The following is a 144,179-nucleotide window of genomic DNA, read 5'->3' on the forward strand; positions in this document are numbered from 1 at the left end:
TTGGCGTTTTGATGCTTGTCTTAGTTGTGCAATATCAAAGTCAGAGGGTAGTTTATCTCCTTCTTGAGTGAGTCTTAAAAAGCGAGCATCAACATTGCTCCTGAGTATTTCATCAAAAAGTCTATTAAAGAGAGGGTTGTGTTGTGCCCTTTCTATTGTCGTAGGAGTAGGAGTGCCTGGAAAATTCATCATTTACATTTCCTCCAAGGGCTTCTTGGAACTCATTGATATTTTCTTCCTCTTCCTCTTCAATTTCTTGTTGTCTAGATCTTGATCTGGTATGATCCATTTTGTTTATAAGTTTTTGTTGAAGTTTGATGAAAATGATGATGAGTTGGTGATGAAATGAAAGATTGATGTTTGGTGAAGTGTTTTGCATATAGATCGCTAGCACTAAAGGTAGATGTTACCAAAGTTTCTTTCTTGAATTGCTTGTTGTGTTTGATGGACAAAGTTTGATGTGATCAGGTTTAGAGAGATCTGAGATGTGTTATAGACTCAACTACCTAGTAATGAGAGGATGCTTTCATAGACTAGTTTTAACCTACGTAGAAATGTCTCTTAGGATGAGTTTATCCTAGATGTGGAGACACTCTAAAAAGTGATGTGTTTGTGTTTGTTTCAAGCAATATTTTGAAATGGAACTTAGGACAAAAACCTCTTAATGTTTTGAGAGTTTGAATGGATTTGATGATGTGTGAATATGATAATGGATGAGATGTGAACTTCAATGAAAGCTTTGTGTCACAAAAGGAACAAACTCTTCCTCTTCTCTTTTGAGAGTTGGTGGTTCTTCCTGAGCTACGTTATATGTGATGCAAATATCTGGAAAGAAGTCAGGATTGATCTTGCCTCCTTTGTTCTTGTGATAACTCAAAGCACGATATTGCATAAAAGCTCTGTAGTTCAATGACACTTGATCAAATTCGTTTGATTTCCCTTGAAGGTAAAGACGCATGTGACGTAAGAAGGTTCTATGAGAGACAAAGATTTGTTTATTAAGATAGAATAATTTCCTCCTTTTGATAAGAGCCTTTGAGCTCAATGGTCTTTTCTTTAAGTTGATGTTTTGATGAAGATTCTTCTTTCTTAAGATGTGAAGAATGGTCATATAGTTTGATACTTTTGTTGTTGCTCTTTGTTTTGGATCCTTTGTTTTTGAAAATGTTTGTGTTGGATGAATACTTGTTTTGGATTTTGGTTTTATGATGTTTCTTTGACAAGAAAACAAAGCAAGCACACAAACACAAGAATGTTGCCTCAAAAGACACAAGTAGGTGTGGGTCTAGATCAACCCAATCCTTTGAATTTTTTATGACCCTTTCCTTCAAATGTATTTTAGGTGTTTTTTCAAAGCCTGAAGTCGGCTCAATTTGCACTTGGTCTTTGACTATAACGAAAACACTTCAAACACTCTTTATCCCTAAGGTCAAATGGCCAGTTATGATAATTTCAGCCCACATCTTGATATTTCTTCGACTTTGATACTACATACCTTATGAATCCCATCGTGGCAGGTAAGGATGTGATATACTAAGTCTTGCACGAGCATAACAAATAGATGATCCCTATGATGGGGGAGTCACCACTTTTATCGAGCTACAAGTAACCTTTCAAAAAGCTATGTTTCTACTCAAGGAAATATGTATAGTGAGTATCTTGGGAGCAAAACAATCTATGCTCTTGCATTGAATTTATCACAAATATCTTCAATTAATAGAATAGGTGGGCTACTACTTAAAAGTGTTTAGTAATTTTCGATGTCTTTGGATATAAGTTCATTCTGTAGTGACTCACTTAAGAGCCTTGTAACTTGTGGTAGGGCCCATTTGTCCTTTCGATAAGTTACACTGTAGGAACAACTATACCCAAGGCTACATCTTTCGCTCTCACCTGATTTCTATAGCAGCTCGAAGGATTTACCACGCGAAGTCGTTCCCAAGAGTGATGTGTCTCTTGGCAGGCCTCTCTTAAAAAGATAAAACTTGAGTGTTACTAACACTTTTCTCTTGCACCTAGGACCACAAAAGCCAAGGGAGAGGATAGTGTGTGTTAGAAGTAGGACCACTCGACCAACTCTTTTGCACAAGTGTGCCAAACACAAAATACACTTGTTCTTTTTAACTTGTCATTGCAATGATGTTCTATCTAATTGATGATGTTGCTCCAACAACCAGGATGTTCTTTTTAACTTCAAAGGCAAAATGTTGAGTAAACTAGAATTTGAAATCCTGGTCAACTTAAAGAAAAACATGTTGAAATGAAGTAAAATTGTTTTGCAAAAAATGAGACAAGTTGATTGTTCTTTTTATTTGCCCCAAAGTTGAAGTGTGGATTGTGATTTTTTCTTAAATTTGATGCAAGAAATGAGATTTGTCTTGTCTTGTTTTAAGCACCAAATAAAAGTTACTCCTAACTTGAAAGAAATAAAGTTTGTTTGTAAGTTTTTAGAGCACCAAAATGAAGTGGATCCTAACTTGCAAAGAAATGAAATTTGTGTTTTTGAGTTTTAGAGCACCAAATGAAAATTGGAATCCTAACTTGAAAGAAATGAAATTTATGTTGTTGAATTTTAGAGCACCAAATGAAAATTGGAATCCTAACTTGCAAGAAATGAAATTTTGTGTTGTTGATTTTTTAGAGCACCAAATGAAAGTTTTTGTTTTTAAGTAACAAAAGGGGTTAGTTTAAAACCTGCACATGAAGCAAAAGGTTAGTAAAATCTGACCATATGGTGGGCTTCCACAAGCCTAAGAAAATTTATTTTATCGGTTACATGACCTTTTTTACAACATTCTGTTACAATAGCGTTACTCTGTGCGAAAACAAAAGCGCTACTTAACACAAACGCGCTACCATATAGACAAAAGCGCTAAAATAAAAGATTTTTACAACAATATAAAAGCGCTAGTTAAGAAACAAAAGCACTAGTTAAGACTCAAAAACGCTAATATACTAACAATAGCGCTAAATTTGACACAATAACGCTATTGTAAAGACAATAACACTAAAATACCAAATTACAATAGTGCTAAAGCGAGAACAAAAGCGCCAAAGCGCGACCTGTGTGTCAAGTTTAAACAGTCAAAAGTTAGTTTTGAAAACAAAAAAAAAATGTTGTTGGGTGTTGGATTCACGTCAGGTTCACCAAATGATGCTTTGCAAAATGGACAAGTGTTAGAGTAAAGCCCGTGGTCGTATAACACACAAAACATAAAAAACCGTTAGTGTTAATCAACCAAAACCTAATCTAAGCAAGCATATCAAAACAGACACTAAAAACATGATACAATATTTAACTATGGAAGTAAATATAACAAGCATCTCCAAATGCCTTTTAACATGCTCTTAGCTCCTTCTCCTTTGTTCCTTTCCTCTCCAAGTTCCAAATTAGTGTAGCTCTCAGCAACTTTTTGCACTATGGATGCTTATGGAGGTTCAAGATTGAAATGTTTTAACTATGCTTATGCAAGTGTAAAACAAACTAATTAGACATGGTATGAAAATGAACTAAGATTTATTTTAGTCCAAAATGACAATATATGTGATTTATGCTAAATGCTCTCTAAAATTCACTATAGATTAAATGCATACAAGTTTTCAGGATCTAGATTATGAAGAAATGGGCTCTATTTATAGGAAAAATGGAGCAATGGATGGTTGAGATTGAGTAATCTCAACAAGGGTCAGGATTGAATGATATTCAATCCATGTGAGGGCTTTCAACCCAATCCCAAGATGACAAGTGTCAATATGAGATAGGTTGAGATGAGAGGGAATAAGCATTAAATGCTTGACATGACCTGAAGGTTAACTTGGGAGTTAAAGTCAAGGTTGGGCTGAGTGAATAAATTCTTTATTCAAAGAATAAAGCCTTTATCCAATGGATAAACTCTTGTGCAAAGGTAAAAGGGATAACCATGGTCAAAGCAATAAATGCTTGAGGAGACACATGAGTCACATGAGGGCTGATTCAGGGGTTAACCATAAATGGTCATGTAAGAGCCATTAATGGTTTGGAAGACTTTAGAGGTTAAATTATTGAACACACAAAGCATTAAATGTTTTTCAAAGACTTTGAAGTCTTTGAGAAGTGACTCCAAGTTGCTTAGGAATGTGACAATAATTAGGGGATGGATTAGGCTAATTAGGAAGGGATTAGAAGAATCTAGAAGGGGGTTAGGATTGCAAGTGGGTTTGGTGGGTGAGGGAAAATATGATTTTTTATTAAAATAAAATTCATTTATTTCCACAAATAGGTGCAAGTTGCATTTGTAGGAAAATGCAAGTGGGAGGGGTTAATGATTTAAATAAATGTTTTATTTAATTTATTTAAAAGAGGAAAGAGGATTAAATTGAATAAATGAGATTTATTCATTTAATTGACTGTGAATTTGGTTTAATGAATTAATTAAAATAAATTGAATAATTTATTTAATTAATAGGAGAATGTTTTGAAGATGAATTAATTAAATATTAATTTAATTAACTGTTGGCTAGTGGGTTTTTTAATCAAATAAATAGCAAATATTCATTTAATTAAAATGGACAGATTTATGTGACTACAATAGTAAGCTACAATCATCAGATTGAGCCATGAGATTGGTGTTGGCAATTTGGAGGAATTGATTATGTGTTGCATTGATGTTTTGTCATTGATGGAACATTGACAATTTTGGTTGTTTACCGGTTTCTGGTTGGTTCCGGTAGAGTGGTTGGATTATGATATTGATTCGATATGCTCCGGTATGCTTTGGTTTATGGATTTGGTTTGGATATGTCATTCATGCTATTCAGATGTGTATCACGATCAGTTGGTTCGGTATTTGATGACTTAGGAGCTATCATTTGTTATAGTAAGTATTTTGGTTACCGGTAAGGGTTTTACCGATAGAGCTTTGTTGAAGATCTTTTGATGCACATGATAAGTGGTGTTGGTGCGACTTCTAGATGGCTTTCGGGATGTTGTTGGTTATCTTGTTTGTGTTCCCGTTGATCGGTGGTGTTGGATTTGGTTTATGGCGACCTATTTTGGGTTCAGTGTTATCTAGGTTATGGACCAGTTTATGTAACGTGTTGGTGGATGATCCCGATGTGTTACCGGTGAGATTTAATGATTGGTTTACATTGTTTTTGGCCTAAGCCGACTTGGTTGATCATTGGATTGCAGGTTTATGTTATGAATTTATTGTATTATCTTTTAGGTGTCCGACCTAATTATTTAGGTCCCGGGTTGGTATAAATATGATGTAAGATCTCTTTGTAGATCATGTATGGTATGGGATATAGGATTATCTATGTGCGAATAATGTTGTAATCATATGTAGAGGTTTTGGTTGATCATAGGTGATTGAATTGGGTTTGTAAGAGAGGTTTAAGGCCTTCGGTATTGAGATTAACCAGAACTGTACTCAGGCATAGGGGATGTTATATTTGCAGTTCAATCTTCATTCCAGACTGTAGTCCGATGTTTTTGTAGTTAGTGAGGCTCCTTTTGTGATGAGCAGTGCACTCTAGGCTATTGGCCTTCCTGCATGTGCAGGCCCTTCATTTTGTAATCACGTACTTATTGTAGAAGTATTATCTAACTGTGGGTAGGCTTCCCACCGTGGTTTTTCCCTTTACTGGGTTTTCCACACACAAATCTTGGTGTCATGTGTTCTAGATAGATGGTAACTGTTTTGTGATTTATGTTTATGTTTAATTGCTATATCAGTCATTCCGGTGTTAAGTTTATGTGTTTTGGTTATAAGGATTTGAATGCTTAAAATTCAGTAATCCGGTGACAACTGATTCATCCCCCCCTCTCAGTTGTCCTCTAGTTATCTGAGTTGTCTAACACTTGGATTTGAGGATTTTAAGAGGATTCAGGCTTGTTCCCAGAAGGAGCTCCTGATTTGTCGGGATTGGTGTGATGGTCGCTCTGGTCCTCCCAACTTTTCACACTCCAATGGGGGATCAATTCATCTATGTAAATAAAGCTTATCCTGAATATCACAACTTCAGACCTGTTTCCTACACATAGAAAGAAGGGAAAATAGGTTGGGAATAGGGGTTTGCCTTAGGTCAAACCTCGATTTTGGAATTAACCATGAAATAGAAATGAAATCTGATTGAATAGCAGTAAAGGAAATGTTCTCCTTTTGAGGGAGATGCTAAATAACGACTGAAAAACAAATGTTATACCTCCTTGTGAAGTTTTGTTTGTCTCCACACGAAATTAGGGTTTCATGAAGTCTTTAATAACATAGAACATGAATGTCAACTCCAATGCTTGAATCTTGACTTTATCTTTGCTCTAATGCTGGAATGAGGACTGATTGCTTGCTCGCTTGAACTTGAATGCTTGATTACTTGATGTCGAATTGAATTTCATGTGTTTGGATGATCAAATGAGAGGGGTAGACCTCTTTTTATACTTGCCTATCGAAAAAACAAACTAAATTTTCAACATGAGTTGACACAAAGCTGTATTTCCCACTCATATTACATGACCATTAAGAGGCCCAAATTTGGGTCCTAATTAAGAGGACCAAGGCGTGGCGCCTTGGTCCTGCCCAATTAGGCTCCAAAATACAAGGCCAGGGTGATGTGCAAAGCAAGAACATAATCAGGTCCTATTCAGACCTCAAAGCACAAATGCTAAGGTGAGGGCTCAAATGCTGTCAAAATTATAAGGGAGTGCAATTTAGGACGCTACAAATAGGTGCAACTATTGGACAAGTTCACAATCAAATGCTTTCGATCATCTTCTAGACCCTTTTGGATCAAGTAATTTTGTTGGGTCTTGTGATCCAAACTTCTAGTTTTATTAAATTTATTTATGTGTTTGTATCATTGGAGCATGATTCTCCTTGAGAATCACCCCCTTTAGTGTTAGCACATGCTATAATTATATATATATATATATATATATATATATATATATATATGAGTTTGCCAATGTTAGTATTGTGATGGGTAGTTAATAGTTAGGTTCTCACAAGAAAGGTGGTTGTAGAAGTTAAAAGATGATGGGATTTTATGAAGCATGTGAATATCACATCATCAATCTCACATAATATATTGCTCTATCATTATTTCAGTCCTTTGAAATGCAGATCTATATTATTGTTGAACATTTATGCAATTTTGATTCCAACAAACCTAAAATAGATGTGTGGTTTGATGATACATATTTGTATTCAAACACATTCATTTACTTCCATTTCACATCCCCACACATTCAATCATCCTCTCTATTCCTAAAAGAATTCTAGGAACAATTAACAACAAAACACTTCAACTTGGTGCATTAGAAGGAGCTAGGACTTTGCATACATCATATTTAGAGATTTGCTTATCATTTTGAATCTTTTACACACATTTCCTAAGATTGACCACGATGAACATATCCACTTACAACATAATAACAATCACAAAAAGAAATTTCTAAATAACATTGATTTCTTATACGAAATAGACAAAATCAAATCAAAAGAAAGATAATAAAAATATTCCAAACAAAATCAATTTTATTTCTTTCTACCACATTTTAGCCCAGCAAAATTACTATCCTCAAATTATACTAGAATTGTCCCCTCCACACTCAATTGACAATTTGAGCAATTTACAACTACCTTGAACTAACCCCACCATCATTTGGAAAGTTATCATGAAAGCAAATACTGCCAACTAAAATAAAATAAAAAATGAAAGAAGAGAAAAGATAAAAGGAAGTCATAAGTTTGGGGGTTGGATGGAAATCCAGACGCCACAATCCGAGCCGTCCATTTCAGGGAGAATCTGAGTAGCTTGCTATAATACCCAATCTACCTAGTCAAACCCAGATCCAACACTCAAATATTCCCACAAATCCGCCACTGAATTTCGGTGCTCAGGGATTGCATGAAATATTTTCTGGCTCCCCGGAATTCAATTGTCTCAGAGCGGAGTAATTTCAAGCGCATTGATTGTCCACTGAAACAAGGCAATATTCCCTTGCACTCCTTGCTAGAGATCGGGATGCACGACTTTTGTACAGACAGGGTTTCGAGGTTAACATTTCTGAATGAGTTTCGATCCCGAGACATAGCCGTACCATCCGTGACATTGAGTCCTGGACAGAATAGGCTCTTTTCCTGCGCTTTTGGATATCCGGAGCTTTGAACTCGTAACCTCTGATTGAGGAAGTTTTTGTTTGAAATATAAATCTGAATTTTCAGTTCTTTGGAGTTTTGAACTCGTGACCTCACTTCACCTTTTGGGCAAAGATATTCGAAACCAGAGCTTTTTTCTCACGAGCTTCGAACTCGAGACCTCTATTTTTGAGCTGCCCGTATCAATGGATGGGCCTTATTCAAGATCTCGACATACTAAACGCTATCAATACGAAGACGGGGGAGGGGGAGGTCAGGGGTTCGAATCCCAGGATCGCCACAAACGCCATCAATCCACACACTCACCTCGCGGGGCGCCTCCTCCTATCCCGAGAACACCAAAACTCTCAGCAAACGAAATAACTTTCCGCATACTGTGCCCGGAGGTGCAGGTGGGAAGCATAATTGGGAAAGGTGGCAGCATAGTGAAAAGCCTGAGGGCCGAGACTGGCGCTCGTATCACCATCCAGGACGCTGTGCCGGGGGCCGAAGAACGTGTGGTCTTGATCTCCTCCTACGATGACGGCGTCTCCAGGGACAATAATTACATCTCCCCTGCGCAGGACGCGCTTTCCAGGGTCCATTCCAGGATATTTGAAAGCAGCATTGAGGATTTGGAAGGGCAGAGCAGGAATATCAAGACCAGGCTTGTGGTGCCCAATAGCCAGGTGGGCTGCTTGCTCGGGAAGGGCGGTAAGATTATCGAACAGATGCGTCAAGAGACGAAAGCCCAGATTCGTGTCCTGTCTAGAGACCAGCTGCCTCTCTGCACTCTGCCTTCAGACGAGATTGTGCAGGTGGCTTTCCCACCCCGGCATTTTTATCAACAATCCTAACTCCTGCTGCATTTGTAATCACAAAAACTTTCAACTACTGCAACTGCTTTTTAATGAAAACAGAAACGTAAAACTCCTCCAACTGCATTTTTAATCAAAAGAAAAACCTGACTCCTGCTACCGTGTACTGTGTTTGGAAAACGATAAAAACCACTACTACAATTACCGGATGATGTCTTCGAAACTCTACTATTTATTCATAACATATAAAATTCTACCCTATCATTATGCATTTGTAGAAGAACAATCGTTTTCATGCGGTTGACCTTGCATCTGCATTTTCTGCAGACGAAGACAAAGATAGTCGTACTTTCATTGTTTATGATTTGCGCGATTCAGAAAGACTAAATCCTCTTCTTCAATTTATTGTAGATTGACACGACATTGGTGCAATGTCATGGATTGAACAACTGAACCTGCTTCTTCTACTCATTGTAGATGGACACAAGACTGGTATAATTTCATAGGTCTTGATCTACTCAATCCAGAAAGAATTAACCTCTGCTTCTTCAATTTACTGTAGACCGAGATGAGTTTGGCACATTGTCTTACTTTTGATATGCCCTCTCTCCAATTCAGTAGCATGCGGCAAGGCTCCAAAGTTTTCTACGTTTGTTGGTAAGTTTGCCCTGTGATTGGGCAGACAAGATTGTGCGGGTGGTTTCAAACTTTATTGCTGAGAACTAAACCAATTACTATTTTGGCTGACCTTGACTCTCATCTGCATTTCTGGTAGAAACAAGATCAGTATATTTTCCTTGCTTTTGGAAGCCCAATCAACAAAGACTTATCCTGCTTTTAACGCTTCTTCAATTTACTGTTCTTTACAGTTTTTGAAACCATAAAATAGAGAGCACTGAAACTTTATGCAGTTGACCCAGCTTCTGCAATTTTCAGTGAACGGGAGACAAAGATTGACAAGTATTGATGTAAGCAATTGAAATCAATTTCTGCCTTTTCAATTTTACTACCGTCTACTGTTCTTACAACCTTAACTGAAATATTTCCTTTAAAGCATTACCCAACCAAAATGCAGTGTTGAAGAGATGTGAATTTTTATGCGACTTGCCTTGCCTCTGCATTTGCAGTAAATGGATTCAAGATCAACATATTTCCTTTGATTTTGATGAGATTGGCTGAGAAAAGCTTAAACTGCTTTGTCAATTTACTTGAATGTTTGAAGGATCCAAAGGCTATTAAGCCCTACCATACGATATTGTTAAAGAACTTTGAATTGTAATGCAGTTCACCTTGTCTTGCCATTTTTTGTAAATGCTGAAAAAATCGGCATGTTTTCCTTGCTTTTTATGGGCCTGTTCAGAAAGAACTCCAAAGTCTTCTTCTAGCTGGTTGATTCCATACTCACATGGAATTCTTTGGCTAAAATGCCACAACTGAAGGGTATCTGTTGTAACAAATTCATCTATTGCTTGAACCTGGTTTCAGCTGTTGAGTTACACTGCACGAATAATTGGACACATAAACATGTCTTCTGGGTTTTTTTTTACTTGGGTTATCCACATAGATATCTCTACTGCTCATCCCATTGACTTGAAGGCTCTAAAGGTTGTTTAATTTCACTTTAATGCATTTATAGAAAGTTAAAACCGTACTGTCATACATTGTTAAAGAGTTGAAACATAATAAGACTTTGACGTTGCATAAACATTTTCAATAGTTGCAGGTAAGAAGATTGTATTTTCTTTCTCTGAGAAATACTAACCTGCTTGTGCAATTTACCAGAATGCTTGAACAGTCCAGATGTTTTAAAGACTACAAACAAATGATGAGACCTGGAAATTTCTACTGTTGAACTTCTTATTCTTAGACTTATTTAATTAAACTTAAACTCCACCTCTGCGTTCACAGACATAATTATTGTCCGACTCTTTTAATTCTGATTTTGATGATTTTAGCTTTGAGGATTCTAGAGTTGTGAATGTTTTCACAACCCAGAGGCCAAAACTAGGAACCGCAAACAAATCGTGAAGTCACCATTACCTGGATTCCAGTAGATTAATTTTCTAGATTTATTTAAATATTGACATGCAAAAGACAAGCCTAGATTTGGTAGAACAGCTTTTTTGGTAACCGAAATGATAGAAATAAGTTTTTTAATCAGAGTAGTTGCTTTTGTACCGTGCATAAACAAGACCAGCTTATCCAGAGTGACATCTCTGTGGACAAGAAAGAAACTAAAATTATGCTATTATTTTCCATTGTAGTCGTTCAAATTGTGCTTATGGCTTTTTTCATTGTAGATGGAGATATGATGACTATATTTTCCTTACAATTGGTGTGTCCACTTGAGAAACACTGACCTGCTTCATTTTACAAGCACGCTTAAATCATCTAGAGGTTATTAAACTCAAAAACAGATTAAGGGACCTTGATGATGTATGTTTTCATAGATACATCAATTTTATTTGGTGGAACTTATGCCTCACCTCTGAATTGCTCGGTTGAGAACATTCACCTGTCCTTTTGATTCTTTGAATTCCAATTTAGGATTTGAGAGTTATTAACACTTGACAATCACACAGGCTAGCCCTATAAAGTATTTTCTGCTAGTTTATGCAAGTCTGAAATTTCAAAAGATTATTGAACCCAAAAAACAAGCTCAGCATCTGCACAAAAGTCTCCAAATGGTTTTTGAACCTAAAAGAAAGCTTAAGGAAGGTTTGGATGGCAAAAAATTCAAACTTTCTATTAATATTATTGTAGTACTAGTGACCTTACCAGTGCTTATGACTTTCTACACAATCAAGAGGTAAACAAAAAAAGGATGTATTTCATCTATTAGCCTTTTGAGCTTGAACACTTCCATAATTATCTCAATCACATGCAGGTACTCCAGTAGCTTGGCAAGATACAGAGCTGCTTGTGTAATTATCTGTAAAAATGCTGTACAATGATTTGCCTGTAGTGATATTGGTAACATGTTTTCAGAATGTTTATTAACTGACCAGGTGATCCAGTTTTCTTGCTAGCCTCAAAAGTTCAATGATTTGCACTTAATGATGTTGGTGGCACGTTTTCAGATTTTGGATGAGCATGATTTGCCTGATACAAGGTGATCTAGTAGCTTTGTAAGCTGTAAATGATGCCAGTGCCTTGTGTTTTCAAAATGTGTACGAATCTTACTTTTTGTCAACTTATTATTAGTAATTCTATTGCTTGTCTTAATTGGATAAAAGGCATACCTGACACTTCAAGTTATGAACTTGAGGGAGATTACCATTACTTTAGCTGTTAAAGCTAATAGGAATCTATGATTATAATTTCCTTACAAATAATTCTGTTCAACAATCCATAAAGTAAAAATTGCTCAATACCAGGTTTGCTAGTCAAAGCAACTACGAAACTGGATACAAACTTACTTAAAAATATGTTATGCCTTGATTTTTGTTCAAATGACTCCTTTTATCTTGTTTCTCCTTGATATCCAACTTACCTTATGTTGGTACGTGAAATGAACAATAGGATGATTAGAGAGTATGAGCAGACACAGTACAAGAGTCAAAAAGCATTCTCTCAACATTCAATAAGTGTGTATTTTACTTGATGAAACTTGTATAGCTGTAATTGTGGGCCTCCATGGTCACCCTATGTGCCATTCATATTTATGCTGACTGTTCCTGACTCAATGTAGGCTGACAGGTAAACTTAGTGCAACCTGTCTGCCCTAACAGAATCATCTTTGCCATTTATTTGATATTTTTGTGAGTTCTCGCTGGAAATAACAGAATCATCTTTGCCATTTATTTGATATTTTTGTGAGTTCTCACCGGAAATAGGCTGTTTTGTTATCAGATTTCAGAATGACCACAATTCTACTGGCTTTCTTTATAACCGCCAACTTCATCTAGTGACCACACTTTTATGCTTAGGTCTCTCATATTTGATGTGTAAAATGAAAATCTATATCTACCCTGTAAAAACATTTGTGTTGAGTTTTGGGGTTGGTAATTCACACTGGTGACATTTTAGATAGCAGTAGAATCTTGAGTTGCTAGATTATTAACCAGATTTCAAGAATAGGCAGTTTATACAGTGATAGCAATCAAAGATAGCAGTTTGAATTTGGGAATCAGCTCTCATGAGCTAAGAATGGCTTAAATTCCAAACTCCATATGTGAATATTCTGCAGAATGTAATAATTATCTGCCATAAATAAAAGTGGCAAACATACCCGTCTTCTGAGCTGAACTCCTTCAAGATAGGGTAAAGGTTGTCTCTCACCTAAAAATTTAATCCGTTTATCAAAGGAAAGCTTCAATTCCAAGAAGCCAGCCAGAATATAGAAATAAGATTAATGAACATTGATTACTGCTCACATCTCGAAGATTTTACTCAAGTTTTAAAGATATTTAGAGTTAATGTTCTTACAAAAGGTCAGGTATGGAAATAAAAGGTGCTTCTGAGAGACCTTAGTCAGACTGATATTTATTGCCTATGCTTTGTTCAACAAATTTCCAGCATGTTAAGTAACCTACCAGAAGGATGAATGTCAGCCTCAAGTTCCATATGTTTTGATGCTGTTATAACTAGGGTTTTTGTATAGTATCATCAGAGTTTTTGATTTATTTCTACTTGATTGGTAGGAATTCAATCAGAATATTCAAAGGGGGTCTCGCTAGCAGCTCTATCAATTGTATTATTAACTGTGCATAGCAGGGACTAGTGATGGTTGTAATTTGTTGTATCTGGTTTGATCCAGATTTAATGACGATTATTGCCAGTTGTAATTGGTAGTTTGGTTGTTGATTAGTCGTCAGAAAGACATTGGATTTACTGTTGCTATGAAACTGTTTCTTCTGTTATAATCAGCTCTAGTAGCTTGCTAACTGCTAAATATTTGTAAATAATCCTGTCCCGTTTCCTCTCATTTTTGTAAGAATTGGCATATGAGTTGATGACATATTGTGGCAGATTTATTCTTATCAAGCATGTTTTCCATGTCGTCTCTATGGTTGGGTTAAAATATGATTTTATTCAAACTTACATGAATGTAAGCTATAGTGAACTTGGTCTACGGTGTTCATAAGAGATGCAATATGGGTAGGGGTAAATTTGATGACATGATGGGTTGCATATGTCTTAAGAGAATGTATGGCTGCTATTGTACATATGAGCTTTTCCTTTAAATGTGCTGAAGGCCTTGATCTCCAATTTATTTTTGACGCCCGACTCTAATTCACTTATGCATGTATCCTTAGGTCCCTTTCAGACCTAGATTCCAGCCATGCACATGCCAAGGTTTGCCACAACCTAGAAAGCCTCGGGATTTGTTTTCACCTTCCCCAACTACTTCTAGATTACCATCAATGCTTGGATTAGGTTCTATTGTGACGTATTCACACATCGCCCCATTGCAAATGGGGACCCCTCCTTTTTGCTTTCGAGGGTTTGTTTTCTTGGTGTTTTAGGTTCTTATCTATTAGCCTTTGCATTTTGAGAGTTGTCAGAGGGATCATTAAGATAACAGGCTCTGCTTGAGTTAAGGTGGGTCAGTAGGTCTAGGTCAGGGTCTCTTTGAAAGCCTTCCTTAGGTCAAGTTTTGCCCTTGTTGCTAGGTTATGTCTTGTCTGAGTTTGAGGAAGTCAATAAAGCTTTGTGAGTGAATATCATCTTTGAGGGTTTGAGTTTGATCAAATTAATGAATGATGAAGTGTTAGGCATGGATTGGTGTGAAGCTGACCTATTTACCCTTTGGGGATGCCTTGGGCAAGCCTAGACTTGGAGAGTTTGATGAAAAGGTCAAGATTTGAACTTAAAATACCAATTTCGCTCTTGACCCTTCCAAAGGGTCCAAAGCGAAATCCTTGGAAAAGACCTAATTTGTCATCAAAAGTATTCAATTGATATCACCTTGAAGGCGAATGGACATGATTAGGATGAAGGAACGACCTAACAACCAAGTCAAAGGGCAAAGTTGAGGGGAAAATAAGAAAATTTAGCCCAATTCACCAATTTCGCTCCTGACCCTTCCAAAGGGTCCAGAGCGAAATTCTAGGATAGGTCCTGTCCTTCCAGGGGTACTTGGGCGAAATGGTTAAAATGTCCTTGTAATCCATTTTTATGAGCCAGGAACTCCTCAAGGTGGTTTGTTAGAGGTAAGAGCAATGTGATTGAGGTAGAAGTTTGGATGTTTGAGTGGTATCTAAGGAAAATTCACAAATTTCGCTCCGACCCTTCCAAAGGGTCTAGAGCGAAATTTCCCAAAGGCCCTAAGATTTTACCTAAGTCATTGGATAGTTGGGTAAATTTGCATGACTATGGAAGGAAATGCATCAAGGATTGAGTCTAAGGCGAAGCCAAGTGGAAAAGAAGAGGATTTGAGCCTAGAGGAGAAATTTCGCTCCTGACCCTTCCAAAGGGTCCAGAGCGAATTCCTCCATAAGACATTCTACCTTGCCCAAAACCATGAACCAATCTTCATCCTAGGCATTATTGAAGGCAAAGTACTTGTTTGGATAAGGAAATGTGGGAGATGAAGTCAAGATTTGAGCCTAAATGTGAATTTCGCTCCTGACCCTTCCAAAGGGTCCAGAGCGAAATTCTTGAATGACCTTATTTCCTCACTAAGACCTTGAAGTAAACGCCACTTTGAGAGCAGGTTGACTTGATGATGATAGGAGAAGGATTGAGAAGTTATATCCAAGGCAAGGAAACGAGAAAGGAGGTGTGAAATGTGCTCAAAGACAAATTTCGCTCCTGACCCTTCCAAAGGGTCCAGAGCGAAATTTCCCATAACCCCTATTTGCTCCTTGTTATGACCAAGACTTTGACTTCTAAGGCATGGTTGGGAAGGTTTTGATGTATACTTGTCTTTGAAAGGTAGTTTGAGGCAATAAAGAGGTGAAAATCAACCCAAAGGAAGAATTTCTCTCCTGACCCTTTCAAAGGGTCCAGAGCGAAACCCTCAACTTGACTCTTTTTTTTGCCTAATGCATTAAAAAGACCTTGTTTTGAGTTAAATGGATGTCAAATTGACTTGATTGTGGCGAGAAGAAATTGAATAAATCAAGTTTGAAGTGAGTTGAGGAGAGAAGAAGTGTGGAATCAACCCAAATCATGAATTTCGCTCCTAACCCTTCTAAAGGGTCAGAGCGAAATTTCCCATAAGCACTATTTTCTTCCTTGTTTAGACCAGAATATTTGTTCCTTGGACATAGTTGGGAGTGGATTGATATATTCTTGCCTTTTGAAGTGATTGAAAGTGAAGGAGATGAAGGATTTTAGCTAAAACACAAATTTCGCTCCTGACCCTTCCAAAGGGTCCAAAGTGAAATTCCTCAAAACACCTATTTTCTCCTTGTGTGAGGTCAAAACCCTAGTTCCTATGGCGTGGTTGAGGGTAGATTGGTGTATTTTTTGCCTTGCAAGGTGGATTGGAGTTAGGGAAATGAAGGATTTTGTCCAAAAACTTGAATTTCGCTCCTGACCCTTCCAAAGGGTCCAGAGTGAAATTCTTTATTGGTCTTGTCCTTGGCCATGGTCTAGAGCGAAATACTCCTTTCAGGCCTTCCTGGGGGTCAAATAAGTGTTGTCTTCATGAGAAAGGGATCCAAATGTGAGAATCAAAGGAAAACAAAGTAAGAAGAAGGAAGAATTCAACCTAAGGGATGAATTTCGCTCCTGACCCTTCCGAAGGGTCCAGAGCGAAATTCTTGAAAACATCTAAATTACTCATATTTGAGATCTAGATTTAGTTTCCTAAGGCATTGGTTGAGCAAAGATTAATGTATACTTGCCTTGAGAAGCAATGCAGAGCAAGGAAGGGATGGAATTGTGTCTTAATCATGAATTTCGCTCCTGACCCTTCCAAAGGGTCTAGAGCAAAATCCTAAGGTAGCCTAATTTCTTGCCAAAAACACTTTGAAATTGACATCACTTTGAGAATTGAGTAAGATTGAGATGGGGATAAGACATAAAAGCCAAGCTTAGAAGTGAGGTTGAAGGAAATGGTCAAGATTTGTGCATTTGACAAAAATCGCTCCTGACCCTTCCAAAGGGTCCAGAGTGAAGTTCCTATAGGGCCTGTCCCTAGAAATGATCCTGAGCTAATTCCATTTTGATGCCTTCTTGTTAATGATTTAAGGTAAGAAATGCCATGTTAAGATAAATATGTCATGTATACTTAATCATCTTTTGGTTTGTTTTGCAGATGGAGAAAGATCAAGCCAGGACAAGGATAACCTATTCCGGTTCCATCATCATCAAGGATACTTCAAATGCATAAAGGAGGACTCAAGGTGTTTTGAAGCGTTGGAAGGCTACAAGTGTTCGAGGAGTTGCAAGCTATCTTCAAAACCTCCATTCTACCACATGAAGAAACCACAGGATGATAGAGAAGAAGGACCTTACAAGCACTTCAAAGTAATATGAGCTACCAGAGGAGAAGGAAAGACTTGATAAAGAAGAAGGATTCATCAAACACATGGGAGTCATGGAGATATATCATTCATCACATCATGGAGAGAAGAAGATCAACCAAGCATAAACGCAGGCAAGGTGGCGTCCCAGTCAGTGTTCCTCCAGTTAGATAGTGTTGTGACGTATTCACACATCGCCCCATTGCAAATGGGGACCCCTACTTTTTGCTTTCTGGGGTTTGTTTTCTAGGTCTTTTAGGGTTTTGTCTGTTAGCCTTTGCAGGATGAGTGCTGTCGAGGGGATCGTTGGATTACAGGCTTTGCTTGAGCCAGGGTGAGTCCACAGGGCCCCAGAATTAGGGTTTCTTTGAGAGTCTTCCTTAGGGCCTGGTTTTAATCTTGTTGCTAATTGTGTCTTGCTTTGTGAGTGAGTATCATCCTTGATGGTCTGAGTTAGGTCGAGTTGGTGAGTGATGAAGTCTGGAATGTCATCCTGATCTTCAAATGCCCTGAAATTTGGCTAAGTCTGGAATGCCCTGATCCTGAAATTTGGCTAAGTCTGGAATGTCCTGATCCTGAAATTTGACTAAGTCTGGAAAACTGAAGAATCCTCCAAAAACTAGATTTTGCAATATAACTCCGGGAGGTCCGAAACCACTCTCAAACATCCTGAAAGTATATATGGAATATAACTTAAAGTATACTTAAATGTTATATTCCATAAAATGATCTTGACGGAGAGCTCAAAATGTCAAATTTCGCTCCTGACCCTTCCAAAGGGTCCAAAGCGAATTTCGCTCCTGACCCTTCCAAAGGGTCCAGAGCGAAATTCTCCATAAGACATTCTACTTTGACCAAAACCTAGAACTAATGCATTCCTAGGCTTGAATGAAGGCAAAAGCACTTGTTTGAATGAAGAAATGCAAAAAAATGACGTCAGGATCTTGGCCAAGATTAGGAATTTCGCTCCTGACCCTTCCAAAGGGTCCAGAGCGAAATTATTGAAACACTCATTTTTTCCTTTAGCAAGAGTCAGGACCAAGGTGGAGATGCATGAAGAAAGATCTATGTTTGCCCCCCAAGGAAGATTAGAGTTTGAAAAATCAAGAATCAAGGTCAAAACATGATTTTCGCTCCTGACCCTTCCAAAGGGTCCAGAGCGAAAATCCTTATAACTCTTGTTTTCTTCCTTATTTTGGCTAGGCGTTGGCTTGATGGGAGATGAATGGGTATGTTTTTGCCTTGAGAGGGAGTTTGATTGATTTTGAAGAACAAGATTTTGGCCTAAAGGAGAATTTTGCTCCTGACCCTTCCAAAGGGTCCAGAGCGAAATTCATCATAAACTTCATTTGCTACCTTGTTTGACCTTGAAACCTTCTTCCTCAGGTGGAAAATGATCTAATTTTGCTTCTTGAAGTGGTTTGGAGTTTGAAAAGTGAGTAATCTGGCCTAGAATGAGATTTTCGCTCCTGACCCTTCCAAAGGGTCCAGAGCGAAAATCCTCCTAAGGCTCATTTCCTTCGTAGTTTGACCAAATTTCTGAGTTGCAAGGCATCTTGAAGGGAAGTGTGGGCATGTTTGGACTTTGGAAATGTTTAAAAGCCTTGAAAAAAATGAAGGTTTCTAGCCAAGAAGGTGAATTTCGCTCCTGACCCTTCCAAAGGGTCCAGAGCGAAATTCCTTGCAAGCCTATTCTTTTGACCTTGTTTTGGCTTAAGACCTTATCCCTTGGGTGAAGGATGATGTTTAGTTACCTCTTGAGGTGATTTTGAGTTGGAAAAAGGAAGAATCAAGCCCAAATCATGATTTTTGCTCTTGACCCTTCCAAAGGGTCCAGAGCGAAAATCCTCCTAGACCTCATTTCCTTCCCTATTTGATCAAATTGTGATGTCCAAAGCATGTTGAAAGGGGAAATGGACATGATCTTGCCTTTGAGAGTGTTTGATAGCATTGAGGAATGAAGATTTTAGCCAAGAAAGGAAATTTCGCTCCTGACCCTTCCAAAGGGTCCAGAGCGAAATTCCTTATAAACCTACTTTTTAACCTTTCTTGGGCTTAAAACCTTGTTCCTAGGGCAAAGAGAGATGAGATTTTACCTTGCAATGAAGTTTCAAGTTGAAAGAATGATGATTTTTGGTCAAGATTAAGATTTTCGCTCTTGACCCTTCCAAAGGGTCCAGGGCGAAAATTCTTCAATCACCTATTTTCCCTTGCAAAATCAAGTCAAACTTGGGTTGGATGAGAGGAGAGAAGTGTTTTCTTGCCTTGTGAGGTGGATTCAAGTTGAAATAATGGAGGAATAAGCTCAAAACAAGATTTTCGCTCCTGACCCTTCCAAAGGGTCCAGAGCGAAATTCTTGGAAACTCAATTTTTTCTTCTTGGAGATGGTCAAATTCTTGAGTTTTATGGCATGGTTAGATGGACTTTGATGTGTTCTTGCCTTTGAATATTGGATTGAGGTAATGGAGTAGCCAAAACAAGCTCAAAATAGGAAATTCGCTCCTGACCCTTCCAAAGGGTCCATAGCGAAATTCCTAAGATCCCTTATTTTCCTAGCACAATCAAGTCAAACTTGGGTTTTTATAGCCTGCATGAGTGTGAGAATTGATGTTCTTGCCCTTTTGAAGTTAGTTAAGGTTGAAAGATGGAAGAATAAGCCCAAAACAAGAATTTTGCTCCTGACCCTTCCAAAGGGTCCGGAGCGAAATTCTAAAATCCATCTATCCTCTCATATTTATGCCAAGCCAGGCCTAGACAAAGATGGTATAGGTCCTTGAGATTGCCCTTGAATGGATTTTTGTCTCCAAAAATGATGATTTTGGGCTAGGGGAAGAAATTCGCTCCTGACCCTTCCAAAGGGTCCAGAGCGAAATTCTCATTATCACTTAATTTGCCCATGTGAGAAGCTAAAAGGATGGATCCCTAGACTTTGTTGGACTAAAACAAGCATATGCTCACCTTTCGGAGGATTTTGGAGTGAAAAAATGGGGTAATTGAGGCCTAATCAAGAAAATCGCTCTTGACCCTTCCAGAGGGTCCAGGGCGAAATCCTTAGGGAGGCCTATTCTTCACCTTCTTTGGGCCAGGCAAAGTGTTGGTTGTGAGGTAATGTTGAAAAAAGGTCTAAATTGGCCAAGAATGCAAATTTCGCTCCTGACCCTTCCAGAGGGTCCAGGGCAAAATTCTTATAGGGCCTGTCCCTAGAAAGACTCTTGAACAAACTTAATTTTGATGTCTTCTTGTTGATGATTTAAGGTATAAAATGCTATGTTGAAATGAATTTATTATGTGTCCTTAATCATCTTTTTGTTTGTATTGCAGTTAAAAGGGGACCAGGGCAAGACAAGGACGACCTTCTCCAGCCCGGCATCAACAAGGACGACCTTCTCCAGCCCAACATCATCAAGGACGGCCTTTTCCAGTCCAACATTCGAAGGAAAGGTACACCATCCATCCTGCACATCGAAGACAAAGGAAGTTAAAGCAAGGGTTCGTTGAAGAAGCAGACAGTTTCAAAAGAGTTAATTAAAGCTAGCTTCTCAGCAACATCAAATTGAATATCTACCAAGTTACAAGTGTCAGACAAGGTGGCATCCCAGTCATCACTCCTCCAGTCGGGTTGGTCCACCTCAGCGTGTCCAGATTCAATGTACCTGACTCATGGGAGATGGCACAAACTTCGATGTACCTACCCCGGTTCTCCATTGGTCGAATATTCTAGAGAAGACATGTGTCCAAATAATGCAATTATTTCATTGGTCAGAATTAAGTTTGTTGTAACAAACCCTAATTAGGGTTTCATTGTAAAATCTTGGCCATTGATCTCAAATTGATCTAAGCCATTGAATTGTATTGTGGGCACTATATAAGCCCTGGCTCCTCATTTGTAAAGGCTAATAGTCAGTTAATAGTTAGTCAGGAGTTAGAAGGTGAAGAGTTAGAAATAGTGAATAAGTCAGTTAATAGTATAGCAATTAGAGTAGAATAGAAAGAGAAGGCAAAGATTGTTGCCAAGATGTTGTTGTAAAAGGCTTGTAAAACTTCATTGAAGAAATGGTGAAATCTATGGGTCGATTCAACAATTTCCATGGTCTTTATACTTCTCCGTTTTGATTTCATGTTATTAGATGAGTGGAAGAAATGTGTTTGATTGATGGTGAAATTTGTATATCCATACTACTAGCAGTTTGTTGATTTTAGACTTGCCTTGTGTAGTCAACTGGAATCATTCAGCTTAAGCTTAACTTCAATTGTTGCTTCTTCGTTGATATGCATCAAACTGATGGTGTCTATGCCTGTAGCGATGATCTGAACATCATAAAGCTTTCCTCCGAAGATCGCACTAACCTTGTGGAGATGGTCCTGGGATGTCAAGACAAGACTTAGTTAGAATTTCATCAAAGATCATTCATTGCTCCTACATTCTTAGTGTCAGAATTAGATCCTTTCCTCGCCCTCATCCTTTTTCTTTTTTTTTCAAAATCTAGGCCAGTGAAATCCTGTGATTCCAGCAAATCAGACGTTTAGGTCGTCAAGTGTAAGTCCCCTTGTGATTCCAGCAAAATCACATCATACCACAGAGAGCTTATCCACACGTAGAGATCCTACATAACAGAACCTTGGAGTTGCCTCGACTAATCCTTCGGCGAGATCTTCAATAGTCGGGAACTTTGTTCAAGAGAGGATAAGGTACCTTTTAGGTATTTTATTCTGTGTTTGGTCATGTACAAAATACACATCAATAGATAGGTCCACTTCAGCATGTCCAGATTCAATGTACCTGACTCACCGGTGACAGCACAAACTTCGGTGTACCTACCCTTGCTTCCTATTGGTCTACACTCATTCAATGTAATTTTCTCATTGGCTAAGGAGGTTTGTTATAACAAACCCTAATTAGGGTTTCCATCTTGTAATCAGAGCCATTGATTGTAAATCAATTTGAGCCATTGAGATGTAAAGAGCTCTCTATATAAAGCTCTGGCTCTTCATTTGTAAAGGTTAATAGTTAGCTAATAGAGAATAAGTGAATAGTTAGTAGCTAGAATAGTGAATAAAATAGCAATTAGAATAGAGTAGGAAGAGAAGGCAAGAAATTGTTGCCTTGATTGTAAATGAACCCCATTTTCATTGAAGATATGGTGAAATATGTCGTTTCTTTGCAATATGCATGGTCTCTTGTTGAATCTTCATTTTAGATGGTAAATAATTAGATTGAATGAAGGAAGTTATTGAATGCACTCGCGTGGAATCCGCCTAGTCCAAACCACTAGCCTCTTGCTGACTGTAAGTGCGCCTTGTGTGGTCAACTGGCATAGAATGAGCTTAATCTCGAGTCGTTACACGTCTATTGTTCATGCATTATCTTGAATGGTGATCAATGTTTGTTGGAGTACGATTTGAACATATTTGGAGCATCCTTTAGAAGATCGCACTGAGTTGGTGTTGAATTGTTCAGCCTGATGGTGAGACCCAACCTAGTAGGACTCCACCTAGTCGTTCATCCATCTTCTTGCATTCTAGGCCTTAGATTAGATTCTCCAAACCCTGTATCTTTTGATATTTCTTTATCTTCCAACTAGTAGATTAGGACTCAAGTTCCAACAAATTAAACGCTCAGACACTCAAACGTAAGTCCCCTTGTGATTCCAGCATAATCACATCAGACCAAATTGAGCTTATTCACATGTAGAGACCCTACATATAAGAACCTTGGAGTCTTCTCGAATGATCCTTAGGCGAAATCTTCAGCATTCGGGGAAACTTTGTTCAAGAGAGGATAAGATACCTTGGTATTTTATTTTGTGTTCGCATGTGCATGAAAAACACATCAACAGGTTCCAATAGGCATCCAATGTTGTTTTCCTGCCCAAATGACCAGTCTTCACACCACTGGGCACAATTTCATAGGAAGATTAGATTTCTAGGGTGCGGGCAATCATGTTGTCGTTAATGCTTTGATGAAATTCCAACTACCCAAATGGACCCATGACTATTCTTTGTCGCTTGTTTTGGAAGTTCCATAGACTTGCTTGCCTCCCACATGTCACATCCACAAGTTCTATGCCCTCCCAAAGTCACTATGTGCAAATAGGCTCTTGAAAGGAAAAAATATAAATATAAGCTCTTCATTCATTCAAAGGGTTGGTTGCTAAACCAATTATTTGGGCAAGAAAGGGTTTTAGGTGATTTTAGGGCATCAAACATTGAAGATCTAAGCTACAAATGAAAGAATGCATTTGGTGAAGGGTAGGAAGTGTCTACAAAAGCATATCTTCATGTTTGGTATGTCTCCATGGTAATTTGTAATGATACACGGGAATGCATATTTGTAGTTGTGCATTTTCTCTCACCACATTTGCTAGTGTGATTGTAATAGGGGTAAATAAGTGTAACAACATCTAATGCATTTCAACTGATTTGTAATGGTCTTCCTTCTATTGCATATGGGTTATTGTAGTTTTGAGATGGATTACTATGTCCATCACATGGAATGTAATATTTGATTATCATGTAAATAAAAGTCTAATTTTGTTGATAGTTTACTTGATGGCATGTCTTTCTTATTGGCTGTTTATGACTCTGTTTCCCAATGGAATAGGCACCGGTACACTTGGGTGAAGAACCAAACAACCCATTAAAATCACCTTTCATCCCATTAGTTGTAGGAGTAGTTGAGAATATGCATGCTGTTCATGATTTTGTGTCACAAATTAATGAACAAATCTGCAGCAAAGCCAAATTGTTAAATCATTAGTAAATCATGTATTGTATGTTTGCACCATGCCACTGTGTAAGAAATATTAAAAATGAAATTATTTAATGAGATTGTAATTTTGTTATTATTTATAGATGCATGTGCAAGGTGTGTAATCAGCTATATAATAGGTTATGTGTAGCTAGTTTGCCTTTATTGACAATATTTGGGGTCAAGTATACATTTGGATTTAGCTGTTGATTGTTGTTCTTATGCTATTTTTTCATTGATATAAAATCCTATTAAGGATACCTTTGGGAACACCCTCTTAGGTCTAAATCGAGCCCAAAGAGCAGGAGAGACTAACCACTCCCATTGTTAGCTTTTAATCATCCACACCCTGTTGATGAGTCCCCTTTTTCCCTTCTTGATGACAAATCCCTGGCCTTGAAAGTAAGAAATGTTTGTAGGATTGTGGAGTGGTTTTGGGACCAAGTAGTTTGTGTCATTGTTGGAGAAGAATCAGCCATTGTTGAGTCGTAGGCAATTGGAAATATCTTGAAAACTTCAGTAATAGAAAGCGGTACATTGTGTTTGGGTGAGTTGACTGCCTATCAGCTTACACCAACAGATGATGCTAGGGAAGAATATATTGTTGGGTTGAGATAATTTGAAAACTCTTTTGGTGGGTTGAACCCAAAATTTAGTCTTTCCCTTGGAGATCTGATCTTTAAGGAATCCCTCATTTTCAGGTGGCGACTCTGTTGTCTAGAAGGAATTATTTTATTGCTGCTGTTAGTAATTTTTTAAGAACACATCCTTTGGGTGTTCCTTCAAATGTTTTGTACACCAATTACTTTGTGCCAACAACCCATAATTATGATGGTGATGCCTCTTTGTGCTATCCAAATTGCCTTGCATCAAGTAAAACCGATGCATAGATTTACATGCATTCATACAAGAAGGCAAGTGAAAACTCAGTGAGCTTTTGTCAGAATAAAAAAAGAACATGAAGAATGGATCAAGACATTGGAATCCAATGTCTATCCCACTGCCACAAATTCAGGTTACTCACTTCACTGTCATTCCCTTAGATTGCATGCACAAATAGATAGAACTCTCTTTGGTTGACTATGAAAGACAAAACATGGTAGTTAAGGTCTTCAACTAGATGCACAGATTTGATGGGTGTGATGTTTATGAGGGGGATGCACATCTTGTTGCATTTTCAAAATTTATGGATAAATTTAAGTTTAAAGATGAAGACACGTGGATGAGATTTTTTGTTTGGTCTCTATGTGGAAAGGCTTATAGCCAGTATGAAGGTTTCCAAGAACAATTCTTTCGTACTCGGAACAGCCTTATGACTGCATTTGAAAATGAATTTGCACTTAATGTTGACCCACCTGTTCTTGTCCAAGAACTGGTGAATATTAAATGGCAAGGAGAGTTAAGCATGGATTTTAGTCATAGGTTTGTTGTTTCTATATTTGGAATTCCAAATGCTTTTAAATCTAACACATGTTCCTGCATTGATATGTTTTTTAAGTTTATGATGTTAGTTTGAGTCAGCGTGGGAAGATTTCAAAATTACAAATATGCAACAAACTTACTTGTGTCTTGATTCAATAGAGAAAGTGAGGAGCCATTACATTGCAAAGCTTTTTTCCTCACATACAAATACCGTTGAAAACAAGAAGGTTGCTGTGAGTAGCAATCTAATGGATGCAACGTACAACATGAGTGCAATGTTACATGATGACTACGTATGCAAACAGATAGAAGAAGGTGTCGGTGCATTGTATGACAGTGATGTTGATGATAAGAATAGTATATGCACTCACCTTTAGTTGGATAGATCATCTGTGGATGATTAGAATGATAAAATATTTGATGACCTTCAGTTTGGGAATGAGGCATTTGACCTTACTATTTATGGTAGGTAGTTGGACAATAAGGAAGAGTTGTGCATCAATGAACGGTCAAGTGGATTAGCTCTTGAGGCTGATTGTATAGTGTGTGCACATGTTGGTGATGTAAAGGGTAAACAGGAAACTAGTTTTTTGTTTGATTTATAGCCCTCTTTGTTCTTGCTATTGGTGTTGAAGCTACTAATCTCTCTTTCCATGGTGATGCCTTGGTGATAGTACTGCTAAAACAAGTGTTAGTGTTTCCAATGGTTCTTAGCTTAAAGACCTTGTCTTGGATGACTGTGAAGTTGGTGATCATGTGGGTGCATATGAGAGCCTATTTATTTGGTGCAAGATTTGTTATCTTCCTCATGTAGATTGTGCTTCAAAAAGGTCACAAGAAAGTACTGTTACAATGACTGCAGAAGAAGAAATGTGTCATATGCCCAATTTTAGCAGTACACGCAACACAGTAAATTGACAAAATGAACTTGAAATGGAGAGACAATTTGAAGAACATGGTTATTCTCTTGAAGTGTCCCATGTGTTGATTCTTATGTTGACAATGACAATGAAAGGGCGGATCAATTGTTTGGTTTTTTTGTTTTTTGTTTTGGGTAATAAAGTTCTTTGTTTATTTTTATAATAAAAGGTACAAATCTTGTAAAACAAACAAAAGCTTGAGATGTGTTGATGACTCACAAATTACAGTCACCAAGTAGAGATTGATTAAAAAGATTGCTCTTCGATCTCCAATCATAAATGATATCATTGTCAAAAACATCATTAACAAGTGGATAGAGGAAGCATTAAACGCAAATCAAGCATTTCCATGTTGGAGTTAACAAGATGGCTAGAGAGGATTCATAATCATGCTGCTGTTTATTTGGAAAATCGATTTATCTAGTTTTGGTTAAGTCTTCAATTAACAAACAAACTTCTAGACAAGACTAATAAAAGATAAGTATTTTTATGTTTTTCTTATCATTTTTAATATTTTATTAGCCTGCTACTTTTCCTAACAGTAAACTAAACAAGTCTTGCCTAGAGAATTTTTTCTTTCCTACTTGAACTATGTTAAGAGAAAAAGAGAGAGCTGAGTGAATAAAATGAAAATAATTAGCATCTGAAAGACAAACTTGAAAAAACGAGTTCACAGTGTAGAAGAGAAAATTAAAATGAACTTGTCAGATGGCCTGAATGGCTCACTGTTTAGGACATTACTGTGATGCACTTTTGTCTTGTCTATGTGTTGTCCAAATCTGGTGCAAAACACCATTTTTTTGACAAATTTCCAAAGTTCTTGCATTCGGAGATGCAGCAACAGAAAACAAGTACTAGTTGCTTCCAAGGATGAATTAAATATTAAGATTTATAGAAATAATTTTGATTGCAATTAAGGAGGAAAACAAAAGAACAAGGTGAAGGATGAAAGACAACAAACTCTCCATGCATGAATGTCTCCAATAAAACCTGTAGCTAAGACAAAGAAGGAAGATTGGGGCTGCCTTAGAGCTTACCATGAATAGTCAGGCCTCTAATTGGGTCTTTTGACCTCCATGGCAAGCCAATGATTTCGAGAAATTGGAAATTTCTGTTCACTTAGCCTATGCATGTCTAGGACCAAGAACAGCAATGCTGAAATACAATCTATAAGTATTAAATCCCAGGTCTACAAGGATTAATGCCCTAGTGTGTGTGTGTGTGTGTGAGGATGCAAATGGTGTTGAAAGCTTCTAACCAACAAGAAAATTGCAACACAAAGCGAAGTTGCAATAATAATGGAAGAAATAGAAATGAAATAAGAGCTTCAAACAATATCACCTGCAAACACCAATATGGAGATTATAGCTTTTGAAATCACAAATGCAAGTCCACAACCATGAAGAATCCAGGAAAACCAATGCTGGAAGTACATAGTTGCTTCTCAAAAAGCTCAAGGATGCTGGAATGCTTCACTAGATCACTAGAATGCAAGAGATATCTTGATGGAGTGTGTAGAATACTTAATTGACTCAAATGATTAAGTTTATAGGGAAGTTCAAGGGTCATGGAATGCCAACTAATTGTTGAAATTTGCCCGATGGATCTCACGGCAGTTACAAATTACAATTGCTGTTCCTTGCTCAGCAAGGTGGCAAGAAATGAAGAAAACAACTGCTGTATGACTGAAAAGACAATGATGCAGGTGTTCTGTGCACTGTCTGCATGCCACGTCAGTGTCCAAGTACAATAGGCCCAACAAAGACTTGAAATGACAACATGGCATAAGATTTTCAAGAACACATTGACTTATGTAGAAAAGTATAGACATTAAAAAACACAAGATTCATGTTGGCACTGAGGGTGGAACATAGGGTCAAATGAACCTAAAAATATGCTAGGGGCTATGGACACAAAAGCAAGCCCAAAAAATAATGTAATAAGTGTAGGGTATGCAATTTTTAACATTACAGCTACCATGAAGGCTGTTAGCAAAATTACATCTGCCCATGGGATCTGGCTGGCTAAGGATGTATATACTTAATTTTGTGGCCATTTTTCAGCTTGCATTGGATTTACATGTCAATAGTAGACATGAGAACATTAATTATGACTAAAAAGTCCCTGCAAGTTTTGCTATTCCTACACATGTTGCGGAAGACCATGGGCATTATGGGCATTGATAATGTTTTTCACTTTGTTCTCGGTTTATGCTTTGTTCCTTTTTTTTCACATGCTTTACTTATTGCTAGCAATTTGTCACAATGTACACTGCTCATGGGACATTGTTGCTCTTCAATTCTGCCTCTGATCTGGTTTTCATCCCTTAATGTGTCTCTTGATGCCTAGAGCCCAATATTATGCATTTGCAGGAACAATACTGTTTATGTTTCAATCATTTTCAGCAGTGAGTTTCCTGCGTACCTAGGTACATCAACATGTATAAATTAATCGAAAATGCTTATTTGCATTTTGTAAACCAGCATCATATAGCTGAGTGTGGAGAAAGAAAGGAATACCAGCTTGCTGAATTGTAGATTAATGTGGCACTGGGCACATAACCTGGAAATTCTTGAAGTCCTCTTCTCCGTGGTGATGCTGGAGAATGTTAAGGTCATTGAAACTCTTATTTGGCAATAGCAGATGCTATTCTTACCGATCAGTGGCTCATGCCCATAACACGCCAATTGCACCATAAACTCACTGGGTAGAGGTGTGTCTGACAGACTCTTAACAGATTGCTTGGTTGAAATCAATCTTCAATTGGCTGCTTCTAAGTGTCATATTACACATGTTGCCTCAACATTGTCAATCACCAGAGTATGTGAGACATTTTAACAGATACTACTTTTTTTCATGTATAGCTTGCACAAATCTTCTTGTCTATAACAGATATTAACAACAGTATGCAAATTCTACCAAATTTCCATCAATATGTTACTTTTTTACTGGTCAAGAAAATAATAAGAGTGCATCTTATTCACATCAAAACAGCTGGACAAACCACTCTCTTTGATTAAACCCAATGTATGCATGTATATAATTCACTGGACTAGGCTCTGCCTAGTTTGTTTTACAAAATGTTCATTTTTAAACATGGCTTTCATTATGAAATACCATTTTGCAGTACTTTGAATTTTGAACCATCGATGATTTACAAATTCAGGTGTTAATATTATATCTAGTGTGACAACTATCATAGGGCCTTTGTTTACTGCAGATTGCTGGTGACTTGAGTGTGGTGAAGAAAGCATTAAATCTGATTTCAGCTCGATTGAAAGTGAACAATCCCAGGGAACGTGATTGGGAGAGGGACCGAGATCGGGACCGGGAACGTGAATGGGAGCGAGAACGTGAACGTGAGTGGGAGCGAGAACGTGAATGGGAATGGGAGCGTGGCCAGCCATCTCCTTCGGTTGCCAATGTCTACTCTCCAGATCATCGTCATTCAGGGGATGGTTTCTCCTCACATGGAGTTTCTTTCTCAAATCATGCGCGCTCAGATGGTCATGTCCCAGGAATGAGATTGTCTATAGGATCCAGTGGCAACAGAAATCAGGGTCACACGCTAGTGCCTTCTGGTTCTGGACACATGCATTCTGAGGCTGTTGGATCTCATGGAACTGATCATGAGGCTTCTGTTTCTGGTGAGGAACTTGTTTTCCGAATCCTTTGCTCAAACAAGAAGATTGGGAGTGTCATTGGAAAGGGTGGAAGTGTTATCAAAGGTCTGCAAGAAGAAATAGGAGCGAAAATAAAAATAACTGATTCAGTTCCAGGGTCAGATGAGCGGATTATCATTGTATCGGCTAATGATGTAAGTCAGATGTGAACTTTGTTCAGGTACTTAAGTGTCTTTTCTGGAATTATCTTCTATTCACCTGCACATTTAACTGTAAAATGGTTAGAAACTGGTTGAAGATCTGTTCCTTGTTCATTTATGTTCTCATTGATTAAATCTCAAAGGAAATTATTTGATTGCTCTGTGTCCTAGTAAACCTGTTTGGATCATCATAGTTATCTAAGAGAAGCTATGCTTGATTAATCATACACCTTAGATTCAGTAGATTAGATGTTGAAACATTTAAGTAAATTCACAATCAAGATTTTGTGGCAAAAATTGTGGGCAGATTTTTACTTGTCCCTGGAAAATGTAACTTGTAGAAAGGAAAGCATTTATACAGATGGAAGTATTTTTCCCTTTTGTGCACAAAATATTTGCCTAAGTAATGCTGGATTTAGAAGAAGTATTTTCATGTTTAATGCCATAAAGTTCACAAATCATAGACAGCTTAACAGAAAGCCTGCAAATGCAAACAGAATCAATGTTCTAGTTTCCATTTTTTAATTTCTTCTGAGACACTTGAAAATAATTTCTAATAAAAATCAGGGATCTTCTTATTTCTTATCTCATGCTCGTGCTGGCCAAGTGGGTATTCAGAGACAGTGAGGATTGATATTTATGCATCATGTACTGTAAAATATGTAATAAACTATACTGCAACAACATGATTGCTTTAGAAAAGCACAGGCTCTAATGGCGATCCAAAAATGTTTAATTTTTTTCAAGAATGTTAAACCTATCGTATTAGGAAGAAAAATAATTAATCTCACCCAATTGATCAGGATAACAAATTTTTGTAAATGAGGGACAAATGTAGATGGCTTAGATCATGATCTGTACAACTTACTCTGTATATGCATTCTAATTTATGTCATCCATGTCTAAGAAAAGACAATGCTTGACAGTGTTTTACTGTTCTTGTACTAAAGTTCTCCAAAGAAACATAAATTTGGCCTTATTGTCCAGGCTTTGATACCAAGTGATGTGTCCTAATATAGAAACAAGAAAGCCAAAGCTCCCTAGATTTTTTTTAATATTGCAGATAGTTTACAGATATTCTACTCGTGTGAGCAGCAATGTGAGGCTTGTATTCAGACCAATACAATCTCTTGGGAGCACTTATTGAAGACTAATTCAAGCTCCTTTACAAGCAAACATACTAGAAGTTCCCTATGGAAGACCAAGAGTCACTACTTAGAAATCCACTTTATTTAGAAACCACACACATTAGAAGCCAACTATGGAAGACCAAAAGTCAGAACTTAGAATTCCACATTAGATGTCTCTGTGGAGATTTGAACTTGATCTTGTTATGCCTTGCACACACAACCCATCATTTTTCTTAAAAAAATATGGAACCCCTTTTGTTTTACTTTTGTTTCTTATGTCTTCACGTTTTGTTGGTTTGTTAATCCCATTAAATGTTTTGATGTCTTTGTTATGTTAGTTTTGTAGTATAATTCAAGTCTTTGTTTAAGTGTTTGTATTAGGTTCCATGTTCCCAGAGAAACTTGGCACTTACTTTAGTTTCAAGGGTTTGTAGCTTCCCTAGAACTTTGTCACTTTGGAACTAAGGTTTCAATTTCGAAGTGTATCCTGTTCTCTACTCCAAGGATTTGGAACTTAAAGTTCCAAGTTTTAATTGCCTCTAGCGACCTGAAGTCCACTCTATTATGGTCACTAATGACCAAGTGTGTGGGATCGCTATGGTGTTTATATGTTTTTTTAATTCGTTCTCCTTCCCATCTATGCAATCGAATTCTCTAATCTTACCTCCCACTACTTAGAATTTCTTAGTTGATCTTGCTTGAGGGAGATTTGAGTCGACTATCAAAGATATTAACTTTATAGTTGGTTACCTAGGAATCTTGAACATCTTCCTTGTTTTTGTTCATAGATAACTAGGTTGGTCTTTGCCCTTTACTATGTTGTGTTCTTCATTATTTTAGCAATTATTTGTGTTTAAGTATATAGAGTTGCCACTATGTTCATTTGATAGGAGGATTGTGATTTTAGAGGTTTGTATTTTTTCTAGTTAGGGTTTTGGTATTGTTATCAATTCAAATCTTTAATATGTTATTGTATTGTATGTTGTATTGTTTAAAACTTAGGTTTTAGAATTTTATATGTTCAAGATTTATTGAGTAGATGTTTAGGGCCTAAAATTGTGAAAATATTTATAGTGAGTTTCGAATCTCTAGTTTTGGTTCCTCTTCCCTTTCTTGCTTATGTTAAGGAGTCTATGTAAACAAGTAGTTGTCATAGAATCTTGGGCTTGGATAGGGATTTGTTCCAAATCTTTGTTTCTCTCTAGTCTTCATTGTCCACTTCCCCACTTAGGATTTCTAGAATGTCTTCATTTGAGTCCTAGACTCAGTACTTGGTTGGCACTTAGAGTGTTAAGTTCTATAGTCCAATTCCAATCCATCCCCCATATCATGTTTTGCATTCACTTCTATGTGTAATAAACTTAAGTTCTCCATAGACTTTGGTTGGAACTTAAAGTGTTAACTTCTTATTTCACTTTTCCCTTTGACCTCCATGTAGTTGGTATAGCTTCACAAGCTTCAAAATCCCATTCGGGCTTGGAGCCTTAAGTTCCAAGTCCATGATTCTCTTTGCCCCAATCTCCACAACATACTTCTTAAGTCCCAATTCTCTTTTGATCTCCGACCCACCATAGCCCATTATATCCTTAAAGACTTAGTTCTCGTTGAACCTTGGGTCCCAACAAGAACATTGAATTATTTCTTGGTTTCAAGTCTATATTCCTTTCCAACTTTTGACCTTCATACCAATCATTACTTAATCCTATTGGATTTCTAACCTTAATAAGAACTTGGAACTTTAGGTTTCAAATCCTCATTCGACTTTGTGACCCAAACCTGACTAACTATTCCTTAGACTAAAGTTCCAAGAGCTATTTCAATCTGGTCACCATGCTTGCTAGAGCTTAAAACTCAATGTTTTTTTGACTAAGAACTAGGATTCTTCTAGTCATTAAGAATTGAAGGCTTAGTTTCACCTATTTATATATGATCATTCATCTCAATAAACTAAAAGAATGATGTGTTTCTTGATCATAATGGGCTTGGTATATTTACTATGGTGTTTGATTAGCATGCAAGATGATTGATAAGATTGGGCGAGTTGACAAGATCAAAAGTTACTTGCCACGATAAAATATGAATTGCAAGGTGTTGTGAAGCTCTATAAGATAGATTCAGTTGTGCAAGAAATTGCTGATATAGACTTTGGTCACATAGATCTCAAGAATTTCCTGAAAGGACATTTGGAGATCAAGTCAACGATCATAGAAAATTTTTGGTTAGCCCATATAGCAGCATTCACCTCAGCTATATAGAGTCCTAAGCTGATTTTAGCTTATGATCCAAACACAAGAGCCTCCAGAGACCCAGGTGGAAATATATTTCAGCTATTACTTAAGCATCAATTTCACATATCTTTTGTCTTTCTTTAAAGGTAATTTTGACAAGCATGCTAGAAGAAAGTTCTTTAAAAGCATATCAAAAAGATGAGGATGATTATATAATGCTTTTAAACATGAGTTGGCTACTAAAAGAGAGAAATGCTGTTACCAAGATCCTCAATAGGGGATTAGTGATATGATCACCCTGGTGAAAGGTGTCACGGGGAGTTCTAATTCTAGAATGTACCATGCTTGGATGTATTAGTTCATGAACATGATTATTAAGGATAAAGAATTTGTTGGCCGGGCTCAGTTAGTAAGTATTTATCTTCATTAGTAGTTGATCACTATTCTAACTAACAAGATGCTTACAATGACATCATATGTTGTTTATTTGTTAGCAAGGCAGATAGTTTTCCCTGGATTAACCATAGAAGAAATTAGGAGAAGGAAATGGGCAAAAAAGAATTCGGGAGCATTATCCACAACTTGAATATACTGAAGCTCAAAAAAACTTGAAAAGAATCAACTATCTTCCCTATAATCAATAAGTTTCAAGGGAATAATACTATCAAGATCTTTGTTGATGCAAAACTATTGATAGCTGGCTGGAGACATTGGTTTATCCAGTTCCCAAAGTCTACATACATTAGAGTTGCCGGTTTCACAGGATCTCCATTTCTTTTGCCTAGATTTTGTATTGATGAAATTATTTTATTAGAGGTTTGAAGGCAAATAGTAGAGATCTTAGGAGGTTCCCAGAAAAATAATAAGCCTGGTATGCTATTTCCCTTTGTCTTAGGTTTTTATACATGTGCTTCTGTGGTTTGTGTAAGAGCGTTAGAGGAAGAGTTATCTTCGGATCTTGGAATTTTTTATTCCCTTACAAATTATGATCCTGATGGTAAGGTTGAGAGAGTGTTTGGACTTGAGTTCAGGCATGTATCTATTATAGATTTTGTTTTGGATGATTGGCAAGATGACTAGGATGCTAGGAAAAGGAGCTTCTGTAGGCTGACAATTGAGAAAATGAAAGCTTATCGAGGAAAGATTCCTTCTGGTATTACAGATGACAGCTGTCCTAAATCCTGTTTATGACTTCCAGCATATTGAAAACTATCCTCTCTCTGCCATTAATTGGGCATTAAGAGAAGAGATTTCTTTTAAAGAAATAAGTAGTAGAAGATTTTAGCTTGTCTTGGCTAAAGGTTAAGATGGATCAATTGGAAAAGACAAAGGAGAAGAAGCAAAAGAAACAAAGTGATTCTTCTCCTACCTCCATGGAACTTAAGAAGGTTAAGAAAGAAAAAGTTCAAGGATTATGGAACTCCTGAGAAGCTGCAAGAGGCTATGGAGAAGGTCAAAAGGACACATGAAGCAGCAAAAGCTGGGGTAACATTGGTTTCTGGTTTTAAACTTACAAATGATTTATCCCAAACAGCCTGAAGTTGTCACTCCAAGAGTTGCATTATTCAACGGAGATAAGACACTAGGAGTAGTTGAATTTGAGTCTTCTTCCTCTTCTGAAAAAACCCCTTCTCCAACAAGAACGACAATAAAGTCACCTACTAGTGAGGTACGCACTACTTTAGTTGAAAAGGAGGTTATTGATCCAGAACTAGATGAATCTGTTAAGTTAGCTAAGGAAGTTGAGGAACAATTGTTTAAGGGAGAGTAGATTCTTTAAACTACTAAATCTCCTTTACAAATATCTTAGGCTATGGAAAGAATGGAAGAAGGGACATCGGTGCAAAAATACATGGAATCTGGAGAAGATAAAACTCAATTATATAGTTAGAACTTGGAGTAAGAGAAGACAGGGAACTACAAAGGGAAATGCCAAAATCTCCAGAGAAAGGGTAGCAAAAACAGCAAGAATTACTAAGAGAAACAAACAAGGTTATGCAAGATGTGCCATTGGTACCAACATGGCTGAAGTTGAATCCCAGCAGAAGGGAGAATGTAATTGTAAAACCCATAGATATTTTAGCAATTACAACCGAGCTAGAGAAGGAGATACCAAAGAAAAGATTTAGAATCCTTTCTGCTATCAGCCTAAATGAATTGAGAGAAATAATTGCAGAGATTTCTACTCCAACAGTGGAAAAGGATGAGAGAGTTGACTGTTGAATATTACCAGATTTACTAAAGTTAAACTAGGCAAGCAAACAAAAGAAGAAGGCTTTGCATCTCTCAATCTTGTTGTGGAAAGTAGCAAAAGATGAAAAAATAAAGAGAATTAAAAGAACAGTTACAACAATGAAAGCTTTAGTGAAGAGTTTGATTGATCCTCTTGCTCAACAAGGAAGTACCTCCAGTAACCAAAGTAGAGGTAAATTCTTTACAAGAAACGTAGATACAAGATCAAGGATAGATAAATGGGTGTATAAAGTTGTGAATCATGTCAATGATGTAATAGATTTATGGGTGCAAATTTTATGATCAGACTTATCAGCTGGAAAGGATTATGAATATGTTTGCATAGAAAATAAAAAAGGAAGATACATTGTATGAGGTTAATCTCCAATTGATGAGGACCATTAATAAAATGATCTGAGAATAGATGGTAGCAAAAGGTATAGTGCCAAAGGATGAACCATATTTTGTACAGAAATGCATAAGAGTTATTGGTTTTAGGTGTGACTTAATAAATTATTAGATGCCTAAAATGCGAGATGAGCAGAGGGAATTGTATCAACATATGTGCAATTTTGAAGATTTTATCCATAGTGCAATTAGCCCTGAGCTTCTTCAAGAGAGAGATTATAAAATAAAGTCCTCAGATCATACTGAGGAAACTCTCAAGAAAAATATTGAAGAGTTGGGTAAGTCTTCCGATTTTGATGAGACAACCATTGATAAAAATATGGAGATTAAAGCCAATTTTCAAGCCATCGAGAAATATATTTTAGATGGAACAACAATTAGGATTTTCTCAAAAGAGTTTCAAAGATTATCAATTCAAGATCGAGTGGCTAGATGGACCTGATAGTGTAGGTTTGGAGAAGTGCCTTAAAGGATATGCAGAATACCAATAGAGGCATAAGGCTGCAAAGGGAATTCAAAATTCGAAAATTTTGGGCACCAAAGAAGAATGTTGTTATTTTTTAGTGATTTTAAATGCTTTGAATTTTGTGAAATTAATTCATTTTGTTGATTTAACGTTCTTTCATTCATGCAAGGACTATGAAGTTGAATGCAAATGGGTTTCATTCTATTCATAAATGGCTCCCAAAATTTAGGCATGATTAGGATTAATTAGGGATTTTTGCATGAACTCAATATAATACTGAGTCCTGACATTGAACATAAATTTTGCAAAGCAAACAAAAACAACCATTAATGGAAGTAGCTGCTCCCTTTTTGATACTCTAAAATAGAGCTGTTGCATAAGTAAAGTGGAGCCAATGAACTATCCACTGTAATTGTGTGCTTTTGTTTTTCCTTATCTATAAAAGGAGGTTCCCAACACTGTAAAAGGAATCTCTAGACCCTATTTTTCTTAGTTACAGAAAATTAGTTTATTTTTTTAAGCAATAGCAATAGATAGATGAAAATTCTGAAGAAGAGGATCATGTTTTTTTGTGTAGAAGTCTTGCTGAAATCTCTCAGTATTCAAATCAATAAAGATATAATCTTCTCCAAAATTTGTTTTCTATTGAGTGGAGTGATCTAATTTATTCTTGTATATTTTAAATTTTGAAGAAAGCTTATGAACATTAAATGAAAATCTGTTAATTGAGTTGCTGGGAAAAGTACATTAAATTTGCATGTGCAATGCAGCAGTTTAATGCATGCAGTTCTGCTACTTGATAAAATCCTTTGAAGCTTGCATTTACTTTGTTTTTTGTTGAACAAGAGTTTATCATAATACTATAGTGAGAAGAGATTTCCACAATCCATACTGAATAGCTAATGTTGCTTCTGGTTTAAATTGTTTGCAAATTTTTGAATCAACGTTTTCAAATGCCACTCAATGATCCATCATTATTTCCTTTGGCTCTCTATCATCCTAATAATGGATCATGGAGTGATTTGAAACACCGATTCAAAAATTTACACACAATTCAAACCAGAAGCAACATTATCTATAAGACTATATGTTTAAATCAATTTCTCAACTTTTTCAGCATAATATTTAGAGTTTCTAAATTAAAATCTTTTAGATATAAAATCCTGTTTCTTGTTAACCTTAATCTCTTTTGACCTTTTTTTAATAAACTATTAGATTAGTTTAGAGTAGAAAATCAAATCATAAAATAAAAAATACAGAGGAAAAGAAGAAAAACATAAAATAAGGAAATACTAAACCCCCAAAACTATTCATTTGGTTTATGTAGGATCTTGAACTAGTAAAGGCCCCTTACGTAAATGGACTATAATTGACTGAGTGATCCAACATAGTTGTGACCCAACTACCTAGACCTTGGAGATAGTCTAATCCGTAAGTTAGTCATCTTTTCAGGAGAGGTGGAATGGTCTCACTCTACCTATGTTGAAACGTGTCAATTTGGCCCTCAACAGGTCTTCAAATGAGAACCCAATGCTTTAATGGCTTGCCAATTAAGCTCAACACCTTGGACAACCTTGGACATGTTAAACAAATGTTAACATTGTAAATCTTAGAGATAGAGATATTCCACTAGCTCACAAAATAAGTTCATAAATGTTGGGTCTCTAATTTGTATGCCACACACAATGAGCTCCAATGATTCTTATATTTGATTGGTGATAGTTACATTAGATGGTAGTTGCTTTGTGTATGAACCTTTTGGAGTATTTGTCAATCTTCCTCCTAGTAAATTTAATGGGCAGGAGGACATAAGGTCTCCTGAAATTATTATGTATAATTTAATAACTGTTAGAATAATATATCTCTACATAGTTAATGGTCAAGTTAGTAGGTAGTTGTTGATATACATCTTAAATGTCTACAATTGTAGGTAGTTAGAAGTAGGTGATTTCTTTAATATCTACAGTGCTTTGTTATTCCTATATATTGTAATCTTTTCTCAGCTAATAGACACTTCATATTTTACCAGTGAATCTTTGATTTTCACATGGTATCAGAGTAGGTTTGAAAATAATTGTGTTTTTCAAAAAAAATTCTCTGATTTTTTTTTAAGAAATTTGAAAATCATTTGAACAAAAAAATTCCAAAGGAATTTTTGTGTAGATCTGTTTCGTGATTTCTCTCTTTTTTTCACGTTTTTTTCGAGGGTTTTTAGTGGCAACCAAAGCGATTTCGCATTTGTTTAGTTCAACTGCGACCTAACCTCCCATGTGTTTTCTGTTTGTGCGATTCTCTACGAGATCTGCATTTTCCTTCCACGCACGACCTACATTTTTCTCCCGCGATCTAGGTTTCTTCTTTGTGCGACTTCTGGGAGGCTGTCTTCTGCAAATTTCGTCTTCTGCAAATTTCCGTGTCATGATTTGGCGACGCGACACGGTTCACACGACCTTCTTTGCGTGTTCATTTTTTTTCCCCTCCTACACGACAGTCGCGTGATCTTTTCTGTGGCCCGTGAGCTTTTCACGACCTGTGACTGCATTTTTTGACGACCTAGGGGTTTTTTAACCCTCCAAACTCCTGCATCATACCCGCAAATTTTTTATAGCTTCCTGCACATTTTTTGACGATCTAGGGTTTCTGCAACTTTAGATAGGGTTTTGACCCTTCATTTCCAGTCGAAAAATTATTTTGATTGTAGATTCTTGGTGGGTTTTTCGAAATCTCTTATGGGTTGCTTTCAGTTTTTTTGGGTGTTCCAAAAATTTTACATCGAAATTTGTGCAAGTGAGTTTTGCATTATTCCTGTGCCCTAGGGTTAATACTCTCATTCTGTGTTGGGTACTTGCATTGGAATTTGTGCCAGTTTTTGTTGTCTTGAGTTTCATGCCAATTTTTTGTTTTCTGCAATTACTCGAAAACCGTGAAAAATGGCATCTTTGACAAATATAATGCTTGAAAGTAGCTCGAAATTCAACGGCCGCAACTACAACACCTGGAAGCAGTGCATGTTGACAATTTTCGAGTATCGATGTCTTGATGGAGTTGTTCTGGGCACGTCTCCACGTCCAACTACTACCAAAAAAGATCAGGACAAATGGGATGAGCGCAATCGGGAAGCCGTCACGCTCATCAAACTCTCCATCACAGACGAGCAACTCCCTCAGGTACCATTCGACAAAACTGCTAAGGAAACTTGGGATCATTTGAAGAGTCTTCATGAAACCTCTGACAAGAGTAGAGCATTCTTTTTGAAGAACATGCTCTTTTCGATTATGATGGACGAGAGGACACCTCTGCAGGATCACTTGACAAAGATCAAGGACATCAGCGATCAACTTGAGGCGATCGATTGCACAATGGAGGAAGAGGACATGGTCGTCATCACTCTGAAGAGTTTGCCCAAATCTTATGAGCATTTCATCGAAACACTCAATATCACTTCCACTGACGTCGATTTGAAGTTTCTCAATCTCTGTAACAAGCTTTTACAACAAGATCGGTGGAGACAACAGTTTGGGAGCAGTACCAGTTCCATCTCCACAGAGCAAGCGTTCTCTGCCAAATCTTCTGCTAAGAACAAAGGGAAGACTCAATCTTCCCATTCAAAAGGCTCTAGTTCTTAGGACAACAAGAAGAAAAGGAACATTCAGTGTAATTATTGTCATAAGTATGGTCATATGAAGGCTGATTGTCGGGTTCGATTGGCTTCTGAATAAAAGTAGGGAGAGTCTCATTAAACGACAAATGTCGCAGAGCACTCTGAGCAAAAAGAATCTGCATTCTATGCGTTTTTGGCCAAAAGAATTGCAGATTTAGAAAAATCTTCTACCTGGTATATTGATTCAGGGGCTTCTTAGCATTTCACTCATCGTCGAGATTGGTTCACCAAATATGAACTATTCACCGATTCAATGATCTTTGGAGGAGGAGAAGAGTATACTGTTGTCAGTAAGGGCAATGTTCAGATTCACTCTGGAGGGAGAAATTTAATATTTCTCGATGTCTACTATGTTCCAGGGATGGAACATAATCTTCTCTCCGTTAGTCAGATCATGAGGCATTCTCCCCAGTTGGATGTTGTTTTCAGTTCGTCCACTTGCAACATTGTTGATAGGGAGACTTGTACTCCAATCACTATGGGACTTGAGGATCATAGTCTGTATAGACTTGCTGATTTTGGTGATTCTCAGGAGCACGCTCTCGTCGCTAGGAGTACATCCATCAGAACACTTTGGCATCAGCATTATGGGCACTTAAACGTGCACTATCTCTCTCAACTGTCTTGGGAGGGTTTGGTTGCTGGTCTACTGGAGATCCAAACTCAAAATCATGGAGTTTGTGGAGCTTGTCAAGCTTGGAAGCAGCATAGGACACCATTTTTGGATGGTGATTGCTCCAAGGTCCTTCAATTGGTTCACGCTAATGTATGTGGGCCGATGAACACTCCATCCTATTACTGGGTCCAAGTACTTTTTATTATTTGTTGATGATTTTAGTCGAAAAATGTGGGTGTATTTTTAGAAAAATAAATCAGATGTGTTATGTACATTTCAACAGTATAAGGCCTTAGTTGAAAAAGAATCCGGTTCTCAGATTGTCACTCTAAGGTTAGATAATGGGGGGGAGTTTTGTTCAGCTGACTTCTCTACATTTTGTGCTACACATGGCATTAAGCACCAACTCACCACACCACACACCCCTTAGAAGAATGGTGTCGTTGAATGTAGGAATCTCACCATTACTGAATGGCTCATTCTATGATAGAGCATAGAAATGTTCCTAAGAGATACTGGGCTGAAGTAGTTTACATTGCAGTCTACCTTCTGAACCGGTCACCTACACAGGCCGTTAAGAAAATGACTCCTGAAGAAGCCTAGTCAAGACGCAAGCCTAAAGTGGGCCATTTGAAAGTCTTCGGTTCTACTGCTCATGTATGGATTCCAGACACCAAGCGTGCTAAGATGGATTCAAAGAGCCAAACACTTATGTTTACTGGTTACAACGACAACCACAAGGCCCTACAAGTTGATTGATGTGGAGACAGATCGTCTCATTTTTAGTTGTGATGTTGTGGTTGATGAGACTACTAGTCCATTTATGCCTTCTACTACTCCTAGTCCTGCGACTCGGTCTGTGAAAACTTCTGATGTTGGAGTTAGTCTTCCTCTTGGTTCCCATGATGGGAGGGCTTCAGAGCATTCTGACTCTGAAGATGAGGAATCTACTGATCCAGCACCACCTGATTTTTCACAGGATTCGCATCGAGATGACTTTGTTCCAAAAACTCCATGGGATGTTGTTCCTCCAATGCCAGATGTTGGTACTTCTAGCCTCAGGCCTAAATCGTGGGCCAAGAGAATAGGAGATCTTCATGATGATGAGCTTCTTGAGGATAGATCACTTCGCCGAAAGAGAAAGTAGCAAAATACAGTCGACTTTGCACTTATGGCCAACATCCACATCATCCATGAGCCCCAGACATATTCTGAGGCTAAAGGCATTCTTGAGTGTGAAAAGGCTATGTAGACAGAATATCAGTCTTCTGAAGAATAACACCTGGGTTCTTTCTGATCTGCCTCCTGGGAAGAAAACTATGAGCTGTAAATGGGTTTATAAAGTCAAGTATCATGCAGATGGTACTTTGGATAAGTACAAGGCCAAATTGGTTGCTCGGGGATTTACACAGCAGGAGGGCATTGACTACGAGGAGACTTTTTCTCCTACTGCCAAGATGAGCACAATTTGTCTTCTTCTCGCCATTGCAGCTCAGTTTGGATGGAAACTTCACTAGATGGATGTTAAGAGTGCATTCCTCAATGGTGAATTGCAGGAAGAAGTTTATATGACTCAAGCTCTTGGCTTCAAGGTTCCTGGTAAGGAACATCAGGTTTGCAGAATGGTAAAAGCCCTCTATGGCCTGAAACAAGCCCCTCGAGCTTGGTACTTCAAGATTGATTAGTATTTGGTTGAACATGGTTTTCAGCGCAGTCCCTTTGACACTAATCTGTATGTCAAACTCTTCGGTGATGATATCCTTTTTCTTGTTGTCTACGTGGATGACTTAATCATTATTGGCAATTCAACACATTTGATTAAAGCCATCAAACAGGACTTGTGCCAAGCTTTTGACATGATAGATTTGGGGCTTCTCCATTATTGCTTAGGTGTTGAAGTGTGGCAGACCGATGACAGTATCTTTATTTCATAGTCCAAGTATGCCCACAATTTGCTTGACAAGTTTCGAATGCAAGATTGTAAACTCGCTTCCACACCTATGGAGAAAGGGCTGAAGTTATCAGCCAAGTCTGATTCACCTGCAGTAGATGAAACTGAATTCAAACAACTAGTAGAAAGCCTCATCTACCTCACTGCCACTAGAGTTGACATCAGTTTTGCTATCAGCTACATCTCTCGCTTCATGAGGGCCCCAAAAGCTGATCATTGGATTGCAGCGAAGCGAGTGCTACGATATGTGAAAGGCACTTCAGACTATGGCATTGTGTATAGCAAGTGCAACGATCCAAAGCTGATTAGTCATATTGACTCAGATTGGGCAGGATCAGTGGATGACAAAAAATCCACTTCTGGGTACGTATTCAGTTTGGGTACAGGTGCCGTCACTTGGAGCAGCAAGAAGCAACAGACCGTGGCTCTTTCCTCGACCGAGCCGAATACCGAGAAACAGTCAAGGCCGCATGTGAGGCAGTTTGGTTCTGGAGGATGCTCTCTGACATGCAGATGCCGCAAGCAGGTCCTTCTCCCTTGTATACTGAAAATCAAGGGGTGCTCAAACTGGCCAAAAATCCAGTCTTCCATGAATGTACCAAGCATGTCGAACTTCATTGTCACTACATCCGCAAGCTAGTCGAAGACGGATCAGTTCAATTGCAGTATGTCCTGACAGCGGATCAGATTGCGAATATTCTCACCAAGTCTCTGAGCCCGGACAAGTTTGTAAAATTCAGGGGGCAACTTGGTGTTGTTAACAAAGTGACCATTAAGGGAGGGTGTTAGAATAATATACCTCTACATAGGTGAGGGTCAAGTTAGCAGGTAGTTGTTGATAGACATTTTAAATGTCTACAGTTGTAGGTAGTTAGAAGTAGGTGATTTCTTAATATCTATAGTGCTCTGTTATTCCTATATATTGTAATATTTTCTCAGTTAATAACTTAATAGACACTTCATATTTTACCATTGAATCTCTGATTTTCACAATAACACAGGGCGTAACATGATAACAAGGTAGGGGACAAAGAAATAAATTAGTTCAGGTGTGGATGATACTCATGACATATAGCTATGCAGTTTAGTTGGAGAACATGTAATCTAAACCTACAGCTAAAGAATAGGAACTAGGAATATGCAGTTAAAGAATAGTATTTAAGGAATGTAGGAGGAAGCCAAGAGATAGAATAATTACACAAGTTAGAGCGTGGAACTGAAAAGTGTGAGCTAAAGAAGAGGTAGGGAAAACATGTAGCTAAAGAATGACTACAAAGGTAGGTAGGAAGTCAAAGAATAAAATAAAAAAAGGACATAACTCAGAGCCAATCCCTGATTGAGGTAAAGAAGAAATATTTCAAATGAGAAGAGCAATCAAAGCAGAGTTTATTCACTACAAGGTCTTGAAGCATGCTTGAGCAGTGCCTGTATTGGTATAACCGTATAAATAGGATTTCTGTTGAAAGATGTTTTTATCATTGAGCTTATGTGGACAGATTCATTCTTTCTGTGCCATTCTTAGGTGGGAACCTCAGTAGTCAACCATCTAAAGCCTAGAAGTGTTTCTAAAATGATCAATGCTTTTCCATTATTTCTAACTGTAGTTTTTATTTTGCACCTGATAAGGTTTTGGAAGACAATCTGTCTCCTGCCCAAGAAGCTCTTCTGCATATTCAAAGTCAGATTGTTGATCTTGGTCCAGACAAGGATGCGATTATTACTACAAAGCTACTTGTTCCTTCCAATCAAATTGGTTGTCTACTTGGAAAGGGAGGTTCAGTGATAAAAGAAATGAGGAGGGAAACCCGTGCAAATATAAAAATTTTAAGCAGAGAAGACCTTCCTCCATGTGCTTTAGAATCAGATGAGATGGTTCAGGTATTCTTTATGAAATAGCATCTTAAGTCAGTTTAGGCATATTTCAACTTGCTAAACTAACAGTAAATCTGAATTCTATTTACTTTGTACCATTTCTTCAAACACTTTAATTTTTTAATATGACAGTTTCTTTATCCATTGTATCTGGCAGATTGTAGGTGATATCAATGCAGCACGGCAAGCTCTTGTTCAAGTAACATCCAAGTTGCGCAATCTTGTACATGAAATGGGTACCCCTAAGGCTTTCTTTTCTGCTTTACCAAACAAAAACATCAGAAGGCGACCTGAGCCTATCTCACCTGATAGATCATATTCACCTTTTATGGGTTTTCAAGCTGGCAATCACTCTTTGGCAAACTCAAGAGAAACATGGTCATCAAAGGTAAACATGCAAGTAAGAATGTCTATGCTAGAAATCAAATAAAGTATGTAGGTTCTTTTTGTTTAAATTATAATTGGTTTGGTTTCAATAAAAGATACTAAGTATAGAACAAGTTTGACATACTTTATCTCAAGTTTTTTCTATGCTTCTGAAAATGTTATTCGTGAATAAATGCTTCTGTATCTCCATTGTTTTGTTTTAGTTTGCAATTAACAGTTTTAGTAATTGCAGAACATAGATATATAAGTTACACTCATGTTGGCAATCCTCTATAATAACTATAAGTAATGAAAGCTATCTTAATTTGTTTCCTAGAGTTGATCAGAAAAATTAAATAGCTTAAAGAAAACAAAGCACTTACTGATTATATCCTATGAAAACACCAATTTCTCTTACTTATAACATATCTTCAAAGGATATTCTCATTTTTATAGCTTGATGTGTAAATTATTTTTTGTGGAGTTGACCATACTTGGAAAGATTCAATCTCTTGAATTCTGTATCTACCTCTTGAACAGCCCTAGCTGATCTCCGAAGACACATTCAAATATTCCAAACATTTTTGAGATACAAAATTGAAACTAATCTCTGTTATTAGAAGCTTCAAGGAAACAACCTGCTGGGTTGCACTGCAAAGTATGAAATTCCTTTTATCTTATGCCATGTCTGAGGGATTCTTTGTTTGGCCAAATTTGCGAGGGACTTACAACTGTCCATGTATTCAGGATGGGTAGACAACTAGAATAAAACCCTTGTGGATGTTTTGAAACTATGTTGGTGTCACCATGTAATCAAGGCCCGTTGGCAAGTTCAATCTCTCTAAAATTCAAATGTGGTGTTAATTTATCATCTTCTAGTTCTTATTTCCATTATTGTTAATTTATCATCTTCTAGTTCATTTTTTTGCAAGGTAAACTGGGGTCATGCGGATCACACCCTTTCTAAAAAAGAGGAAAAAATGAAAAGATGCATTAGAACCATAAACAAGGGTGCCTTACATTAACCAAAAGGATCTCAATAAGATCCATCTAATTAAATTTGAAGCATTAACATCACTTTTGAAGTGTGAGAAAATGCATGTTGTGGGCGACCAAGTCCTTTTTCTTTTCCTTTTGCACAACCATCTAAATTTCATTGGCAACCCTGTGTAATGTTTTATTCAATTTTATACAGTTTTCAAATCCTAGTACTCAAAATATAAGACTTGCACATTCAGTTATCAATAAGAATTTCTGATTTTTATTTACTAATTTAATGGTTGCTGTTAAATTAAAATTTTTACTGTTTTAAATACTCATAAATCTACTTAGATTTATGCCTAATATTTGTTCTTTTAGAATTATATGAATTGAAGTTTGTAGCAGTTTGATACAATAGATGCCTATGGGAAATAACTTCAAATCTGCTTAAGTCAAGCGTTTTTGCACACCAAATTCGCAAGGAAAAGAAAAGAGTTTCATCCTTTAATTTTCAGGCCTAGAGGGTTTTCTCCTCAGGCTGTTAGAACACAGTCTATGCTCCACAAGATATGAATTCAGATTTATAACATGAGAGTTTCATCCTTTAATTTTTGGGCCTAGAGGGTTTTCTACTCAGGCTGTTAGAACACAGTCTATGCTCCACAAGAGATGAATTCAGATATATAACATGTATTCAATATGCCTCTCAATTCTCCTTGCTTGACTTCTTTTTATACCCCGCTCTTCCAAAGGATGCCACTCGTCTTTTAGCTACAAAAAAATTGTGGTTAACCTTTATTCTCCCTAAAACAAGTCCTAGTTCTTAACTAGACCCATGGTTTAGTTCTATACTGTTTTCTCTTTTATAAAATATGCAAGGAATGGCGGCGGTGAGATGGGGGGATAGTGACGTGCAGGGAGCAAAATGACAACAATCTGCAAGAAAGATAACTGCCCCTTATATAATATTAAAGAGTGGGCATTCCAGTTTTCCCTTCCCAATGTTGCTTGTCTTCAAGCAATTATAAATTAGGATGCTGAAGAACTTCCTTACTTTCACATGTTGCAACCTCTTTAGGAAGATTTCTCCATTGAACCATATATTTCATAGTTTTATTTCTAGTTTTCTTTTTAAAAATAATTATAATATTGTTGTGACCATTTCACACATCGCCCCATCGCAAATGGGGACCCCCTCTTTTTGCTTGTCTTTCGCTCGTTTTTGCTTTCGTTTTTAGGATTTTGTTAGTTAGTTAGTCGTCTGGATTTAGGGTCAAGCCTTAGGGTTTTAAATTTTGTCTTTTCAGGCCAAAATCCAGTCGTTTTTGAGAGCTTTTGAGCTTCCTTTTCTAGGATGCAAATTTTGAATGCAATGAATTCGCCAAAATGGTCTAATTTTCAATTGGAATGTTGATGCAGAGCTTAAATTTGTCTAAGTGTTGAAAGTGAAATGTGAATTTTCGTCCGATTGAATATTTTTGACCAAATTTTGACCTTTTTTGATTTTGATCCTGGGCATTGGAATTGATTTGTTTTCGCCTCGTGAAGTGTTAAAATGTGAAAAATCATGTTATTTTGGCCTGTAGGAGCAAAATCGCTCCTGTCCCTCAATGAAGGACGGGAGCTCATTTTCAAATATCTCATCATCCCTGCAGAGTCCAGACAAATTTCAAGTTGGAAGTGATGGAGAACGGCGATATCTTTCCATTGAATATAAATTGAAGATTTTCATGAGCACAGAAATGCCTCCAGGAGGAAAATCGCTCCTGTCCCTCAGTGAAGGACCGGAGCTACAAATCAAATTTCGCCTTGTCCTTGCAAGATTTCGAAGACTTAATGATTTGAGGACGTCCAAAGGAAGATGCTTTGCCAAATGAATATAATTTGAGATGCAAAAATGAAGGAGAATGACCTAGAATGCTAATATCGCTCCTGTCCCTCTCCAAGGGACCAGGGCGAGGTACCTTGTAGCTCTCGTCCCTCTCCCAGGGACTTGAGCGATTTCCTTCATTAGGCAAGATCCGAGCTAAAATCAAGGCAAGTTTACGTTCAAAAACAAGGGAAAACATGAGATGGACGCATTGAATACAAATTGAAGATTTTTTGGACGTCCACGAAGGTCCTAAATGTCTAGTTCGCTCCTGTCCCTCAGGAAGGGACCAGAGCGATTTTTGATATAAATGATTTTCTTGCAAAGTTACAGATGATGTCAAGGCATGGACGAATGGAGTGAAGAAGGACGAGTCCGTTGAATATAAACTCGGAACCTGGCAAGGTGAAAATAAAGGCCATAAAGGGAGAATCGCTCCTGTCCCTCTCCAAGGGACCAGGGCGATACAATGGTGATGTTACTTCCTATGCAAGTTCAAGGTCGTTCCTCCAAAGTTCAAGGTCGATCCAAGTCAAGACAAGGTGGCGAGGGACATTTTAAGGCGTCTTTAGCAAGCACAAGTACTCAAGGGACGTTATAATGAAGAAATTCGCACCCTAAGCCTAGATCGCTCCTGTCCCTCAGGAAGGGACCAGGGCGATGTTGAATGCATTGGTCATTTCATGCAAAATTTACGTAAGGACAAGTCTTCGCAATGTTTTAGAGGGTCCAAGGCATCGTATGAAGATAATTCGCAAGGGTTTTCAACGTCCAAACATCGCCAAACAATGTAAAAGCCTCACATCGCTCCTGTCCTTTGGACAAGGACCAAGGCGATACTATCAAAAGCACTCATTTTCCTTCAAGATCCAAGCTAGGCGAGGTTAGGTAAGGTGAAGGACGCCGTTTGAAGGACATCACAACGAGGATCAAGGTTTAAAGTTGACAAGGTCAAGGAGAAAACATGGATCGCTCCTGTCCCTCTCCAAGGGACAAGGGCGATGATCCCTTTAATACGCTCAAAACTTCATGCGAGCAAATGGAATAAGCGCAAAAGACACGAACAAAGGATGTTATTCGCCAACAATAAAAGATCGAAGTTAAAAGATGCAAGATGGACGTGGAAACAAGAAGATCGCTCCTGTCCTTTGGACAAGGACCAGGGCGATGTACAATCAAAAGGCACTTAAACACACATGCAAGATGATCAAATGCGAAGAACCTATCAAGATGATCGATTTTTAACGTGGAGATGAAGAAGTTGATCGTGAAAAAACGCAAAACCAAGACAAAATAATGGATCGCTCCTGTCCCTCTCCAAGGGACCAGAGCGATGAGGTACGTCCCTTTGTCTTCCAATTTTGGGCGCCAAGTAAGCAATTCGAATTTTCCTCAAATGCTAAATCGATTAAAAAATTGAATATCCATTTTATTTAGCATTTAATATGGCGTTATCTTTTATTAATTATTTTTTGCCTTTATTTAAAAATCGAAATTCACATTTAAAAAACGCAAGGCATTAATATTTAATTAATTAATTAATAAAAATCGATTTGGAGCGCTCAATTAAGCAAGTCGGCCTTGTTATTTTATTGAAAATCATTTAAAAACTGATTTTATTTATCAAGTCGGCCTAGGGGATGAAAAGGTGTGAGCGCTATATATAAGGGGAGTGGAAATTTTCATTTTCACATAATCATTTTTACCTTTCTTCATGCGAATTGAGAAGAGGCGAATATAGTGCGAAGTGTGTTCAAAGGTGGTGCGAATTCAAACCAAGGGTGGCGCTTAGTTATCAAAGGGTGGTGCGAATTTGAAGACCACACCAAATGCGAACTTGAGGATACATTAATGCGAATTTGCTAAAGACTTGGAGGATTTGTTTGAGCGATTTGTCAAGGACAAATTTGAAGATCATTTAAGATCACGTCTAAGGCGATACTTGAAGATCACGTTCACTCCAAAGGTGGCAAAGTCAATTTTGAGGAGATCATATTGAAGATTATTTTATACCTCAATTTTGCCTAGGCGAATTTTGTTTTTGCATTCTAGAGTTAGCTCTCTATTGAGGTATGGCGATTTATTATTATTGCTTTATTCATTCATCGTCGTATTTCAAGTTTTGAAATTTTGATTTTTTGAATTTCTCTTAGCTCAATCGTTGTTTTTTTAGGAAATGATAACTCTAGAGACTTATCATGATGTTTCCTAAAAATTTATCTCTCTTATTTACGTTATTTATTGCAAAATCTATTTCTTATAATGAAATGTTGTGTAGGTATGGCGACCCCGAAGGCGGGAGCATCCACCAGCCGCTCGGCTCTCATGAAAGAAGATCAGAAGACCGAAGAAGTGGAGACCAAGATCGTGTCTAAGTGGAGCAACATTGGAGATACAAACCTGGGGAACTTTAGCATGAAGAAGTTCCGAGAGGTCCCTTACATTGGCAAGCCATCACCTGTCGCCCGGAGAATAATAGAGAGTGGCATCATCAAGGCGGCCGGTTTTCCTCCAGCTATTCAGTGCCACGAGTTGATGATCGAGTGTGCCCGTCACTACAATCCACAGTCCAGGACAATTGTGTCCAATGAGGGAAACACTTTGGCGTACCTTTCAGAGGAAGCCATAAGTGAAGCCTTCCATCTTCCAGAGCACAGGGACATGATATACAAGAGCATTGAAGGAGCCAGATCAGTGTACGATGATGATCCAGATGCTTGCCTAAGCATAATCAACAAGAACTGGCTACTTAAGAGTCGTCCCCGTCTGAGCAAAGTACCGAACACACCGCATCGGATTGATTTCCAGGAGGAATACAGAGATTTGATTACTATGCTCAACAGAGTTACAGGAGCACCTCATGCCTTCTATTTTGAGAAGTGGATGTTTTACTTCATCCAGGTGATTGTTCAAGGAAAGGGTACGATACATTGGGCTAGGATAATTAGCCATTGCTTAGACGTACAGTTGAGAAGACTCAGGGCTACTAAGTCCTTCCACATGAGTTCATACGTCATCTATGCCTTAATCAGGAGCGTTGAGTACGCAGGACTACCTCACAGAGGAGTGATTGGAAGAGGACCCGGCGAGGTCAGAGCTTGTGAATCCTATACCTACTTGCATCATCCGCCAGGAAAGAACTACAAGTTAGTCAATGATACTTTCACGATGAACATCACAAGGACGTTGCAAGGAGGGATTCACAACAGATTATCTCAGGATGCCCAGGAGTTCATCAAGAGGTACGGTGCTTGGTTCATTCAGTTTCCCAAGTTCACTTACATTAGAGTGCATGGATGTCCTTTACCTCCATACATGTTGCCGAGGTACCCGACAGACAGAATTGTGTTACTTGAAGTAACAAGGCAGTTGGCAGCATATGTGAAGGCATTCGGACACAGACATCAGAATGGAGTCCAGGTACCTATTATTTTGGGTAATTCAGTTGAAGTATGTCCTAATGTCTTAGCCATGGATGACGCAGAGAAGGAGTTAGCCTTGTATTCTTTTTCATCTTTTGCTTGGAGGAATAGTTTTGATCCCCATGGACATTTAGAGGAGACGGTCGGTAGAAGATTTAGACATGAGCACCAAATTGAAGATTTTATGATGAACCTCCTAGATGATCTTGAAGTGAAACGTAAGATACATTCTAGATTGCCTTTGGATTTCATCAGGAGATGTAGGATTTACAGAGTGGCCGACCAAGCTCAGGACAATGGCAGGCACATCCAGTCTTCATATGATAGAGAAAGCAAAACAATAAGTTTGAATTGGAATGAGCCCGAGGTCGTGGATTTAGATGATTTGATGGCACCAGTCTTGTCTTGTACTCCCAGATGGGTAGACGTTCAGCATCAGAAGTTGAGAGAACAAGGCATAGCTATGTCTTTTACTTTGGAAGAAAAACCAGCCGAAGGTGGAGCCAGTGTTAGTGAAGGCAATCCTAATCCTAGGAATTCAGGTGAAGGTAACCTTCGATGTGCCAGTGAGGGCAATCTCCATCCGAGAGGTTCAAAGAGAAAGGAAAGATCAGAAAAGAAGGAGTCTTCCAAGAAAAAACAAGGTGCCAACAAAGATCAAACACCAGGTACTTCTTCCAGACCGGAAAATAGAACAGTTCGAGTGGAAGAGTCCATGGAGTCGATGGTACAGAATGACAGACAGGAGGAAGGACAGACACAACATGTTTCGTCAGATGGATCTCTCCAAGACTATGATTTAGAAGAAGATAATGAAGTAACATCTCCTCTCAGACAAGAAGAAATAGTACGTAAAGAAATTCAAGTTCAAGAGACAAGATCGAATATCCCAGATTGGTTGAAGGAAAGATTGACTAAGGTGATCGTAATTGAGGACGAGGACAGTGCAATTGATTTAGAGAGCCTTATTGGGCGTTCACATGTGACAACAGAGAAGAAGAAGGCTACAAAGATGTCCAAGATGATTCGAGATGAGACTGGGTCTAGAAAACTGCAGATAGCTACACCGGCAGCAGATAAATATGAGGGTGAGATCCTAGCAGAGGATTATGATATACAGACTTTTGAGTTAGGACCATCCACAGCAGAGCAGACTTTAGATGATGCCACCGACACATTTGAGGCATTGAAGGACAAGTTTAGAGAAGAGGTGGAAAAGAATAGAAAGCTTGAGAGAGAGAGAGGTGCATGGAGGACATATTTCAGTCACATCAATGAACCTTTGGGACGTCAGGATCCAGTTAGGTCACCAGTGCAGGCATTGCCCCTTCAATCGATCAATGAAGCAGAAAGATTCAGGAACCTGGTCCAGCGTACATGTAGTTGGATGGATAGATCTCATACAGTGGCCATAGGGTTTGTTACAAGGATGTCGAAGATCATTCATCAGGCTATCCAAGTTCTTGAGATAATCCACAGATTGATGGCAACAGTAGCTGCATTTGCCCATACCAAGGACGTTGTCATCCCTGTCTTGAAAGTAATAAGACACACATCCAGAAGAATTTTAGCGCAGGAGAGGATCTTAGAAGGTGATTCTCACAGTTTGTTTCAGTGGTCAACCTTACTCCATATAAAGAGTGTTCTCTTCGAGGACATCAGTGTTAGATGTGGTCAAGTTGAGGAGGTGATCAATCCGATCCAAGACAGAGTATTTGAGGTACTTCGTACCATTCTTGGCAGAAGGATCGAGGTCGAGACAGATGTGGATATCCAGGAATTTGAGGATAGAATCAAGATCATCTTTCGCAAGGACGCAGATGTTACAGATGAGCAGTATGATCAGATGTATGCCACCATGCTCCTGATTGATAGAACGAAGGAACTTGAACCTACTTGGGACGCAGCTCTTCTAGATGCATTCGATCAGGTCATCCACTTAGAAGAGAGTATCAAGAATCTTCCCGAGATTCCAATCACAGAAATCGAAGGAATCGTGACAAAATTCATTACATATGCTAAGAAAGAGAATTGGAAAGGGAATAAGATTCTAGATGAAAGGTTGTTACAAATGACATGACATCTTATTTCTCATTGGTTGATACCTCCTAGATTTTTGTGCCGAATTTAATATTTGGCTATGTATTTAATATTGTTCAGTAAAAAGGAGGTCATTTGTAACAAACCCTAATTAGGGTTTAGGTGTCATGATCTTGTCCGTTGATTTACTTTCAATCTGAACCTTTCATTGTAACTGGGGATGCTATTTATACCCCCATTTTTCATTTTTTTTGGTAATAGTTAAGAGTCGAATAGTCAGATAAGAGTGAAATAGAGAGATTAGAGTTAGAAGCAATTCTTATTTTGTAGCAAGATTGAGTCTTGAAGAGAGAAATTCAAGCAATTGTTGTATATGATGACTTGGAAATCAATAAAATATTGAAGTTATGGTGTTTTGTTGCAAATTTCTTAAGTTATCTTCATGGTTGTTGGATGTACTTGAATCACGCTCAATCAAAGTAGTTTGTTAATTTGAAAGACTAAGTGTGAGATTTGATATTTGGTGGGATTCGCAATCCAAACCACTAGCTTCTTGCTGATTGTAGGAACGCCTTGCGTGGTCGACTGGAGAACATTTTGAGTCCCTAACCTTCAAGCATTTTCGTATCTAGGATATGTACCTTCGTAGTAGTGTCCTTGGTCTTTGATGCATTGAACATCATTATTACCTTAGAAGATCGCACTAATTTCAATTGAGTTGTTATCTTATGGCAAAATTGAAGTTGGTTGAGTCTTGCCAAATCTCATTCATGCTAAGTCGTTCATAGGGTTAGGCTAGATTAGACCTCTTAAACCCTATCTTTTGCTTTTTTTTTAAAGTTCCTTTAGTTTAGTAAAATCTTCGAGCTTTGAATACGTAAGACCCCTTGGAGGAAACAACAAATCACATCATACCACTAAAAAGCTTGTCCACACGTGGAGACCCCACTAAAAGAACCTTGGAGTCCATCTAACTGATCCTTTTTGCAGATCTTCAGCAGTTAGAGACTATTTTCTCAAGAGAGGATAAGATACCTATTGGTATTTTATTCTGTGTATGATTGTGTATAAAATACACGTCAACAAATATCCTCAATAAATAAGATCAACTTTCCTTCATCATCCAATAGGGGTAACTTTAACGAAGGAATAATTTGACTTCCTAAGGCTTAAATAAGAGACATGAAATACATTATGAATCTTACTGTTTTCTGGTCATTCCAATTTGTATGCAACCTCCCCAACTTCTTGTTTGATTCTACAAGGGTTCCATAGAACCTTGGTTTCAATTTCTCTACTTTACTCCCTTTTAGAGAAGATTGCCTATAAAGGTTGTGTTGACATGTATTTTGTACACTGCCTAACACAGAATAAAATACCCAAAGGTACCTTATCCTCTCTTGAGTAAAGCCTCTGATTGCTGAAGATGTCGCGAAAAGGATCAATCAGGATGACTCCAAGGTTCTTCGTTGTAGGATCTCTATGTGTGGATAAGCTCTCTGTGGTATGATGTGATTTGCTGGAATCACAAGGGGACTTACATTTGATGATTGAACGTCTGATCTACTTTGAATATTGTTGGAACACAGGCTCTTGCTAGCTTTGATTTGAAAAAAAGAAAAAAGATGAGGGCGAGGAGAGAATCTAATCCTAATACTAAGGAATGTAGGAGCAATGATTGATTTTTGATGAAATTCTAACTAAGTCTTGTTTTGACATCGCAGGACCATCTCCACAAGGTTAGTGCGATCTTCGAAGGAAAGCTTTATGATGTTCAAATCATCACTGCAGGCATAGACACCATCAAGTTGATGCATATCAATGAAGAAGCAACAATTGAAGTTAAGCTTAAGCTGAATGATACTAGTTGACTACGCAAGGCAAGTTTGCAATCAACAAACTGCTAGTAGTATGGATATACGAATTCCACCATCAATCAAGCACATTTCTTCCACTCATCTAATAACATGAAATCAAATATGAGAAGTATAAAGACCACGCAAATTGTCGAATCGACCCATAAATTTCACCATTTCTTCAATGAAGTTACAAGTTTTTTACAACAACATCTTGGCAACAATCTTTGCCTTCTCTCTCTACTCTACTCTAATTGCTATTCTAATACTTCCAACTGCTTACTAACTATTCTAACTCTCTCTAATTGCCTTTACAAAATGAAATGCCAGGGCTTATATAGTGCCCTCAATACAATTCGATGGCTTAGATCAATTCGAGATCAATGGCCAAGATTTTACAATGAAAACCCTAATTAGGGTTTGTTACAACCATTACATAACATTTAATGCTTGACCAATGATAAAATTGTATTGCTTGGACACATGTCCTCTCTGGAAAAATCGACCAATGGATAGCCGGGGTAGGTACATCAGAGTTTGTGCCACCTTCCATGAGTTAGGTACATTGAATCTGGAAATGCTGAGGTGGACCACACTGACTGGAGAAGTGATGACTAGGATGCCACCTCGTCTGACACTTGTAACTTGGTAAATATTCAACTTGATGTTGTTGAGAAGCTAGCTTTAATTAATTCATCTGGTACTATCTGCTTCTTCAACGAACCCTTGTTCTAACTTCTTGTGTCCTTGATGTGCAGGATGATTGATGTACCTCGCCTTGGAATACTGGATTGGAGAAGTCGCCCTTGATGACGTTAGTCCAAAGAAGGCCGTCCTTGTCGATGCTAGGCTGGATCGAAGAAGGTCGTCCTTATCTTTGCTTGATTGTCCTTGAGGAGAGTCTTCCGACTTGTAGATCTTTCGAGCTTGGAGTCGCCATCTTGATACCTACACAACATTTCAAAATTAGTAATATATCTTGAAATCTAAAAATTAAACTTTAAAAGGAAGATTCAAGATTTTAATTAGGAAACTTCATGATAAATCTTGAGTTATCATTTCCCAATTTAGGATTTTCAAAGCAAAATTTAAATCTTCAAAAGTGGTGCCAAGGTGATTACGCCATACCTCCACTTGGGAATTAATTCTAAAAAAAATGATGCAAAAATAGGAGAATTCGCTAGGCAAAATGTAGATCAAGACTCCCTTTAGCAAAATGCGCCCCCTTTAGTCTTCACAAGCATCAACTCCACCACCTCTAGCCTTCAACACCTTCAAAACATCTGGAATTTATCCTCCAATCTAGCAAGAAATACGCCTCTCCAATAGCCTTCAAGATGAATTTCGCCTTCCTTAGTCTCCACACTTGGTAGAAATTCGCTCCACACAAGCTAGATTTCGCACCTCCTTCCTTGCTTCTCCAAATCGCACTTGAAACAATGAGTGGATGATTTGAATAAAAAACACACCCCAAATATATAGAGCGCTCACCATTTCACCTCCCCATAGGCCGACTTGATGAAAAATAGGCCAAAATAAACAAAAATTAATAAAAGAATAAGGCCGACTTAATTAAGCAATAAAAAAGATAACTCAAGCGCTCTTCTTTTAACTTTAATTTAATAATAATTAATTTCGAAATGCCTCAATTAAAAAAAACAAAACGATTTTCCAAGGCTCAAAATTGATTATTAAATGCTATGCGATTTTCATTAAATGCCAATTTAATTAGAATTTTTAAAAATATTTCGAAGTTTTTTTGGCGAACTTGGCATCTAGTGCGATTTGCTAAAATAAGGCAAAAAATAATGAATTTTGATAACTTCGCTCTGGTCCCTTGGAGAGGGACAGGAGCGCCTATTGCAACTTGGGTTGATTCTCTCCTTTGTAGGCCACTCAAGTTATATTCAACGAATAAAACACACTTCCCTTGACCTCTTCAAATCGTGAAATCACTTAAATCTTGCAAGGATAATGTAAATTTGGGATTCAAGCTCCAGTCCTTCAGTGAGGGACGGGAGCACTTTTTCATTTTTAAGCCAATTCGTCCTTTGCTAGTCTTCTAAATTATCTTCAATGGATGAATCTTGCCCTCTTTCATTCATTTCAATCACGCAACTTGCCTTGCCTTTGCAAGAAATTTGTATTTTTAGAAAAGAGGGACAGTCCTTCAGTGAGGGACGGGAGCACTTTTGGAAAAGTGGGACGGTCCTTCAGTGAGGGACGGGAGCACTTTTGACATCTTGGCGTACCCTTTTGTTCTTTAAATCTCTCAATTGCGTCCAAGGCATAAAACATCCTTCGTCCTTCCCATCCAAGTCAAGTTTTGCCGTAAAATATCAAACAAATAGGAGAAACTTGAAAAAGTGGCACGGTCCTTTAGTGAGGGACGGGAGCACTTTTTGTCATTTGGGTTGATTTACTCCTTTGTAGACTGCTTAAATTATATTCAATGGACAAAACATGCCCTCCTTGATCTCTTCCAATCATAAAATTGTCCTGATCCTGCAAGAACAGTGCAAATTTGAAAATCAAGCTCCGGTCCTTCAGTGAGGGACAGGAGCGATTTTTGTCCTCAAGGCCAAATCACTACAATTTTCATCTCAAATTTCCTTTGCTAGGGAAGATTTCACCTTACTTCATGCTATGAATAAAAGTTAATGTCCAAAAAAGGTCTAAAATTGTGCATATAAAGAAAATCGCTCTGGTCCTTCAGTGAGGGACAGGAGCGAATTTGACCTTCTAGGCAAAAAACTTCATCATTTCATTGTCTTTCATCAAGTCTGGATGCTCTATCATGCTCATTTCGTCCTTCACCATGCCTTTGATGTTTCAATTTGACCAAACAAGGCCAGGAATGACTCAAATAAGCCATTTCGCCCTGGACCCTTGGTGAGGGACAGGAGCGATTCGTCTTGGTCCCTTGGAGAGGGACAGGAGCGAAATTCGCTCTGGATCCTCAGTGAAGGACAGGAGCGAAATTTGACTTTTCGTACTCTCTATCAGGATAATTTTTATGGAATATAACATTTAAGTATAAGTGACATTTCCTTCTATCTTTCTTCTTCTAAAGTTATATTCCATATATACTTTCAGGATGTTTGAGAGTGGTTTCAGACCTCCAGGAGTTATATTGCAAAATCTAGTTTTTTGAGGTTTTTCAGTTTCCAGACTTAGCCAAATTTCAGGATCAGGACTTCACTCAAGCCGGGCTTGCTATCCTATTGATCTCCCCGACAACACTCAAAAATGCAAAGGCTAACTAACAAAACCCTAAAAGACCCAAAAACAAACCCTAAAAAGCAAAAAACATGGGTCCCCATTTGCAATGGGGCGATGTGTGAAAACGTCACAATAGGTTGTAACCTCAAGAAAACCATATCCCCTACTTTGAATGTTCTCTCAATTCAATGCTGATCAGCACATATTTTTTGCTGATTTTGTGCTCTTTGTGGTTCTCTAAGTGATCCTAGAATTTTTTTGTTTTTCTTAACCTATCTTATGGCCTTGGTACACTACTATCTATGATGACCAAATTTACAAATGATAAGGCATCATAACCATATGAGGCTTTAAAAGGTGTCAGCCCAATGGACATATGGTATGTGGTATTGTAATAATATTCCCCTAATCAGAGCCATTTTATCCAGGTTGTTTGATAGTTATCTATGTAATTTCACAAATATCTTTCAATCTTGTTGTTGACAATTTCTATTTGTCCATCGGTTTGTGGATGGTAACTGGTTTTTGGTGATAATTCAGTTCTAGTTTAATGAAAAAGTTCTTGCCAGAACAAGTTGAGGAACCATCTCTATTACTTATCATGTTTTTTGGCAAGCCATGTAATCTAAAAACCTCTATGAAAATTAATTCAGCTACTTCAGGTGTTTAAACTCTGTAGAAATGACAAAAAAATGACAATATTCTGTAAGTCTATCAACCACCACATATATACAATCTCTACCATGTGATTATGGAGTTGTGTAATGAAATCCATAGTTATACTTTACCATTTCTGGTCTAGAACTAGTAACTATTGTAACAATCTTGTAGGAAAAACATGTTCTATTATTCTTTTTTGGAAAATAAAGCATTCCTTGATGTACGTAAGTGCATCTCTTTGAGATCCTTCCATGAAAATTTCTCCTTAATTTGTCAGTAAAATAACCTTGATGTTTTGCTAGTGGTATGTCATGTTCAGCCTTTAAAACCTTATTCTTGATCTTTGATCTTGAGCTAAGATAAATTGTCTTTGTATAGAATAAGGTCACTACTACCTTATATCTTTCATGATGGATCTTTCCTTCGAAAATATCCTTAAAAAATGCATCTTTTGCATATTCTACTATTATGTTAGCTTTCCAATCAAGATAAATTTATGATAATGAAATAAGGATTCCTTGATAGAGCATCAACTACCACATTATTTTTACCTTTGATGTATTCAATGTCAAAGCCATAGGCTTGAAGCTTGCTTACCCATTTTTGTTGCCTATCATTTAGATCTCTTTGGCTAAGAAAGAACTCAAAACAATTATCATTTGTTTTGACCATGAACTTTCCACAAACCAAATATCATCTAAATTTGTCTAGTGAATGCATTGTAGTTAGCATTTCCTTATCATAGATTGAATAACTTTTTTCAATGTCCTTTTATTTTCGACTTTCAAAGGCTATTGCATGTCCCTTTTGCATCGACACCACACCAACTCCTTCACTTGGGGAATCACAGTCTAGGACAAATGGAAGTGGGAAATTCAGAATGGCAAGTATAGGACATGAACTTACTACTTTCTTGAGTTTATTAAAGGGTTGTTGAGTTGATTTTCTTCATGCAAATGCTCCTTTCTTGGTTAAAATTGTCAATGGAACAAGTAATTGAGAGAATCCTCTAATAAATATTCTATAGTAGCTATGAAACCTAAAGAACCCTCTCAATCGATTTAAATTGGTTGGTGGGGGCAATCTAAAATGGCTTGTATCTTTTGTTGATTGACTTTCACCTCTTGAGCACTAATAACATTTCCCAAATGGAGAGTCTCCATTTAGCCAAACTCAAATTTGGATTACTTAGCATAAAAGGGCCGTTGCTCTAATATTTCCAAAACTTCATCCAAATGTTGTAGATGTTCCTCCCTTGATTTATTGTAGATCAAGATATCATCAAAGAATACTATGAGAAATTTTCTAATTGATTTCTGAATACATGGTTCATACATGATTAGAGAGTGTTAGTTAAGTGAAAGGGCATAGCTAAAAATTCAGAATGTTAAAAATACATTGGAAAGCAATCTTATGCACATTTTCTTCTCGCACTTGTATTTGATGATACCTCAATCTCAAATCAATATTTGAGAAGTACACCGCCCCATGTAATTCATCAATTCTGGGAATTAGATATCTATTTTTTTTAGTTTTTTTGTTCAAAGCCTTGAAATCTATGCACATTCACATAGTTCCATCTTTCCTTTTTACTAAAACAATTGAAGATCATGGTTGCATGGGTACACGTACCTTGCCCTTTGGGACGCGTCTCAGAGACTAGGATGCGTATCTCGCATCATAAACGTGGTCGGAAAAATCCCCGTGGAGAGGAGAATCCCCACCAACATATCCGCCTAACTCTCGCCATCCCTTGCAAAAAGCGAAAAAAAAACCCTAAAAACGCCATCCCCTACAAACATGACCAAAAAAAAACCTAAAATCACACAATAAAGACCCTTGTCATAAATCTAAAAAATAATGTTTGCATAGAGCCTCGTGCAAAATGGAGTCAGAGAAAAGTATGTGTCAGCCAAACTATCCTATTACTTAACGTAGGCGAAAGCATTGCCCAATGGTGTTTGTGTTGAGTTTGGCAACAAGGGTGTCAATGGTGAGAGCATCTAAGAATTGGTATTTTAATTCAACTGGCTCTCCACCTGTGCCCTTCGCCTCCTCTAATTTGAGGAATTCAAGGATGTTCTGAGAGCATCCTAGCCACAGAAGTGTTGTGACGTATTCACACATCGCCCCATTGCAAATGGGGACCCCTACTTTTTTCTTTCTAGGGTTAGTTTAGTTTTCTTGGTTGCTTGGTCTTGGCTATTAGCCTTTGCACTGAAGGGTCGCCAGGGGGCTCATTAGGATAGCAGGTTCTGCTTGAGGTAGATGGATCTCCTCAAGAGGTCAAGTCAATTGAGTGATTAGGGGTTATTTAGATCATTCCTAGGGTGTTTTTTGTGTACTATCCGATTGCACTTCAAGTTGCTAAATCAAACCTTGGTTGAATGCATAATGTCCTCCTAGGTCCCATCCCTTACATCAAGGACAGAGCGAATTCGCCTTGAGAAGTCTGGAATGTCATCCTGATCTTCAAATGTCTTGAATTTGGCTATTTGGAATGTCATCCTGATCCTGAAATTTGACTGTCTGGAAAATTGAAGAATCCTCCAAAAACTAGATTTTGCATTATAACTCCTAGAGGTCCGAAACCACTCTCAAACATCCTGACAATATATATGGAATATAAGTTAAAGTATAAGAAATGTCACTTATACTTCAATGTTATATTCTATATATGAATCCTGACGGAGAGGCTAAAATGTCAAATTTCGCTCCTGACCCTTCGAAAGGGTCCAGAGCGAAATTTCACAGAGGACCTAAGATTTCACCTAAGTCAGTGAGTGGTTGAGCGAATTTGCAAAGTTATGAAAGGAAATGCATCAAAGGGTTGAGTCTAAGGCAAAGTCAAGTCGAATCCAAGGTGAAATGAGTCTAGAATAGGAATTTCGCTCCTGACCCTTCCAAAGGGTCCAGAGCGAATTCCTCTATAGGACACTCTACATTGATCAAAACTATGAACTAATCCATGTCCCAGGTATTATTGAAGGCAATTCACTTGTTTGAATGAAGAAATGTAAAAATGAAGTTAGGATTTGAGCCAAAGGGTGAATTTCGTTCCTGACCCTTCCAAAGGGTCCAGAGCGAAATTCTTGTATGACCCTATTTCTTCACAAAACCTTAAACTAAATGCCAACTTGAGGAGCAAATTCACTTGATCATGATGGAAGGAGGCTTGAGAAGTTATGTCCAAGGCATGGGAAGGAGAAAGGAAGTGTGAAATCAACCTAGAACATGAATTTCGCTCCTGACCCTTCCAAAGGGTCCAGAGCGAAATTCTCCATAAACCTCATTTCCTTCCTTGTTTTGGCCAACATCTTAGTTCCTTGGGCATATTTGGAAGTGGATTGACATGTTTTTGCCTTAGGAAGTGATTAGAAGTGGAGGAGTGAAGGATTTTGTCCTAAATCATGAATTTCGCTCCTGACCCTTCCAAAGGGTCTAGAGCGAAATTCTCTAAAGGTCCTGTCCTTGGCCATGATTTGGAGCGAATTTCTCCTTTCAGGCCTTCTTAGGGGTCAAACAAATGTTGCTTTCATGAGTGAGGGATCCAAAGTTGAAAGTCAAAGGAAAGCAAGGTATGAAGAATGAATCTAGGTGAAGGAAAACAAGCAAATCTTGAATTTCGCTCCTGACCCTTCCAAAGGGTCCAGAGCGAAATTCTTAAAATCACCTAGTTTGCTCATGATTGAGATCAAGACATGGATTCCTAGGCCTTGGTGGAGAGAAGACTAGTGTATGCTTGCCTTGGGAGGCATTTTGGAGTAGAGAAATGATAGAATTTGAGCCTAAGGAAGAATTTCGCTCCTAACCCTTCCAAAGGGTCCAAAGCGAAATTCTTAAAACCTCTATTTTGCTCCCAATTTTGCATCAAGCCTAGTGTTGATTGAGATTAAAAACATCCTTAGACATGCATTTGAGCAAGTGGTGGTCACAAAATGTGAAGATTTTGTCCTAAAATGCAAATTTCGCTCCTGACCCTTCCAGAGGGTCCAAGGCGAAATCCTTTGAAACTCCTATTTTTCACCTTGTTTGAAGGCTAGGCCTAAGATTATGAAATGATGAAATGAGGTCTAAATTGAGCAAAATAGCAAATTTCGCTCCTGACCCTTCCAAAGGGTCCAGAGCGAAATTCTTACAGGGCCCGTCCCTGGGGAGGATCCTAAAGCAAATTCCATTTTGATCCCTTTTTGTTAATGATTTAAGGTAAAAGTGCTATGACCAGGATAAATATATCATGTGTGCTTAATCATCTTTTGGTTTGTTTTGCAGATGGAAGAAAATCAGGCCAGGACAAGGACGAACTATTCTAAGCCCATTATCATCAAGGACGTTCCAAAGGCATGGAGGAGGACTCAAGATGCTTCTAAAGCGTTGGAAGGTTACAAGTGTTCGAGGAGTTCCAGGCTATCCTCAAAAGACTCCATTCTACCACACAAAAGACCCACATGATGACAGAGAAGAATGACCTTACCAACACTTCAAGGTGAGCTATGCTACCAGAGAAAGAAAACTTGACAGTAAGGAAGCCTCATCAAGCACATAGAGAATCAAGGAGTGCATCTTTCTTTGCATCAAGGACAAAGGAGGATCAACCAAGATACAAATGTCAGACAAGGTGGCATCCTAGTCATTTTTCCTTCAATCAGTTTGGTCCACCTCAGCATGTCTAGATTCAATGTACCTAATTTATCAGGGATGGCACAAACTTCGAGGCACCTACCCCTGCTTCCTATTGGTCCTCACTCCTGGAATGTAATTTTCTCATTGGCTAAGGAAGTTTTTTATAACAAACCCTAATTAGGGTTTCTATCTTGTAATCCTAGCCATTGATTCTAAGTCAATCAGAGCCATCAATTTGTAAAGGGCTCTCTATATAAAGCCCTGGCTCTTCATTTGTAAAGGTTAATAGTTAGAGATTAGTTAATAGTTAGGAGTTAGCAAAAAGAGATAGTAGATAGCATTTTAGAGTAGAGTAGAAAGAGAAGGCAAATATTGTTGTCAAGAGATTGTTGCAAAAGACATGTAAACTTCATTGAAGGAATGGTGAATTCTATGTGTCGATTCTACAATTTGCATGGTCTCTATACTTCTCAAATTTAATTTCATGTTATTAAATGAATGGAAGAAATTTGTATGATCAATGGTGAAATTTGTATATCCATAGATTCCATACTACTAGCGGTTTGTTGATTGCAACCTTGCCTTGTGTAGTCAATTGGAATCATTCAACTTAAGCTTAACTTCAATTATCGCTTCTTCATTGATATGCATCAACCTGACGGTGTCTATGCTTGTAGCGATGATCTGAACATCATAAAGCTATCCTTAGAAGATCGCACTAACCTTGTGGAGATGATCATAACATGTCAAAGCAAGGTTATCCATTGCTTCTACATTATTAGTGTTAGAATTAGATTCCTCTCCAACCCTTATCCTTTTTTCCCTTTTTTAAAAATCAAGGATCAGTAAAGACCCATGTTCCAGTGATATCCAAAGTAAATCAGACGCTCAGGTCATCAAATGTAAGTCCCCTTGTGATTCTAGCAAAATCACATCATACCGCAAGAGCTTATCCACACTTAGAGACCCTACATATTAGAACCTTGGAGTTGCTCCGATTGATCCTTCGGCGAGATCTTCAGCAGTCGGGGAAACTTTGTTCAAGAGAGGATAAGATACCTTGGTATTTTATTCTATGTTTGGTCGTGTACAAAAGACACATCAACAGGAAGCAATCGCACAACATGCCCTGCCACATCATCAATAGCAACATGACCGCCACTTCTATATTGGAAAGCTCGTCCAATAGAAAGTGTTTTAACTACCTTGGAAAATAGAAATGCTTTCATATGTGTCTAGGTGCCACAATCTTGGGATCCCTCATCCGAACCAGCAATAGGTATTGGACTCTTTGATTCCTTAGATATTTGAATAATAATATCTTTCCTTACCCTCAAAGTTTGAGTCTCCAAGTCATATTTTTCAGTTTTCTATAAATTATATTTTCTAAAATAATATCGTCATTATATTTTCATTTTTTCTATAAAATTGTAAATTATATTGAAAAAAATTGGCGTCTCCAAGTACTCCCATCTCCTATTTTGAAAAAAAATAGCCGTGCCGGTATCGGTACCAGTCTCAAAGTCTCCAAGTACCCCCGTCTCCATGCAACCTTGCTGAAGATGCAAAAAGGCTAGCTCAATATGTCATGCCCCCGCCATGTTAGGAGAAAATCACTGCCTTAAATTGCAACCACGATTTAAGGGCATTAGATAATATTTCAATAAGGAGGGATGACTAGGGTTAGGACCGACTAATTATTAAGAGAAAAAATAAATATAATGTACAAGAGGGCCGACCCCCTAGAGATGGGTGCCCTATCTTGAGGATGTAAATAAAAAATATATAATAAACATTTGTTCATATTGCTGGCCGACCTGGTTGTGACCCTTGGTGATGTATTTAAATACAAATTAAATATTATATGTGCTAGCTGACCTGATTTGATAAGTTGTATTGCTTGATGAAGAGGTGCCTCTTGGAAGGTATAAAGAGAGGTAATGTAGAGACTCATTTGGGGATCCATCAATTGCAATATCATTCTGAGTTGTAAGAGCAGACATAAGCAGAAATCGTATTAATTTGTCTATATTAACAGCGAATAAATACAAACAACAATTAGTTAAGAAGTAGAAAAGACAATGTGAAAGGGCACCTCCTTTCAAGAGCCATGACAGCTAGAAAGGGCATAGCCCTTCCTTCCTATTCAAAGAATATATATATATATATAAAGAATACTAGATGCCTTAGCAATTAATCAGATCGGACTATAATCTGTTAATATTCCAATTTCCTGTGGTAATGTAGAGATTATTGCTTAGTTTTAATATATGAATTTATATGTACATCTCTGTTATATACTAATAAGTATTGAAATATACAGAACAGCACTGCATAGGGTAAGGGAGGAACTGCATTAAGGGAGAACAGCTTTATAGGGAACCCTGCTACAGTTAATTCCCCTTCCAACCCCTACGTTGATGGACTGTTGATGAACCCAAAGATCTCTAGCCATGGAAGAATGGAGGATGATTGCATGCAGGGAGAACGGCCGTCTTAGGGCACCCTACCATGCCTCCTTATTCCATATCTAATATGACTGCGATCCCACAAACAAATACGACTTGCTGCATACTGATGAATATATGATTTCCCTGCTCTAATAATAGATTTGTTTCATTACCTGTGCCTGCAGTGTTACCTAACTTGAGTACAGATTTCCAGAACAGGCTTAGCTCATCTTATTAAGGAAAAAATATGTACTCCTAACTATATTGTATGATTTGTTTCATTTGGATCTGTGAATTGTTTTTTTAATTTCTTCCTTAATTCTTTATGGATATTTATAGGGAATAGTTATTACGGGTTAGTTTTTGGTTTCTAGATCTATATTATGTTGAAATCCTCTATCAGGAGGTGCTGAAGAAATGTCTTTAAAAACCGCTCTACGCTTGTCCAAGGTTTTTTATGTGTCCATATGATAAGCATTCTCAGTTGTAGTGGTTGTAGATGTTAAGAAACATTGTGTTTCCCATGCTGCTTGTCCACTCTTAAAACATCTTTCCATTCTTTTTGCTGATATAACTCTAGGGGCTCCACCCAAAATGCCTTGTAACACTACGCCTTTATTTTCTAATTTGAATGTTAATTCCATCGTGTGATAATTTTGTGTAAACTCTCTCAAGGAGTGTAGCCATTGCACTCCTAAGATCACATTAGTTTCTCCTATGCCCACCACATAGAGGTCATCTTGCATCTTGTGTCTACCAAGGGTAACCTCCAATTGTTGAATTCTTTAGTGCATGGGGTGGTAAAACCATCTGCCATTATAACATTGAATCCATTGAAATCTTTTATTTGTAACCATCTTCTAGCAACTACTCATTCATCAATGACATTGTGTGTCACTCCATTGTCAATTAGGATTGTAACTTTGTGTCCTTGTAAGTCCCCTCGTATTTGAAAAAAGATGATATTTGGTTTGGTTTCACATTCAACTGCTTCGAGTTTTGATTCTTCTTATTCATTGGGCATTACTTCTATGTGATGCACTTGGCCTTTTCCCAAACAATAGTGTCCAAGTTCCCATGGTTTTCTAGAAGAAAAGCGAAATTTCTTTTGGTACAATTCCTTTTTGGTTACTTCATCAAAATTACTCTCTAATGGTAACACCTTTTGTTGAGAAAAACCATTTTGAAAAGGTTTCCTATTTGGCCCTATAGGAGGGTTTTTTTGAAATAACTTATTCTTGGCTACAAATTTTTTTAAATTCAAAGCTCTTTTGTAGCCTCTTGAGGTGTTAATGGATCAAATGCCTTAATTAAACTCCTAAAAGGTTTAGTTAGCCCTTCAATAAAAAGGATAGTTAATCTTCTTTCCAAAACATTGGGCAACATTACCAATAATCTTTGGAATTCTTCAACATATCTCTTCACAGTCCCTTGTTTTAATTGTTCCAATTCTCTAAAATTGATTTCTAGATCCTTTTTGTTGAATCTCTCAATTAACCTTTGGTAGAATCCATCATGTGTCTATCAGTTACTAGCTTTGGGCAACCAACCTATGGTACCACCATTCGTGAGCTAATCCTTCCAAGTGTAAGGCCACAAATTTGATGGCATCGTCCTTAGTCATTGGCATGAATGATAGGTATTTTTCTAATATCTACACCCATGCACGAGCAATACACTTATAGATCCATCAAATGTAGATGATGTTAACTCACCCAAAGCTTGCTGATGATCATTTTGTCTTGGTTGGGATCTAGGTTTGATTTTCAATCCATTTCTTCCTCTCTTCATATTTATGTAATTTGAGAGACATTGCTTCTCAAATTTCTTTAGGAAGATTTATATAATCTACATAACAAGCAGTGATATTATCTCGCATTGAGTTTTGTGTTTCTCCAATGGAAACTTTTCCACTTTGAATGAAAGTGGAACGAAGGGGTCTATCCACAAACCCAACCTTGGTTTGTGTGTGAATTTTATGCTCATTATTGTTATTGTTAGAAGTTTCCCCACTATTTATGTAATTTGAGAGACATTGCTTCTCAAATTTCTTTAGGAAGATTTATATAATCTACATAACAAGCAGTGATATTATCTTGCATTGCTTTGAATGAAAGTGGAACGAAGGGGTCTATCCACAAACCCAACCTTGGTTTGTGTGTGAATTTTATGCTCATTATTGTTATTGTTAGAAGTTTCCCCACTATTTTGATTATTGGGTGTTTCTACACATTTCATCTTATGTTACATTTGCCTCATCGTATCAATCATAAGGTCAAATTTTCTACCTATTTTATTTACATAATCATTGTTGTCAGTCTTTCTAACCATTTTTGCTTCTTCCATCCTGAAATGTAAAGGGGTTTCAATCACTTTGTCCTTAGAATTTTTTAGTTTCTTCTAGTTCTCTTTGATAATATCTATTGGTTCTGTCACTCACTAAATTGCATATGAAGGAAGACTCACAGGCTGACAAGATAGCTTTGATAACCATTTGTAATGTCTCATTCAATTTTTTGAAGTTTTCAAATACTAGTACTCAAATTATTAAACTTACACATAAAAAAACCAATAAGAATTTGATTTTATTTACTAATTTAATGGTTGCTTTTCAATTTAAATTTTTAATGTTTTGGATGCCCAAAAATCTGTTTAGATTTATGTCAAATATTTGTTCTTTTGGAATTATTGAATTACTTGAAGTCTGCAGCAGTTTAATACAATAAATGCCTTCGCGAAATAACTTCTAATTTACTTGAATCAAGGGTTTCTTCCACCAACTTTACAAGGAAAAGAAAAGGTTTTTTGTCCTTTAATTTTCAGGCCTAGAGGGTTTTGTCCTTAGGCTGTTAGAACATAGTCCATGCTCCACATGAGATAAAAACATATATATAACATGTATTCAATATGCCTCTCAATTCTCCTTTGTTGACTTTTTTATACCCCTCTTCCAGAGGACGTCATCCTTCTTTTGTCTTGTACCAACAAACTATTTGTAATTAACCTTTATTCTTCCTTAAACAGGCACTGCTTCTTAACTAGATGCACGATTTGGTTTTAAGTTGTTTTTTCTTTCATAATATAATAAGGAATGGTGGTGGTACGATGCAGCCTATAGTTAGCAATCTACAGGGAGCAAAAAACTAGCAATCTGTATGAAAACAACCTGCACCTTATATAAATTGGGGGAGCTTTTCATTCTATCATCTAAGGTCAAACATTAGTCGCTTAGGTATTAACTCTCTTGTCTTTAGGAAGTAGCATTGTTTGTCTCTTTTAGATGCAGCCTATAGTTAGCAATCTACAGGGAGCAAAAAACTAGCAATCTGTATGAAAAAAACCTGCCCCTTATATAAATTGGGGGAGCTTTTCATTCTATCATCCAAGGTCAAACATTAGTCGCTTAGGTATTAACTCTCTTGTCCTTAGGAAGTAGCATTGTTTGTCTATTTTAAAACCTCTGTATGTGATTTCAAACCTACTTTAGGCATAGAATATTTTTATGTTTGAAGCGTTAACGCACCCCACCATATGAGATGACCCATCTATAGCTGCAAATAGAGATGGTGAATCGTTTGGTTGAAGCTTTATGACTCCTGATGTCAAGAGTTGTCTTCTTTTCAGAGGGTTCTTTTTGAGTTGTCTCTTGTGGTATACTACCCTAGGTGGATGCTGGTTTGGATTCCTCTATTTCCATAGAGTAGTGGTGGAAGGAAACTTCTTTCCACAGTGTAGCCTAAGTCTCCAATTTGCATTTGAAGCAATTAACAACAATATGGCTCGTATTAAAACATCCATGACAATAAAAAGGCAATCCCTTGTATTCCAAAAGCTGAGTCTAGCTGCGATTAGCAATTTTTAGAGTAATGTCTATTGGAAGATTTTTGAAGGTGTCAAGATCAACCCAAATGCAAGCGAATGTGGTGTGAAGAAAATTAGACGAATATTTGTCTAATGCCAAAAAATTGCCCAATGTATTGGGCCATCGGCAATTGCTTCAAAACATGTATTTAACTAGAATTGAAGCAGAAGATTAAGGAGATGAACCCGCATAGGAAAAATAGTGAATGATTTGGAGGTGGAATTGAAAGTTGGGTCCCATGGTTTAAGCATGACTAGGTGCTGATCCTAGCTCTCAAGATAATTGTAGAGATTTTTTTATGATCCATAACATTATCGAAAACCACAATAAAATAGCTATGAACACAAGGTTAAATTTGAAGATCACCTTTTAGGATGGACCACTAGGTATCGGTGATTCATTTGTGTAGATCAGGAAGAATTGGTAAAAGATGACTCAATTTGTTGATTAATCCCATCTCAACAAAAAACGATTCATTTTTGGCCACTTCCATTCTAACAGCTTCACCAAATTTCAAGATAGGAGACTTACTGGTGCATTGGAGGGGTTTGCTCTTTTGGGAGATACTGTACGCATCTCAAGCAAACCTTGTTTGAATTCAATGATGTTTGAAGAACCAAATTCCATACATGTAAGATGCCATCATGAAATGTAAAAGACAATTTGATTCCCAAACACAAAATTAGTATCACATTCTTCTACAAACTAAATAATAAATGGTAAGAAAGGAAATTTGCTAAATATCTTGGCTTGTGTAACATGTTTGTGTCGTTACTATTGCTCTAGCCTCAACTTATATGGGCTCCAAAGTTCTTGGAAGTCTAAATGTCATACATACATATTACATGGCTGATTAGAGATGCTCTAGAGTACCATGAATTATCTCCACCAAAGGTGTACACCTACTCATGTATTTGTGGCATTTGTAGGAACACCATATTAACTTGTGGTAGGTGCCTTCAAAGACTTGTAAGTCTTTCAACTCTAACAAGCTTTGCTAATCTCCTAGAGGTAAGCATGTTTCTCTTGATAGATTGGGTGAACCTATAAGTGGACCGGTTTGTCTTCCTCATCCATAGAGTAACTAGTACTTTAAGAGAGCAAGCACAAGTGAAACTATGTAAGTTATGGGAATTTGTTGCCATGCTTCCTCCACTACCCAATCATGATCCTTAACCTACTTTGTCTTTAGTTGTGTTCAGTTTGTTAAGAGTACAACTAAGTTTTGAAAATTGAAGAAATTGCTCATGAAGCTTGATGACCTCTTTAGTGTACATCTTATAGCATAAAAGACCTTGATTTACTTTAGTGTACCATGGGGACGTGCGCCACACAAAAAACAAGGTGTTTTCAAGATGGGGACGTCCCTTGGACATGAGGGCAGGGACAAGACATCCCCCCGTCCCCCTCCACCAACAAAGGGGCGATGTCCTTGGGATGTTCCCCTTATAAAGGGGACATTTTCAATATGTTTTCACCTGCTGGGGACACTGAGGGGAAACCAAGAAGACCCTAGGAAGGTATGGAAACCCTGTGAAGTCCTTTAAACATCTTGGAAACTTCAGGACATTCCCACAATTTTTCCATGTCATGATAATGATTTTGATTTGTGTCAAATCTTTGAGAAAACAAAGAATATGATTGCATGTACAAATGGCTGATCTTTGAAAAAAGGAGAAATACTTACATGGCAGTGGAAGCAAAAATAGACTATTAATAAAACAATTGATACTGTTTGTATTTGGTCAAATGAACACACTCTTTCATAGCTTTAGTCAGTTGGTTTTCAAATATTTCTTAATTCACGTCATTGATACCTTGGGTTTAGGGCAGGTTCCCATGTGGCTTCTTAGCTTATTTCAGCTAGCAGAACATTGCTCAAACTCATTTAGGAATTATTTGTAGAACTGTTGGCCCTTTGAAAATTTAATTTTTCTGCTTATTTTTAAGCACTCATCTTAAATTTGTATTAATAGTATTGATAACGATTTGTGCAGTTAAAATTTTTAAAAAAATATTTTGAGGCAAATGTTAAAAAAGAGGGAAAGAAATTTGTGGAGCAATGTGATATTTTTAGTAATATATAGTTGCCCCTCTTTTTTCACAGCTTATTGTCAATTTCTAAATAGAAGATACTCTGTTTATTTAGAGAACGATTCCAAATTATCCTTTTCCCATGATTAAAATTTTTCTTGGGAACAGTCTAGCTGCTCAATTTGATGTAGAAACACACTTGAGCAGCTGAATGGGGGCATGGAGTTGGTGGAGATTGGAGGAAGTGATGGTGGGGTGTTCGATGTTCATTGTTATCAAGTTTTCATAAATGTTTGAGAATATATTTTGACTGCTGTAAGGATATTGTAAAAATTCATCTACAAGAACAAAGAAAACAGGGAAGAAAGTGAATAAAATGATTCAAGAGATGATATTCTCGTCTTTAACTATGTAGCCCTTGTCATTTAGACCAGTCAGATTATCCATCTTATTGTTAATTCTCTACAGAATGGAAATTTGGTTAGAAATAGTGAGGATTTGGTATTGGAGAAAACATAGTGATAAAATTACTTAAAACGGTATGTGCCATGAAGTTCCATGTGCTCTTCAAAGCCTTAATTTGTGCTTGGTGTGCCAGGAAAGCTATAGGACATAGCTCATCATCAATGGGAGCTACTCTCTGAAGCCTATATAAATGTCATTTTAGGCTCAATGTAGAGGTGATCTGAAAAGTACCCTAGTAGTACCCAAGTACTCTATTTTTTTTGCTCCGCGAGTTTTTACAAGTTTAACTTGTGAGTTTTTATAGACACAAGAAAAATGTGGGTAAAAATACTTATGCAGGTAAAATGCTGGTTAAAACACTTTTTTCATACAGTTTTTTGCTATTAAACTATGCATTTTCTCTTTTGAGATGTCAATTGTTAATTTAATGCATTTTGTAATTGAATTTTGAAAAAAAAATGTTTTTTTACGAAATTTTAAGTTTTAGTACTTTTTAAGTTGCTGAGATATTGCCGAGTCAATTTTTTGGGCTTGTCGAGTACTCTCCCAATTCGAGTTTGCGAACTATGGTCTTAAGTATTGTCAACATTTCATCCCCCCCTTTCATTACCCATCAATTATCACCGATTTGAGAAATCCTAATGGGTCCTCTCCTAAGATTTCATTAAAAAAAACCCACTCAAAAAATTCCAAAAATGGCCAAGTTTGGGGCCAATGTTTTTAATCCTTAGTCTTGTTGGCAATTTCATTTGGTTTCAAAACCTTTGTGAGGTCCCAACAAGGTTTCAAAAACTCCTTTGGCTCCTGACAAGTTGGTGGTTTTTTCTTCTTTCCTTTGAAAATTTTAAAGTTTGCGTTGGTCTTTTTTTTGGTTTCAAAACCTGTGTTGGATTTTGACAAGGTTTTCGAAATCATGTTGGGCCCCGACAAGGTTCTCACAACTTTTTAAGGCCCAAAAAAGTTCTTATGTTTTGAAAAGATCAAGTGTTCTATTGGTTACTTTTCTTGCAACCCTCAATCCTAAGGAAAGATGCAATGTCTGAAGTTAAACCATGGGATCAAGAGTTTAAAACAAGGATTCCACACTATACTCAGACTGAGGACAAGAAAGAACAATGAACAAGGCTATGACTAGCCTTTTGCACTTTGAGCTCCACAAGACTCAGGAGGGAGATCCCATTGAATGGTCTAAAAATATGGTAAAACTTGTACTAGACCACAAATTGCAAACCTTTATAGCTACGGATGGTTCTCAGATAGATGAATAAAGGGTGTTTTTCATTTTACTACATTTAGGCATGATCCCTAATACTTTGAATATCATCGAGAATAGAATAAAATTAAACATATATTCCTCTTAATCATATAGTGAAACAACAAATGAATCACTTCCAAGCATATCCATGAAGATGCAAGAAACCAAAAATAAATAAACATGAAAGGAAAAGATTCTTTAGATTTATCAATGGTGATTCCTTCTAGGGTTTGCACAAAAGACACTAACCAAACTAGTGCCTTGTCCATTACAAAGTCATAATGAAGTAACCCACCTAATAACAACTTAAATACAAATTCAGTGACCATTATACCATTATTGCCTTACAACAATGACGCCTCTTATGGACATAAAAATAATCTTCTTTGTGATCTTGAATATAACAAAATATCCCTAACATTTGATTGAAGGCAAATTTTAATCTATTTCTTTAACATAAGCCATCAACAAAATGTTTATTGCAGCAAATGTGCAAAAAAAACATGATAATCATTGATTATTCTGATTAAAAAGATAATGCATACACTTAGGAGACATTGCAATATGACATTGCTCATCCTAAACTGCAATTTGAATTGTTTTCCATTACCAGACAACAGATTACAATATTTTATTTCTGAAATTTGAAGAACATCTCATTCTAGAGACTCTACTTGTACAAAAATTACAAAACCAAAACCTAGAAACTAGAACCTTTGCAAATAGAACAACAATTACATTTTGTGGAGAAGAAAATCCCTAGAATAAACCACAAATTGACAGCTAGCACAATTGATTCCCTTAGATCTGCAACCAAAATTGGGCCTTAGAATATTCCATTTCACAATTTCCCTTTGCCTTTTGCAACTGAAAATATTTCCAATGTTGTATTCCTGTGCAAAGTATTAACCTAGGTGTAAAAACATATTTCTCATCCCCATTTTTCGCTTGCCAGTGAAATACACATTTCTGGGGAAAAACCTATTCTACTGAAGGTTAAAAAGACCATTTCGGAGGTCGACAAGGTTCTCACAACCTTGTTGGAGGTTGATGGCAAACTCACAACCTCATCGAAAGGCAAAGTTCTGAATCACCTTTTTGAAAGTTGGCAAAGTTTCTCGCATGTCGGTGTTTTGCTATGGTTTCACAAATTTTGTCAGATCTTGACAAGGCTCTTACAACCTCTTTGGGGGCCGACAAGGTTTCAACTTCAAGAACCTCTATTCGTTCTATGTAACGGAGAAAAGGGTCCAAAGGATGAGCGCAAACTTTGTCGGATCTCGATGAGGTTCTCACAATCTCTTTCGAGGCCAACAAGGTTTCAAGAACCTCTATTTGTTCCATGTAGCAGGTTTGCATGCGTTCATAGGGACATGAAGACTAGCCCACCTCCTAGGCGTGATGGCACGCTTTGATGACGATGTCATCCCTAACACCGTGGTAGCTCCTCATTAGTTGATGTTTTTTTTAATGCATGACCTTGACTTTTCAACTAGGTGATGGCCATCAATTTATTAGATCAATGGCCTTGTTTTAAACTCGATATGAAGCCCTTTGTGTCGTCCAATAGCTTGCCAACAAATATGATCCAACGGTGGGGATTTAAACATTGATTAATGGCTATGATGGTGGCTTTGCAAAGCTTGACGTAGATTACAAAATCTATAACTTCATTTGCCCTAGCGACATTCTTCTTCGGCCTGAGGCTACTGAATGCTAACATTAACTCATCCATGCCTTGTAGGTAAGATGTGATCGTAGTCATGCCTCTTTATGGCCTACAAGGGTACTTTTCACTTGGGAGAGTATCTTAGTGGATCTTAAAAGCCAAATTGTTGTTGTGATTTCCCATTCCCAACTGCAAAAATTTGTGGCAATCCATCATTCATGTCCAAGAGGATAATTGCACACATCATGGATCAATTTTTTTATCTTTAAATCAGATTTCCTTGGTTTTGTTAATCCTAGTAGGGTTAGGGTTTGAAGCTTGATTGTAATTTCTAAATCTTAGTTATGCTTGACCTATAAAGGCAACATTGTAATTTCTTTAAAGGGTTTTAGTTCTTTATAGAGCATTTTGTGTTTTGGCATCTCTGTCATTATAACTTACCCCATACTCTGAGTCAATAAAATTGATATTTTCACCTCTTCCCACGTCTATCATATTGTGTATACTTGTTTGCCTCTATCGTTGGATGAATATTCCATGCTTTTTTATATAAATATGTTGTGTAAAATCTGAGTGCATGAATTATCTGTGGATTTATCTTCCCTCTTAGTGCTTTGTCAAATTCCTAACTTCCATATATGTCTTTAGAAGTTATGAAACAAGAACCTGCCTTAGTTCTACTAGCAACCTTTATCGATTCGTTGTGTTGTAGTTGGCAAAAAGGAACAAACTAATCTAAGTGCATCACCACCCCTTTAATTTTCTGCAATTCTTCCTATCTTTTCCTTCTGTGAGTTCATAGAATAGATTTAGTTGTAGGGTTATTTGGTATTGGGTTGGATCAACACCTTGCATGCAGATTAAAAAGGAAGCCGACCTTCTCCAGAGGCTCAACCTCATCCACAAAGGTCCCACATCTTCAGGTTTTTTCCATTGTGTCATTGGAGTGCTAGACCTAGTTCAACAGGGTGCAATTTTATGTGACAACAGCTTTTGGCACGTTTGATGGGACAAGATTTTCATTGTTGGAGATTTGGTACGTTCTTCAATGTATTTGATCTGAAAGAGTCATGTTTCAGGCACCTAGAGACTTTGCAGGTTCAAATTATTTGGGTGGTGAGTTATGTTTCAAGCACCTAAAGACTTTGCAGGTTCAAATTATTTGGGTTACTTTGCTAGTGTGTACCCAGTTCTCTGATTTGAGCAAACCTTTTGCTCTTGTTTGAAGCATGATTAAAAAATATTTCTAGATTTCCTTATGTTTCAAAATGGAAAGATATTATAGACAGTGTATGTTTCTCTCTCCATTCCATGAAAATGATAATGTTAAACCTCCCTACAAGCAACATCAAGCTGAGAATGTTGCTAGTTTCATTTCATATGCTCTTGCTACGATGAGTTATGAGCATATCTCTAATGCTTACCTCCCACACATGCTTGTGCATCCTTCTTGACAACCTGCATATGCTTATTAGCACCCACGGGAGGCTCATTATATCTCCAATCAACATGCTTATTCCCCAAGACAACATCAAAACATGAAAAACCTTAAAAATATTAGCATCAAAGATATACTATTAGATTTCCAAGAACAGTTAAAAGCTATTGACAAGATTAGCTTGCTTATCAGGCTCATCTCTAGCAACAAGTGGAAGCTTAAAGACAACATGAGGAGTTCCTTGCAAGGCAAATTGCTGCTCGAGCAGAACAAATCAAGCAGGTGGCAGCTAGGGAGATGCAACTCATACAAGAAGGAAAGATAAGCCCCTAGAGCTCATAAATTTGAAATCCCAAGCTTCAAACATGGGTGCCCTTTATACCTTCAAATGAACCTCCTAAGTTCAACATTCCAAGTTTTAAAGGTTCTCGGTTTGTTGTTCCACAAAAAAAATCCTCTCAGCCTCACCTACTCAATTCTCTTGTCCTCATGCTATTTCACTCTTCAAGGGTGGACTTGTATGAAGAGCTACTGGTCTAGTGAGCAGAGGAAGGAGGAGGCACAACTTGTTGTTTGTGAGTCCTCATATGCTTGCAAGAATGAAGAATTATCCTTGTTACAAGAAAACATTGCGGATGATTAGTTGCAACAATAGACCATGAAGCAAATGAGAAATGATGATGAAGAGGATTTAGTCCTCTCATTTGATGATCTCCCTTGCTTCATTGATTATGAAGAAGAGGATGTGTCTATTCCTACATCAACAGAGACCTTGGAGTAGTAGGCAAATGTTTAGGAGCTTGGTGGACCATGTAAGGATGAGGGAGATCATGAGGACAATCTTGTCCTTAAAGATGAGAAAATTGATATGCATGAGGTTATTGGTCAACCTGTGCATGATATCATAGCAAAGCCTACATTCCAAGAGGAGAAGCTTTATGCTTCTTCAAATCATCGGTGGATTGTTGTGAAACAAGGACGATTCTTGTCATGGAAAGCAAGGAGGAGATTGATGAAGACCTATTTTGGGATGAGTTAGAAGATTTCAGCTCAGACCTCAACATCAAGCCATCATCTCCTAAGCTAGAGATTCATGAGCAACAACAACAACAAGGGGAGGTTCCCATACCATCGGATGAGTCATCAAGGCCATCCCTTACTGATCAGCAAAACATCAAGGAGGATGAGCATAGTAATAAGTTTGATGTTGATTGCTTGGACTTGACACTTTCAAGAGGAAGCCCCATTAGGCATCTAGCTTGGTTGGAGATCTACAAGTCGCCCCTGGTCATGTTTGCCTCTAAGCATGAAGAAGAGCATCATGGAGAGCAGGATCTACTTTCCCATTCACTCCAACAGGACAACATTCACAAATGGGTGAGCTATTTTGTTCTCAACCTTCAAGAGGCACTCCAACAGTCTGTTGGATGCCTATTATTTTTTGGTTGGTTGCCCACAAACATGAAAAGCATCTCAACCTAGTTAGAAAAGTAAGCTACTTTGATAAGACAGCCAATGGCTTCATTTAAATTTTTTTCCTTCTTGGCTAGTTTAGGTTAGGTTAGGTTAGGTTAGGTTGTTTAGTTGTCATTGCTTTCCAAGAAGTGTCGTTGCAACCCCATGCATTCTCCTTAAGGGAACACATGCTCTAGGTTCCTTGTTTTTTTTCCTCCAAGAGCAAGCCTACACATGTTGTTGCGTCCCTTATTGTGTTTAGAGGTAGGTCATTGTTGCAATCCCCCTCATGACTCTGTGCTTAGTGGACTAATAAGGCGTTTGGATCCTATGTTTAGTAGGCAAACATTCCACAAAGGTCATGTTGATGTGTTTTTATGCATAATTGAACTCAGAATAAAATACCAAAGTATTTTACCCTCTCTTGAACAAAATCACCTCAAATGCTAAATATTTGATCAACTAAGATGATTCCAAGGTTTCTACGGCCAGTTCTTGACATGTGGATAACTCAATGGTTTGATGTGAATTGTTGTTTTCACTTGGGGACTTACACAATTGTTCTAAAAATCTCGCACTTATCATGAATGGAGTAGGTTTGCCAATGATTTTCAAATGATTTTGCAATTTGAGCTCAATCTATTCTAACAAATTTTTTCTAATAAAATGCAAAAAGAGAGGGTTTAGAAGTTCTACTCTAATCCTACCTAACCTAGAATGCAAGACTTAATTAATGATCCAATGGAATTCAACTAGGCTAGGTTTCACCATCAAATAACAATTCAACACAAGCTTAGTGCAATCATCTAAGGTAAATTTATACATGTTCAAATTCATACTAGACAACATCAACACCATCAATTGGATGCATATCAATGAGTAAGCACAAATTGAAGTTAAGTTCAGTTCAAATTCTAGTTGACCACACAGGGCTAACTTACAATCAGCAAGCAAGCTAGTGGTATGGATTAAACGAATTTCATTCAAATGCATTCAACACTTCTTTCATTCAACTAAAATACTTGAAAACAAATTCTAATTTAAATTTGGAGGCAATGAGAATCACAAATGCGTCAAAATCTAAACAAAATCACCAAACTTCAATGATTGGATTCAAACTTGCAACATTTAGGCGACAATTCTAAAAAATCTCTCTTACAAATGAGAGGCAAATGAGTTTATATAGAGTCTCAAATGAAATGAATGGCCAAGATTCATTTAGAATCAAGGGCCAAGATCATGCCAACATTGCCCTAATTAGGGTTTACATTAGAAAGTGGAATAAAAAAGGAGATCCAATAGGATGACGCCTAGTCATCAAGTAGGGAATCTTCTAGAAGATTTCGGTTTGCATCCTTCTCTCTAGCTGCATACTCAACGAATCTAGCCAAGATTGAGTTGAGTTCATCATAACACTGGGTAGATCTTCCTGCTGCATATCAGTCACATCCAAAGCATCTGAGCGAGCATCGAAAATGCTTTCCCAATCATGCATCAACTTCTGCAAGTTGTTGATGTGATTCACAAGAGAAACTAAGTCATCTAGCTGATTCTTCCTCAAGGATTCCAACTGATTGAAGTAAATAAACCTCATTTTCACTTTCAATTCTTCCAAGTTCAAATTGCTGGAAGCATGGACATCTAATCCCAATATCCCTTCAATTGATGTAAGGATCTTGGATTGTATCTCTTGAACAAATCCTTCCATCACCATGCACTCTTGCTTTGCATGATCATATACTATCTTCCACATGGCCAAGGAACAATACCAACCATGGAAATCATAAACATTGCCTGGCTGAACAACTCCCTCCTAGATTAATGTGGACATAGAAATTCGCTTCATCACTTTGAGGCAAGGAATAGTCTTCTCCTGCACCGGTTGGAAATCTTCCCAAAGTCCTTCCAAGTACTGCATCCTAAATATGAGCATCGTTGTCTTATCAAATGCTTGGACAAATTGAGCTAGGAAATCATCTGCTTGCTTCGAAACATCTTCAATTCATTTTCCAACCTCCCGATATGTATTCCTCATTGCCTCATGATCAAAAGGAGATCCATGAGCAATAGCAATGGGTGAGACAAAGGTAGGATCCTCACGCCTTTGGGAATTCATTCCTTCAATGTACTCCTTGAGTTTCCTGTTCTCACTCTCAAACATTTCCTTCTTCTTGATAGTTCTATCCAATCGTGCCTCAATTGCCTTGACTGTACTATCTAGCTTTTGGAACTCTTGTTTCTTTGTAGTAGGTCCAAGGTCAATTGTGCTAACTTGATAATGCATAGGAGTGACCACATCTCTAGACTTATCAACTGTCGAGACAGCCACTTGTGCAATGTGCACTCCTGTATCATCTCTAGTAATCATAGAGAACATCTTCTCTTTATTTTGTTCCTTTTCCTTGCCAACCCTGGCTAAGAAATCATCAATATCTTTTGCGGGTTGCGCCTCTATCATTTTCTTCTTCTACATGCTACTCAACAACCAAACTGGAATTGTAGAAATTTCCATCCCGTCTTCAAAGTTCAAGTCCTGATCAAGTCCTCTCAAGGCTGAAATAACATCATCATCTGTTTCTCTGTCTTTAGTCAAATCTACCACATTGTTGCCCAAATTGACCTCCAGTTGAATCGTGGGAGATCTTGGTTGTTCTTCATCTTCATCATGTGGTGTCGATTGTGCTGTAGCATGTAAATCTTGATCATTTTGTGGTAGGATTTCCATGTCGGAACCCTGTTCGAACTCTTTGTCCTTATTTGTCATATCATTCTCCTTCACAGATGAGGAACTCATGGTAGATTGAGGAGTGTTAGACTTGTTCTTCTTTTGCCTTGACTCCTAGCTAACAATCTCCTTGCCTTTCGCTTGTGATTCTCCAGGCATACCTTTCCTTCTCTTGGGAGCCTGACTCTCCTCATCATTATGTGTTCTAACATTATTGATCGTCCCTTTCATCATCATTGAGAGAGAACTCCTCATTCCTCATCTTCTCATAGGTAAAGGTGACCTCCAATTTTCTCAACTCGTTGACGTACTTGTCCACCCATTCCTTGGAGTAATCATTCACTTCTCTCATCAAAATATTCAAATCTACCAACTTAGGTTGCATCCAACTAGGCAACGTGATAGGTTTGTCTTTCTCATTTACATACTGCGGATGGATGTTCTGCCCATCATCCTATACCTGATCTGGAATGGAGAAGAGGTTACACTTCCTCATCAAATCCATTGACATACGAGACCACATCTTTCTTCTAACTGCAAATTCGTCCATGAGATTGGCCCAATAGTCCTCAATGTCAATTTTGTGTATAAACTTCCCTCCTTTGATAGTTACGATTCTTTGAAATGGATCAAATTGATCCCTGCTCGTATAGGTTCCAAGACGATAGAATTCCAACTCCAAACCAACTGTCTCTATTGCGGTTGCATTGTGGCATACCTCCATCATCTTTCCAAGTGCAATAGGAAATGTCATCCCCGTTCTATGGTTTGCCTTTTGGAGGAAATCGTACTCCAAAAGTTGTTTCACTACCTCAAGTAATATCATCTTATGTGTTGGATATCTAGGAAGCTTGTATAGTTTTGATGCAAATCCTTGAATCCTTAGGTATGCGAAGGTAGGAAACTAGATATACCACGATCTGTACTTCTCAATAAGTGTCGTTGCCTCTTTGGACAACCATTTGTGGATCCCACCTTGTAGCAATCTTGTGATGTACATAGGGAAAGCATCGTTTACCTTTCTGTAATGTTCAATCTTGTGCAGATGGAGTTGTGGATAACACTCGTAAACTCTGTATTGTCTAGGCCCCTTCCCAACTTCACCGTTGCGTATTAATCCTTTGTACACAACATATCTGGCAAGTATGTAGACAAGGTAGGAAGTCATGTTGAATGTCTTTGTCTTTTCCAAACCTCTCAATTGGATGTCAAGGTTATCACTTATGGATTTCGCCTAGTTGATCACCATTCCTCCTACTATCTCTTCAATAAAATAGAACATTCATGTCTCAAATAGTGCCCCTTGAGGTGCTCCCATGATTCGGTTAAGTAGAAATATTAAGTAGTTGTACTCCTCCTTGAAGTCCGAACTTAAGAGCCTCTTGGGTAACCTAGAGTGGTGATGCCTTATCTCCAGGACCCACTCATTGTTGATAATTGTCATGCATGATTCTGCTCTTCTTTCAAATTTCATTTGGGACTCCATTTTGGTTCTCTCTTGCATATCCGTACATCTAGGGATTGCAAATACTTCCCCAATGGATTCCTTAGCTAGGTACACAAGCACTGTTCCTATTGTGACCTAATCACACATCACCCCATTCCAAATGGGGACCCCTTACTTTTTAGGTCCTCTTGATCTTTTGGTTGTGGTTCTTTGGGTTTTTTCGCAGCAATCCCTTAGGTCTCCCTAGGTGTGTAAGTGTTTTGATGATTCTGATCAAGTCTGCAAGTGTTTTGAGCAAATTTGTCTAAGTCTGAAGCTTGTTTTGTCTAATTTACGGTTTTTACCCTTCAAACTTAGATTTGAGGTCATTTCTGGGTTTTGGGAAATCTGAACATAGCAATGAAGTCAAAACCCTTCAAGGAAGCTACTTGTGAAATTTGAGCGAATTTTGAGCACTTACTATTTTTAGTAAGTCTATTTTTAGTAAGTTTCATTGCGTCTCGGATTGGCCTAATTTTGTGTTTAAATAAACTTACTATTTTTAGAAAGTATTTTTAGTGTCACCCTATCTTGGTTTGTCCTAATTCGATGTTTGGAAGTACTTACTATTTTTAGTAAGTCTATTTTTGGTTTCAAGCAATGGGCAAGACATTTATGGCAGGACATTCCTGAAAATCCAAGTCCAAATTTAGAAAGTTGAAAAAGCAAACAATTGATAAAAAAAAGGGCTAAGTATGGAGTTCTTTCCTGAAGTGAAAAAGCACGAAAATCCTTCTAAGGCAAGAGAAATCCACTTGATTCCAAAAATGGCATCCAAATCCAGGTGATGAGCAAAAATGTCCAAGGCAAGGAAGAATTCCCAAACTTCATCAATTTCCTTCATCCTTGTCAAAATTCGCCTAAGTAGGAGATCGGGTGCCAAAATGAGGAAGTGGAAGAAAGATCAAAATTTTCAAAATTCCTCCATCAAGATCAAATAGCGCCCAAGAAGAGAGTAGAGTGCCAAACAAGGGTAAGGAAGGAATTTTTTTCCAAGTAAATAATCCTTCATCGGGATGAAATGGCGCTCTAGACTGGATATGGGCGCTAAAGAGGGGTGTAGAAGGAATTTCCTCCCAAGTGTGTTTTTCCTACATCATTCAGAAATGGCGCTCTAGCCTAGATTTGGGCATTGGAAAGGGGTCATGGAGGAATTTTCCTCCATGCCAAATATTCTTGCATCATGTGGAAAATGCGCCCAAGATAGGACATGAGCGCCAAAGTGACTTGGGGGAGGAATTTCCTTCCAAGACAAAAATCCTCCTAGATGAAATCCGCCCATGGACAAAAGGCAAGCGCCAAATAGAGGTCAGGGAGGAATTGTCAAGATTTTCCAAAAGACCTCCGCAAGGTGGAAAATGCGTTAGGGATAGGCAAGGGGCACCAAAGTAAGGGTGAGGAGGAATTTTCCTCCAAGACACAATTTCCTCCACCAAGGTAAAATAGCGCCCAAACAGGTGAGAGTGCCAAACAAAGATATCAAAGGAATTTCCTTCCAAGTGAAATAATCTCTTCCAAGGTCAAATGGCGCTCTAGGATGGAGATGGGCGCCAAAACATGGTCATGCAGGAATTTACAAGTGTGCCACAAATTCCTTCATTTGATGGAAACGCGCCCAAGGATAGAGGAAAACAAGGAATTCATGGCCAAGGAAAAAAATTCAAAACTCAAGGAAATTCCTTTCTTAGAGATAGAATTACGCCCATACAAAGAAAAATTGATTGAGAGAATTTTCTCTCTCCTAAATTCTAGAACTCTAGGCAAGGCACAATTCCTCAAAAATTGGAAAAGTGATTGATTGATTGAAAAATCTCCTTCAGGACAAGATGAGCACAAGAACACGGGAAAAACTCGTTTAGGATAAAAAAATCTCTCTACAAAAATTTTCTCCTAAAATTCCAGACAAACAAGATTCTTGCAGAAGTAGATAATTTTGTTAAAATTCTCCTAAGGAAAATCTTTTGAAATATCTTTATGAATCCAAGAGGGAAAGATTTTCACAATTAATAAGTTGGCGACATGCAAAAGGAATATTCTGCATTTATGACAACTCAAGAATTTTTAGAAATTGCTAGTTTTGAACTCAACGTTGATGGCGGGGTCTGTTTGCATGACAAGTTGTTGAAGGAAACATGATGCATTTTAAATGCAACTGCCAATTTTGACTTTTCGCCAACTTAGCAACTTGGAGGGGATTGTATGAAATTGTTGCGATAAGCTATTGAAGTAATAAATAGTGATATATTGTCTTCTGATGGTATACACTTAGTGTTATTTTTTAGCTTGCATGGTTTCACTTTCCTCACTTAGATTTATTTCAAGCATTTAGATGAACAAAGTTGATTGCAGCGCTTCATGGTGAGGTCGCATGCTCATACCTTTTGTTGGTAGATGATTTCTATCAACAGTGTAAGGTTGGACTGAGCTATTATATGTGTATGCTTAATCTAAATTGTTGGATGAACATTGTTCTCTGATGGTGTTCATCAATGGTTTAAAATCTTTCAAACACAACCTTTGAAGATTGCATCCGCTTTATGTAGTTGTTTGCTAGTGGCTAAGTAAAGTGTGGTTGATCTCACCCGAATCATTGTTATCTATTGAGTTCTTAGAATTCAAATAGCTTTCCTAAACCTTTTCCCATTTTATTTCTGCATTATCTTATCCAAAAGTCCTAAAATAGCCCTTTATTGCCAAACCATTTGCCAAATCTCCTTGAAAGTTTAGGAATTTGTTAAAATCTTCTTCAAGTGTGCGTAAGTCACCAAGGATTACGAGCAACATCGCCAAATGAATGTATAGCCACAGTAAAGTCATTAGTACACAGTTGGAACCTTGAAGTCAATGTATGACCTTTCTGCAATCTTAGCATACATCTGATTTTGGTCAAGAGAGGATAAAGTTCCTTTGAAAACTTTATTCTGTGTTGGTGTGGTCGCGAAACACCCGTCAACAGTTCCCTTAGGTGATTTGATCATTCTGGTTTGAGGATCATAATGCTTTGCATGCTCAACTACAAGCTCATTGCATTGAATGGACGGTGGAAAGCCAGCCACATGGTGGATTCCATTCTTCGCCTCATTTGCTTCATGTACATGTACTCCATTTTCATGTCCCTAACCCTCTTCCATCGGGATGATATTTGCGACTCCGGATAGTAACCTTCTTTTATGATCTTCAATTGATTTTTCCTTGCTGATATCCCTTCCTTAGACATGGTACCTGTATGAAGCTGAAAGTTAATATCATAGTAAAAATAACTCTAATAACTAATTTTCAGAATTCTCTAAGTTCTGTTTTTTAAAGATCTTGTCACATTTACGAGTTCTAAATCAGAATTTAAACAATGAATAACATAAATTCTGAAAATTGAATGAATTTTGATCAAATGAGGCATGTAGCCTCTCTTAAAACCTGATTTTCAGACTTAATGCTAGTCTAATCACAATTGGTAAATCTGAAGACAAATAATGGCTGAGAACAATTTGTTGGCTTGATGATGATTGTAATGAATTCATCATATGTTGTCATTGATGAAACACATACACACACATATATTCATATTGTCTATCGGTGTAACTTCAAAGTTGTTTATACTACAACTGGTATACTAGAGGTTTATTTCTAACCAATACTTGGTGACAACCGGTATATATATATGGAGACAACCAGTGGATATACATAACTCGGCAGCAACATGAAGATCCAACGGAAATTATCACAGGAGCATCAAGGATAACGGTTATATGTTTAACTCCAACCAGTATTTATTGTTCCAACTGGTATTTACTGATTATGTGATGAGTTATCACAAGTCGTGATGAGTTATCCTTACCGACAAGATTTGGCGGTATTTTTGTGATGAGTTATGATCACTTGACCACATACACTGCACCTAGGTAATTGTGTTATGATTTCTAGAGGCCGACATAAAATCTAAAATGTCTATATATTGACATCACAATGAATTTTTTTTGTATGAGCGAAAGTGATATGCTATGTGTAAAGGCAGAAGTGTTAAGTCAGAGAGTATGTTGGTAAAGAGGAGTTAAGTGCACAAAAGAGGATCTATACAAGCAATTTGTGCTACTACTAGATTGTCATGTCCCCTCTTTAGTATGACATGACACTTTACGTGGATTTGCCTATTCCAGACTCTCGTAGACAGATGGTTGTGGTGAGAGAGTCATTTTGGCGTTTATTTGGTGAATGGATGGCTCATTATGCTCTTGGAGACATTATATTTTATTATTTGGGGCCAAGATGTTATATTTTTAAATTGAGGTGCACTTTTTATTTTATGAAGTAACTTTTTATCTAAAAAGTGCAATGAGGCTTCTAGAAGATTCTATTATGGATACTTCTAGAAAGTCATGGATACTTCTAGAAAGACTAAGAGGCTTCTAGAAGATTCTATTATGGATACTTCTAGAAAGTTATGGATACTTCTAGAAAGACTAAGAGGCTTCTAAAAGATTCTATTATGTGTATAAATAGACCCCATGGGTCTCTCATTTGGCATCCAAGTTTATTTTTCTCTAGTGCATCTACTTGAGCATTTGTGGAGCTTGAAGGTCTACAAGTATTCAGCTGAATCATTGGGAACGATACCTCCCAAGTGATTGCATAACTGAGGGGGTGAAAGATCCTCAGAAGGGTTGCTCTTCGGAATTGGTACTCAGCCAATTCAGGTGTGCTTAATTGGAATACTATCTTGTCAAGGTTCGATTTAGAGATCAGTTGCAAACTTACATCTTTGTTCATGTATCAATGAATGTCATTGTCTATCTTAGAAAGTTTGAAATAGTGATCAGAAATTAATTGCAACAGTTGTATACTTCAAACTCCCATATTTCTGAAGCATGTATGACATCTATTTGACATAATGTCAATTCTAGTATTGATGAAAAATTGAGTTGTTCCCTTGGTAGTTAAATTGATATATGTTTCCTATATACTTTGCAAATCAATAAAGTGCTTAGTTGTAGATTGTATGTAACTCGTTGGACAATATTCCTTGAATCAAAATCATCAATTCTTCCATACATAAGCAAGGGATACTACAGTGGTATCAGAGCGGTTTCCTGCCAGCCTGATAGGGTTTATGCGGTCACCGTACAATCAAGTTTACAACAGAGGTAGCAGGGCTCTATTTACACCAGGTAAGGACATGGGTGATAGACAATCACAAAGCCCACCTAGAAACAGGAGGGATGATGAGATTATGCAACGTTTGGAACAAATGGCCACAACCCAGGATAGAACCCTACAGAACATTGAAGCTTTGATGCGCCATTTGGTTAGGGGGAATAGGAGAAATGACCATAATGATGACCGTGATGACAGGAGCATAGCAGGATCACAACACGAACAGGGAACACGGTCTACCACAGCAAATAGACCCACATGTCCTACATTCCGTCCGGAAACACCACCACCCACACCTAATGATTTGGAAAGAGATATTAGAGATGAGCTCAGACTGGCAAGGCAAGAGTGGGAAGATTTACCAGGATATGTACAGAATGGGTGGACTTTTGACACGTATCTGAATTATAGGGCTAACAGACAGAAACAGGTGGAAAAACAGAGTGAATCGCAACAGGTCACTAACAAGTTGACATTACCCACATTTGATGGAAGTGGGAAAATGACTGCTCGGGCATGGATTCATAAAGTGGATACCTTTTTATGTTTGAAGACTATGACAGAATTCAAAGCACTCAAGTATGCCACTTTACACCTGGACGGGGCAGCTCATGATTGGTGGATGCACGGCATGATCACGTTGCAGCACAATCAGGTAACCACTTACCAGGAGTTCGTGGATAAGCTGATAGAAAGGTTTGATAAGAAGGATCCTGAGGTATATTTCCGGGAATTAGCGCAGCTCAGACAGACAGGAGGTTTAGAGCAGTTTATTAATGACTTCCAAAAGCTTGCAGTAATGGTACCTGATATTTCAGAGCGGAGGCTAGTCATTTTATTTACAGAAGGGTTGACTGAACCACTCAAGGGGTGGGTTAAGGCCTTTGATCCTCTCACATTATAGGAAGCCATGAAGAAAGCTCGTAGCATGGAACTTGCAGCGCCAGCAAATAGGTTTGGTTCGAAGGGCTCTTCATCATTCAGAGATAATAGAGGGGGATTCAACAAAGGTAAGGAAAAGGTTGATGACACAAAGGGCAAGTCAGCTGCACCTCTGGATAGGGAGACACTTAATGACTTGCGTAAGAAGAAGTTATGCTTCTTTTGCAAGGGTCCTTATGAGTTTGGACATGACTGTCCTATGAGGCCTAAGGGAAAGGCCAACAGGGTGATGTGGGCTTATTACGAGGGCTCAGACTCAGATAGCTCAGAATACCATGATCCTGATGATGCAGAGCAGGAACAAGAGGTAGATAATGCTGAACAGAAGGAGGAACTAGAGGCACGTCTATCTAGTATTCAGAGAGAGGGATCTTTCAGACTTAGAGGTGTCTTGGCTGGACAGAAGGTTATTACACTATTAGATACAGGTGCCACGCATAATTTTATTGATGCACGCTTTGTGGAGAGACGTGGACTCATCACTGAGGAGTTTGAGGGATTGAGAGTTAAGGTGGCTGATGGATATACACTTCGATGTGACAGGATGGTGTGTGATCTACCCCTACGCCTGAACAACTATGAGTTCAAGGCGGATTACCATGTGGTCAACATGGGTGACATGGACATAGTACTTGGGATGCAGTGGCTACATTCTTTGGAGGAGGTTACCTTGAGACTGAAGGATATGGAGATACGATTCGAAGTGGATGGCAGGACTCACGTGCTGAAGGCTATCCATAATGGTGATATCAGGACTATCTCATTTAGGCGGATGGAGAGATTAGCCAGGCATGATGATATAGAGTGGGCAGCAATATGCACCTTGATGCCTCCCTAGGAGGGGCAACATAAGACTGAATATCATCCGGATATTCAGAAATTGAGAATCAAGTATGAGAAGGTATTCAGCGAGATTCCACCAGGCAAGCCACCAGACAGAGGCATTGAGCACATTATCGAGCTGGAGGAAGGCGCTAAGCCTGTCATGATCACACCATACCGGCACCCAAAGCGACTCAAGGATGAGATCGAGAGGACCATCAAGGAGTTGCTAGCAATGGGACACATCCGACCCAGTAAGTCACCTTTTGCATCTTCTATTGTTTTGGTTAAAAAGAAGGATGGTACTCTTCGGATGTGTATTGATTACAGGGTGTTAAACAAGAGAACCATTAAGAACAGATATCCTATCCCACGCATTGATGAGTTGATAGATGAATTGCATGGGGCTTGTTATTTCTCAAAGATTGATTTGAGATCAGGATATCATCAGATCAGAGTGAGAGAGCAGGACATTGAGAAAACTGCTTTCAGATGTCACTGTGGGCATTTTGAGTTTGTAGTCATGCCTTTTGGTTTGACTAATGCACCTGCCACTTTCCAGTCCACGATGAACAAGGTTTTTCACCATCAACTAAGGAAATTTGGACTGGTGTTCTTTGATGACATTTTGGTATACAGCAGATCATGGCAGGAACATCTTGAGCATCTGGAGATAGTATTGAGCATATTGCAGGAGTCCTTGTATGCTAAGGAGTCCAAGTGCGATTTAGGCATGACTGAGCTTCTATACTTAGGACACATCATTAGTGCGGATGGATCCTGAAAAGATCCGCGCTATTGTTAATTGGCCTCCACCAGAGAACCTTACACAGTTGAGGGGGTTCCTTGGTCTATGTGGTTTTTATCGCAGATTCGTCAATGGCTACTCACGACACGCAGCACCCATGACGGCTTTGTTGAAGAAAGGGGCATTTGTGTGGACTCCGGAGGCACAGGATTATTTCTTGAGATTCAAGGAGATAATGACTACATGCCCAGTTCTAGCACTGCCTGATTTTACGAAGCCATTTGAGCTTCAATGTGATGCATCGGGAGAGGGAGTTGGTGCTGTACTCATGCAGGACAAGCACCCTATTGCTTATGAGAGTAGGAAACTTAGGGGGCCTGAGCGATCATTTAGCATTTATGATAAGGAGATGTTGGCAATCATGCATGCCTTGGCCAAATTCAGACAGTATCTTGTGGGCAGCAAATTTTGTATTAAAACTGATCATAACAGTTTGAGGCACTTTTTGGGACAGCGGGACCTGAATGATCGTCAGCAGAAGTGGGTAAGTTACAGGCCTATGATTTTGATATCACATATGTTAAGGGGACACAGAATGTTGTTGCAGATGCTTTATCTCGTAGGCCACACCTCACTTCTATGATTCAGATATCAGAGGATTGGCGACACTTGATTGTAGCAGAATATGCCAAAGACACATGGGCCTCTGATATAGTGGAGGGGACAGCGATTGACACCAAGTACACTCTTGTAGATGATTTGATCATTTACAAGAACAGAACTTACTTAGTCCCAAAATCGAAAGTGAAGCGGTTGATTTTGAGAGCACTCCATGATTCACCTACAGCAGGCCATCCTGGGTATTTCAAGACTTACAGGTTAGTTCGGGAGCGGTTCACTTGGAAGGGGCTTAAGGCTGATGTTTTGCAGTATGTGCGTGAGTGTCTTGTTTGCCAGCAGAACAAACAAGAGCACACTTATCCAGCAGGGCTCCTACAGCCACTTCCTATTCCTGACAGGAAGTGGGAGTGCATCTCCATGGATTTTATCACGGGCTTGCCCAAGGTCCAGGGGCGTGATTGTATCTATGTGGTGGTGGATAGGTTGACAAAATATGCTCACTTCTTCCCTATCACTACTACGTACTCAGCAACTCAGGTGGCAGAGGTCTTCTTCAGGGAGGTTTTCAGATTACATAGTTTGCCTCAGAACATTGTGAGTGACAGGGACAGCCGCTTCATGAGTCACTTCTGGCGGGAGGTATTCCGGTTGTGTGGCACTGAGCTTACACCTAGCACCAGTTATCACCCACAGACCGATGGTCAAACGGAGATTGTGAACAAATGGGTGGAAGGGTATTTGAGGAATTATGTGGCAGCTCAGCAGCGAGCTTGGATCAGATTGATATATCTCTGTGAGTATTGCTACAACACTACATACCACATGACCATACAGATGACACCCTTCAGGGCACTTTACGGTTATGAGGCACCCAGTTTTTTGGATTTAGTGTTGGGTGACAGTCGAGTACCTAGTGCAGGTGAGTTACTACAGGAGAGTAAGGACATAGTTGCGACTCTCAGAGACAATATTGCTAGAGCTCAGAACCAGCAGAAACAATATGCAGACCAGAAGAGGACTGAGCGCAGTTTTGAGGTGAATGATATGGTTTACCTCATGTTGCAACCATACAGGCAGTCCACTCTCAAGAAGAGTGGTGCAGAGAAACTCAAGCCACGTTACTATGGACCATTTAGGATTATCAGGAAGGTTGGTGAGGTGGCTTATGAGTTGGAGCTTCCCGCAAATAGCAGAGTGCATAATGTATTCCATGTGTCACGCCTCAAGAAGGCGTTGGGTCAGAGTGTGGTGCCTTCTGCAGTATTACCTCCCTTGGATGATGAGGGGAAGTTGATCTTGGTTCCAGAATCCATCTTGGATAGCAGAGAGAAGCAGCTTCGCAGGCGAGTGATCAGAGAGTACCTGATTAAGTGGAAGGATCTACCTGTTGAGGATGCTACTTGGGAGGGTGAAGCCATTCTGCAGCATCTTGCATTGAGATTGCTTGAGGCCAAGCAATTTCAGGAGGGGTGGACTGTCATGTCCCCTCTTTAGTATGACATGACACTTTACGTGGATTTGCCTATTCCAGACTCTCGTAGGCAGATGGTTGTGGTGAGAGAGTCATTTTGGTGTTTATTTGGTGAATGGATGGCTCATTATGCTCTTGGAGACATTATATTTTATTATTTGGGGCCAAGATGTTATATTTTTAAATTGAGGTGCACTTTTTATTTTATGAAGTAACTTTTTATCTAAAAAGTGCAATGAGGCTTCTAGAAGATTCTATTATGGATACTTCTAGAAAGTCATGGATACTTCTAGAAAGACTAAGAGGCTTCTAGAAGATTCTATTATGGATACTTCTAGAAAGTTATGGATACTTCTAGAAAGACTAAGAGGCTTCTAGAAGATTCTATTATGTGTATAAATAGACCCCATGGGTCTCTCATTTGGCATCCAAGTTTATTTTTCTCTAGTGCATCTACTTGAGCATTTGTGGAGCTTGAAGGTCTACAAGTATTCAGCTGAATCATTGGGAACGATACCTCCCAAGTGATTGCATAACTGAGGGGGTGAAAGATCCTCTGAAGGGTTGCTCTTCGGAATTGGTACTCAGCCAATTCAGGTGTGCTTAATTGGAATACTATCTTGTCAGGGTTCGATTTAGAGATCAGTTGCAAACTTACATCTTTGTTCATGTATCAATGAATGTCATTGTCTATCTTAGAAAGTCTGAAATAGTGATCAGAAATTAATTGCAACAGTTGTATACTTCAAACTCCCATATTTCTGAAGCATGTATGACATCTATTTGACATAATGTCAATTCTAGTATTGATGAAAAATTGAGTTGTTCCCTTGGTAGTTAAATTGATATATGTTTCCTATATACTTTGCAAATCAGTAAAGTGCTTAGTTGTAGATTGTATGTAACTCATTGGACAATATTCCTTGAATCAAAATCATCAATTCTTCCATACATAAGCAAGGGATACTACATAGATCACATCACATGTTGTTTTCTAATCACTGTGTTGGTGTCTGTTTTATCATCTACCAAACATTAGGATAGAATACCTTTATGTTGGTGTCTGTTTTATCATCTACCAAACATTAAGATAGGATACCCAAAGGTATTCTATCCTCTCCTGAAAAATCACTACTGATTCCAAGGTCTATATGTGCGAACAAGCGACTTTAGTGGAATAGCTTCTTGGGTAGTGTATGTTGAAATTTCAAGGGGGACTTACATTTGACAAGTATCTTGAACTGTTGGACTTAGATGGATTTAGCAATTTTAGGCTCTTCTTTTTTTGGGGAATTTTCTGGGATTTGGACTTTCAAAAGAAAGGGAAAAAGAGATAGGGTTTAGGAAGGCTAATCTAATCCTACGAATTCTGGAGACGATATCAACTGGGTGCTCTCGAGAAACCAAACCTTGCTTCGCCACACTAGGGACAACTACACAAGGCCGGTGCAATCTTCAATGGGTTGTGCTTATGATCGAGATGTTGGGATGCACAGGGGATGGGCTCAGACTAACTTTGCACGGTGAGATGGAAATCATCCATACACCAAAAGTATGAGCGGAGATACACCATCAATTGACACTTATCAAATCCTTCATTCGAATTAACAACAATGAAAGCAAATCTAAGTTAATTTTTAACTAAGTGTTGAGGCAATTGAAACCATGCAAATCATTCAAATAATAGAGATTACAAAGCAGCGCACATGCAATATATTATCTGGAAATGACCTTAAGCAACAATACATCAAAAACCTCACCCCCTCCAAATGAGAGGAGGCAACCTTATATAGTTTTTCAAAATGAAAGAATGGCAGAGATCAAACAGCGATCAAGGGCCCAGATTGAAAGCTATAAACCCTAATTAGGGTTTCCCAAAACTAACTACCCTCGACCAATTACATTTGGGACACTTGTCCTTCCTGCTAAATATGAACCATCAATGAAAATAGAAGGTTGTTGCATTGTGAAGTGTGCCCTTCTAGAAGCTTCTGGATAAGTCAGGTTCATCGAACCTGGACATGTTGACTTGGAGCAATCTGATTGGTTGGAAAATGACGAGGCGCCACCTCAACGTGTTGGATGTCTTTCTTGAATTCTCCAATTTGTGTCAAGAAATCGTCTAAGTATGGAAATTTGGTTCCTTCTTGTCGCCATTTGATTCTGCTTGGGAGCTTGTCTTTTTTTTAATTCCTTCAGGAGATGAAATTCTAACTTTTCCATATTTTCACCAAGTCTGAGAACTTTTCTTTCTTGATGCCTTGAGATTCTTTCAAGTGCCTCGAATTTGGAGAAGAAATCCCCTCGTGAGGTTTTTCTCATACTTAGCCAAATTTTGGCCCTCTCTATACTCGGACGAACCTTGCTTGTGGTCTCGTCTTCAATTCTGAATTTGGCTCGAAACTCCGTTTGTGTTTTATGTGATGATCCTGCCTTCAGTTGCCAGTTTATGTTGCGTGGGAGGAGGGTAAAAGCTCTAGATAACCCCTTGCAAATATGAAATGATGGGATCAAGTTGTTCAGGCATTCCTTGTGATCATGTCCTTCTTCTCGATACCCTGACATGCCTTCATCATAATTGAGGAAATTGGAATTTTCTTTGTGAAACATTTCCCATACTTAGCCAATCTTCACGCCTGAATGAACCTTGCCTGTGAACTTGTCCTCAATCTTTCGTTTGGTTTGAAACTTCCAACTGCGATCTCTATGATGATCCCGCTTCTATTTCCTCCGCGACCTATAAAACCAAAGGAAAATAAGTTAGAAATCTATCTTGGATTAAAGAAAATCGAGGTTGCGAACGTCTAAGTGTTTGGAAAATTTCACTTCATTTTCATACTTAGCCATGAGAATGGGATTTTCACATGTAAATTCTCCAACCTTCAAGATAACTGTGATCACAATCCAACACCAAGTGTTATAACTCCGAAAATTTCTTATACTTAGCCAAAAAAATGATTTTCCTCCTTTAGAAATTCGAACAAATTCACTAAAAATCATTTCTCAAACTCTGGAAAAACTCAGAAAATACATAAATCTGCATCATGAATTTAATTTCACCTTCAAAAATACCCAAAAATTCAGGAGAGATTCAATAATTCGTCCTTATATTGGTTGTCTTTCTCCAAAAATCTGTGAAACTTTTGTCAAAAAAGTTTATCCAACTTCCAGCAATATCCAAAACTTTCTCCAGATGAACTCCAAACTGAAAGTATTTTACTATGCTCTCCTTAATATTTTCGAACTTCTTGGTGTAGAAATGAAGTTTACAACGAAGTATTTGTAAATAAAGTTAAATCCTCAATCAGAAACCCTTAAAATCTCCCAAATCATGTTTCCAATTTTAACTTCATTCTTTTGGAAAGTGTTGTCGTGTTTCCAAATTCGAAGAAAATATCTTCCAAAAGTTTCCAATTTGGCTATAAGTTCAAAATATTTATTAATCTTCCAATATTCTCTTTAAAAAAAACTTTCCATTTTGGATTTAAGTTCGAAATCCTTATCAATCTTCCAATATTCTCCTTTTGAAAACTTTCTATTTTGGATTTAAGTTCGAAATTTGAAGGATTTTCATGACATCACTTTGTATTTTCATTGATTCTGTTTGACTTTATGTGTAGGCGGACTTTTGGAGGCTTACCCTCATCTTCCTCAAACTTGGGCGGACTTTCCTTACCTCTCCAAGGCATGGCGGAATTTGAGAAGGCTCTTCAACATCATACTTAGTATCTACTTCCTTGGGCAGAGTTTTGAAGGGTCCCTTCAAAATGGAGGGCGGACTTTGAGCAAAGCTCAATCAAGGCGAATTTTTGGCTAAGGCATAGGGCGGACTTTGGAACACACCCCCTAGGCGGACTTCTAAGACATCTCCAACATGGGCGGACTTCTAGACCTTTGCATCATTTTGCTAGGGTAGGGCGGAGTTTTGATGGGTCTCCAACATAGGGCAGACTTTGGACTTCACCCCTTGGGCACCCCACACACATGGCGGACTTTAGAGTGTTGGCCATCATGGCCTCTTCCAAAACATGGCGGACTTTGAAGGGTTGGCCACCAACATGGTAGGATAGGGCGGAGTTTCAAGGCCATTCACTCAGCAGCACCTTGGGCGGAGTTTTGGTGAGTCCCCTTAGGCATGGCGGACTTTGGTGGCACCTCCTACATGGCTCTCGAACCTTTGGCGGACTTTAGACTTGGCTCCATCAAGGCGAAATTTTGGCTAAGGCATGGGGCGGACTTTGAAGGCCTCTCCTCATGGCTCTCTTTACCCTTGGCGGACTTTGGAGGTCTCTCCTACATGGCCTTGAAGACCTTGGGCGGACTTTGGTGAGTGTTCCTTCATGGCCTCCATCAAAGTGTAAATTTAACTAAGGCATGGGGCGGACTTTGAAGTTAGCTCCCACATGACCTCTCTTCTTGGGCGGACTTTCCTTGCCTCTCCAAGGTATGGCGGACTTTAGGCATCTCTCCTAGCTTATGGCGGACTTTAGTCTTGGCTCTTCCATCACTTGGCATGCTTGGGCGGACTTTTAGGCTATACTCCTATACGCCCTACACATACATGGCGGACTTTGGAGACCTCTCCACCTTGGGCGGACTTTGAGGCGCTTTCCACATGCTTGGGCGGACTTTGAGGCGCTCTCCACCTTGGGCGGACTTTGAGGCTCTCTCCACATGCTTTGGGCGGACTTTGAAGAGTGCTCCCACATGGCCTCCCAACCCATGGCGGACTTTGAAGGTCTCTCAAGAGGGCGGGCTTTATATGAAATATAACATTTAAGTTATATTTCATATATATTGTCAGGATGTTTGAGAGTGGTTTCGGGCCTCTAGGACTAATAATGCAAAATCTAGTTTTTGGAGGATTCTCCAATTTTCCAGACTTAGTCAAATTTTAGGATCAGGATGACATTCTAGACTTAGCCAAATTTGAGGACATTTGAGGATCAAGATGATTTTTCGAGCTGATTATCCTTTGAAGGTGCCATGACCCCCTAAAATATAGGAACTTAGCTTTTTGGGTCAAAAGTTGAAAATTTCGGATCGCGGTCGAAGCAGGTCAATGGTACAAGTGTAAACCCTAGGTTTGCATCCCAAAAAAGCAAAAAGCCTAAAATCTAGGGATTTAGCTTTTTTAGGTCAAACCTTGGAATTTTCGAGTTCCGGTCGAAGCTGGTCAGTGGTGCAAGTGTAAACCCTAGGTTTGCATCCCGAAAAAGCAAAAAGCCTAAAATCTAGGGATTTAGCTTTTTTAGATCAAAACTTGGAATTTTTGAGTTCCGGTCGAAGCAGGTCAGTGGTGCAAGTGTAAACCCTAGGTTTGCATCCCGAAAAAGCAAAAAGCAGACATCCCTAAAAAATAGGGAAAACTTTCTAAAAATAGCCATACCGGGGATTGGGCTAAAAATGCCAAAAACGAAACTTCCTAAAAAATAGGAAAATGCAAAAAAGCAAACTTTCTAAAAATAGAAAGTTGTCCAAATTCGTCCAAATCAATTGCGATCTTCGTCCTTTGGCCTCTCTAAGCACTCTGGTGGTGTTCACATTTCGGAATCACATAACTTGCGAAAACTAACTTTCAATCGTCAGGGCTTGAAATGCTCTGAACTGGACAAGGCTTGGTGAAACTGCAGCAAAAGGTCATAGGACACTAACAAAACCCTAGAAAGCAGGAAAAGAGAGGGTCCCCATTTGCAATGGGGCGATGTGTGAAAAAGGTCACAACACACTGCAACAGTCAAATCCCCTAACCGGGTAAGCTCTAACAAGCTTCATTGTTCAAATCCTCTAACCGGGTGATCCATTAGTTTGGATTCAGAAATCCTCCATCGAGGTTACTCCTTACAGGGTACTACCTTTTACAGGGTATAGCTTTTAACTAAGCTTTGGGATCTTTAACAAGATTCGCTCCTAGCAGAGCATTTTGTAGACCCTAACCGGTCAGTTATCTATTACTGTAGATAGTTAACTTGTGAGTCCCATCTCACCGTGGTTTTTACCTATTTGGGTTTTCCACGTATTAACAAGATTCGCTCCTAGCAGAGCATTTTGTAGACCCTAACCGGTTAGTTATCTATTACTGCAGATAGTTAACTTGTGAGTCCCATCTCACCGTGGTTTTTACCTATTTGGGTTTTCCACGTATAAACACTTGTGTTATGGTGGATGTTTTACTTATTGTGGATGTTGTTATACCATTTTTGATTGCATGCATATTGTTTAACAAACTTGTTAAGTTTATCTACCGGTCAGTGTTCAAAGTAGTACTATTTTTGGTGTCACTGATTCACCCCCCCCTCTCAGTGCTTTACAAGTCCATCAATTGGTATCAGAGCCTAACTTCCTTAAAGCCTAATCGCTTGGAAGAAAACCCTAAAGCTATCATGGGGGATATGAGCTACTTTGAGATGGTTAGAGAGCTTGAGGCTAGTAGGAATGAACTTGAAACCCTAAGGGTCAAACTGAAAGCTTGTCAAGTCAAAAGAAGAGAGCTAACTGAACAACTGTTAGAAATATCTGATAATAGTTCTTCAGATGAGGCGAATATTGATGCTTTAGCTGAGGAAGTTGAAAAACTAAACAGTGAAAAGCTAAATCCGAGGAGAGAGCTAGAAGGTCTTACTATCCGCATGAGTCAAGAACTGGAAGCCAGGAGAACTGCTGGAGATCTCACCAAAGAAAGAGATCATGAGATTGCCAAGATCAAGTGAGAGAATACTACCTTGCATGGGCATTTGAATGCAAAAAGAGAAGAAATAGAGAACCTGCAGCTAGATCTTGAATTAGCATCATCTTTGAGAGAGAACTTGTCAAAACATAATGAAGATCTCACCAGATAGCTCACTGAAGCAAATGGGAAATTGGAAAAGTTCAACAAAAGTTCTATCTTGCTGGAAGAACAAAGTCAATCACAAAGGATGAATGGTGATACCTCTGGACTTGGTTTTCACACATTTGAAAAAGGTGAATCCTCCGGTACCAAGAGCAACACTCTTAAGAATAAATCTGCTCTAAGGTCAAAAAGCCTACCGGTAAGGTCTTTAAACCTGTTTGTTTTGTTTGCCATAAACCTGGTCACACTGCAAATGTTTGTAGAGACAAACCTAATAGAAATGCAAGCTACAATACTAATGCTAGGTATGTATCCAAGAAATTTAAAGGTCATTGCTTCACATGTAAAATGTATGGACATAGATCAGTTGAATGTAGATATGGAGCGAATAATCTCGTACCACATATGCATTCAAGACCAAATGGCAACTGGATGAGAAATTTCGACAATTGGGTCAACATGAACTGGCAAAGACCCTATGACAACCGGTTTAGTCCATTTGAGATGGAAAAGGTAACAAATGTCATTTGCACCATCTGTAACAACTTTGGTCATGTGGCTATGAATTGCAGAAGAAGAACCGGGAGAGGTAATGCAGGACCTCGGAAATCATCTGGTATGGCCTACTATCACTGTCACAAACCGAGACACTTGGCAAAATTCTGTAGATCCAGAAAGAGCAAACCGGTCAACCCTTCTAAAGATCATAAAGGAAAGTAAAAAGTTAATGTTGAAGAAACCAGAGAAGAAATGAATCGAATATGGAAGAAAAAGAGTGATGACTCACCTGGAGAAGAAACTGTTCCTTCACCAAATGTGGAGAATCCTGCACCGGTGAATTAAGACTTTTCAATATGGCTAAGGGGAACTTAACGGTAAATCCACCTCCGGACCCCTTGAAATGAATGAGCAGTAAGAGAATTTGAATGCATGAAATTTTGATAACTTTTTGTCAATCGGTTATCAACTGGTTTTACATCTATGTATCATTAAGCGGTGTAATTAGGGTTTGTAACCCTAACGGGCAAGCATTTAATGCAGTAGGTAAAAAGGATAAAAGCGAGTTTTCACTTTGATACTTTTACCCTAACGCATTCGAGAAAGAATTTTTGAGCGCTTGCAGGGCTGAAAAGGATTGTTGGCTGATATTTGTCGAAGATACATTGTGATTCGAGTAATCAAGAAGATTAGAAGGTTGGAGAAGACTAAAACTGGTGTGCACTTGAGCATTCAACCGGTTAGAGAGGCAGTGTGTGTGAAATAAGGTATTTTTTTGAAAAATCTTGATTCGAATCTAGTTTATCTGGAATGGCATCGTCTTCTAAACCAGTAGAGAGATTAATGATTACATCTAAACCTATGGAAGTTGTTGAAGCGGAACAAATTATGTCTTATATTGCTTTATCACAAGTTCCTAGTGGTGTTGTAGTGAAAGGAGATTTGTCCAACTACATTGATTGCAAGATTGAGGATTTAGGATCATTGTCGATATATTCTCAGTTAAAATCCCTTTGCAATGAGAACGGAAAGATTCAAACAGAATATATTAGGGTTGATGAAAAAGGTTTTCATAACGTAGCTTGCTTACTTGAAGATTTTGAAGAACAACATATCCGAATTATTTTGAGTCGAGTTCATGGAGAAAACATGTATTTAGAAAGGACTCATACTATAACCAAGGAAGCTATTCAAGCTGTAACTGGTTTTTACTCAACCGGTGAAGTACCTGTGCTGAGGCGTATTTCAAAAGAGACAGTATACACTCTAACCGGATCAACATCTAATAAGCGTGCTTTTTCTGTCAATAACATCAGTGACCCAGCGGTAAAGTTGGCAGCTATGGTTATAGGCTACCGGGTATTCTACTCTAGCAGATTAAATAACGTTCCATCAGCAGTGGTGCATACTGCTTACAAGATGATAGCTGAAAATGCTAATTATGACCTATGTGAGTCCATAAGGAGCCAATTAATGTTAAATCTTCAGTCTATCAAGAAGGACAACAATTTAAAGTTTAAATTTGGACAGTTATTGATAAGGCTATTCTTTTATTTCCAAAATTTCCTACCAGGAATAGGTGATCTTGAATGGTCTAAGGATCTACCGGTATCTGCCCAGATTAAGAACAGTATCAAGGCTGTGAAGAACACCTTTTCTGCTGCAATGAACAAATACTTCAATGAGTTTCAGAAGAAAATGAGCATGAGAGTAAGATTGCCTGAGGATGTGGTAAAACATTTTGCTAAGGACATTGTTTTCACAGTTACCACTGATTTCTGTTTAATGGAAGCAATTGAGCCTAGAGAAGAAGAAATGGAAGATATGAGTTATGAGGTCTGTTAATTTTAAGTAATCAGATGTTAATCTTAAATAATCAGGTTTTAATAGAACAGTAACAGCAATAAAAACACAAAACAAGACATACCAATACCCTGGGAAAACCTCCTTCTTGGAGGTGAAAAACCCAACCACAAAGTACAATGTGTATTATCTCAAATGTAGGCAATTACAAGGCAAGTGTGCTTATCTCAAATTGTTGTTCAACCAACAAGATAGCAGATCTGAATTCCTCTTTATATGATAATGGAGATTGCAGCCCTTATCATCAGCATCAAATTCGCTCAAGGCAAGTCTTCATTAGCTTCGCAAGATCTTGATAGCATCACCTAACAGCCAACCTTCACACAATGGATGAGGAGCAAGTTCGCACAAGAGAGAGAGAGAGAGAGAGATCGCCAAATGTTGGAGAGCAGATTACATGTGTCAATAGCCTTAAGAATGATTTGCCTTGTATGTGAATTGATTCATTATGCTATGTAAATGACTTGCTTATATACTTGACTTGTGGTGTCAAGTCTCAAGTCGGCCTGCCTTGTTAATTTAATAATAATATTATGTATATCGTCCAAATAGGTCTTGACCTATTAAGACATTGTTGCTTGATTGCCTTACCACACATTACATGAGTTTGGACCCAGCCCAATTACATAATCGCTCAAAATACATATTGGGCCTACCCTATCTACAAGTTACATTCAATATAGGACCACAAGTTACATCGCCCAATTAGGGTCAGACCAAATTACAAGTTACATTTATAGGGCCTGTCCTATCGACAAGCTACATTATATATAGGTCTTGCCCAAGCAAGACATAATTACAAGTTACATGTATTTGGGCCCAGCCCTAAGTTCGATTTACATAATAGATAATACATGTGTATTTTAATTGTCATTGACAACATTAAAATACAATAGATAGGTATCTGAGCTAGCTATTATTTCAACACTCCCTCTTAGCTAGGGAGGATAGCTGCCACTTGTCATGATCCATTCATGACCTTCATCTTGCATTGCCTGCAAGGATGAATGCATAAGCTCCATAGAGTATACCTGCAATAAAACACATAAATATCATGAACTCATTTCATGATGTCCATCTTGCATTGCCCGCAGAGGATGGATCCACCTTGCATTGCCTGCAGAGGGTGGAAGAGGTCTTACACCTCAGCCTTCTCCCAGAGAAGGATACACTGTCACCTTGCATTGCCCGCAGAGGGTGAAAGATGCAGTCTAAATTGCATCACTAGGATTGAGACTCCCTCTCAATCAATATTGTGTTCTCTACAATTCCAAGCTTCTCTCTGAAGTACTCAAACTTCACCTCGAACTAGAGGCTTAGTGAGAACATCAGAAACCTGTTCATCAGTGTTGATATATTTCAGCTGGATGGCACCTCTTTGTGCCATATCACAAATATAGTGATAATGAGTTTCCTCGTGTTTTGACCTGTCATGAAACACGAGATTATTAGACATTTTAATACAACTCTGATTATCATAATAAATAACAGTGGATTCCCAAGGTTGTCCAAACTGTTGGTGTTGGAAATAAGCCACACCCAGACCAACGATGGACTGGTCCAAGAGGGGCCAGTAGCTCAGTGGTAGAGCACTCCAACAACGTATGGAAGGTCCTAGGTTCGAGTCCTAGCTGGTCCATGTCTCAACATGGTATCAGAGCCAGGTTCAGGCTAGGATCCCCAAGCACACGAGAGGTGTGGCTTAAGGGGGGGTGTTGGTGTTGGAAATAAACCACACTCGGACCAACGATGGACTGGTCCAAGAGGGGCCAGTAGCTCAGTGGTAGAGCACTCCAGCAGCGTATGGAAGGTCCTAGGTTCGAGTCCTAGCTGGTCCATGTCTCAACACAAACAATCCAGCAAGAAGCTTGCGAAGCCAAACTTCTTCTCTAGTTGCCACACTTGAAGCAATGTATTCAGCTTCTGCAGTACTCAATGCAACTGAGGACTGTTTCTTACTGGCCCAAGAGATCATAGCGGAACCTAAGCTGAAACAGATTCCTGAATTGTTTTTCTTGTCAGTAACACTTCCGACCCAATCAAAATCAGAGTAGCCTTCCAAATTGATTACTGAGTTGATTGGATACTTCAGTCCATAGCCAACTGTTCCACACAAGTATCTCAGGATGTGCTTGGCTGCCACCAGGTGAACATGCTTTGGCTGATTCATGAATTGGCTAAGTGCTCTCACTGCATAGAAAATTAGTGTTGACTAGATACATCCAAGATCCAATCAACTACCTGTACTCTGAAGGATCTGCAAAATCAGAGTTAGCTGTAGAAATACTCAACTTCTTCAAGTTAGTTTCCATAGGAGTAGACATAGGTTTACAATCCCTCATACCAAATCTTTTCAATATATCAATAGTATATTTTCCTTGACTTAGAATAATTTCATTAGGTCTTTGCCACACTTCTAACCCTAGAAAGTAATGCATTAGACCTAGATTCTTCATTTCAAATTCAGTAGCTAATTCTTTCTTACACCTAATGATGAGACTATCTTCACCAGTTAGAAATAAATCATCCACATATAAAACCAGAATTAGCATTTCACCATTAAATACTTTAAAGTAAATGTTAGGATCAGCATCATTCTTATAAAACCCTAAACTAACTAAGTACTTATCAATTCTTTCATACCAAGCCCTAGGAGCTTGCTTGAGACCGTAGAGAGCTTTCTTCAGTCTGCACACATGAATTTCTCTATTATGAATCTCATAACCTTCAGGTTGTTCAATATAGACAATCATTAAGAAAACAGTCTTTATATCTAACTTCCAACCTGCAGCGTTAGCTATAGTGGTTCTAATATTAGTAGCAAGAGAAAATGTTTCCTTCTAACTACATCTAGCTTCATATTTTCGAAAACTTCCATATGGAACTCTCTTTTGATTCTTAATATAAAATTGTGGTAATCAAGTCTCATGAAGATTGCATAAACTAAGAATCAATTAAGGAAGACAGGCATAAATCAAATATGAGAAATGCCAATCTTTTCCCTACTTCACTTTTACGAAATGGACCTATAGTACAATCATTATGATCAAGGCATACCTTCAAGTGAAAAAACCAAGCTCCCTCTTAAGCTTGAAGGTAAATGAAGAGAAAATATCCCAATAGAATGAATTAACATGTAAAGTAACTTATCTAGACTTCCACCATTGACAACATATGCGAAGATTGTTCAAAAGGATATTGCCAGTCTATGAACAACTTCAACCATAGTGTAAAGCTACACAACATTCTAAAATTGTTTTCCATAGTTGAATAACAGAGAGTTAGCTTATATTAGAAAACTAAGGCAAGTGTATGACTTCAGAAAACATTTTACAAAATCCATAAGCAAGGTATATAAGGCTAATTGTCTTTCCAGCCAATGCGTAAAATCGGATATGAGTATCGACCACTCAAAAGGATACACATTGTAGTTGAGCACAAGCGTATGATCGAAAGCCAACTTCAATAAGTTAGATACCTCATTCATCTTAGGTTTCATCATCAAGAGAATACATACTTCAAAGAATGTAATAGGCAGTATGCTTAAATTGAAGAGATAGTGTCGCAATGAATATTATGTAAGGATGATGAAAGCCATGCCAGAAAACGCATTAGAGCTAAAGGCAATCCTCTACACAAGAGGAGCAAAGCAAGATTATAATAACAACATAACAAAGAACATGAGAGCCTATTATGAAGAGCTGGAGAGAACCAAGTGTTACACAGTCACAACCCTAATGACAACCTTATCCAAACATAAAACAAAACAGAAAATGCAGTCCATACGATGTTAAGAGATTTGATGTAAATCAAGAGACACACCATAAGAGTATATAAATCCAGAGCAGCAAGACTAATGAGCATTTCAAGACTTAGATAGAATACAGTGCATCATAACTATGCAGCAAGTATCATAAGGGATCAGATCATAATATGAAGGTAGTAAGGTCAACATTGGGCATAGATACTAAGTAGGATGTCTATCACACCAATGACTGAGGTTCCATATTTCTGAATCTCCTATAAATTTATTCATCTTTCTATTTGTGCTTCTTGTTATATCCATGATAATACTCCTAGATTTATATGTGAATACACATGCTGAAGTCTTAAGTGCCAAAGATGTATTTAGATCAATGCATTAATTCGGATCACCGCATCAAATAGGTTGAGAGCTAAACATACTTATAGTAAAGAGAGTAGGGCATAACTATCTTCAATAGTTCAAACTGGATTAGAACAAATTCTTAACACAAGAACAAGGCTCGAACTAGGGTGATTGTTCCAAACCTTAGGAAGAAAGTTAGGCAATACTAAGATCTAAAAACAAGTGCACAAACCGACATATGAAAGCACCCTCAGATGAAGTAGTTAACAAGCAAGAGAACCTTGTGCACTAGATAAGACACTAATAACAATAAGGTAATCGGATGCAAATCTCCAACCAGGTGGACCCTATAATTGAGAATAGAGGAATGAGAGCACCTTGAATCTTATTCTTGCTCTCATCCCATCGATGCCTTTAATTTGTGAAGCAGACATTGTTGTTGAACTTTCTGATTCACGGTAGACTTCTTGAATTGATTTAGCTCATCCAGATCCGAAGACTCAGTCAGATCCTTATCTTTCACAAACTGTAACGGACCTTCCATGGTGTAAAATTTAGGGCACCTTCAAGTCTATCCTCGACTTTCAGACCTGTAACCATCTTGCAAAACTAACAACAAACTGAAAGTGAAGGACAACTAATAATATGATTATTTAGAATGAACCTAAAGCTCTGATACCATGTTAATTTTAAGCAATCAGATGTTAATCTTAAATAATCAGGGTATAACATAAGAGTAACATCAATAAAAACACAAAACAAGACACCAATACCCTAGGAAAACCTCCCTCTTGGAGGTGAAAAACCCATCCACAAAGTACGTGTATTATCTCAAATGTAGGCAATTACAAGGCAAGTGTGCTTATCTCAGATTGTTGCTCAACCAGCAAAATAGCAGATCTGAATTCCTCTTTATATGATAATGGAGATTGCAGCCCTTATCATCAGCATCAAATTCGCTCAAGGCAAGTCTTCATTAGCTTTGCAAGATCTTGATAGCATCACCTAACAGCCAGCCTTCACACAATGGATGAGGAGCAAGTTCACACAAGAGAGAGAGAGAGAGAGATCGCCAAATGTTGGAGAGCAGATTACATGTGTTGACAGCCTTAAGAATGATTCGCCTTTTTATGTGAATTGATTCATTATGCTATGCAAATGACTTGCTTATATACTTGACTTGTGGTGTCAAGTCTCAAGTCGGCCTGCCTTGTTAATTTAATAATAATATTATGTATATCGTCCAAATAGGTCTTGACCTATTAAGACGTTATTACTTGATTGCCTTTACCACACACTACATGAGTTTGGGCCCAGCCCAATTACATAATCGCTCAAAATACATATTGGGCCTACCCTATCTACAAGGTACATTCGATATAGGACCACAAGTTACATCGCCCAATTAGGGTCAGACCAAATTACAAGTTACATTTATAGGGCCTGTCCTATCCACAAGTTACATTATATATAGGTCTTGCCCAAGCAAGACATAATTACAAGTTACATGTATTTGAGCCCAGCCCTGAGTTTGATTTACATAATAGATAATACATGTGTATTTTAATTGTCATTGACAACATTAAAATACAATAGATAGGTATCCGAGCTAGCTACTATTTCAACAAGGTCAACTATGACTTACTGATTGGTTATGCTAATAACCTGTTGGCATCTCCAAAGGATAAAAAGAAGACAAAATTGAATATTGTTGAAGATCAGACTGCACAAGCCGGAACTAGTATTGTTCCTACCACGAGTGGTAAAGGTAAGAAAAAGAAGGTTGAGCAAGTACCTCCGGTGATGAAAAATACAAGAGTGACACTAAGTGTCCAAACCAAAAAGGAACCGGCACCTAAAGTTTATGCAAAGAAGGAGAATGTATCTAAGAAAAGAGGCTGGAAACTAATTTTCCAAGCAAAATCTGAAGGTACTGACATTGAGGAAGAACCCAAGAAAATGAAAGCTATCGGTAGAGTAGCAAAGCAAGTGAAGGAAGTGCCGAAGGCAACTGTGCCTTTTGATATTTCAACTTACAAGCCTGAGACTACCTTTGAGAGGACAGTGAAGACATTTGGGAGAAACAGATTTGACAATGTCAAAGAACATTTTGATTCTTTCACTGAAGATGAAAAGGAGCAAATCATTCAACAAGTAATCAATCATTTGTCTCATTACAATAGATTACCACATGATCTTGAAAAGGATATCTCTAATTCCTTGTATACTATTCTTTTGAATAAATGGGAGGAAGCAATAAAGAAAGAAAAATGAATCATAGATGATGTATTTGTACAATATTTTCCTGAGTTGTCAAAGGATGAGTTGAATGAATTGGTTTATAAGTATAAAGTTCATTTTGCTTACAAAACGAGAAGATTGAAGCTGATCAATGGAAAAGTGCAACCTGTTGAGACTAAGACTCATCAGATTGCTCGTAATATCGAACACTCAGAAGATCTTATACATTCTTCTAAGGATGAACAAGATATTGTTGATCGATCTGAAATGGATGAAGAAGAAATTGTGCAAGCTGATGTGGTCTATCCTGTTAAGAAGAAGGATGACATTATCATCCAAGTTGTTGATGATATTCAGGATACAATTGATCTATCTGGAGACATCATTGTACCAGATATGCAGCCAACTGAAATCACTAACTTATAGGTTACTTCAGTTGAGAAACCGGCAACTCAACCAAGAGTGGATATTCCACCAGCAAAGGAACAACCTAAGAAACCCCAATCCCCACCGGTTTGACAGAACATTCAGAAGGAATCTAATGAAAATATTGACACACAGATTTTTGAACAGGAAATGGAGAAAGGACAAAAGAAAGCCATTGTTAAGGTAACATCTTCTGAACAGGCAAAAACATTAGTCATTCAGCAGACTGATGAAGATGATGATGACTCATTAGGCATATCAGGGCCTATAATTGTTGATAATATGAGTGCATCTGAAATGATGAAGATTGCAACTATCATGCAATCTAGAGCACACAAGAAGAGACTTAAAGAGCAAAGAATGGAAGATGAAACAATTCAGAATGCAGTAGATATTTTATCAAGTCTGCTACCGGAAACTTCTACAAGACATCTGACAACCCCTATTAGCAAACTTGGTCAATTGGTTGCTGATGCATTTGCCCAAATTAAGTCACTTGAAGAAGCAACACAAACTTATGCTGAGAAGAGTTACAGGAAGAGGCATGGAGAGCAGCTTATGAAAGCAATTGATACAGGGAAACTTGCTCTATCTTTGAATAAAGATTTGTTAAGTAATGCTATTGAAACAGGAGGAAAATATTTTGCTTCTACTTCTAATGTTTCATCCTTTTATTCTGATATCAATAAAAGGCGGAATGAAACAGAGAAAGAGCTAGAAAAGATATGCAATGCATATGTACCACTTCAAGACTCTATTTTTGCTTTTAACAAATTTGTGGATGATTTGCACAACAGGTTGGATACCTATGATCTTGAGAAAGCAAAAAGACTTGTCATTGAAGGAATTGAAAAGTTCTCCTCACATCCCAAGTGGACATACTGCAAAGAGTCTACAAGAATGCAGAAGCTATTTTACACTTGATTCCATGGAAGAGTTTCATACACAAATTATGTCTACACTTGAGTACATTGAGAATGTGCTAGAAACATGGAAACATGCCTTATCACAGTTGAAGAGGAACTTTAATGTTATTCTCATGAGACTTGCGAATGCATGAATCTTAATTCAGTTTTTCAAACAAGAATGTAGAAGCTATTTTACACTTGATTCCATGGAAGAGTTTCATACACAAATTATGTCTACACTTGAGTACATTGAGAATGTGCTGGAAACATGGAAACATGCCTTATCACAGTTGAAGAGGAACTTTAATGTTATTCTCATGAGACTTGCGAATGCATGAATCTTAATTCAGTTTTTCAAGTTTTTGTATATGTAAAACATTTTGATACAATCTTTTCTATATATATATATATATATTGCTTTCAATTTGGCATTGTTGTCAAAGGGGGAGTAGAAATATGTATGTGTGTTTTTGAAAATTTTGTATGATGTATGTAGTAAGGGGGAGTATGTGTATATGCATATTTTTTTTGTAGCCACACTTAGCGGTATTACTGTAAAATTTTCTAAGTGTTGCCATCAATGCCAAAGGGAGAGATTGTTGGCTTGATGATGATTGTAATGAATTCATCATATGTTGTCATTGATGAAACACATACACACACATATATTCATATTGTCTATCAGTGTAACTTCAAAGTTGTTTATACTACAACCGGTATACTAGAGGTTTATTTCTAACCGGTACTTGGTGACAACTGGTATATATATATGGAGACAACCAGTGGATATACATAATTCAGCAGCAACATGAAGATCCAGCGAAGATTATCATAGGAGCATCAAGGATAACGGTTTATATGTTTAACTCCAACCGGTATTTACTGATTATGTGATGAGTTATCACAAGTCGTGATGAGTTATCCTTACCGACACGATTTGGCAGTATTTTTATGAGTTATGATCACTTGACCAGATACATTGCACCTAGGTAATTGTGTTATGATTTCTAAAGACCGACATGAAATCTAAAATGTCTATATATTGACATCACAATGATTTTTTTTTGTATGAGCGAAAGTGATATGCTATGTGTAAAGGCAGAAGTGTTAAGTTGCAGAGTATGTTGGTAAAGAGGAGTTAAGTGCGCAAAAGGGGATCTATACAAGCAATTTGTGCTACTACTAGATCACATCACCTGTTGTTTTCTAATCACTGCAACAGTCAAATCCCCTAACCGGGTAAGCTCTAACAAGTTTCATTGTTCAAATCCTCTAACCAGGTGATCCATTAGTTTGGATTCAAAAATCCTCCACCGAAGTTACTCCTTACAAGGTACTACCTTTTACAGGGTATAGCTTTTAACTAAGTTTTGGGCTCTTTAACAAGATTCACTCCTAGTAGAGCATTTTGTAGACCCCAACCGGTCAGTTATCTATTACTGCAGATAGTTAGCTTGTGAGTCCCATCTCACCGTGGTTTTTACCTATTTGGGTTTTCCACGTATAAACACTTGTGTTATGGTGGATGTTATATCATTTTTTATTGCATACATATTGTTTAACAAACTTGTTAAGTTTATCTACCGGTCAGTGTTTAAAGTAGTACTATTTTTGGTGTCACTGATTCACACCCCCCCCCCTCTCAGTGCTTTACAAGTCCATCACAATTGCCTTTTTCTGAGAATAATGGCTGGGAAATGTGGAATCTTGATGTCCTTGACAGTGTTCCAGGTTTGATTTCTCTCTTTTGAAGTCTGAAAACACACAAATAAGTCACAATTCAATGGTTGGAAGTGGCGCACCTCCACACACAAGGCGATTTGCCCAAACTTGACTGAAAATTACCACGCCTTGGCCAAGGTGGATGGCTGGAAATGATGCTTAGTCTGAGAATGATGCTGGGATTTAATATCTCAGGTCTTGGACCAGCAATGGTGCCCCTCCAATAATGTCACCAACTCTCCCAATAATGGCGCCACACACAAAATTGAACAAAATCGCACTCAATCAGCAATGGTGCCACACAAAAAAATCTCACAAATCTCCTCCAATGGTGGCACAATCTGCCACTTAGCAAAATCACAGCCCCTTGAATGATGGCGCACCTCCAATCAGCTTCCAAACTGTCACATCAATGGCAATATAATATTATTAAGCGTTGGGCTGAGTGTTTTATTCTTGTTTTTGCCTTACAAATTCCCCACACAGCCAATGTGGGATAAAACTTTCCTCTTATTAGCTTGGTGGAAAAACGATTTGCATAGGGATTCCACAGTTAGCATTAAATTTATTTTGTTAAGTCATTAAATGTTTCTGGTAAGGTAAAATTAATACCATTTGGGCACACTTTCCTATTTAAAATTTCATTTGAATTCAATTCCAGCCACCTGGGGAAAAATCGCACGGGCACCCCATCTAGACAAATTAATTCGCTTAAATTCACCTTCATTTGCCACTTAAAACCTCGAGGGGAAAATCGACCCTCATTTGGACAAATAATTTCCATCAATTAATTAATTTTCATCCCCAAATCTACTCCAGGGGAAAATCGATAGCCATTTGGACAATTGAAATTCATCATTTCATGTAAAAACACCTCCCAGTGGAAAAGCGTCCTTCATGTGGACTCAAAAATCTCATTAAAACTTGTCAGATTTCATCAAATTGGTCTCCAGGAGAAATTTGAACTTCATCTGGACAATTAAAATCAACCAAAATTCATCATTTTACCTCTAGTGGAAAAACACACCTCATTGGGACAACATAAATTTGTCCACACTTCACTTCATTTTGCTCATTTTCCATTCTGGTGGAGATTCGAACCCCATCTGGACAAGTAATTGCACTTAACTTGGTCATTAACCTCCTGGAGAAAAAACGTGGTTCATCTGGACTCACTTTCCTTGTACATTTTTGCTCTTGAAGGCCTGGTCGAAAAACGACCTCCATCGGGACAACCTTAGTGGAGAATCCAAATGCATCAGGATTTTCCCAAAAAGAACATTGTCCATGAGGGAAAAAACACACCTCATTAGGACAAGAACCATTTTTATCATAAAATCAACTCTTTTTGCTCAAAATATGTAGTGGAAAATCATGCTCCATTAGGACAAAGTCCATTTATGCCTTTAAAACTCAATGGAAAAATGCCTCCCATCGGGACAACTCACTTTTATGCCTTAATTTCATGGGGGGAAAATGTCCTCCATCGGGATTATGATGATTTTCACACTAAAAAAGTTCGAACTTATCAAATTTTGCCATTTCACTCAGTGGAAATTCTATTTCCATTGGGACTTTTATCATTTCAATTGGATTTGAGGGGTCAAAAACAAGAGTGCATCGGGACTTTGTGCATTGTTGACATATTCTACCTCCTAGGACTGGAAAAACGACTCCTATAGGGATCTCCGACATTCTAGCACAAAATTAGCACCAATTTGCAACATATTAACTCATTTACACTCACATTTAAAACCTGTTGCAACCTCAAGACACCTAGACAAAACTTAGGATCACTCTAGACATTTTGACATTTTTAAAACATTTGATCCTATTGACTTCAAAATTCAAAAACTAAACTTTACTTGCATGTTGAAAACCTCTAGGCATGATCATTTAAAAAACGAGACTCGGGCATTGAAAACTCAAAATTGCCACTTGACTGCCAAAAAACCCTAAACTAACAAAATGCAGAAAGTAGGAGAGAGGGGGTCCCCGTTTGCAATGGGGCGATGTGTGAAAAGGTCACAACAGGTCACCAAAATGTTGGCATTTCATGCCCCCTTTTCATTACCCTTCAATTATAATCGATCTGCGAAACGCCGAAATTTTAATGGGTCGTCCCCCAAGCTTAAGTAAAAAAAACCCATTCGAAAAAATCTCAGAATGGCCAAGTCTGGGGGCAATGTTCCAAGTCCTTAGTCTTGTCGGCAATTTCATTTGGTTTCAAAACCTTTATTGGGTCCCAACAAGGTTTCAAAAAATCCGTTGGCTCCCAGCAAGTAGTTTTTTTTTTTTCCTTCCCTTGAAATTTTTTAAGATTGCATTGGTCTTTTGTTTTGGTTTCAAAACTTGTGTCGGACTTCAACAAGGTCTCCAAAACCATGCCAGGTCCCAAAGAGGATCTCACAACTCTCGATAGCTGGCCAATAGATATGATCCAGTAATGGGGATTTAAACATTGATTAATGGCTATGACAGTGGCTTTTTTTGTAGCAGAGCTCAACACAGTACAAAATTTATTACTCCATCTGCCACAACATTCTTCTTGGGCTTGAGGCTGTTGAATGACAACATTAACTCCTCCCTCATGCCCTGCAGGTACGATTTGATTGCAGCCATGCCTTTTTATAGCATGTTGGGGTACTTTTTGCTTGACAGAATGTCTCAATGGATCTCAAAAGTCGAATTGTTGTTGTGATTGCCCATTCCCAGCCACACATCCCAGGAGGATATCTACATGTATCATGGATCAGATTATCTATAAATCAGACTTCCTTACTTCTGTTAACCTAGTAGGGTTAGGGTTTGAAGTTTGAACCTTGATTGTAATTTCTAAATCTCATTTATGGTTGACCTATAAAGGCAACTTTGTAATACTTTTAAGGGTTCATCCTTTTAGTTCTTTACAGAGTGTTCTGCATTTTGGCATCTCCGTCATTATAACTTACCCCATGCCTTTGAGTTAATGAAATGGGCATTTTCACTCCTTCTCACTTCTATCATATTGTGCATAGTTCTTTGTCTCTATGGTTGGATGAATGTTCCATGCTTTTTTATATACATATGATGTGTAAAATCTGTTTGCAGGGACTATCTGTGGTTTTCCTCTTCCCTCTTAGCACTTTGTCAAATTCCTTACCTCCATGTGTGTCATCAGAAGTTATGACACAGAGACCTGTGTGAGTTCTACTGGCAACCTTTATTGATTCCCTGTGTTGTAGTGGGCAGGAAGGAACAACTTTGATTGAGGTGCATCACCACCCATTTAATTTTCTGCATTTCTTCTTACCCTTTCCTTCTGCAAGTTCATAGAATAGATTTTGCTGTAGGGTTATTTGGTGTTGGGTTGGATCAACACCTTTCATGTTGATTAGAAAGGAAGCCGGCCTTCTTTGGAGACTTAACCTCACTCGCAAAGGTCCCACACCTTTTTCTCATTGGAATGCTGGATCCAGTCTAGCAGGGTGCAATTTCATGTGACAAGTATTTCTCCAAGAGTAGGAGCAAATGTTTACATAATAGATGACCTAGTTGATAATGGCAATAAACAACACTACTTGTCAATGTAATTTGAGAGCTTCTGGATTTGACCATGTATCTTTTTGCTATCAACATTTCAAATCTACTCTATTATTCATCATCAGGATGGTGAGCTAGAGGAGAAAAAATGAATCAGAGTATGATTCAAAGTGTCGATAGAAAAAAGATACACAGTCAAATCCAGAAGCTCTGCAATTACATCAACAGGGACTGTTGGAACCTAATGTCTTTAAAACGTGTCTACAATCTTCCCATCAATCATCATCCAACAAGTGAAGCTTTTACCTTCTTCACTCTTTGGACCAGATGCTTTCCACTTGGCCCTCTCATTGCTCGCAACCATACTCTATGTTTTCATATTTTAACCATTTCTAGAATTTTTTTAAAATTATTTTTGACCCAAGGAAGTTCCCTTTTGTAGGGAATCTGTTCCTCATATTAGGAGATCAGCTTTACTAATCAAGATATGGGAGGTTTTTCCCGAGGTTCCCTTTTTAGGGTGTGTGTTCTTGTCGTTGGGGGATTTCAGGGGACATGTTCCCTCATCCAAAACCAAGTTTCCTACTCAGATTCAGAGTTACGTTGAGATGGTTTACAGGTAGCACTTTCTTTGATTTAAACAGTTTGTGGAAATTGTATTCGACATGCATTATGGTGGACCGTTCTTATGTTTATTTTTTTAACACAGAATACTAATCATCATATTACCTTATGATTGCAGGAGAATAGTGGTAGGGGCCTACCTGACTATGAAGAGAGACCAAAGCAAGGGGGCTCTATCGGCTCTGGAATGTATGAAATATTTTAGTGACAGTTCTAGATTGCTGATTCTCAGGTTAAGTTTGTTACTCAAGATTTGACTGTTTGTTACTTGCTCCACATGCCAGATCAACTGCTGGGCATGTTACTAAAACAACGGTTGAAGTTGTCATACCTGAGCATACCATTGCACCTCTTATTGGGAACGGGGGAAAGAGCATCAGCCAAATCAGTCAGGTAGAGCATTCATAGACATGATATTTTAGACAAGGTCTACTTTAAGATGTATTTATAATGTCATTACGATTTCTGAGTTGAAACTCATAAGTGTTTGCTGCAGATATACTCGAAAGCTGCTTTTATGAAGGAATTTATTGCATATTTTATTTTTCTCTTACAGATATCGGGTGCAAAAGTTTTTTTACTTGAGGGGAGGCCAGGGTCGAATAGGGTAATTGAAATATCTGGTACTCCAGAACAAACCAATTCAGCTCAGAAAGTGCTTCATTCATTAATTCTAAATGGGCAGTCTTCACATAGTTCATATTCTGACTAAACACTTGTTTGGTAAGTTTGACATTTATTACAGCTACTTTCCAGAATAATTTTACAGAACTGCCTATGTTTTTGCTTATTCATTTAATCATTTACGCTTCTCGTAGGGCCTCTGGACACAGCTTTTTGCCGTCCGTTTCCCTGGATATTCGGGGTTCTTTACAAGGGCTGTAGCATGCAAATGGTGAATAGTTTCCCAGTGAAATTAAAACATTGTTAGCATGATAGATGCTGAAATTTGGAGCGCATATTTTTGAGCTTGACAATCAAAACTCTGATCTCACTCCTATAATTCTCAATGAAATGCCATATAATGTATTTTTTCACAGGAGAATAAGTTACATCGGGGTTCAGTCTGCAATATCGAATCATCAGAGTTGCTACCAGGAAAGTTTAAATTATGTTTTGTAAGATATGCTATTGTTAAACACTTATCTGGGCATTTGTGCCTATCCTGGAATAGAATTCAACGCTGTGCATGTTTTCAGTTATTTTCAATTTTGTATAAGATGGAGTTATATTTTGGTTTCACTTGTTAACGTGTTTTGTGTAACACCCTTCCATGAGGAATTAGCTTGTTTATGGGAGGTTAACTGATTTAGAAACTAAAAATACCCTTTGGAAGTGAGGATTACGAATATCAGATGGATAAATTACAAGACCTAGCTAACAATATAGATGTAAATAATCATGCATGGAGATGTTTAGGCCATATTTTCTTCTTAAATGTTAAAATTGTCATACCTGATTCCTCAAACAAAGTTGTGACGGTGATCTTCCAAGCTTCTTACAAAAACTAGGAAGAAAATAACTAAACAGAAACCTACAACACAAACTATATAAATATACAGACCACGAAAACTAATATTTGAAAACTCAAATTCCTTAGAGCAATTGAAAACACCAAAGTTGAGCTCATGTATCAGTTATAATAAAAAAATGGATGAAAAAAATAGTCAACAAAAGGTGAGAAGAATGTTTTGAGATGATACATCAAGATATCCCAGAAACAAATGGATTAGATAGTATGCAAATAGTTTCAAACACAAATGAGGCACCACTAAAACAATATAGATAACATAATTGTATGCAATAGAAAATGGAAACACCAAATAATAATTAAAAAACAATAAAGAATATAAAAATATTTTCTTGTAAATGATGCGGATGTTCAATTCAAGCACATAACATTAATGATTTTTAAGTAATGAAAATATAGAGTGAGTGAAATGGTAAATTTATAAAGTTTCGAAGATGATGGAGATTTAATCAAAGATCAATTTAATCAAAAAGATCAAGAGTCAACTCCATTGTTGTGGAGTTTATTAAGCATGATGGACGAATGAATAGAAATTGAAAAGGGAATTTTTATTCTGAATATATCAAGGATAATCATGAATTTACTAAGTCCTTAAATAGAAAAATTGATGAAGAAATTACTATTTGAAGAATGAGTAATTAGTTTGTATTAATCTAATAATAAAATATTATTTAATTAAATGGTTATCATAAATAATGATGTAATTAATGATATGATTATGATTAATGATATTAATGTGAATAATTAATATGATAATAAGAGATTATTTTAATGTCTATATTTTGTCCCTCTTTGAAACAATATTCTAAGTGACATTGTTTTAAAGGAAAAAAATGGTAGTTGAAATTGTGTAATTTTGAATTAGGGTCAATTAAGATAATAAAACCACTAATAATCTAAATTAACCAAAACAAGGTGGAAAGATGATTGAACCCAATAGATCTCGCCTCAATCTAAATAAGGAAAGGATTGTGATTCTAATTGGATTCACTTGGTTGGGAATGCTTATCATCTTTCCTAGTTGAATTTGGGATGTAGTTGTGAAATTAGGCCAAAATGAGGGATAATTGAAGTAAATTGACGAATACAAAATACTACAAATTTCCCACAGAGCCACAAATTGGTATCGAGGCAAAACAATAGATTCAAAACTTGTTTCTACAAGTTCAGCCTGAAATTTTGGGACAAGGTATCACAGATCTGCCCTTGTCCTCCAAAGTTTCCTCCATCGAAAGTTAAACTTGTTAGTCACAGTCAACTTTGCTAAAATTATCGAATATAAATTTTGCACCTATTTCCTGCACACAGAAAGAGAGAAAGATGTTGTGGATAGGGGTTTGCCTAAGTCAAACGCCCATTTAGGAATTAACCTATCGATGATGATGCAATGCTCTTTGAATATAATCACAAATGTTGAATGTAATGGCATGACACACACATGGACATGAAAAACCCTAATTACACACATGCTTGCATGAAGATTGATGTAACTTTGCTCCACAATGCTTGAAAGATGAAATGCAGCCTTAAATCTTTGAAAATGCTTGATGATGAATGCTTCATGGATGCACGAATAATATAGATGGAGTTTTCAATTGCTTCTCTAGGTAAAAAGGAATTGATAGGATGCCTTTATATAGGGTTCCTTGGATAAATTATCGATTAGACCAACCTTCAATGGTCATGTGTAGCCACAAGGACCAAAAGCCATTGAAGAGATAAAGGGCGTACCCTATTTCAAATTGGAGCCTATTTGAGGGGGACCAAGAAGTTATGGGGTGCCCTAGTCTAGACCAAGGTGCTCCACGCCCTGGTCCTCCAACAAACAAGACCAATACAAGGAGAGTTGGGAGAGGGATGTCTCGGATGGGGCCTACCAAATATTGTTTATGACATCAAAGTTGGAGAATAGGGTCAAACCAAACCTAGAGAGGGGATGGAGATAGGACACGTTAAAGTACGAGCACAAACATGAGGTGTAATTTGGACCAGTTACAATTTATGATGCTACATTTATCTCCCACTTTAACAGGAGTATGAGCCTACACAAATACTTGTGATAAAGTAAAAAGATGAGAGGAGCAATTAGGAGCGAGATAACAAGGAGAAAAGACATCGCTAATTTCAAGGAACCAAGCCCCCAATCTTAGGATCTTAACTCACACAATCATATGCAAGGACACAACACAAAAAGGCTCCAAGTCAACTAGTTGAAAATACCTCAATAATCAAATGTCTCAGCCACCAATATCCTTCTCGGAATGTTGTCACAAGAACACAAGCGATCACATAAAAAGAGCAAGAGCATGCATCAAATGATGAACCATGATCCACAAATATAAAAGCTATGAGCCCATGGGGAGGAGGAAAAAGAGAAAAAGTGGATACCATGTGTAATACCCTAAAAATGGTCATCCAAAACCATGGGCCCCTAATCTTGACTAATGTGCTTAAATTCAATCAAATTCATCAAGGTCCTGAATCAAATAATCAATTTAAATCAATCATGAGAGCCTGATTAATTAATTCCTAAGGTATAAAAATGCAACATGGCAATTACAATTAATTAATTTCTCATTTAATTAATTGATCAAATTCAAAATTCAAAATAGAAAATCTTTTTAAAATCAAATATATCATTTATTTAATTAAATATCTTTTGCATATTTAATAAATAAATAATAATTGCCATAAATCTTCAAAAAAAGGAAACAAATAAAGAAAAAGGAATTAGTTTGAAAAATATATTGGAAATTATGAGCACAAAAATTCAAAAAAGGAAACAAATCGACTGAACTCAAGAAAAATGGAAAGACTCTGAGTTGCTAATTTGAACTCAATCTTATCTCTCCAAAATGGAATTAAATTGTCCAATCAAAACATTTCACTTAGATTGTGCTTCCTTCGAATCGATCTCGACCGTTCATTAAAGATCAATCCCGACCTTTGGTCTCCCTCTTGATTTTCCTATAAATTTAGACTCTCATTCTTCAACCAGGATCCGATAATTTACATCGTTATTATGCTAATATTGTGTTGTAGTTTATCGAGGAAATTTTGAAGAAGCTTTGCATATTTAATTCACCAATCAACTTAGTTTTCATTTAATTGTAGAATCATTTAGACTTACAGTTCATTAGCTTAGATTCATTTCTCTTATCTAGATTCAATTTCTTGCATATAATCTAGCTTAGCTTCATTTAGAGCTTTGATCATTTAGCTTTATAATCTCATTTCGCTTAATCAATTAATCTTGCATTCAATCATTAATCTTGCATTCGCCTAGTTGCATGCATTTAAAAATCCTTCGTTTGAGTGTAGTCTAGGCACTAGATAGCTTAGCAATCTGATAGAAATCCACACTCGCACTTTCTAGGAGGCAATAAGACGACTTGCAATGGATTTCATTTTGTTGTTTTTGATTAACTAACCCATGCAAATAATGGTCTATTGAAGTGTTTGTGCCCTTGCAGGTTCCAACAATTTCACACACACATTTCTAGCACCCACCGTGGACCTCGAACCCACAACTACAATATTTCTAATTTTTATTGAACAAATTTGATGTTTGGTTTTTATAACTAATAAACATGTGTTAAATCTGCAAATAAAGATCTTTCTTTTTGCTTGTTCTTCCGTGACAGTAAAAAATGGTGTCTGTTCGGAGGGAATAATTTTTTATTTAACCGTTGGATCTAAACAATTTTTGATACGTTGTTTCAAACCAAGTGTTCTATATTTTCACCAGAGAGATTTGTCTAATTTTGTCTGGTTTGAAAGTTATGAATGATAGAGTGCAATATTATCATTTTGCTTGTTCTTCTGTGACAGTAAAAAATGGTCTTTGTTCGGAGGGCATAACGTTTTATTGAACCATTGGATCTAAACAAATTTTGGATATGTTGTTTTAAACCAAGTTTTTTGTATTGTCACTGGAGAGATTTGCCAAAATTTATCTGGTTTGAAATTTATGAATGACAGAGTGCAGTACTATAGTTTTACTTGTTTTTCTGTGACAGTAAAAACATGGTCTTTGTTCGAAAGGCATAAAATTTTATTGAACCTTTGGATCTAAACAAATTTTGGATGTTGTTTCAAACCAAGTTTTCTAAATTTTCACCGAAGCAATTTTCGTAATTTTGTCGGGTTTGAAAGTTATGAATGACAGAGTCCAATACTATCAAAACTATCATAACTAGGATAGTCATAAAAAATGGAAATTCTTGTTAGATTAGCTTAATTACAGTTTGCATGCTAGAATTTTCTTTTGATGATTTTTTTATGTTATTTTGGAAACTAATTTTGGGCTTTTAATGTTTGCAGGTTCGCCTGGCAAATAATTCAACCATTAAACATACGCTTGCCAAAGATTATAAACTCGAACTACTAATATCTTTGTTTTACAAGTTGCCTCGGGAGATATAAACAAACATTTTCTCTTCTTAATCTTTTTAGGAACACTTCAATTTTTATAAGGGAAACAACTTTGTTTTACGTGTTTTTGGGAAAAATCTAGAGTAGGAGAGTATGCTCTTGTCCATTCGGACAATCAAAAATCCAGACCTTGAGATTTTTTTCTATTAGAGTTTGAGATCTGTTGATACCTTTAGAGGGTCTGCCTCCCGAGAAGCCCCTAAGGCTTGGTGAGAGGGAGCGACCCAAGTAAGTTGGGCCAAAGCTAGGAATCCAACTCACTATAATAAAATGCTTTTGGGGTGAAAGTCCCAGGAGATGGAATAATCGGTGGCATTGCTTCATTTATGAGGAGTGTCTCATGTTGAGCATCTTATAGGGCCTCGTGGTCTAAATCATGCTTGTGTGACTACATGGTTTCAACATCCTGCTGGGTTTTATAATCTAAATCACGCTTGCATGACAGTCAGGGGGTCCTTCCGAACAAAACCCTTACTACAAACTTTAGGTTAAAAGCTACCCGACTCACCTCTGAAAGGAGGATAATCTTTGTGTAAGGGGATAGCTGGTTTTCCCCCCAAGATTACTGCCATATCGTGCCCCCATTAGTGTTTGGAGTTGGCTAATACGACATTGAGAGTCCATTGTGTGACACTCAACAATCGTATTCTGATTAGCTATTGGGTGTGTACCTAGGTTGCAAGCAAATGTTTTCCTTCTCAGCCAACTTCCATAGGGTTAGCGTGTTGTGCTTGTTATCATTTTACATCTACTATTTGTTGTGCTTTTCATCCCTCAAAACAATTCAAACAAAACCTCAAGACAATCAGAAACATCAAACTAAAACTGAAAGACAAACTGAAAACCAAGTCAGCGATCAAAACTCTGTCAAAACTCGTCCTGGGTCAGTCCTAGGTCGTACGAGCCAACAACAAGTCGGTGTTTTGTCGTTTTGGTCAGATTTAAACTCGTACGAACAAATATCACTATTGCCAAATTGTCCTTCTAATCAGAAAGGTCCTCGTACGAGTTAGAGCAACAACTCATACAAATCTATGTCTCCATCGTCTGACCCTGAAAGTTACTCGTTCTGGTCTCATACTCTGTCGTACGAAAATTTGTCCTTAAGTCTTGAAAGCAATTAGTATCCTAGAAGAAACCTCTATTGCCCTCGTTGTCCAAACATCCTCTTGTCTACCATAGTCAGTATCCATGTGTGATCAAGCATCAATATCAAGTATGTCCAATCCTCAAGTGTTGAGAAGAAGAAGCCTCAATCCAGAGGCTAAACTGAAAAATAAGCATCCTAGTCTTAGGCAAATCTATAAGAGCAGAAAGTTTTTATACATTAAAAGTCAGCTCTTCTTGTTGTATGGGGTGTTCCTGAGACATATGAAGTTATACCTTCAAGGAAAATCTAACGAATTTGATGAAGAACCCTTCGGAAGTAGAGCTTTCGCTCAGAAATCCGCATTCAGCTATCGCTTAAACAAGGGAGGGAAGATCAATCTCGCTCTATTTCCAGAAGTTTTCATCACTTACAACGAGGCTCAACCTGAACTTTCAACCCCTGAGAGAGAGCAAGAAGTCGATTCGCCCTTCGTAGGACAAGAATTCTACTGAGATAACTACCTTGTCCAATTTTGTGTCCAAACTCTATCTGTCTAATCTTAGTCTCTGTCAAGCTCATTGATCTTCATTCTTCAACAACGAACATAGAATTAAACTGAGAAAACTTGGATCTCGAGCAAAATGGTTCTTGATAACATACCCTTGTGGTAGCATTGTGCGATTTGCTGGTCACATCCTAGCTAGTTCATCAATCAATCATCAAATCAAACCTCGATCTTCTTGATCATCTTAGGTCACATCTTAAACGAGATAGATCTTTCTCAAAACTAGATTTTTACCTCATCTCTTTATCTGAACATCACGTTGAACAAACTAGCTCTAATTCGATCTTGACTTCTGCATCACCTCCTATATCGGTCACATCAAGTTGCCAATGCCTGTTGGAACCAGGTCTCACACAACGTCTTACATCAACAATTTGTTTGAAGATTCTCCAATCTTTGACGAACCACTACACAACACAATGTCGGCCTTCAAAAGAGATACAACTGACTATCGATTCGACATAGACTAGGATAACGTAAGAAACCACGAAAATGACAATGGTAGTTCATCTAGTGATTCCAAGATCAAGGAAACAGATGTCGCTAATTGCATGAATGACAGAGGCTTCAGGAGAATGATGAAGGTTATTCTAGAAAGAGAAAAAGAAGAGTACTTCCTAGAGCTGGCAAGACAAGGAGAGAAACTTCCTCATGGTTTTAATGTAGAGAGTATTGTTATGAAAGAAGAGGAAACACCAATAACACTAATGGCTAGACAAATGCAAGCCCTGCAACGTGAAATTCAAGAAATGAAAACAAGGACAAGGTTTCCTCACCATACTCTCTGGATTCGATTTGCCCCTTCCCTTTCGACAAAAATCTTTGCATGCTTCCATTTCCATCTAGGACCGAAATACTAAAATTTGACAAATACGATGGAAACTCAAATCCCCAGGACCACGTTAGAGAATTATGTGCCCTATGCATGGAATTCATGCATGAACTAACTTACCTCATGCACCTTTTTTCGAGGAGTCTGGGAGGACAGGCCATGGAATGGTTCTCAATGTTGCCAATTGGAATAAAAATGTTTGAGGAGATGGTTAAACTATTTTTATAACAATATGCTTACAACATTCGCAACCTAGTCACCATGCTCGACATATGCAACACGAAACATAAAATGTGAGAACCATTCCTTACATTCCTTCAACGATGGAGGAGAATTTTCTCTAGATATCCAAGACCGATCCCAGAATCAGAGAAAATGGAGATTTTCATTAGCACTTTAATACCTGAGCTGAATTACACCATCTCAATGCAAACACACCCTTCTTTCGACAAGATGGTAAAAGGCATTATGAAAATAGAAGATGTGTTGATCAAGAAAGAGGAGATTTCTCTCTATAAGGAAACATCACATAGATCTAGCTCCAAGAATAAATCTTGGAAGTAAATCAAAGACAACAACAAAAATGTCATCAACGATGGAGTAGTAGATAATATCAAACCAAAGTAAAAACAAGCAACATTCAACTTGACTACTGGAACACAAGCGCTTAAGGTTGTTGAGAATGCAACAAAACACACCTCGAGCAAATGGAGCAACTTTATGAAAAAAAAACTTTGGGCTCCAAAACCAAAACGTGAGCTCACTCCTTTAGGAGAGCCATACGAATCAGCGTCGAAAACATTATTGGCCAACAATTTACTCACTTTACCAGACAACTCAAAACCATATGATCCAGAAGTAAAACCAAAATGGTGGAGAGAAAACGAATATTGTGAATACCATAGGAACAAAGGACATGCTACCAACAATTGTATGAAGTTAAAACATGAGATCCAAGATTTAATTGATGGTGGTAAAATAGTTATTGGCAATCACGAAATGAAATCAGATCACAAAGCGCTCAAATACCCCTTGCCCACTTATGAGCAAGGAGATTCCTCGAAATCTAAGGAAGGAGCTAAAATCAACTACATTTATTTTAATAACGACAATGTTATTCACATGATCAAACCAACTGGATTAGAACACTGTAATGTGATCATAATCAAAGACAATCATGAAAAATCAAAATATGCCAATGTCCTAACCCGAGCTCAAGGTAAAGTGACCTTCAAAGGAGTTGCCTCTTCTTCTACCGATCAACCCACGTCATCAAACAAACAAAAATCTTCAAAGCAACTGGCTGCCAACATGACCAAACCTTCTTCATCACGATAGTTTGTCTCATCAAATTCCTCAGGATATAGCATCTTAGAGCAACTTCAATGAGCAATTGCTCAGATATCCATATTAGAATTGCTGAAAACCTCTCCTACGGAGATTCTAGACAAAGAGCTGCTCGATACCAATGTTCCAAAAGACCTGGACCTAAACCGATTTCAATCCATGGTGGGTCACTTAACTTCACCTCTTTACCTGTCTTTCTCTGAGGAAGATGATAACTCGCTGAGTCATCTGCATAATCAACCCCTCCATATTGAAGTAATGATTCACAAACACCGCATCAAACGTGTCCTGATAGATGGAGGCGCTGGCTTGAACATTTGTACCTTTGATTTACTCATGCAGCTGGGTTTCTTAGAAAATGTCATTGATCTGAGGAAGAAAATCACAATAAAAGCTTATGATGAAAAGGAAATAACTTCAAAAGGCTTAATGCTCTTGCCGATCAGAGTGGGACCTGTTGAGAGAGATGTTCTTTGTTAGGTGTTGGATATTTCGGTATCCTACAACATACTGCTAGGCAGACCTTCGATACATGATATGCAAGCAGTACCTTCCACATACCATCAATGTTTGAAGTTCCCCTACAATGGAGTGGAAGTGAGTGTCCATGTTGATCCTAGCTATACTTGTAACACATTAAGGAAAGGAACTAATAATCTGGTGCCAAATAATAGAGCAACCTCAAAGATTCTCCTGAAAGAAATGGAACAAAAACTTAAAATCACTGGAGATGGCATGGGAGGATATCAAATAGAACCCGTTCTTACACTAATGACTCTTACTCCATCACCTAAAGAAATAGGTAGACCATTAGAATCAATGAGACCACAAACTGCACAAGCAAATATCATCTACAATGGGGCATTCATACAGTCCTCAACATCAGTGGTAGATGAAATAGAAGAAGAAGTTGTTCTAGATTGGCTCTACAGAGAAGATAATGAAAATTCAGAAGCCCAAACTTATGAAGCTTCTTCTGAATTGTATGGATGAGGTTATAACACACTCCTCCTCATGGGATACTTAGGAGTAGGTAATCTTGGTAGGTGATAACAAGGGATCACTGAACCTATTCACCTGAAGACAAAGGCAACAAACGATAAAACTAGACTAGGGTATCAAGCAGAAAGACTAGTGGTTCCAACAAGACAAGTTTGGAGGTCCCGTCAAACTATAGAACAGTAGGATCAAGAGCACTCCAACAGACCACAGACCTAGGAGGAATATGAGACAGCCCAAGAAGAGCTTGAAATTTAAAGAGAAGAAGAAGCTCATCAACAAGTTCACAATACACCTGCAATGGCAACACTAGAAGAGGTTCCAATAAGTGAACAAGTACGGAGGGTCAAAGAGATGTTTGCACCATATGAGGTTCTAGTCCCATTCAGAGAAATGGTCCTAGAAGGAACTTTAGAAAGCCCAATTGACTATAACTAGTATCTAGATCCATCGCCAGAACCATCTAATGAAGAATATGCTGAAGAATACTATGATTCTGACATTGAACAAGAAGAAGTGGTTGTCAGAAGAGAAGAAACATCTCCTAATCAGCTTCCCAGAGTACAAACAATGAGAGAACCAGCAGTTGAAGTCCTAGAGGAAATGAGAGAACAGGTGGAGAGAGTCAGAGAGATGTTTGCATCTCTGAATATTCCTATCTCATATACTAGATTGATGCCAGAGACTTACTCAGTAACAGATTCAAATGACTATGAATGGGGACCTCAACCATTATCAGATGCTTCTACAAAAGAGAATCTTGAAGAGTTCACTGAGCCTATAGATGAAGCAGAAGCAACAACACATAGAAGACTACAACGGTAATTAGAAGAGGTCAGGTTACAAATACAAGAGGCCTATGAGTGTGAATTAAGATAAGGACCAACACAAGAAAATCGCTCACAGAATATATCTTCCCATGGATCCAGACAAGTCAGATATGGAAACACAACCGAGGAGTTAGAAGTCAACCAGGCAGGCCCTGTTGTGAGTCTCGAGGAACTTGAATGGACACGCAAACAAAAACCCTCTGAGCAAGTATGTTAGCTACAAGACATTGGAGAACCAGATCTAGAAGGAACCTATAGAAATAAAGATGTTTACATTGATGTTATCCATACCTATACAAATCAAATTTTTGATGCTAAATCAACTGATGAAGACTTAGATGCTTCTTCCTACGACTCTGAAACAAACTATGTCTATGTGCTAAATATTGAGCCATTGTCTGACAAAATTGGTATGCCTCAACTTGTAGTCCAATATCAGGTGGTAGGTCATTCAAGTTGGATCTTCAAAACACTGATGTGGATTTTGATAACCTTGTTACTACTCTTCCTAGGCTAAATGCTCTAAATCAACACAATCTTCTAGACTTCAACTTAGCAGTCGGAAGCAATGATGACATTACCGTTAACTTCCTTGAACCTGTCAGATCTCTAATGCTTGTCCATCTTGAATTGATTGACCTTACACTCCAAAGCCAACCCATGAACCTACTAGTCTTCTCTGACGACCATACCCTAGCTTGTTATTTGAATGCAGTTGAACCAATGGGCTCTTTCATCAGTAACCATGACAAGAACATGACTGAAACAGACATCAAGTATCTCAGTCACAAAAGTAAAAGGAAAAATAAAAGTTTTGATGGCGAAAACCACATTGTGGCGGTGTCAGAACAAAGAAAAGTAAAAATAAAGGACGTACCTAAGGGTAAAAAACTCTCTGAGGCACCTGAGGGTGAGATACTTGATATGCTGCCAAGTCACTTCCAAGAAAGGTCTTCAGTATTGATTGAACCAACTCAACCAGTGAATATTGGAAGTCAAGAGACACCACATATCATCCATTTAGCTCAATCACTGTCAGTAGAGGAGTTAAAAGATTTCGGCAACCTTTTTTTAAGAGAAGAAGATCAACTTTGCATGGACATACTCCGATATGCCAGGTCTAGATCCTAATCTCATCATGCATCATCTCTCTATTGCACCATGAGTTAAACCAATCAAGCAAAAACTCCGTATGATGTATCCTCATGTGGCACTGCTAGTCAAGGCTGAACTCGAAAAGCTACTCAAAGTAGGATTCATTAGAGCTATAGACTATGCAGAATGGATATCAAACATAGTACCTGTATCAAAGGCAGATAAATCTATTAGGGTTTGCACAGACTTCAGGGATCTCAACAAAGCGTGTCTGAAAGATGATTTTCCATTGCCCAACATTGATATGATAATAGACATGACTACTAGATATGAGATGTACTCATTAATGGATGTATTATCTGGTTATAATAAGATCAAGATAGCTCCTGAGGATCATGAAAAGACAACCTTCACATGTGCATGGGGAACCTTCTACTGGAACGTCATTCCAATTGGACTAAATAATGCAGGAGCAACTTACCAAAGAGTAGTTACCACTATCTTCCATGATATGATGCACAAAAACATGGAAGATTATGTTGATGACACCCTAGTCAAGACCATGAAGAGATCCGCACATATCCAAGAAATGGGCCTCATACTGGATAGAATGGAAAGATTTAAGCTCCGACTAAATCCTAAAAAGTGTGCATTCGAAGTGACATCAGGGAAATTGCTTGGTTACATTATTTCAAGAAAGGAATTGAGGTTGATCCCGAGAAGGTCCAAGCCATAATGGAAATGCCTCCGCCCAGGAACATCAGTCAAATGAAGACACTGCAAGGACGTCTACAATCAATTAGATGCTTTATATCCCAACTAGCAGACAAAGCTCAACCTTTCACAAAAGCATTAAGGAAAGGAGTAACATACAACTGGGATGAGGAATGAGAGCAACATCTTCAACAAATCAAAGAATATCTTTCCAATCTGCCTATTCAAGGCAAAACATTAATTATGTACATTTCAACTACTAAGACATCGCTGGGGGCACTCCTTGCTCAACAGGATGTAAACAATAAGGAAAAAGATATATACTAAATCAGTCGAACATTGGTATTATATGAGAAAAATTATTCAATAATTGAAAAAGCTTGCTTAGCAGTGGTATTTGCATCACAAAAGCTAAGACACTACATGTTAGCTCACTCCATCAAGTTAGTAGCTAAGATTGATCTACTAAAATATCCTCTCAGTAAAGCTATCATCACCGATAGATTGGCTAAATGGGTCATGGTGTTGACAGAATTTGAAATTGAATATGTGGAAAAGAAAGCTATAAAAGGACAGGCGATAGCGGATCAACTCGTAGATGCTCCTCTAGAAGATTATCAACCCTTCGACATTGAATTTCCAAATGAATCAATTTTGCATCTCACTCAGAGATCTTGGAAGATGTTCTTTGACGGATCTTTCACCCATCAGGGGTTGGGAGTTGGAGTTCTTTTCATTACTCCTCAGAAATACTCCATACCAAAGGCATACAAGTTACTCTTTCCTTGTACAAATAACATTGTTGAATATGAAGCCTTGGTAAATGGGATTAAGTTGACACTTGAATGGAATGTCATAGAAATGCACATATATGGTTGTAGACACCTAAAAATGGTCAACGCTTGCGGAGTCGTACTTTAACATTTGCGCATTGCCTTATTTTAGGGTTTTTGCGTCGCATTAACATTTTCTCCTATGTCACGCACTTGGTCTTTATCATTTGCGAGCATCGAGTCCTTCTTCTTCATTCTTCATTTATCTCGCTCTCGAATTTGGTCTTGTCGATAGCAATCTTCAGTCATGATTTTGGTCAATCTTATCCTGTCGCATCTATGTGCGTATTCATTTGTCATCATTTTGGACATCGTCAATCCTAATTAGGGTTTTGTCCTCTTATCAATCTTGTCATCATGCGATCAATTTGTCATCAATTCTTGTCTTTTATCAATTTGTCATCAATCTTGTCGTCTTGTGATCTATTTTGTCATCGATCGTTGTTCTCTTTGTCAATTTTGTCATTTTGCGATCGATTTGTCATCGATCGTCGTCTTTCTCAATTGTGTCAATTTGGATCAATTAGTCATTGTTCCTCATCAATTGGCGCATTTATCAATCACATCGTTTGTCAGCATTGGTCTTTTAGCAAGTCAGAATCATGATCAAATCGAATCGATATCAATTATCCTTTGTCAAGACCTAATTGTCATTCTTGCATTTTCTAATTCATCTTTTAGGGTTTCATGATTTTATCCATTTAACTCTGTTTGTCATTTCTCCCTCTAGGTTAAATAATTTATTTATTTATCCTAGGTCTTCGTGTCACAATTAAATGTTTAATTTAATTGGCTAACTAATTATTCCTCTTTTTGTGAATCAATTAATAAATGACAAATTATTAATTGGTTTACTTAATTTCTCCTAATTTCCCAATTTTTCATCAATTTCTAAATTCCCTCTTTGTGAATTAATTAATAATTAATTCACTAAATTCCTAATTTCCTCATTTCCTAATTTCCAAGTCATTATTTCCAACTTAATTTTCTAATTTCTCCTAAATTCCTAAATGTCTATTTCTATTTCAAAATCTTGTCATAAATCCTTGCATAGCAATTTGTCATAACTTGTCATAAATTGTCATAAATCCTTGCATAGCAATTTGTCATACACATGTCATAATTTTGCTATTCTTGATTTGAATTTCCATTCGAATCATTTTCATGCTAATCTTGTCTTTTCTCCAATTTATCTATAAATTGGATGAATTTCTTCAATCCTGATCTAATAATCACTTTGTCGAATCAATCACGCTTCGAGTATTCTTGAGCAATCATCTTGTCTACTTGCTTTCATATCATGATCATGCACTAGTAGGTGAGATCCACAACAAAGTTATTTGAAGAAGAAAGAAGGACAATGGAGCCGCATGGAGGAGATATTCAGATCTACATTTGGTTTGCTTAGCTTTTAATCTTGAATGTTTTGCTTTCATGTCTCTATTGGATGTAATTAGGATTGATCATTGCATTTAAGCTTTCGTGATTGTGCTAGATTAGTATTTTGATTTTCTTTGATGATTTCCACATTTCCTAGCTACATTAATTGGTGAACCCGATGTGAACTAACCCCCTAATCATGCTTTTGAGTACTCTTGAGTTGATTTGCAGGTCAAAAACCCAAGAAACAGGGTAGTGCAGGGTTTTCTGGGAACTTCTGCGCCTGTGTCAATCATTCTGCACCTGTGTCAAGCATTCTGCGCCTATGTCAAGGACATTCTGCACCTGTGTCAAGCATTCTGTGCCTGTGTCAGACATTCTGCGCCTGTGTAGGGCCAGAAACAGAGGTAAAAGACAGTGTTTTTCACTTGCAAATTGTTTTCTTTTGCATTCTGTTTCTGCTTTTTTGGTTTTGTTGGTACTGATTCTCTGTGCAGAACCTTGGCATATGCATGACAAAGACAACAAATGAAACTACTAACATGTTTTATGCAGGTTCGATAGTCAAAGACTAAACATATCAAACTTTTGACTTGGGTTTTTGCAGGTTGCCTTGGACTACAACTAAACTTTGTGTTTGCAATTAATGTTTAGGCACCTAGTATGATTTTTAAATAGGATAGAATGAATATATGTTTTCTTTGATTGTTGAGTTTGACATTGGAGTAGGAGAGTATGCTCTCATCCTTCTTAGGGTGATCAGAAATCCAGATCTTTGATACCATGCTCATGTTTTTGATTGTGTGTCACCTTTAGAGGGCCTGCCTTCCCGACCATTTGCTTTTGCAAGCAAGTGATAATCGTGAGAAGGGAACGACCCGAAGTGAGTACAGCTAGAATACCTTGGCATTCTAACTCACTATAAATAAATACCTGATGAGCGAAAGCTTTGAAGGAAGGGTTACGTGGGAATTGTAGTTACTTAGGAAGTGATGACCCTTGAACTCTTTCTCATATCAACATCTAAGTAGGGCCTCATGGTCTAAATCGTGCTTGCGCGACTACATTTTTTTGGTATCTTGGTGGGCTTAATGTCTCAATCACGCTTGCGTGACACCAAGGAGTAACGCTTAACATAAATCTTGACTAAACACCTTGTATTTAGAGGCCAAAAATCCTTCTAGTTGCTTGAGAAGGACAAGTTCGAATACTTGGAAGAGATACTAAGTTCGCCATGGGGAGATTTCCATGGGGACTGATGCTTGGCTGCCCTAAGAAGTGAGTGTCGTGGAGGGGAGCCCGTGGGGTCAAGCATCCATGTATTCTCCTTGAATCCCATAACAAGTCTACCTCTCAAGTACCTAATGTCCTTGCCTACCATAAGAAATGTGTGAATGAGCATGATTGTCTTGAGTCTAAGGTGAAATATCTTGTCTTCTTTGCTTGTCAAAAGTTGAATTGCATCTCATTTCAAAAACAAGGCAAATTGATTCAAAACAAGGTCAAACACAAGAACATTTCATCCAACAAGGTTCAAAACATCTTCAAACATGGTTGTCAAACATTTTTCAAAGTCTTGTCTCAACATTCATGTCACTTAGATTTAGGTGCATCTTAGGTTTGCATTTTGCAAAGTCATTGTCAAGTACCAAGGTTAGGTTTCATCTAGATCATACTCCTTTGCATATCAATAAGGGTCATCCTTTTGCATGTGTCGTCTTGCATTAGAGTAATACCATCATCATACATTCATATTTGCATACCCTAGGTCTCTTCATTAAGTTTAGGTCATTATCATATCATATTAGGGTTATTTGCATAGTAACTGTCCCTTTGCATATAGTGTCAAAACTAGGTTTTGTCATACTTGAGTAATCCAAATCTTTGATAAACCCTAAGTCATTGTTAAGAAGTCTAGACCTTATCAAACCTTTTCTCTTTATGTCATTATTGTCATTTGGTCAAACCTAGCTTAGTATCCAAGCATATAGGGGAGACATTGTCATTTTGTCCTTTTGTCACTTGGTCCTTTTGTCCTTTGAGGTCTAGACATCATTTCAATTTCCTAAGGGTCTCTTTTAGATTTGCATTCCAAAAAGTTTGTCAAAATCTTGAAAAACAACCAAAAACATAGGTTGCATTCTTGCCATAGATTGCATTCTCATTTATTTAGTTTGCATTTAGTTGCATATCATATATTGTCCTTGAAAATTTCCAAAAATATTGCATTTGCACAAGTGACATGCCTGTTGAGACAAGATCAAAATCTAAAAAGATGGGTGAACCAACGTATCAACCCATTGACAACATATCAAATTCACAGTTTCAAACTAGTCAAATAGTACAAATTGAAGGTTCATCAAACACATCATTACCACCATATGGAATGGTTCAACTTGGACCACCTCCATTATATGAACCAGTATTTGTACCCATGAAACCAGGACATGGGAGTGTTCCACCAACACCAAGAGGAAGTACACCTTTCGATTGGAATCAACCACACCTGCAACATGACATTCAAACTCAAACATTATATGAGGAACAAACTCTTTCACAAGGGTTTGGTTCAGATCAAGGCATTCAACAGGAGGCAAATCCAAATGTCCAACTAGATTCTTCATCAGATTCTGATGCTTCTCATGATGTTGACATGTTCCTTCAAGATCCAAAGTTGACAAAAAAGATGGATAAATTCTTAAACAAGGTCTTTAAGATGTTCCCACAAAAATATCTTAACATGATGAGTAATGTGACCTCCTCAAGTGAGAAAATCAATGTGCAAAAACAACAAGGTGGTGAGCTGTTAAGTTTCTCTCTGCATCCAAATGAAGAAAATGCGCAACAAGCAACTCAACCTACCTTGATGAGTAAACGTGCTTCAAAGGCATTGACAGTGACTATTCCTCAAAAGTCACCATTTGAGACAATAAATAATCCATTATTCAATACGAAACCTGTAACACAAGATCAAATGAAGACCACACAAATATTGACAACTATTCCTCAATAAGAAGTGGTTCCTTACATGCATAAAATTGGATCAAAATCTAAGATACAAGAAAGCTTCACGACTGGAATGCCTGATATCACCAATGTCCAAAACAATTCCACGATGCAACAAAGTTCTTATATCCCGTTAAGCTCAATATATTTGCCAAACACTATTGCGACAGATCCTTCGATAATGGCGACACAAAGAGCTACGGATAGTGGTTTGCACCAACAACAATTGTTGCAACAATTGAGTAATACACAAAAGGTACAATCAAATGTGCAAACAAGCAATGTACAACAGCAACAATATCGCATTCGACAACAAATTGCAGCGCCTTCTGCCCCATTACAAGTTAATGCAAACTTGCAATCATCACAATGGATTGGACAAACAACACAGCAAGTTAATGCAAGTGCCATACCCCATCTTAAGGAGAAACAACAAAAGCCACCTAAACAAAGTTTTTTGCAAATGATGGGATATACACCGCGACAACAATTGGTACAAAGTCAGCAAATTCCGATTCGTCAACCTCAACAACAACATGTGCCTCAATATGTGCCAAGACAAACAAGCTATCATGCTTCACAACCGCAATTGGCACCTGTGCAATATCAACAACACACTCAATTGCAATATCAACCTAGGCTACAAGAAGCACAACAACAAGGTCGATATCAAGACATGGTACAACCCCAACAACAAGAGATGTACCAAGAACATTATATGCCGGAGACACCAAAAACGGTCATTTCAGAGCATCAACAACCGATCGGAAATACGATGTATCGACAAAGAGTACCCACCGGGATTAATGATGGACCTCCAAAATCTGATACAATTGTGCAACAGCTTGAGAAGTTGCAACGACAAGTTGACGCATTAGAAACTAAAGGAACAAAGAAATTGTATACAGATCAGGATTTATGTCCTAATCCATTTGACAAGAGCTCATACATGCCTCCATTCCCTAAACATTTTGAGGCACCTAATTTTGAGAAATATAAAGGGAATGACAATCCAAAAGATCACATTCGAGCATTTTTCGCGGCATGTACTGAAGTGAGTTATGAGGAGACATATTTAATGCACTTATTTGCACGAAGTCTCATGGGACAAGCCATGGATTGGTGATGCTCTGCAAAAAGGATTAGAAAATCTGTTTGATGGCAACACACACAAGAGCACAAGAAACAAACGTTAGTGTTAGCAACAAAAGATTATCCTAAACAGGCATATCAAGAGAGATATTAAGCATGAAATAGAAAGCATATAAACATAAAATGAAATAGCTAATCAAGATGCTCATAGTTGCTCCTCCCTTGTTCCTCTCCTCTCCAAGTCCCAAATGAGTGTAGCTCTCAGCTTTTAGCACTAGCCATGGATGCCTTATGGAGATTCAAGATGGTTGAATATGATAAGCAAATACTATGCAAGAGTAGATAGTGATGCTATGAAAAAGCTTTATGCTAATGCCAGTATAACAACAATACTCTAAAATGCTTCTCTTTGCTTGAGGAGAAGGGTTCTATTTATAGAAGAAATGGGGAAATGAAGGGTTAAGATTGAATGGTTTAATCAAGGGCCAAGTTTGAAAGTTGGGGATCCATGTGCATAATTGGCACCAATAAAATGGTGACAAGTTTCAACATAGGATTGGGTTGAGAGAAGAGGTTGGAGGCATTAAAGGCCTGAGAAGACCTCATGGTTATCTAGAAGGCAAGGGTCAAGTCTAAATTAAGATTACCCACTGGATTAGGAGTTAATGCAAGGATAAACCTTTGTGCAAATGTTTAAGAGATAATCATGGTCAAAGCATTAAAGGCTTGATGAGACCCTTGGGTTGGGTAGAGGTTGAGTCAAAACAAATGTTTTAACCATGTGGGAGGGTTTGAGGTAACCATTAATGGTTATTGGAGACTTTGGGCATTAAGTGGTTGAAGGTTGAAAGCCTTCAATGGTTATCAAAGACTTTGAGCCATTTAGTGGTTGAAGGTTGGAAGCTTTCAAAGGTTATCCAAGACTTTGAGGGTTAATTTGTTGAACACACAAAGCATTAATTGCTTTTCAAAGACTTTGGAGTCTTTGAGAAGTGACTCCAATTTGCTTAGGAATGTGACAATATTTAAGGGATGGATTTAGGCTAATTAGGAAGGGTTTAGAAGAATCTAGAAGGGGTTTAGGCATACAAGTGGATTTTGTAGGAAAATGCAAGTGGGAGAAATTTTGGTATTTTCAATTAAAATAAAATCATTTATTTCAATTAAATGGTGTAATTTGCATTTGGATAAATATTCAAATAAATATTAATTTATTTAAATGAGAAAAATGAAGATAAAGCATTTAAAATGCTTGAAGACTTTGAGGGAAACCATTAAAGGCTTGAAGACTTTAAGGAAAACCATTAAAGTCTTAAGAAGACTATAGAAGGAAGCCATCAAGTTTGAAGACTTTAAAGCCATCAAGTTTGACTACTTTAAGGGAAACCATTAAAGGTTTCAAGTGGGTGAGGATAAATAGGATTTTAAATAAATAATTTATTTAAAATAGTTGTGCAACTTGCTTTTGTAGGAAAATACAAGTGGGTGGAGGATAAAGGTGATTTAAATAAATTATTTATTTAAAATAATTGTGCAACTTGTATTTGTAGGAAAATGCAAGTGGGTGGAGGATAAAGGTGATTTTAAATAAATGATTTATTTATTTAAATGTGAGAGGTGGGATTTTGGGGGATTTAAATAAATATTAATTTATTTAAATGTGAGAGAATATTTTAATTAAATAAATATGATTTATTTATTTAATTAATGGTCTGAATTTGGTTAAGTGAATTAAATCAAATAAATTGAATAATTTATTTAATTAATAGGAGAAGAGGGTTAAGATGAATTAATTAAATATATTAATTTAATTAATTATTAATTGATGGTTAAATAATCAAATAAATATTAAATATTCATTTAATTAAGTGGACAGATTTATGTGACTACATTTGCCCCTCTTTGAGACGGTGCAGTTTATCGCGACGTTTCAAAGAAAGAAAAATAGGTGTGAAGAAATGCCCCATAAAATGTAAATTTAATGGGTGGTATGCCCCCTCGAGAGATGGGCCGAATTTTTTTGAAAAATCGGGCGATCTCTCGAAAAAGAATGAAAAGTGGAGGGGAGGTAGAATAGAAGAAATTAGAACTAATGATGAAAGAATGGGAGAAAATGGAGTGAATATGAAGAAACAACAAGCCAGTGCGTACCCTGAGGTCATGCAAGAGATACATAGCAGATGTAGTGTGGGGTTTGGATTGATGCTATACAATTGATCAAAATTGTTTGGACAATCTGGTGCAATCGGTTTAATTGCCCCGGTCAAGTCAAAGCGTGACAGTTGATGTCAGTTGGTCACTTGGACATGATAAAGTCTGAGTAAGTGAATCAAAGTGACCTGATGTGACTTAGACAATTGATGTAATTGCCCGATGAAGTCAAGGTATATGAAGAAAAATACTCGTTGAGACGTAGACAATTGATGTAATTGTCCATTGGATTGTGTTTGATTGGTTGATCAATTGATAGTATGTGCGTGTGATGGATGGTTGTGGGGAATCATGGTAGCCCCGTTGAGACTAGGTCATTGTGATAAATGCCTGATGTAGTCTAGGATTACCATAATCGATTACCTATTGAGACCCGAAGATACTTGATCAGAGTATCTGTTGATAGTCTAGGTGTGTGTGAGACGATGTATCTGTGCAGATAGAGTAACTTTCTTGACTTATTGGATGACTGAGGATAGGAAACACAATCCCTCCTAGTTAGAGATGGATGGTGATGAACGTGGCTTGATTAGGCTGATTGGGACACGATGTAGGGTATGTGATGCTGATTATTGAGATGGGGAGGGTGGGGGGGGGTGCAATGTTAGATAGAAGAAATGGAGGACCTATTACATTCCTATGGAAGAAGAGGAAAATAGAGTATCCATTGTCATTACTATGTATGAATGATATGCAGCTATTTATGAATGTATGGATGGATGGAATGCAACGGAATGCAATATATACAAATGAGATGGAATGATGATCCATGGTGCATTATTTTTCATCATTGAGCTTTAAAATGTTGTAAGAAAATACAAGCAACTTGACATAAAGATTCAAGATGACCAGAGTATTTCTTACATGGATTTTTATATAGCAAGTTAATACAAGCAACTTGATATAATGGATCAAGTTGACCTGAGTATTGCTTGCGGAACAGACAAGGATTATCACCGTTCATGCATGACTTGGATCGTCCTCCTTGATCTTAGGCTGATCATATCCTGAGACAAGTGCATACCGTAATAAGAGATAAAACCTTTATCCAGTTTGGATGAGGTAGGAGGAACCAAAGAAAGAGAATTGTACCTGCAAACAAACAATATATACATAAAGAATAAAGAATATGGATCCTTGGTAATGGTTCATGCTCATATGGTCGAGGTATACGCTGTAGTCAGCAAGCCGTAGTGATCTATGACTGCATTTTGCATAAGATCACGTAGCTTGGTGAACTTCCCACGTAGACACCATTAGTACATGTCGCAGAACTTCATCGGAAATAATGCGCAAATGATACAAAACAATGCTGAAAGATCCCGATACAGATAAACGAACGATTGTACTCACAAATCAACCAAGTATTTGATAGCTTAACATAATTTTCTTGTCAAAGAAAACGTCATCTTGTCTTTGTTTTGGTAAGGAAGGATGCATCCTTGTTTAAAGACAGGTTTGGATTTGTTAATGTCGATTGTGTGGTTTGATTGGTAAATGGTCATTGTGTGAGTATTTTGTCAATGTTTATTTTGTATCTGATCGGATAAATATGTACAAGGTGTTGCCATGTTTTTGTGTGATTTTTCAATGGTTTTGTCGATGTTTTTGGATTTTGAATTGTTTTGAATGTTTTTGGTATTTTTGCGAGATATTTTTGAATGTTTTTGGATTTTTGATGATTGTTTGAATGAAGAACTTAATGAATCATAAGACAATGTAGAATCCACTTCCATTTAAAGGCATTGCCCCCAGTTTTAGACATGACTATGAAAAAGCGGGATGCAAGATGTATGGAGTACTATCATAATTGCAGAGGAATAACAAGCCATGGTTGATGGATGGATGGATGTATGTATGAAGTAGATGTGATCGCCACAAGTCTGAAAGATAATGGAGCCATAGCCTTTACGAGTGGCGCCTGTTTGCCAGGTTTTCACCATCGTTCTTACCCAAGGTGCCACCGGAGTGGTTGTTCACCGTTTGGATGCATGATTTTTCTTTACTTTTTTGAATGTTTTTATATTTTCTTCAGGACATTTTTCTGAATGTTTTTTGGTATTTTCTGATAGGCAGGGGAGCCTGATGCTCTGTACAGCTTATGTGTAAAACCGTTTGAGGTGCATGTTGTTGATTGGATCTGCGAGCGGTTCTCCTTCTGATGTAGCCAACTGATATGCCCCGGACCCGAATACAGTAGTGACAACATATGGGCCCAACCAGTTTGATTCAAACTTGCCTTGATGTTCTCTGTTTGGTTGGTTGCGAGGATTTTCTCGAAGAACAAGAGCACCTACCTCAAATGTACGAGATCTAACTCGGTGATTGTAGCTTCTACTCATGCGCTGCTGATAGGCTTTGAGATGGTTGTATGCAGCTTGTCGCTTCTCATCAAGTAGCTCCAAGTCCTGAAGGCGTGAGACTCTGTATGCGTCATCATCAATGAGATTGTGCAAGGAAACCCTTAATGATGGTATCTCGACCTCAATAGGCAAGATAGCTTCTGCACCATAGACCAATGAATAAGGAGTTGCACCTGTACGGGTCCGAATGCTAGTTCGATATGCCCATAGCGCTGGATTCAATTGAACATGCCAATCACGACCGGCATCATTGACTGTCTTCTTTAGGATCCTTAATATGTTTTTATTGGATGCTTCGGCCTGACCATTGCCTTGTGGGTAATAGGGAGTGGAAAAGCGGTGTTGGATATGAAATTTCTCACAAAGCTCACGGACATCCTGATTTTTAAAAGGAAGACCGTTATCTGTGACAATGGACATGGGCACACCATACCGACAGATGATGTAATTGAGGATGAATGAGGCGATCTGCTTGCCGGTGACTTGGGTAAGTGGAATAGCTTCGATCCACTTGGTGAAATATTCGGTGGCGGTAATAATGAATTTATGGCCATTGGATGAAGATGGATGGATTTTACCCACAAGGTCAAGGCCCCATTGACAAAAAGGCCATGGTGTTGTGATTGGTTGTAGTTCTTGTGCTGGTGCATGTATCAGGTCACCGTGAACTTGACATTTCTTGCACTTCCTGACAAAGTAGTAGGAATCCTTTTCCATAGAGGGCCAATAGTATCCAGCTCGCATGATCTTCTTGGCTAGTGATGGACCACTTGAGTGAGTCCTGCAAATTCCTTCATGTACCTCTTCCAAAGCCTTTGTTATCTCATCTTGTTCCAGACATCGAAGGAGAGTACCATCAAGACTACGTCGGTATAGGGTTTCAGCAATAATGGTATATCGAGCAGTTTGGCGAATGAAGGTTTTTCGTTGGTTATTTGATTGGTCGGGAGGAAGGGTGTGATCGCGGAGATAGGTGTAGAACTCACCATACCATGGGGATTCAGAACCGACAAGGCGACATATCATTTCGGATTCGGGGATATCATAAGCAGGAATCCAAAGTTGTTCTACCAAGAACTCGTAGCGTGTTGAATTCTGTGGAAGATCTAAGAGAGATGCGATGGTAGCCATGGCGTCAGCAGCTCGATTCTGATCTCTTGGTATCTGCTCAAAAGTGATAGTAGTAAATGATGTCTTTAGATTGTCCACCATTTGCTTGTATGGCATGAGTTTATCATCTTTGGTCTGATACTCATCTGTTGCTTGTCGAATGACTAGTTGGGAATCGCCATATACTTGTAGTTCTTGTAATTTCCATTGTATGGCTAATCTGAGTCCTGTGATCAAAGCCTCATACTCTGCTATGTTGTTTGTGCATGGAAATGTGAGCCTGTAAGACTTCGGGATGCTATCACCTTGAGGTGTGATAAACAGAATGCCTGCCCCCGAGCCGTGCCTAGTGTATGAACCATCAAAGTATAATTTCCATGACTGTGCTTCTGTAATCATGAATATCTCTTCATCTGGAAAATTGGAAATGAGAGGATGATCACCTATGAGAGGTGCATCGGCCAACTGATCTGCAATAACCTGACCTTTGATAGCTTTACGGTCCACATACTCAATATCAAATTCACTTAGAATCATCACCCATTTGGCTAAGCGACCTGTCAATGCTGCTTTGCTGAGTAAATACTTGAGTGGATCAATCTTTGCAATGAGTTGTACCTTGTGTGTTAATAGATAGTGCCGCAATTTAGTGGCTGCCAGGATTACTGCTAGGCAAGCTCGCTCAATAGGTGTGTAATTGAGTTCATAGCCCACAAGTGTGTGAGAGATGTAGTAAATAGCACACTCTTTTCCTTCTGCATTATGTTGTGCCAGTAGTACACCCAATGCTGTACTTGTTGCTGAGATATAGAGCAATAATGGTCTACTTGGATCTGGTGGCATCAGCAATGGTGGATTCATGAGATAGTCTTTAAGTGCCTGAAATGCTTGCTGGCATCTGTCATCCCACTGAAAGCGGATGTTCTTGTGTAGCAGGTGTGTGAATGGGTGACACTTATCAGCCAATTGTGCAATGAATCTGCGGATAGATTGAAGCCGTCCTTGTAGTGTTCTTAGCTGACTGATATTCTTTGGAGGTGGCATGTCCATTATTGCCTTAACCTTTGCTGGATCGACCTCAATACCTTTGCTTGAGACAATGTATCCTAGAAGCTTCCCGGAGGTCACTCCGAAGACACATTTCTTTGGGTTGAGTCGAACATGGTATTGTTCCAGTCTATCAAAGATTTTATCTAAGATGTGAAGATGTCCTTCTCTAGTAAGTGATTTTGCTAGTAAATCATCCACATAATCTTCCATTATAGTATGCATCATGTCATGGAAGATGGTGGTCATTGCTCTTTGATAGGTCGCTCCTGCATTCTTTAGACCAAAAGGCATTACATTCCAGCAGTATGTGCCCCATGGACATGTGAAGGCTGTCTTATGTTGGTCCTCTGGTGCGATCTTTATTTGATTGTATCCCGAAAAGCCATCCATGAGTGAAAGCATGGCATGTCCTGCTGTCAAATCTACTATGATGTCAATATTTGGTAGAGGGAAGTCATCCTTAGGACATGCTTTATTTAGATCTCTGAAGTCTGTACAAATGCGGATGCCCCCTTTTGGTTTGCCAACTGGTACAATGTTGGAGATCCATTCTGCATAATCAATTGGTCTAATGAAACCAACATCCAGGAGTTTCTTGAGTTCTGTTTTGACTAGCACGGCAATCTGAGGATGCATCTTACGAAGCTTCTGCTTGACAGGTTTGGCTCCTTTTGCTACTGTGAGATGATGCATGACTAAATCAGGATCAAGCCCAGGCATGTCTGCATATGACCATGCAAAGTTGATCTGACGCTGTTGGAAGAACTCTATAAATTGAGGCTGTTCCTCTGGAGTGAGAAGAGATGCCAGATGTATGATATGAGGATTTTCAGGAGTCCCCACATTGTATTCTTTGGTTTCCTCAATGAGAATCGTCGATCGTTCCTGTTGTGTACTAGCAGGGAGAATGTCAAACCCTTCATCCTCAAGTGCCTCAGAGAGGTTTTCACCGTTGGATACGCTCTTTCTTTTTACTTTTGTTGGATCAAACAGTGCCACAGTGTGGTTTTCACTAGAAGATCCATGTTTTAATGTTATATTTTTGCAGCTGAAGGGTTTGGCATCCGCCCCGAAGTATGCTGCGCTATTAAGTTCAATGGCGAATCCAGCTTTGTGATCCCCGCTTGGTAGATTATCCCTTAATTCCAAAAAGTCAATGATAGCCTCATCATTTTGGAAGAGGTCAAGACATGGGGGATTTGGTTGGTTCCATTCAATGAGTTCAGGGTGGATAATGGGCATTACTTCATCGATTAAGTTAAGTGCGGGAGATGTATCAGTGAGGGTTAAGACAGTGTGGTGAAGGTCATTGATGGTACTCTCCCTGTCAGAATCAGGCGTAGGATGAGACGTAGGGTCTGTGGAAGATGTTTCCAGCTCAGGTACCCAAGTGGTCTTTATCTGTGCTTCTCCGTAAATAGGGATGTCTTTGCGGGGTGGAGGTGGTGATGTGTCTTCCTCATCTGAAGTGTTAAGTTGCACTGAATCGAATTCCCACTCATGTGAGTCGGTCTCTGAATCACTCTCCAGCATCCGATTGCTATACCATACTGGGATGTCTTTGGAGTTAAACACGGCAGGTGTGATTGGTTTATGTATCCTTGTAGTGATCGGTGTTGCAGGAATTGTGATGGGGTTTAATGGATTTGTCACTGGAAGTATCGGTAATGGTGACTCAGTGGCTTCTGCTGGAATTACTGGTGCCATAGATGTTGCTGCGGGTTCCAATATAGTTGCTGCTACAAATGGTGTTGCTGATAGGATTACTGGTTCGTTTGATGGGATGAGTGACATTGGTGATGGTGGAGTTGTGAGCCTTGAGGGGGCAGTGGGGATAGTGCTTGATGGTGCTTTTATTATGAAAGGTATCCTCTTTGCAGTAGGTGGGCAAAATGGTTTGCTGGGTTTTCCTTTGAATCTGAGTTTAGGAAGGATCTCTTTTTCAAAGCCAAGGCCTGTATTACCTTTGGGCTTGAATTCTGGTAGTAGAGGTTCGTGTCGTCCTTGTTTGCAGTATCCCAAAGCACTCTGACCATCATATCCCATTCTTTGCATAATGAGGAGGCCTTTGCCATATTGTTCCGTAGGAAGTGTAACTTGCGGTTTGTCAGTGGTGATGGGATCTTTATAGATCCAGTCCGCTAGGTCCTCATCTTGTGTTTCTTCCTCTTGACTCTTTCCAAGGATGAAAGGCGTTAAGGCACATGCTGGCGTGATTAGTGGTTGCTGGAGCAACTGCTGTGGTTTACCATGTGTTCTAGGAGAAGTGGGCATTTGTCCCACACAAAAGAGCTGACTCAAGTTATATTCTCCAGGACCTTCCTCTGCTACTTTCATCTTTAGCTTTTCTTGCTTGGGCATAGGGGTGTTTGAACTGGCAAGAGAGGCGGGATTTATATATGATGTGGAGGAAATGGCTTCTCTATTATTAGGAACGGTAATCTCTGGTTGATGGTTGATATTATGGCAAAATGCAAAGGGATTTGCATCGC

The 144,179-nt window shown here is 38.0% G+C and overlaps 1 protein-coding gene across 4 annotated transcripts; it reads left to right on the forward strand.

Annotated features, from left to right (window-relative positions):
- Positions 1-7,752: 7,752 nt before the first annotated feature.
- On the forward strand, positions 7,753-116,447 carry LOC131032738 (RNA-binding KH domain-containing protein RCF3). Of its 4 annotated transcripts, XM_059218058.1 has the most exons (9): positions 8,796-8,935; positions 9,347-9,903; positions 29,664-30,260; positions 44,585-44,836; positions 44,988-45,230; positions 115,324-115,394; positions 115,490-115,598; positions 115,762-115,928; positions 116,024-116,447. In XM_059218058.1, the coding sequence occupies exons 2-8, from the start codon at positions 9,841-9,843 to the stop codon at positions 115,915-115,917; spliced, it is 1,491 nt and encodes a 496-aa protein (XP_059074041.1). In that variant the 5' UTR covers positions 8,796-8,935; positions 9,347-9,840; the 3' UTR covers positions 115,918-115,928; positions 116,024-116,447. The 4 variants fall into 4 exon arrangements, with proteins under 4 accessions (XP_057819770.1, XP_057819777.1, XP_057819785.1 ...); XM_057963787.2 differs by lacking the exon at positions 9,347-9,903 and having other exon boundaries at positions 7,753-8,935; positions 29,646-30,260; XM_057963794.2 differs by lacking the exon at positions 9,347-9,903 and having other exon boundaries at positions 7,754-8,935; positions 29,646-30,260; positions 44,988-45,218.
- Positions 116,448-144,179: the final 27,732 nt, after the last annotated feature.

This window comes from Cryptomeria japonica, chromosome 3 (genome assembly GCF_030272615.1).
Source record: "Cryptomeria japonica chromosome 3, Sugi_1.0, whole genome shotgun sequence".
NCBI classification, from domain to species: Eukaryota; Viridiplantae; Streptophyta; class Pinopsida; order Cupressales; family Cupressaceae; genus Cryptomeria; species Cryptomeria japonica.

Coding starts and splice junctions, on each gene's coding strand:
- LOC131032738 (XM_057963787.2), top strand. CDS start 8,324: ATGGATGGGCCTTATTCAAGATCTCGACATACTAAACGCTATCAATAC. Junction 30,261..44,584: donor TCATTGTATCGGCTAATGAT/GTAAGTCAGATG, acceptor GCACCTGATAAG/GTTTTGGAAGACAATCTGTC. Junction 115,395..115,489: donor GGCTCTATCGGCTCTGGAAT/GTATGAAATATT, acceptor TCCACATGCCAG/ATCAACTGCTGGGCATGTTA.